Source organism: Carcharhinus amblyrhynchos, chromosome 16 (assembly GCF_965287045.1).
Source record: "Carcharhinus amblyrhynchos chromosome 16, sCarAmb.v2.hapA, whole genome shotgun sequence".
In the NCBI taxonomy this organism is placed as follows: domain Eukaryota; kingdom Metazoa; phylum Chordata; class Chondrichthyes; order Carcharhiniformes; family Carcharhinidae; genus Carcharhinus; species Carcharhinus amblyrhynchos.
In genome coordinates, this window is record NC_137339.1 from 34,095,907 (window position 1) to 34,199,258 (window position 103,352).

General features: G+C 42.8%; 1 protein-coding gene across 3 annotated transcripts; it reads right to left on the reverse strand.

Moving 5' to 3' along the window:
* Positions 1–17,870: 17,870 nt before the first annotated feature.
* On the reverse strand, positions 17,871–95,972 carry LOC145353947 (cadherin-like protein 26). 3 transcript variants are annotated; one of them, XM_080204965.1, is made up of 16 exons: positions 95,866–95,972; positions 82,733–82,855; positions 79,230–79,388; positions 72,867–73,014; positions 64,516–64,682; positions 61,215–61,343; positions 56,909–57,094; positions 54,795–55,063; positions 50,707–50,849; positions 48,040–48,273; positions 45,139–45,360; positions 38,834–38,958; positions 38,344–38,463; positions 29,753–29,848; positions 24,147–24,236; positions 17,871–20,745 (listed from the first exon to the last, which is right to left on the reverse strand). In XM_080204965.1, the coding sequence occupies exons 1-16, from the start codon at positions 95,905–95,907 to the stop codon at positions 20,554–20,556; spliced, it is 2,445 nt and encodes an 814-aa protein (XP_080061091.1). In that variant the 5' UTR covers positions 95,908–95,972; the 3' UTR covers positions 17,871–20,553. The 3 variants fall into 3 exon arrangements, with proteins under 3 accessions (XP_080061091.1, XP_080061092.1, XP_080061093.1); XM_080204966.1 differs by lacking the exons at positions 17,871–20,745; positions 24,147–24,236 and adding exons at positions 26,299–26,418; positions 26,946–27,023; XM_080204967.1 differs by lacking the exons at positions 17,871–20,745; positions 24,147–24,236 and adding an exon at positions 26,299–26,418.
* Between the last annotated feature and the right edge of the window lie 7,380 nt (positions 95,973–103,352).

The window sequence follows — 103,352 nt, forward strand, 5'->3', positions numbered from 1 at the left end:
ACTCCCAAGACCCAGGGCTTTTTCATGCACAGATGTTCTGGGCCCATTCCAAGCTCAAACGACTTAAAGAAGCAGATCTGCACATGTGTAGCCCACTTCATGTACGGAAACTTTGAACTCTGTTGGGACTTGTCGTTCACAATCTCTGCTTTAAGTAAACCTGGCATCATTACACTTCCTTTCCATCACCTCAATGTGGACTCACTGGGATGCAATGACCACAGCTGCCAGCTATCCTTTGGAAGAGCTCCCTCTCTAAGGTGATGGTCTGACAGCTGTGGTCAGGAGGGATATTTAACTTTTTACAATCCTGCAGAGACCACCTCTATTTTGAAGTGCCCTAGCAGTCTCCTACCTGCCCATTCCTTCCAGTGGTACAACACCAGGAATCCTTCTAATGGAGCTTCCCTTTCACTGATCTGCTTGCTGCCTACTGTCCTTAAATAGATGGGAGTCTCAGAGCTGACTCCTTAATTATGCTTCCCTAGAAAGATCATGAGCAATATCCAAATGTGGTCACTTTTCATTCCTAACCCAGAATTGAGGCCAACTTCGAGATCATCACCCAATTCAGCCTAATGTTTCCCCAACAGAAAATATGTTAAAAATTCGCACATGGATTAAGAAGTGAATTCTTATAATATTTTAACCTTCTGCATTTTGAAATTTATCCTGTAAATCTGAAAAGAAGTGTTCTTAGTTAATATTTTATATTTGTTTTAATAACTATGATGTGCTAATAAACACTTCTTGATTACTGTGCTCATTTGCTGAGACCTATGTGTATAGAAAATTTCTCTTGCATGGTTCTAACAGAATCTGTCCCCACATCACCTCAAGTAACAAAACAGATTGTGCACTATCTAAACGTGTTTAACTACCACTGCTGTGTGTAAAACTGATTAGATTGCATGACTGGGGATAGGCAGCTCAAGCCTGATGGTACAATTTAAAATCTGCAGTGTAGTAGGAATAATAGGAATGTTAGCTTTCTAATGCCCCTTAACTTTCATCCCACAGTGCTTTGTGAATTAGGGTGGCTGGAGAGAGTGTGGGGATTTGTACACTAAAGATGTGCTTTAGAACCCTTCTCCCAATCCTCAACAGAAGTCCTCATGTAAAGATTGTAAGGCAATTTCATAAGAACATAAGAACATAAGAAATAGGAGCAGGAGTAGGCCATCTAGCCCTTCGAGCCTGCCCCGCCATTCAATAAGATCATGGCTGATCTGTCGTGGCTCAGTTCCACTTTCCCGCCCTCTCCCCATAACCCTTAATCCCCTCTCTTATCAAGAACCCATCAACCCGCTTCTTAAAAATATTTAGTGAGGCAGCCTCCACCACTTCAACGGGCAGGGAATTCCAGAGATTCACCACCCTTTGAGTGAAGAAGTTCCTCCTCAACTCCGTTCTAAACCACCTCCCCTTTATCTTGAGGCTGTGCCCCCTAGTCCTACTGTCTTTTTTGAGCGGGAAGAGTCTCTCCACCTCTATCCTATCCATCCCATTCATCATCTTATACGTCTCAATGAGATCTCCCCTCATTCTTCTAAACTCTAACAAGTACAAGCCTAGTTTATTCAGCCTCTCCTCATAGCTCAATCCCCTCAACTCCGGTATCAGCCTAGTAAACCTCCTCTGCACTCCCTCCAGGGCCAAAATATCCTTGCGCAGGTGCGGCGCCCAAAACTGCACACAGTATTCCAGCTGCGGCCTCACCAATGCCCTATACAGCCGCAGCAAGACCTCCCTACTTTTATATTCAATCCCCCTCGCTATGAAGGCCAGCATCCCATTCGCCTTCCTGACCACCTGCTGCACCTGCAAGCTGGGTTTTTGCGACTCATGCACAAGGACCCCGAGGTCCCTCTGCACCGTCGCCTGCTGCAGTTTTTCGCCACGTAAGTAATAGTCCTTCCTACCATTCTTCCTACCAAAGTGGACCACCTCACACTTGCCAACATTAAATTCCATTTGCCATTTCCTGGCCCATTCGCCCAGCCTATCTAGATCCTTCTGCAGACTCTCCACACCCTCCGCACAATTTGCCTTTCCCCCAATCTTGGTGTCATCAGCAAATTTCCCAGGAAGCTTAAACTTCCTTTGGATAACTGCCCTGTAATTGGAATAATCCTATTTAAAATTGCAAACTTTGGATGATTCCGACAGTCTAACAGTAATTATTACCCAGATAAAGTTAAAAGAGTGAAAATCACTAATAACTGCTGGGTAACCGTGGTATTGCTCCTTCCTCTTCCCCAAAGGACTGCCCACAAGTATCCACGGAACTCACCAACTATGCCCCACCACCCCTGATTACATCCCTACCTCTTGACCCCACAAGGAGATCCGACATGGACACCTCCAATGACCAGTGACCCTACCCCACTCTAGTTACTGAATACTCTCCCACTAACCACCCAACCTCCAACCCGCCTAGCCCCTCCAATCACCAATCACTGAGTAGCCCCTTACTGACAACCTCCAATTGACCAATTGGCCATCCCACCTTTCTTCCCCATTGATCACTGCTGCATTAGGAAAATGGAATTTACTAGTCAATGGCATTGTGTGATCATGTTTTTGTAAAGCAAATAACTTCCACTAAAGAGTCACAATTGAGATAATAGTTACTTGCTTTATGTCTGAGTATATTCTCATCTTTCGTTGGAAAAGTGCCTGAAGTTTCAATGTCATGGGCTAGCAAGTGACCATGTCCCTCTAGTAAAATCATTAAATGGAACCAGCCCAAGAAAGAAAAGAAACCTTTTCAATCAACTCAAAATTTGCATTATCCATTACTTTAAAACGTTTAAACTGTTTTTAAAATCCATCATGTTTGTATGTTTCCTGTCACTGTTTTCAGGAGAGGTTTATATTAAAACCCTAACATTTTATATCCTTTGGTTAACTTGCCAACTTTATGACAATTTTAAAGATCTACAATCAGTTATCCTGTCACAAACTAATCAGTACTACATAAACTGATGGAAAAAGATTAAATACTTAGAATAATCAAAATGACATAATGATTCATTTAAAATTTTTGATATGAACTTTATAGATTTCAACTTTAGTGCTATAGTCAGTACACAGGCACTCCAGAAAGGTTATAACGTTAAATGCATCTTAAAAAATATTTGAGTGTCAGATGGTTAACAAACAGCCTACATGATTAATCTACCAGAAATAGTGAACATCCTATAAATGACTGTCACTACCTGTACTTGCACAATATTTATCTGCATAATATCTTTGAGTGGCTATAAAACTGAACCAATGTTAAAATATATCAGTCAGTTGACAGAAAAGACAAACAGTCTCTGTTGCTTTCGTTGGGGTCACACCATGATGGTTGAAATCATTAATGTGCTCAGCTGACAGCAGTCATGGATACAGGGTTAACAATGTGCTTTTGCTTATCTGAACAGACCTGGCACAGAAAAAACAGATTAACCATAGAATTTATAGAATCTCTACAGTGCAGAAAGAGGCCATTCGGCCCATCGGGCCTGCACCGACCACAATCCCCTCCAAGGCCCTGACCTGACATATTTACACTGCTAATGCCCCTGACGTTGAGGGACAATTTTACCTGGTAATCCACCTAACCTGCATATCTTTGACTGTGGGAGGAAACTGGAGAATCCAGAGGAAACCCATGCAGACACGGGGAAAACATACCAATTCCACACTGACTGTAAACCAAGGCCAGAATTGAATCCAGGTCCCTGTGAGGCAGTAGTGCTAACCACTGTACCATGTTGTCATCATTAATAGCTAATTCAAGAATTAATAATGTAGCCTTGTCTTACTGAGGATGTTGTTCTTCAGACTTTGCAAGCAGGGATGCTCTGATGTACAAAGTATACAAAATACTGTGGTCACAGCAAGGCAAGCAGTTTGTTATTTAACCTAGCCATTCTTAAATCACTGCTGATTGACCTTGAAGCCCTCCTGTTCCTGAAGAGAGGGAGAAATGATTGCAACAATTGTATATCAAAACGTAGGCCAGAATGTCATGTATAAAGTTTGGATGCATGCCCAAACTCAAAGTGTGTAAAATCACACAGGAAGACATTGGGTCATACAATATTTTGCCAGTTGACATAAAACAATTTAAATTAATTAAACACCAGTTGACCAGAATTTTACATTGCCCGTCTGCCTTTATAATTTCCTGGTGTGCAATATGCCAAGAGGCCTTTACATAGAAACACAGAAAATAGGAACAGGAATAGGTCTGCTCCATCTTTCATTATGAGCATAGCTGATCATACAGCTCAATAGCCTGATCTCTGAAGGATCAGAATGGTCCATTTGGCCCATTGAGTCCGCACTGACTCATTGAAAGAGCCTCTCAGCCAGGCCCACTCCAATCCTCTAACCCCATGCATTTACCATTGCTAATCGACCACATCTTTGGACTGCGGGAGGAAACAGAGCAACTGGTCAAAACTCTTGCAGATGTGGGGAGAACATGCTAATTCCACAAAGAATTGAACATGGGTCTCTGGTGCTGTGATCTTTATTGGACCCACCCTCTGCTTATATCAATAACAGTTTAATCTAACAAGGTTCCCTTTCTCTTCAATATCTTTTCCAGGCCCAATAGTTGCACTTAAAAAGGAACCAATTCAACCTGGCTTTTTTTGGTTAAGATAGATTAAGCTTATTGGCCACTATAAAGGTAAGGAGACATGGTAAAGCATATGCATCTACATTCATACAGAGAGTCCAATGAAAAGTAAACATGAATAAAAAGTTATACAGAACTGACCTTGAATTCCAACGAGTTAATGTTGAGTGTTGGCAGCTATTACAGTTTGATTCCGCTATAGTTGACTTCTGCAGGCGAGTACATGATTCTTCCACTCAGATGTTCTGTGGTTAGAACATAAGAACATAAGAAATAGGAGCAGGAGTAGGCCATCTAGCCCTTCGAGCCTGCCCCGCCATTCAATAAGATCATGGCTGATCTGACGTGGCTCAGTTCCACATTCCCGCCCTCTCCCCATAACCCTTAATCCTCCTGCCTATCAAAAACCTATCAACCTGTGTCTTAAAAATATTGAGCGAGGCAGCCTCCACCACTTCAATGGGCAGAGAATTCCAGAGATTCACCACCCTTTGAGTGAAGAAGTTCCTCCTCAACTCTGTTCTAAACCGCCCCCCCCCCTTTATCCTGAGGCTGTGCCCTCTAGTCCTACTGTCCTTTCTGAGCGGGAAGAGCCTCTCCACCTCTATCCTATCCATCCCACTCAACATCTTATACGTCTCAATAAGACCTCCCCTCATTCTTCTAAACTCTAACGAGTACAAGCCTAGTTTATTCAGCCTCTCCTCATAGTTCAACCCCCTCAACTCGCGAATCAGCCTAGTAAACCTCCTCTGCACTCCCTCCAAGGCCAAAATATCCTTGCGTAAGTACGGCGACCAAAACTGCACACAGTACTCCAGCTGCGGCCTCACCAGTGCCCTATACAGCTGTAGCAAGACCTCCCTACTTTTATATTCAATCCCCCTCGCTATGAAGGCCAGCATCCCATTCACCTTCCTGACCACCTGCTGCACCTGCAGGCTGGGTTTTTGCGACTCATGCACAAGGACCTCGAGGTCCCTCTGCACCGTCACATGCTGCAGTTTTTCGCCACGTAAGTAATAGTCCTTCCTACCATTATTCCTACCAAAGTGGACAACCTCACATTTGCCAACATTAAATTCCATTTGCCAGTTCCAGGCCCATTCGTCCAGCCTATCTAGATCCTTCCGCAGACTCTCCACACCCTCCGCACAATTTGCCGTTCCACCAATCTTGGTGTCATCAGCAAATTTCGACACCATACACTCTGTTCCCTCCTCCAGATCATCTATATAAATGGTGAATAGCTGAGGCCCCAGCACCGACCCCTGGGGCACTCCACTAGTCACCATCCGCCAATCCGAATAGCACCCATTGACCCCCACTCTCTGCCTTTGATAGACATGTTTTAGTTCTTTTTCCTGCTGCAATTCCTGGGCTGGCTGATTGATTTACAGTCAGAGGAAAAGTTTTGATAGATTATTGATAGATTATATTGATAAATTCTAACATTTTTACCTGCTCCAGATGTTAGATTAACTGGTCTATAGGTTCCCTGTTTACCTCTTCTTCCTTTAAGAGGTGCTGTTTTGTTTGCTACCTTCCAATTCTTGAGAATAATTCTATAACATAAAGAATCCACAGTCTGTAACTTTTAGCTCTAAACCCGTAGCCCCGGACTGTTGGGTCCAGTGGAGGGTGCAATAGAAAATACAGCCTTAATTGGAAGAGGTGGGGAAGGTGGACATCACAGAGAAATCCATGCAGAGTCCAACAGAAGAATGAGCTTCAGCCCAAAAGGCAGATGCTTTTCCAGGACACAACAACACTAGTTACATAGTAATACAGAGAATCCAATGGTGCACACATTCACACTTTTTGGTTGCATAATTACGTTTTTCTGAAACAGGTCTATTTTCTGTAACATAGCTTATTTCTATCAATGCCATTCACCCACTATCCCTTTGTTAACTTAACAGTTAGAAGAATTGTAACACTCTTCCAACGTCAGAATCCAACTTATTTAAATCTGGCAAAATAAATTTGTACTGATTAACTAATTGGTGTTTAAATTTAAACTATATATAAATAGTTATTGCTGTCAAGAACAGTGATAGCCTATGTCTTCCCATGTTCAGGGGTAATGCACAAAGCTTATTGTAAAGCAATGAGTCTTGCATAAGTTAATTGGACAATCACCGTCCACAGTTCTGGAAATGAAATGAATGTGCGTGTATATTCATCATCAGTGTCATAACATTTAATAAGCACCTGAATGTCGCAGGTTACCACACCTACCAACTTAAATGCCATAAATTTTGGTCTTAGGTGTCAAACACCTCTGACACCTCATCATAATTTTCTAAGATCTCCAAATTGAGACAGGCTGAGAGCTTTACATCCATTGTATTATTTCTGTTTACCCAATATGGAACATGCTCTCTTTCACAAAAGGAACACTGAACAAATCCAAGGTACTGAGCTGCAGGTTGACTGATGCAGATTACAGCAGCCTCTTACTAACCAAAGCCGTTCAACCTACCAGAACTGCTTCCCACTGTTTATCTAGCTGGGACTGCCAACTAAACTAGTTGAAAGGATTATGTAAAGTTGAGTGGAAAGAATCACATCATACATCCCCTCAAAGTCCTGCAGAGTTTATTACTGAGTCAAGCCAATTGGCCAGTTATTGGAATCGAGGTATCTGGAAAATCTCAGCAGCTCTGGCAGAGGATGGAAAACAGTGATAACATTTCAAATCCTTTTGACTGTTCTGTAGAAACAAAAGAGAGGGAGAATGTGTTGGATGTTAAAGTGCAGCTGTGAGATTCACAACAAAACTTGGCAATTTTTAGAACAAGAAACAAATGGTGTGGAGTGGGTTTGGGGGCGGGTTGCATTGATGGAATACATTATGGAATATGTGGAGAAAGGGTTTTAGATGGAGCAGAAATGTCAAAACCTAAAGCTGCTGAACTCAGCATAGAGTCCTGAGGGCTGTAACATGTCCAATCAGAAGATGAGTTGTTATTCCTCCAACTTGTGCCAGGTGTCACTGGAACATTGCAGCAGGCCAATGATAAACATGTGAGCATGAGAGCAAGATGCTGAGTTAAAATGGCAAGTGACAGGAAGATGGGGTCATGCTTGCGGACTGAGTGAAGGTGTTCTGCAAAGCGGTTACTCAGTCTGCTTTTAGTCTCCCCGGTGTCGAGGAGACTGCATTGGGAGCAACAAATACAATAGACCAAATTAGAGGAAGTACAAGTGAAATGCTGCTGAAATGGAAGGGAGCATTTGATGCCTTGAGCAGTGACAGAGGAGGAGGTAAAAGGGAAGATGTTGTACCTTCTACAATTGCAGGGCAAGGTAAAGTGGAAAGCAGATGGGGAGTTGAACGTGATGGAGGAAGAATGGACCAGGATGTCACAAAGGGAGCGGTCCCTGTGAAATACTGACCAGGGAGAGGAGTGTGGATGGATTTGGAGGGGGGTGTGTTTCATGATAGCATCATGCTGAAGTTAGCAGAAATGAAGGAGGATGATCCTTTGAATGTGGAGGCTTGTGAGTTGGAAAGTGGGAACAAGGAAGGCTCTATCATGGACTTGTGAGGGAGGTAACAGAGTGAGGGTGGAGGTGCAGAAAATGGGTTGAACCCCACCCTGATACATTCTCATTATTTAGCATAACACAAAATCTAGTATAGCCTCTTGTCTAATTGGCTCTAGAACATGCCGCTCTTAGAAACTATCCTGAACACATTCAGTAAACTCTTCATCTAAGCTACCTTGGCCTATGAACTTCTAGTCTTCAACTTCTAATCTTTCTACTTAAAATTTTAAAAATGCCCAGCATGTGGAACCACTGAAAAATATTGCGATATAGCAAGGCATTGTGCAACGATATAGGTAGGGTTTAGAGACACAACGTAGACAACCAGAAAACCAAGTCAAATCAATAAATAATTTGTTAATTAACAGATGTGAAGGCACACAACTAAGTTTCAGATCATATAAACAGAAACAAGTTCAAGTTACCAAGGCAGATTCTCATACAATCGACCGTCAGGTTCCAAAACAGGTTCATTGTCTAATCCAATCCACAAAACACATAGCAAAGAATCCACACAGGAATCCACCATCCTCCTCACTTTATAAGTAATCCATGCAGGAATCCAATGCTCTCCTTACTTTCATTCTAAGGTTTTGTCTCTTTATGATTGCTCAGTGATAATCTAGCTAAGGGTTTACAGCTGAACTGCATCTCTGAGATTGACATAGAAGCACTTCTGTGTTGAAAGCTGGATTGCCGGTGGCCATCTTGTGTGAAGTGTGGCTGAACTCAGCAGCCATATTGAGTAAGGGACAAAACCATCTAGAAAGTGGAGGAGGCAGTATCAGACATACCACCCCTCTGGCACCCGCCATTTTGTGACACTACAATATATAGGGCCTGAAATTCCCAGAGCCTCATTAAGCAACCAGCATGACCCAGTGATGATCCTGCTCCACAATCCTAGCCTTCAGCATAAATTGATTGATGCCCAATTATTCATGAGACTTCATGGGTATCGAATTTGTGAAGGGCCAGAAAAAATGAATGTGATACTAAAACATTATTGAGTAAGCTGGTTGTGATTGATGCTTTTTTTAAAATTACCTGACAACTTCCCCATTGTTCTGCTCCAAATAGCTGGAGGTTACTCATGAAAACTAGCAGTAGGTTCCTACTGCGAATGTAAATGTACCTGCTTATTCTGTCAATCCCATCATATTGAATGACGTCACTGTATTGTTCAATGCTTTGTTCCATCTGTGTTTGATTATGTTCGGCTGGTAACTGATCCTTATACACTTACTTGATTGCTGAAGCCTCTGGGTGGATCCAGGGAGTTAAGAAAAATCTGAGGAAGTTCCAGTAAGGGTGTGGGACTCCTTGCAAAAACTATCTGTGTTGAAACCCTCTAAATGTTGAAATGTTTTAAATAAATTGTTTTAATTTAAAACTAGATTCATAGAATCATACAGTGCAAAAGAAGGCCATTCAGTTCATTGTGTCTCCACCGACCAAAATCCCACCCAGGCCCTATTTCTGTAGCCCCACATATTTACGCTGCTAAACCCCCTGACAGTAGGGTCAAGTTAACATGGCCAATCAATCTAACCTGCACATCTTTGGACTGTGGGAGGAAACTGGAGCACCTGGAGGAAACCCACGCAGTCACAAGGCGAATGTGCAAACTCCACATAGTGACCCGAGACTGGGATTGAATCCAGGCCCCTGGCGCTGTGAGGCAGCAGTGCTAACCACTGTGCCATTGTGCCACCCACTGTGCCACTGTGCTGCACACTTTAAGTTGTGTTGCTCTAAGATCAATAAGTGATTGGGACTGTTTTCCTTAGAGAAGGGGGGGCTGAAAGGAGCCTTCATAGAATTATTCAAGATCCTGAAGGGTATGGACAAGGTAAATAGAGAAAAACTGCTCCCTCTCAATAGAGTATCAGAAACTAGAGGACACAGATAATTGACAAAAGGAATAGGAGTGATGTGAGGAAAATCATGTGGTTAGAGTGTGGAACAAACTCCCCAAGAGGGTGGTGGAGGCAGGTTCGATCAAATTATTCAAAAGGGAATTAGATTTCTCTCTGAAAAGAGAGAATGTATAAGGTTATGGGAATAAGCCAGGTGAATAGAATAAGGTAGAATGCTCTTTCAGTGAGCCAGTGCAGACTCAAAGGGTCAAATATCCTCCTTCTACACTGTAAAGATTCTGTGACTCTACAATAATAATTAAGTAAACAAGTGGGTCCTTTTTTAATTCTGTTACCATAAAATACGTCAGGCACACAGAGTATGTATAGCTTGGCTAGATAAAAGAAGAAGTAGCTTAATCATTCAAATGAGAAGGTCCCAAGTTTGGTCACTGGCCAATGCAGAATTCCCCTTAGCTGTGTTAACAATAGGGAGACTCCAATGGCCTCAGTGTCCCTCCATTCACACAGCTCACTCAACAACATTCACAAATGGGAACAATGACCAGATCACTACCTAGTGAGTGACCTCTGCTGAATTGATATACATGAGGATAAAACTGACATGTGATCTTCCCTGCAGTTAACTACTGTAGTTTGTTTACAGCAACTGTCTAGGCTCACACATGGACAGCAGAATTGCCTAGTGTTGCCCCATAGGGAGAAATAGGAAAAAATGATGAAAACAGTAAGAAATGTACATGGTGGACACACTGGGGGAGATTTGTCTGTCCATTAAGCCACAGACCAGCTAGTTCATGAGGTATTACAGCCATGTGAAACATAATGTTGCAAAAAAATACATATTTCCAACAGACCAAGAGGTGCTGAAAATTCTGCGACTTTGTTACAATATGCTAAGGATGTGGAAGGGGTATTATAGAACATAGAACACTACAGCACAAACAGGCCCTTCGGCCCACAAGTTGCGCTGATCATATCCCTATCTACCAGGCCTATCAATAACCCTCAATCCCATTAAATCCCATGTACTCATCCAGAATTCTCTTAAAAGACCCCAACGAGTTCGCCTCCACCACCACCGATGGCAGCCGATTCCACTCACCCACCACCCTCTGAGTGAAAAACTTAACCCTGACCCCTATAGTACCCCTAGCTTTTGTCGTCTGTATTCTGGGGCATTTCTACAACTTCATAACTTCAGGTTTTCATTTTCTTTCAAGGACTGGTATCAAGAAGTGAAGATGGGTAACTGATGTAAACTCCTTCTTTATTTGCAAAATTAATAAGGCAAGATAACCATGGCTAACAGCAAGAACCTGCACTAGAGAAACAAAGCCAGTAAAAAGCGGAGAATAGCCATTGCGGAGATACCTGTCAGTGAGCAGAGAAGGGAAGAGCAGAGAGAATGAACTGACACCAAGCACCATCCACGTAACAAGATGTTTGGGCAGAGCTTCAGATAGCCTCACCTGTCAGAATGCTGAAATTGTCATGTCAGGTAGTGATTTGTAGATGTGACGACTACCCTGATGCACATATAGTGGCCATTATTCACCAGAGGCTGTGAAAGCGACCACTACCCTCAGTTTTATTGCCTTTGGATCCTTTCTCAAAGACAAAACCACAAGGTGTTTAACTCTAGCAGTACACAGCTGGTGAGCAACAACCAGAAGTTTATGCGTTTGTGCGTTAGAATCCTGGGGAGCTGCCATAAAGCAGGCCAAACTCCCTGACCTATTTAGACATGCGAGCAAACTTAAAGGATGGCTGCTAAAAAACAAAGCACAGATTTCAAGCATCTGCAATGTTTTATTTTTATAATGCTCACTTCAAACTTTGCTGGTGACGCCCATGGGAAACACAAACAGTGAAAACCAAGAGAGGTTAGAACATGTTAAATGATGGGTGGATGAGTCACTAACAAAATGCCCAACTTGTATTTCAGGTGCTTGGACGTATCTGAAGGTGTCCTTCAGTGCCTAAAGTTTAAGTTTATTTATTGGTGTCACAGTAGGCTTACATTAACACCGCAATGGAGTTATGTGAAAATCCTCTAGTCACCACACTCTCAGACTGTGGGAGGAAACCAGAACACCCAGGGGAAATCCACCCAGTTACAGGGAGAACATGCAAACTCCACATAGACAGTGACCCAAACCGGGAATCGAAACCGGGTCCCTGGCATTGTGAGGCAGCTGTGCTAACCACTGTACCACTGTGCTACCTCATGATGTAGACATGCCGACTTTGGACTGGGGTAAACACAGTAAGTCTCACAACACCAGATTAAAGTCCAACCAGTTTATTTGATAGTAATCCCACAAGCTTTCAGAAATGAGTGTTCCTTCGTCAGGTTTGTGGAAAGTTCTGATCAGAGAAGGGCATATGAAGTCACACACAGTTTACAGAATACTGATTACAATGCAAGTCTTTACAGCTAAACTGCTATTCAAGTCTTAAAGATGCAGACAATGTGAGTGGAGATAGTATTAGCATAGGTTGAAGAGATATGTATTGGCTCCAGACAGGACAGTAAGTGAGATTTTACAAGCCCAGGCAAGTTATGGGGGTTACAGGTATGTGACATGAACCCAAGATCCCAGTTGAGACCGTCATCATGTGTGCGGAACTTGGCTATCAATCGTGTTGTCATGAAGGCCGCCTTGGAGTACACTTACCCGAAGATCAGAGACCAAATGCCCATGACCGCTGAAGTGTTCGCCAACAGGAAGGGAACAGTTTTGCCTGGTGATTGTCAAGCGATGGTCATTCATCCGTTCATAGCGTCTGCATGGTCTCCCCAGTGTACCATGCTTCAGGACATCCTTTCCTGCAGCGCATCAGGTAGACAACGTTGGCCAAGTTGCAGGAGTGTGTACCATGTTCTTGGTGGATGGTGTTCCCACTTGAGATGATGTCATCCATGTCGATGATCCGGCATGTCTTGCAGAGGTTGCTGTGGCAGTGTTGTGTGGTACTGTGGTCACTGTTCTCCTGAAGGCTGGGTAGTTTGCTGCGAACAATGGTCAGTTTGAGGTTGTGCTATTATTTGAAGGCAAGAAGTGGGGGTGTGGGGATAGCCCTGGCGAGATGTTCATCTTCATCACTGAACTACCTGCCAGGATATTCAAAATGATGCTGCACAGCATGGAGGATTGAAGCTACAGGAGCAACAAGAATGAGCACACTTTCTCTCTAACTAAATTTAATTGTGGTTTTACAATAGCAATTCTTCTTCAAAACCTTCACCACAAAATAACAAAACATTTGCCCTGATAATTACCGTCAATTCAAGGCTGCCTGCATTCAGCTGAGGTGTAGTCAGTAGGATAGGGCTTGTCTAATCGCAGTATTAAGTGCTGCAGGTGCTAAGAGACTATAACCATATTTAATGATCCATGTGACATAAGAACATAAGAAATAGGAGCAGGAGTAGGCCATCTAGCCCTTCAAGCCTGCCCCGCCATTCAATAAGATCATGGCTGATCTGAAGTAGATCAATTCCACTTTCCTGCTTTCTCCCCATAACCCTTAATTCCCTTGTCTATCAGAAACCTGTCTACCTGTGACTTAAATATATTCAGCGAGGTAGCCTCCACCACTTCAACAGGCAGAGAATTCCAGAGATTCACCACCCTTTGAGTGAAGAAGATCCTTCTCAACTCCGTTCTAAACCATCCCCCCTTATCTTGAGGCTGTGCCCTCTAGTCCTGCTATCCTTTCTCAGCGGGAAGAATCTCGCTGCCTCTACCCTATCTATCCCCTTCATTATCTTATACATCCCTATAAGATCCCCCCTCAGCCTTCTAAACTCCAACAAGTACAGACCCAGTCTATTTAGTCTCTCTTCATAGGCTAACCCCCTCATCTCCAGTATCAGCCTAGTGAACCTTTTCTGCACTCCCTCCTAGGCCAATATATCCCTCCGCAAGTGCTGCGACCAAACTGCACACAGTACTCCAGCTGCAGCCTCACCAGTACCCTGTACAGTTGCAGCAAGACCTCCCTGCTTTTATATTCTATCCCCCTCGCTATAAAGGCCAGCATTCCATTCACCTTCTTGATCACCTACTGCACCTGCAGTCTGGGTTTTTGTGACTCATGCACAAGGACTCCTAGATCCCTCTGCACCGTAGCATGCTGCAGCTTTTCGCCTTTTAAATAATAATCCCTCCTACTATTATTTCTGCCAAAGTGGATAACCTCACATTTGCTAACATTGTACTCTATCTACCAGGTCCTCGCCCACTCGCTCAGCCTATCCAGATCTCTCTGCAAACTTTCCACACCCTCCACGCAATTTGCTTTTCCACTCATCTTCGTGTCATCAGCAAATTTCATCACCCTACACTCAGCCCCCTCCTCCAGATCACCTATATAAATGGTAAACAGTTGAGGCTCCAGCACCGATCCCTGTGGCACTCCACTAGTCACCAACTGCCAACCAGAATAACACCCATTGATACCAAATCTCTGCTTCCTACTAGACAGCTAATCCTTTATCCACGCTAACACCTTATCCCCAACTCCGTGCACCCTAACCTTCTGTAGCAACCTTTTGTGACTGTCTTCATTGTTTCAACTCCTCTGTTAAAGGCAGTGGATTCACATTTGACTGGTACATCTGGTTCGGTGTCAGCCTTGGTTCAGTGATGGTGTTTGTCAGAAAGTTAGACCTTCCAACTCACTTGAGCATCTAACTCAGGCCGATACTTCAATGAGGTATAAGGGAGTACTGACTTTTGGATGTTGAATTGGAGTCCTTTCTACCTTCCAAGTGGATAAAAGATCCCAGAGAATTGTTCGAAGGACAGCGGGAGTTTCTTCAATTGTCCTGACAATCTCATCCCTCAACCAATATCACTAAAACAGATTATTCATTCATGTTCATTTCTGTTTGTGGAATCTTGTTGATTGTAAGCCTTGCTTCCTCAGATTAGAATAATTCTAAAAATACTTCAATAGCTGTGAAGCATTTTGGGATGTCACTGGGTTGTTAAACGTGTTCGATGAATGCTACTCTTTTCATTTAGAAGACATGCATTTAGCTGTTTCATTGCATTTCATTGTGTTTCTTGCTAATTTGAGGAAGTTATAAGTGTGACTGTCTCTATCGTATCGTGAAGGGCACAGTGAAGGAGAACCAGTGCCAATATATACAGTACGTATTTAGAGTGTAATGATGTGTAGAGTTTCTTTTGTTTATTTATGGGACATGAGCTTCACTGGCTAGGCCAGCATTTTGATATTGTCATTGGATGTCAAGAGGCAATGTCTAGATCTTCTCTTGTTACAGCTGGTCATTGCCTGGCACTTGTGTGGAGCAAGTGTTATTTTCCAGTTGTTTGCCCAAGCCTGGATATTGTCCAGGTTTTTCGACATTTGGACATGGACTGTTTCAGTATCTAAGGAGTTATCAATGTGCTGAACATTTCAATCATCAGCAAACATCCCCCTTCTGACCTCATGCATTAGGAGGGAAAGTCATCCCTTGTCGTTGCTTCTGACCCTAATTCTCTCAACCTCTCGCCGCTCTCCCATCTCTGTCCTATCCCCTCCCCCATTCCCCTTCCTCCCCTATCCTTTCAGTGGGAGAAGCACCATGGAATGAGCCTTCGGAAAGTCAGAGACTTGACATTACCCTGGAGGAGAGGCTGAGCATGATTTCAGAGGCATCAAGGCCTGGGGGTTGGAGGGCTCAAGGCAAGTGGCTAGAGGGAGGGGTGGAGAGAGTCTGGAGGGACGGGGAAGGTAGCTGGAGGAAGGAGGCAAGCGGCTGGAGGAAAGGGCAAATGTAGCTGGAGGGAGGAAGGAGAGGGTGGCTGGTGGAAGGGGCAGACAGTGGCTGGAGGGAGAAGAGTGGCTGGAGGGATCGAGTGGCTGGAGGGAGGGGGAGAGTGGCTGGACGGAGGGGGAGAGTGGCTGGAGGGATTGAGTGGCTAGAGGGAGGGGAAGAGTGGCTGGAGGGATTGAGTGGCTGGTGAAAGGGGGGAGAATGCCTGGAAAGTGAGTGATTGAGCCGCAGTTACATTTCTGATTGTCACTCCAAATAAACCTTACTGATTAAAGCTGATTTCTCAGTTCCCGCTAGAACAGCACCTCATTTTTGTTGAGGTTCGTTACAGCCTTCCAGGCTCAACATTAAGTTCATAATTTCAGATGAGAACATTGCCCCAATTTTGCTTGTGTTCTCTTGGCTCCTCGTGTTTTATTTATTTTTTGGCTTTTGGGCAGTGGCTGTCCATCATTCTGCCATTCACACCTCCACAAGATATAACTTTTGTTTCTTTTCATGTTCCTTTACTACTTGCTACAGTCTTGCACCACTTTCAACTCCATTGTTAATTCCCTGCATCTTATCACTCTACTACAGACCTTCCCTTTTAGGCTTTTTCCCACCCTCACCTCCCCACCCCCTTTCAAGCCGATAGATCTCTTAACCTTTCCAAGTTCTGGTGAAAGCCCATTGATCTGAAACGTCAGGTGAGATTTAATGGGCCCAATAGAGTTCCAGCTCACCAGTTAGTGAAATGGTGGTGAACCCCTCAAAGGTTCATGGGAGAGGCCCAACAGAATTAAGACGTCATCAGGCCCTTAACTGGCCACTCTTGGGTCTTCCATCGGATTGAAGACCCCGGGGTTGGAAATCCCACCTGTTGAGAGCCATCAGTCATTCAGAGGCTTCCTCATTCCCTTCACTGCCACCAGGAGCAGTGTCAGCTGCCAGCAGTACATCCACCAGAGGCCTAAGATCAAATGGGGAGATGATGAAGCAATGCTTATCAAGACAGCATGAAAGGTTGTGGGAGCTTAACCCAGCACTATAGTGAAACCAGCAAATGTATCTATTCTTCCTGACTTTAGAGGACGTGAAAATACTTCCTACGTTGCATCCAAGACCAGGGTACGACAGCTCCTCAGCTATGTCCAACTATGCCTTCTTAGTGAGAACAATCAGTGTCCCTCTTCCAAATCTGGGGAAAGTTATGACCTTGTCTGCACTCAGCAGTAAATCCAACGATGCAGCATTGAATCTGGTGTTCTTTAGCTTTACTTGCAAAATCCACCACAAGCACCTCCAATTTCCAATTACCACTGTTGAGGTTGATATGCAGATGGCCTGGGCTTGCAAAATCCTACCAATTGTTCTGGCTTGAGACAATTTGCACGACTTTAACCTGTGATTATCGCTCTCTCCACTCGCACTGTCTGTACCTGCAAAGACGTGATTAGCTGTAAAGGTGTGCATTCCAACCATTCTTCACATTCCAAACTATAATTATCTTGCAATTGTGTCTTTGCCTATATATGCCATGTTTGTGAATCTATCTCCACTCACCTGATGAAGGAGCACCGCTCCGAAAGCTCGTGATTCCAAATAAACCTGTTGGACTTTAATCTGGCGTTGTGAGGCTACTTACACTGTTGAGATTGTCAGCGTTGGAACTGTACTGAAACAGCTTGCTCAGAGGTACAGCCTATTGCAGATCATTAATCTTCAGGACTGCAGTAGGGATTTGTTAGTGCTTATAGCCTTTAGTGAATGCACAGCCAGCTATTCCTAGATATCACATGGAGTTAATCAAACCGTTTGAAGTGGTGGAAACAGCAGGAGGAGGCCATGAAAATTCACATATGATGTGGGAAGACTTGTCTGTTTAAAAAGGGTGTTTCAATAATTTAGGTCAGTTTAATTTAACTGTGCAGGGCCTAACTGTACAGATCCAAATTAACCCCTTCAAAACAGTTTCAAATGTTTCAGATTCAATAGAGACTTAACCAGCAGGCAAAGATGAGGATAAGTGAATAATATCAAGGTTTATTGAAGATAAAGGAAAAATACAAAAGTATACTCAACATAGTACAAACCAACGCTTAATGATCCAATTCCTGGCACCCAATCTGAAATTTAATTTCTTTACTCAGAGGATAGTAAGGGCGTGGAATGCCCTGCCTGCAGCAGTTGTGGACTCGCCAACTTTAAGGGCATTCAAATGGTCATTGGATAGGCATATGGATAATATTGGAATAGTTTTGGTTAGAGGGTCATTAGATTGGTTCCACTGGTCGGCGCAACATTGAGGGCCGAAGGGCCTGTACTGCGCTGTAATGTTCTACGTTCTATGTAAATCCTTAAGTACTGTCTCACTGGCCTCAATAATGGATCTCTCAAAACCTGCCCAGGAACTAATCCAATACAAATCCTACTCATAGAATCCCATAGGGCTCATCTGAACTGCACCAACAGCAATCCCACTCAGATCCCGCAAACCCCACGTCTTTACCTTGCTAGTCCCTCAACACTAATGGGCAATTTAGCGTGGCCAATCCACCTAACCCACAAGTCTTTAGATGGTAGGAAGAAACCAGAACACCTGGAGGAAACCCATGCAGACAAGGGGAGAATGTGCAAACTTCACACAGTCACTCGAGGTCAGAATTGAACACAGGTCTTCTGGAGCTATGACGCAGCAATGCTAATCACTGTGCCACCGTGCCACCCTAAATAATCAATCACATCTTGTAGCCAATTCTTTCTCTCTCTGAAACTCTCCAACTGTATCCTTTGAATTTTGCATCACTTCCTCTAATATCATACCTGTTATAATTAACTAATTGTTTATAACATTAGATCAATGTATTTGCATTTGCATATTTGTGAAGATGCCTCAGGGAATGTAACAATAGGATAATAGGGTCGTCTTTTTGTACATTCTTCCGTTCATGCCCCAGACAGCTAAGGTAAGCAGTTAAGTGCTGGACCATTCCTGTATCTTATGGATAATAGCAACACTTGTGAAGTATTAGCTTGCACTACACTTAAAGCATGTTTACACACCATCCAGCCTTATTAACTAAATTCAATCACTTATTCTTCAATTACATTTGGACAGTGCAGTGGCACAGTGGTTAGCACTGCTGCATCAGGGTGCCAGAGACCCAGGTTCAATTCTGGGCTCGGGTCATTGTCTGTGTGGAGTTTGTATGTTCTCTCCATGTCTGCATGGGTTTCCTCTAGATCCTCCGGTTTCCTCCCACACTCAAAAGATGTGCAGGTTAGGTAGATTGGCCATACTAAATTACCTCTTAGTGTTACGGGGACTAGCTAGGGTAAATGCATGGGGTCGTGGGGATAGGGTCTGGCTGGGTTTGTGGCTGGTGCAGACTTGATGGGCTGAATTGTTTCCTTCTGCACGTAGGATTATACGATTCTATGATACATATTGAGTTTCACTAATAAATTGTCCTTTGCTGGCTGGTTGCTATCAATGGCAATAATGTTGAATTAGAAATTGTCAGCTTATCACTGAGATAATGAGCTTGTATCACTGTATGAATCACACAACAATGGCTCCTTTGGCTACATTTTAATACAAAATGGCACCCTACCTAGTTTATTACAATAAACATAATATGAATCCAATATAGAATTTTTTTTAATATTTGTCAAGTTAAGCTGATTTAAACTGTAGCAGCCTAAAATCTACTGCTCACAGATTGCAGGGCTTTGATCTAAATTGTCAGTCACTTAGCTCTATATGTACCATGCTGCATCCACTATTTACTGCCACTGCAGGGAGTAAAAGCACCCCTCTCTTCACAATTCCTAGGATTAGCAATAGTAGGGGGTTAAGTGCAGGGGAATAGAGTGGTTTAAGTGGCCCAACTCCTCCGATGTAAATCATAATCCAAATGAGTAGGATAGTGGTGACTTGCGGTTATCCTAGTACATTCTGGAGGGAAGGAATTAAAGTCAGGTCAGGAACATAGTGGCGAGCTTCATTGCCTGTTTGACTCTGTTTTACACCATCACCTCATTAGCTTTAGGTAAAATGGCAAAGGAAAATCTAGCCCAATGTCAATGCTACAGACACCCTGAACAAAACTAAAATTGTAATTTAGTACAATTGAATGCTACTTTATATAAAAAGATTTTCAGATAATGCTTGCTGTTGGAACATCTTTGCTTATTTTTGAGACCTTTCATCACATTTACCCATTATATTAAAATACTTAAACCAGTTAGGTGATAGTTTTAAAATGCAATAAGAGTAGAAGTATTACAGCCTGAACAGAAAATAGTGTAACATATTTTAATTGCCCTCTTTCAGTTAGGATTTTCAAAATCGTATGAAGTATTTGTAATTTGCATATTCTTAACTAAATTCACAATACTGGTCAACATTTTAATGTATTAAAGAGGCTACTGTGGAGTTCAGTTTCATGGTGATTCCTGTCGTTGGCTTTTAGCTTCAGCAGGACATTCACAAAAGTCGGAAATAAACATATTTACAAAATTTCTCAGGAGTTTCCTTGCATCTTCCACCAAAAATATGTTAGGCAGTGAAGAAAATTTTATGAAAATAGACGTATTCACTTGAAAAATATTTCAACTGGAATGTAATCAAACATAACATGGGCTAGTTCTAGCTATCGGTAATTCTTGTTCAAGGTTTCTTCCTGTTCCTTTTGAACTTACAGTGGATTCTCTCTCTGAGAGATTCTTGCTAGTTTTACAAACATTGGGCCCAAGTCATTCAGATAGTCAGAGGCAGAGCTACTTTCAACTATGCTGATGGCGTCAAGACATGGCTCACATTGTTCATCTCCTTCATAGCTATATACATGTGGCTCGTAATTAACTTCCATATCATCTGTGTCCAGTTCCTGAAAAAAATAAGTTGAATTAAAATGTAAGTAATGATGACTAATGTAGATAGTATTCAGTAATCACTGATCTGGTGACCTGAAGTGAACATGAGGAGTTTCTCCTCTGTAGAGTTCTTGTGGGCCAATTTGTAATTAAAGTAAAACACTCAGTGGCACTGCAATGGAAATGCCAATGGATGGTGAGAAATCTTAGGTGGGCAAGTGTAATAAAGTTTAGAATCTAGGGTCCAATTAAGGCCTTTAAGCCTTCTTTCAAAAGCACTCCAACCCAACCCCCCACCCCACCATAAACTTCCATGGTGGGAACATAAGCTTTTACTACCATTTCTTGGGTGTCTATCATCACAATTGGAGGGGGGTGCAGGGGGTGGGCGCTAAAAACACACCTAAAAGACAGATCTGAAACTCTCCCAGTTTCAAGTCCACCTGAGACAAAAATTGTAAAATTGTGCCCAGACAGTGACCCCCCCCTGCCAAATCCTGGAATCGAACCTGGATCCCTGATGCTGTGAGGTAGCAGTGCTAAACACTGCGCCACCATGCCGCCCATCACTAGTATTCTTTGGAATATTTTCCACTTTTTTTTAAACATACGGTGAAAGTAATTCATATGTTATCTCAATAATGCTTTCTGAAGCATTGGTCGTATTATCCACAGATTCATTTATGAAATCTACTTACAAACTATCATCACACCTGTGATAAGAGCTCTCTTTGGAGACACTTTGAATGACTGCAAGGAGATCTTTTCTTGATTTGCCTTATATGATGGTATATCTTTAAATTTGGGATGAAAATGTACTAACTTAGTCAAAGATTTGAGCTCTGCTGCCGTAACTTCATCGGAAGTATGATGCATGCTCTGTTTATACATCTAGACAGGATTTCCATCATAGCTCTGACAAAAGTTATGACGATGTGGAGATGCCGGCGTTGGACTGGGGTAAATACAGTAAAAAGTCTGACAACACCAGGTTTAAGTCCAACTGATTTATTTGATAGTAAACTCACAAGGCTTGTGAGTTTACTATCAAATAAATCGGTTGGACTTAAACCTGGTTTTGTCAAAAGTTATAACAGCAGTGTGTAAGCAGTTCTGAGGAATTTCCCAGCTTACAGTGAATCCGATAGCATTTCTAAATGTAATTATCTGCTTACACTGTCAATGATAAGCCCTGTTATACTCTTTTTCTTTATTCATTCGTGGGACATGGGCATCGCTGGCTGGCCAGCATTTATTGCCCATCCCTAGATTGCCTTCTTGAATCACTGCAGTCCACATGCTGTGGGTTGACCCACAATGCCGTTAGGAAGGGAATTCCCGGATTTTGTCCCAGCGACAGCAAAGGAGTGCCGATATATTTCCAAGTCAGTATGGTGAGGCTTGGAAGGGAACCACGTATCTGCTGCCCTTGTCCTTCTAGATGGAAGTAGCCATGGGTTTGGAAGATGCTGTCTAAGGATCTTTGGTGAATTGCTGCAGTGCATCTAGTGGATAGTACACGCTGCTGCGACTGAGCGTCAGTGGTGGAGGGATTGGATGTTTGTAGATGCCAATCAGCGGGCTGCTTTGTCCTGGATGGTGTCAAGCTTCTTGGCTGTTGTTGGAGCTGCACCCATCCAGGCAATTGGGAAGTATTACATCACACTCCTGACTTGTGTCTTGTAGATGCTGGATAGCCTTTGGGGAGTCAGGAACTGAGTTACTTGCCTCTGACCCGCACTTGTAGCCACGGTGTTAATGTGGTGAGCCCAGTTGAATTTCTGGTTAATGGTAACCCAAGGATGTTGACAGTGGGGGATTCAGTGATGGTAACACCATTGAATGTCAAGGGGTGATGGTCATTGCCTGGCACTTGTGTGGCAATAATGTTACTTGTCACTTGCCAGCTCAAGTCTGGATATTGTCCGGATCTTGTTGCATTTGAACATGGACTGCTTCAGTATCTGAGGAATTGTGAATGGTGCTGAACATTGTGCAATCATCGGCAAACATCCCCACTTCTGACCTTATGATGGTGGGAAGGTCGTTGATGAAGCAGTCGAAGATTGTTGGGCCTCGGATACTACCCTGATGCAGAGGTATCCTGGAGCTGAGGTGACTGACCTTCCACAGCTACAACCATCTTCCTCTGTACCAGGTATGACTCCAACCAGCGGAGTGTTTGCCTCCTGATACCCATTGATTCCAATTTTGCTAGGGCTCCTTGATGCCACACTTGGTTGAATGCAGCCTTGATGTCAAGGGCTGTCACTCTCATCTCACCTTTGGAATTCAGCTCTTTTGTCCATGTTTGAACCAAGGCCATAATGAGGTGAGGAGTTGGCAAAACCAAACTGGGTGCCACTGAGCAGGTTATTGCTGAGCAGGTGCTGGTTGATAGCACTGTCAGTGACTCATCCCATCACTTTACTGATGATCGAGAGTAACTGATTGGGCAATAATGGGCGGAGATGGCTTTATCCTGCTTTTTGTGTACAGGATATACCTGTCCAATTTTTCACATTGTTGGGTAGATGCCAGTGGTGTAACTGCACTGGAAGAGCTTGGCTAGTGGAGCAGCAAGTTCTGGAGCTCAAGCCTTCAGTACTGTTGCCGGAAATTTATCGGGGCCCATTGCCTTTTGCAGTATCCAGTGCCTCCAACCACGTGGAGCGAATCAAATGAGCTGGAGCCCTGGCATCTGAGACACTGAGGACCACAGGGGGAGGCTGAGATGGATCATCCACTCGGCACTTCTGGCTGAAGATTGTTGCAAATGCTTGAGCCTTATCAACGATGTGCTGGGCTCCTCCATCATTGATGATAGGGATATTTGTGGAGCCTCCTCCTCCAGTGAAGTATTTAATTGTCCACCACCATTCATGACTGAATGTGGAAGGACCTAGATTTGATCCACTGGTTGTGTGATCACTTAGCTCTGTCTATCACTTGCTGCTTTTGCCATTTGGCATGCCAGTAGCCCTGTTTGGTAGCTTCACCAAGTTGACACCTTATTTTTAGGTAAGCCTGGTGCTGCTTCTGGCATGCCTTCCTGCATTCTCCATTGAACGTGACTCAATGGTAATGGTTCAGTGGAGGATATGCCAGGCCATGAGGTTGCAGATTGTGCTGGAGTACAGTTCCATTGCTGTTGATGGTCCACAGTGCCTCATGGATGCCCAGTCTTGAGTTGCTAGATCGGTTCGAAGTCTGCTGTGCCATTTAGCACGGTATGTCCTTTTAAGAGTGATACCGTCTGTGATGGTTAAGTACAGCTCAAGAGTCTGAAACCTGTTGTAGCTCTTATACTGGGAGGGATATGTACAGTCAGAACTTCTAACCACATATCATGAGGAAAAGATCGCTGATAACTGACATTGAATTTTAAATGTATTTCATTTCAATCTGGTCTTACCGAATGATGCTTGTTAGCCCAAGCTTGTGCACCAAGTCCTTGCAACGTATTGATTGGTCTCAATATGCTATCTCCATGTTGCAAACTTTCCTATAGGGGAAAGAGAAATGAATAATTGTAAATAAATTCAGTTGCACAAGTAATCAGATTAACCAAAGTGCTGCATTTATAGAGATTTACAAATTCTGACAAATCTTTGAGGATGGTTATTTCCTCAGTCCAAGTTTCTGCTAATATCTTTGTTTTCTGATTTTTTTTACATAATAATAGTGACTACAGTTCAAAAGTACTTCATTGGCAATAAAAATCATAGTGACGTCCTTCATGGCAGACTGGTACAGAAGGTGAAGTTGCATGGGATTAGAACTAGCAAGATGGATACAGAACTGGCTCAGTCATAGAAAATGGAGGGTAGCAGTAGAAGAGTGTGTTTCTGAATGGAGGGCTGTGACAAGTAGCATTACTCAGGGATAAGTGCTGGAACATTTGCTGTTGTAATATATATATAAAATGATTTGGAGGAAAATGTAACTGGTTTGATTAGAAAGTTTGTGGATGACACAAAAGTTGCTGGATTTCTGGAGAGCAATGAAGACCATCAGAGGATAGCACGATATAAATCGGTTGCAGTCTTGGGCGGGGAGATGGCAGATGGGGTTTGATCTGGACAGATGTGGGGTAATGCATTTTGGAATTTCTAGTACAGATAGGAAATATACAGTAAATGGCAGAACCCGCAAGAGTATTGATAGGCAGAGGGATCTAGGTGTACAAGTACACAGGTCGCTGAAAGTGGCAACGCAGGTGGAGAAGGTTGTCAAGAAGGCATGTGGCATGCTTGTCTTCATCCGCCAGGGCATTGAGTTCAAAAATTGGCAAGTTATGTTGCAGCTTTATAGAACCTTAATTAGGCCGCACTTGGAATATAGTGTTCAATTCTGGTCGCCTCACTACCAGAAGGATGTGGAGGCTTTAGAGAGGGTACAGAAAAGATTTACCAGGGTGTTGCCTGGTATGGAGGGCATTAGCTATGAGGAGAGGTTGGAGAAACTTGATTTATTCTCACGGGAACGACGGAGGTTGATGGGTCACCTGATAGGAGTCAAGATTATAAGGGGCATGGACAGAATGGATAGTCAGAAACTTTTTCACAGGGTGGAAGAGTCAATTACTAGGGGGCATAGGGTTGAGGTGTGAGGGGCAAGGTTTAAAGGAAACGTATGAGGCAAATATTTTACACAGAGGGTGGTGGGTGCCTGGAACTCGCTGCTGGGGGAAGTAGTGGAAGCGGATAGATAGTGACTTTTAAGGGGCATCTTGACAAATACATGAATAGGGTGGGAATGGAGTCATACGATCCCTGGAAGGGTAGGGGGTTTTCGTTCAATCAGCTACCATGGTCGGTGCAGGCTTGGAGGGCCAAAGAGCCTGTTCCTGTGCTGTAATTTTCTTTGTTCTCTCTTCAGATATCTTTTTCTCTTTTCATGTGATTATACCTGTTTCAATTGCCAATGTGCAAGGAGAGGGAAAGAAGATAATATTTGCACTTATTAATGTGCTTTCAGGATGTTCTTCTGTTCTTTACAGCCAGTTAACATGGTGAAAGTAATTCATGTGTTATCTCAATCAGTCATATTATTGGTCATATTATCCATTGATTAATTTACGAAATATACTTACAAACTATTGTCTCAGCTGTGATAAGAGCTTTCTTTGAAGACACTTTCAATGACTGCAAGGAAATATTTTCTTGATTTGCCTTATATGATGATATACCCTTAAATTTGGGACTAATATGTACTAACTTAGCCAAAGAACTTGATCTGAGCTCTGATGCTGTAACATCATCAGAAGTATGATGCACGCTCTGCTTACACATCTAGGCAGGATTTCCATTATAGCCCTGACAAAAGTTATAACAGTAAGCAGTTCTGAGGAAGTTCCCAGCTTACAGTGAATCAGAAAGCATTTCTAAATGCAATTATCTGTTTACACTGTCACTGTTAAGCCCTGTAATACTCTCTATGTCCTTTTAAAACTGATAACGTTTGTGATGGTCAAGAGTCTGAAACCTATTGTAACTCCTATGCTGGGAGAATTTCTAACCACTTAACAGGAGGAAAAGATCACTCTGATAACTGACATTGAATTTTAAATGTATTTCATTTCAATCTGGTCTTACCGAATGATGCTTGTTCGCCCAAGCCTGTGCACCAAGTCCTTGTAATGTATTGGTTGGTCTCAATGTGCTACCTCCATGTTTCAAACTTTCCTATAGGGGAAAGACATTTTTTATATATATATATATATATATATATATATACATTCATGGGACATGGCTATCGCTGGCTGGCCAGCATTTATTGCCCACCCCTAGCTGCCCGAGTGCAGTTGAGAGTCAACCACGTTACTGTGGATCTGGAGTCACAAGTGGGCCAGACCAGGTAAGGATGGCAGATTTCCTTCCCTAAAGAACATTAGTGAACCAGATGGGTTTTTCTGACAATCGACAATGGTTTCATGATCATGAATACATTCTTAATTCCAGATTTTTTTAAATTAAATTCAGCTTCCACCATCTGCCGTGGCGGGATTTCAACCTGGGGTCCCCAGAATATTAGTTGAGTTACTAGACTAATAGTCTAGTGATAATGCCACTAGGCCACCACTTCCCCAATTGTTCCATGTTTATCAAGTTATTGTTCATATTTTTATGTTTTATGAATTATATGTCCTACATTAGAGATACTGGGTTGATAAGAATGCTTTGGTTAGTGACACATGGAGATTTGTTATTACCAAATGCTTCCTGGAGTCCCAAGCGTTTGAACTTTGGTAGCTTGATCTTAATGAACCATTTACATGTGATGAAGTCTCCTATATTGAAAATAGATCATGAATTCTAAATGAGTATAATTCTCCCAAAAGTGAAAGAATTCAAGCTTAACAAATTCATACTTCTTCTAAAGAGTAACAACATATTTATTCTTTAGATATTTAATGTGCTTCCTCACTACAAACTTCTGTTATATTTTTTGATTCACTAGTCCTCCTTTTCATAAACTTCAGTATGTCCATTCCCTTGTGAACAAGGCCCTTGATATCCATATCTTTATTGTAGATGATGACACTGGCCTGTATTTTATTGAACGTTGACTTGCAGGAAGAAATGCCTTGGCCCTTCACTGCAATTTTTCTGCCTAGTGTCATGATGATGGCATATTGTGACTAAAATATATCTATAATTTCACCAGGTAACCAAAAAAACCTGTTGAAGTGTTTAGAGGGCCTGTTTAAGAAAACATAAAAGGATACTGACCAAAGATGGCTAACACCAATCATCTGATGTCTGATATTTTAAGTTGATCCCTTTCCTGGAATCTAACTATATGGATTGTACTAGAAAGTTGCTCAAACATGTTGCACAGGTTGGGGGGGGGGGGGGGGGAGAAGGTACAAGATCCATTTTAAAAAGGGATTCTTGAAAGGAATATATTAAAAATGTAGTGTGATGAACTTTGATCAATGGTAATTCTGTCAAGGCAATGAAAGCTGTTAACCATCTCTCTCCCTCTAATAGGACTTAACTATATATTTGACTAACTTTGCTTGCTTCTGAGTATGTGTGTGTGTATTTGTGTTGTCACGTCTTCTTTTATTTTTTCTTGATTTAGTAACTAATAAACTTACTCTTCCTTTGAGCCGAGAAGTCTAGTTTGATTGGCTCCTTATTAAAAAGGAAATATATTTGGATTAGAAAAGGCATTTATTGGAAAATGCATTTTGTAAGTTTTTTATTGCCACTGATCAAGGGGGCTAAATCCAGTCATCACATCCAGCCATAACATCAACTTTCCACCACCTGTCTTGCCCCAACCATCATTATGACAATGTGGCCCCTTGCGTCAAAGCAGACCATGGTCTCTCCCTCCATTAACTCTGCCAACATCTCTTCCTGCAAGCACCCCAGCTTGTTCAACCACTCCTATTAAACCATCATTTTCTACTGCACATCCAAAGTCCCATCCAAAGGTCCTATCGAAGATATCCTGCTACCATGCTTCTGATAGCTTCTGCACTGAGCACCTCCTCATCCTTAGTGATTTCAATCTCTTTCTGTAATTCAACTCTCCTGTAATTTCACTGTCAGCTTGTCCTCCACAAATCTCTCCCTCTTTCTCGACTCTTATTCTTCTTGAAATCTATCCCTTCTCACCTGTCATTGGCACTTTCACCTCCAATAACAAATACGCACATCTTTTTGTTACTATGATTAAGACCATCTATTCAGCTGTCTCTGATGCTTCCTCACTACCACTTGTACCCCTGCATATGTTTCTTTTCCCACCAGCTCTGCTGTTTCCTGCTATTTAGTGAACTCTTTAACAATGTTAATATATCAACCCTCAATACCATGAGCCCCATCATTTTGGACAGATGCTATCTCATTCCTTCTGTAAACTCCATCATCACCACCCTCCTCAAAAAAGCACCAACAGCCCCTCTATCCCTGCAGGCTTCCACTTTATGTTCATTCTTGCTTTCCACTTCAATGGCCTTTGATTTTGTCTTCCAAATCCATGTCAATCTTTCCCACAATTCAAAATGTGAATCTCTCCAAACAGGTTTCCAACCTGAAATGGCCTTCATGAAAGTTACTTTGATGTCAGTGATGATGTTGTATTTTCCCTTCTCATGCACTTCAACATCTCTGCAACCTTTGAAACAGAACTAGACAGTAGTCTGAGCACAGATACTCGAAGAGTTGGATTTTCCAAGTGGACCTTTTGGGATAATGGCCACTGTCAATGGCATAGGGAGGGATGGCAGGTCTTCTCTTTAGGAGATCTGGTAGCCTAAACCTTTGATAAGATTCAGCAGAACAGATACCTGATAACTAGCAGTTGTGGGAATCATCCATGAATCCAGTTCAGCTTTGTAGCATGGACCCCAAACAAATAAAGGGCATAAAGGGGCCCAAGGAAATAAAGAACGATTCCTTCCAATGGGCACCCAGCATCTCCCCTCCTGACCTGGCATCTTCAAGTGTATCTTCCTGTCTCTTCAGTAGACACACATGATATTCATTTTTAGAACCGCAATGTTTAATATATTGGAGTATTTTTGCATCCTGTACAGTTGTCAAAGGATTAATGTATGATTTTTTAAAGCCTAAAACTAGGAGAAATAGATTTAAACAGTTGTTAAGTATATACAGAAATGCAAAGAGTCAAAGGTGGCACAGTGGTGGGGCAGCACGATAGCATAGTAGTTCGCACTGCTGCTTCACAGCTCCAGGACCCGGGTTCATTTCCCAGCTTGGGACACTGACTGTGTGGAGTTCTCCCCATGTCCATCTGGCTCCCACATTCTGAAAGACGTGTTGGTTAGGTGCATTGACCCAAATGGGTGCCAGACTGTGGCGACTGGGGGGCATTTCACAGTAAGTTCATTGCAGTGTTTGTGTGATCCTTACTTGTAACTAATAAATAAACTTTACTTTAACTTTTAAAAAATCCATTCTCTGCAGTCTTTGTGCTCTGTCTAGTATATCAATAAAAGCCACATAACCAGGGGCATTAGAATATACAGTGGTCTGTTCTTACCACATTCTGCCATTTAGCCCAAGTATTCATGCCATGTCCATGTCCATGTGATGTATTATCGCGTCTCACTGTGCCACCCCCATATGACAAAAATCCCTGTAATGAAAGAAATGGAGAAACTAAAGCAATCAGATTAAATGAAAGACTTTTAAAAATATGAATTGGCATTAAATTTAGCTTCCTTCCTCATGACAACGTTCTGCTCTAAACTTTTAATTCTTGATCTAACGGTAATTTCCGAACTGAAGAAGGGTTGTTTATGTTTTACAACTTGGTGCAAACTTTCGTGGAGCTGGAATGCTGAACCTTAGTCAAAATGCCACCATTGAATCCCACCCCATATCTGGCAATCACCATTTCCACAGGGGGGGAATGGAGGAAGTATAGCATTCAAAAGTGCAGCTGCCTTCACTCAGAAGCAATTTTCATCACCCAAATTTAAAAAACACGAAATTAAGAAAAATGTCTAAACCTACAGGAATTCTTTGAAGAGCTCAGATATTCGTTTGGAGCAGTCAGGTACCCTTTTGGGATTGCTAAAAGACGTGGACACGCTTCAAGGTTGTTAAGGTCTATGTAACTTTTAGTCATTTAAGTCTCCTACGCTTTAAATTTTGAAAAAAATAGCCTGCTGTCTCTCTTAGTAAAAAAAAATCTGAGCTTGTAATTTCAATAGATGATTTTTGAAATAAGCCAGAGAGTTATCATTATCATAATGGAATTGTTTTACTGCTTCTATGACCTATCCTTAACATTGTGGGGGAAGGAGGGGGCTCTAAGTTCAAAGCGATTGACAGCTCCGATAGGTTATAAAGTGATTAGTTGCCTTTGATATGGGGCCATGAATATATATATGTGTGTGTATATAATGGATTAAATATTAATGAGATAAAAATGTGTGGAATTTTGCCGATCAAAACTCTTTCTCCACATAGTGAGCTCTGTAATAGATATTTAGAAATGTATTTTATTTTATCTTACCATAGCCCCTGAGGTCAGTCTGTGGTGGATATTGGGTGAGTTGGCAACTCCACCTTTCATATTGGAGTTATATTGTTGTCAGTGCATGACATTAAACTATGCTTGATGCTCTGGAGTAGACTGAAGTGAATGAATACTGGGGAGATGAGAGATGTGAGGGACAGTTAAAGGAAAATTGACAACAAGATTTGTCCTCAACTGTCTTCCTGTCTCTCTCTACCTCTCTCTCTCTCCTCCTCTAATATTCTCCATAAAAACACTTTGAATCAACCAACTCTTAGCCACCTGTCCTAATGCCTCCTCCTTTGACTGTTGTCAAGTTTGTCCGATTATATACCTGTGAATCTTCTATTGTGTTGGAGTCACAATGGGGACAATCTTACCAGAATTTGGCATTGTGCCAGTTCTGGTGAGAAAACTCCTGTGAAACTCTCCAGTTCCACAGGTTCTTTTCTCCACGAGTGGGATTCTTCCAAAAAATTTCTAAGTGCCGAATTCATGTAAAAACTGGAGTAAATCCCACTGCTTTTATTAGCGGGATTTTCAAAATGAATCACCCACACTTTGTGCATCAGAGTGCCCTAGCATGAATCTCGCTGAAAAGCTGGGGGTGGGGCCTATTCCTATTGGAGAGGCCAGCAGCATAGTGCTGTGTGGACCACTGAGCAAGTGGCAATTTGTCAATGCCGAGGTCAGTGCATGTGCAATAGCCCCACGCTGCCAGCCTCCCAATCACTGGCCAGCTCAATCACTGGTCAACACCACAACTTCACAACACCGCCCCTCCAATTCCATCCACCACCACCACCACCACCGCGCCCCCCCCCCCCCCCCCCCCCCCACCACGCCCCCCGCCCCGATCACTGGCATTCTGGACATCTCCAGGCCAGCCCCAAAGCCCTGACCCCACTTCAGCCCACCTCTATCTCCCCACCCCGTTGCCCCACCACCCCTGGCAATCCCAATCTCCCAATACAACTCCCCTCCCCCCACAGTCCCAAACCCCCCAAAGCCCTGACCCTCACCTGGCAGGCCAATCACCACCACGCACCCCCCCCCCCCCCCGCCCCCCCACCCCCCCACCATCCCAGTGCCCAATCCCGATTGCTATCCTCCCTCTCTCCCCCACTGATCACAACTGCAGACTGGAAGCAGGTTCCCCCCATCCCCACCAATTGCCCCCAGAGGACCCATCCTCCTCTCAATAGGCCACCTATCTTGGCATTGCTCAATGCCCAGTGGGCAATTCCAAGGCATGGATCTGATAATGCCAGAATTCTGGCACCAGAGATGCATGGAGGCCTTGGCACCCAGCAGAAAGCCCACAGCTGCCTGGGAGAATCGCCCTCCAAGATCTTGACATCATCTGACAGAGCGGGGACACAGAGCCAGGAACCAGCTCCACTGAGATTGGGGTGCCATTTTTAAATCACCAGTAAGAATAAACCACCCCACCCCCTCTCCACCGTGGAGATATCTGGGCCCTTCCATCACAGAGGTATCTAGGGCCAGGTGCAACACAAGAGCAATGGATGCTGCCAGTCGGTGTTGGGAGGGGAGGATGGTGGGTGGGTGGCCACCTGTTCCAACTGTTGGACCGTGGGAAAAGGGCAATGGTCAGGCAGGGTAAGGGGTCAATAATTGGGGGTAGAAAGTGGAGAGAAGTTCTGACTCCAATCAGGGGTGAGGTGGTAAACCACTGAGGCCTCTGTGGTGGGCTGGGGGGAGGTTCATTCCTCTTATAATTGGGACGCCTTGATCTTAGTGCAGCTGGGCTTTGCTGGCACGTTTCAACCCCACCTGTCACATGATGGTGTGAAATACGCCCCCTTGATTTTTCAAGGCTGTGTGTTGTAAGTTCTGGAGAGAACACCAGTGTGCCTCTCTGGAAACACGCCATTTTTCTCACCAGAAATATCACTGTCATTTTCTGGTAAGATTCTCCCCCTAAAAAAGTGCTCTGTATAACTCCTGGTGTTCAGTGCAGTGTGTAAAAACATACTAATTAAAGTATACAGAGCAGCAATATTTCTGCCTGTAAAATATGAGGTTAAAGTGACTATCACTCTCAATGCTTTCTGAAAATTATCCAGCTATTTAGTGTTGAGCATTTGTTTTGTCAGAAGTAAAATTACATCGTGCAAGTTGTTGAGTCAAAACCCCTTAAGAGATTAACTGGTCTGAACATTTCATCTCTATGTGATGAGCTCGAAGCAATGAAATAAAACCACAAATTTAAATACCCATAAGAGCTAAAAACTTTCTGGATGAATGAAACATAGGCTTCTAGAGATTAGTACTATATTATGCACTTTTTAGTCCCACAATCTTCACTACAATTCTGATTGTCAGTATCATAATGACAGTGAGAATTAATTACACAAGAGTTTTGTAAATCTACAGCTTTTCTGAGATTTGCAAATTATTATAACTCATCCATCTAAAACTAAAAGGAAAAATCATGTTGGTAAATAAATTTCAAAGCTCGGAAAACCTGGACTTAATCTGGAAGAAAAATGAAACCAAGCTAACTTGCTTTAATCAAGATTCAGGGTATACAAAACTGAGAATGCGAGTGGATCAGATTGATGTTCATTTTGTGAAAGGACATAAGGAGGGTACAAAACGATATAAACAGGTAAAGTAGGTGGTCAAGGATCTGGCACATAATATGGGATAATGTGAAATGGTCCATTTTGGCAGGAAGATTGAAAGAGCAGCATACACTATCTAAATGGTGAGAGACTGCAGAGCCCTGAGATGCAACCTAGGGAGCTGGGTGTCTTTCCCCTTTTGAATATTTTTAAGGCAGAGATGAATTGACTATTGGTAAGCAAGAAGGTAATATCTATTGGGGATAGATGGGATGTAGGTTTGAAGTTACTATCAGATGAGCCATGGTCTTATTGAATGGATCCTGTCATTCTGAAGTGAACATTTGATTCCTGCACTGGACAAAGGCAGTGTTGCTCACACCTGGGCTTCCTCTCTCTGCTCTCTGCAAACTTCCCAACACATTGATGGTTTTCCTTCACAGTCATGCCCATATCTCAGAGAGAATGAGGATGTCTGCCACAATGTACAGATCTGGCATCGCACATTCCAGTTATTGTCCATGTGTGCTCTCTACACCTGTGTGGTGTGACTGGCCCCACATCCCATTAGATTCTGCATCTGGTGACACTGAACCTCAAGGGTGCAGCTCACAAAGCATGCCATAAGACCAGGAGAGCTTAAACTTTTCCCTCTGCAACTCTATGATATGACCATCATCATTGCGAGAAAGTGAGCTGCCATCAGGCAGGCAGGAGTCAGGCATTCACAGTAGTTCTGTGTGAATCTATGTACTATCCTCACTGCAAATCATCACCATCACCTTCCTGGAATGTACAGACTATGTGCAGCCACTGTGCCCCTCTGAGAGGAACCTTATCATAGAGTCATAGAGATATACAGCAAAGAAACAGGCCCTACGCCCAACTTGTCTATGCCAACCAGGTTTCCTAAACTGAACTACTCCCATTACCTCCAGTTTGGCCAATATCCCTTTAAACCTTTCCCATCCATGTATTTATCCAAATATATTTTAAACGTTCAATTGTACCCGCCTCTACAACAACTTCTGGCATCTCATTCCATATATGCACCACCTTGTGCAAGAAAGAGTTTCCCCTCAGTTCTCTTTTAAAGCTTTCCCCTCTCACTTTCACAGTAGTTAGCACTACTGCCTCACAGAGCCAGGGACCTGGGTTCGATTCCCAGCTTGAGTCACTGTCTGTGCAGAGTCTGCACATTCTCCCATATCTGCTTGGGTTTTCTCCGGGTGCTCCAGCCTCCTCCCACAGTCCAAACGACCTGGTGGCCAGGTGCACTGGCCACGCCAGACTCTTCCCCAGTGCACCCAAACGGGCACCAGAGTAGTGGACAATGAAGGAGGCCATCCAAGACCACAACAGGGCCCAGATCAACTGGGCCAGTGAGCCAAGGCATGGAAAATGGAACTGTAGTGACAGTAACAGTAACATAATTGCAGTGGTAATGTGAGCCTATTTGTGGCAATAAAAAAAACTATTAAACTAGAGGATATGTATGCTGCCGTTAATCAGATGGGAGAGTAATGCTCACAGAAACCATGTGAAGATAATGGAATGTCCCCCATCAGTTTCCATAAATCGAGCAGCATTGAATGCCTCGTCTGGACATCGCCATTGCCTCATAACATGCCCACCTTCGAGGACCTCCACAGCCTCATCCCTGTCAACATCCTCCTCATTGAAGTAAACATGCAGCTTCTCCAGCTCCTCCTCATGCAGTTCCTCCCCCCATTGCAACACCAGGATGTGCAGGCTGCAGCAAGTAACCACAACGTGTGACATCCTCCATGGATTATATTGCAGGTTCTTTGAAACAGGGCTTGGAGACTAGTCCAGGCACTGGGATCTCATCTTCAGTATTCGTCTGGTCTGCTTCACAGAAGTGCAAGTTGCAAGATGAGACACATTGTATTTTGTCTCAGCTGCACTCTGTGGCCTCTGCATCATCAGCCATCTCCTCAGTGGATAGCCCTTGTCCCTAAGGAGCCAACCTTGTAGCCACTGAGGACACTGAAAGATGTCAATGGTCTCAGCATAGCTGAGAATGTAGGAATGGTGCACATTCCCTGGGAATTGAGCAAACATTTGGTGAGGCCACACTAGGAGTATTGTGCACAGTTTTGGTCCCCTTATTTGAAGAAATATGTAATGGCATTGGAGGCAGTTCAGAGGAGGTTCACTGGATTGATTCCAGAGATGAGGGGCTTGTTGTATGAAGAGAGATTGAACAGTTTAGGCCTCTGTGGAATTTAAAAGAATGAGGGGAAATCAAATTGAAGTATGCAAGATGGTAAAAGGTATGGATAAAGTAGACATGGAGTAGATGCTTCCACGAGTGGGGCATTCTAGGATGAGAGGGTATAACTTAGGATAAGGGATAGCAAATTTAAAACAGAGTTGAGGAGAATATACTTCTCCCAAAGGACTGTGAATCTGTGGAATTTGCTACTCCGAAGTGTGAACTTATGAACTCATGGTGTTGTCACAGACCATCTGAACATTCAGCGAATGGAAGGCCTTGCAGTTCATATAGTTCTGAGTTTGATGCCATGGACCTCTAAGTGCCACACGACTGCAGTTGATGGTACCCTGCACCTGTGGAAAACCAGAGATCTTGCGAGTCCCATTGCTCCTGCACCCTGGCTTGCCAGATGCTGACTGAACTGGACTATATCCATCATATCCTGGATGTAGTTGTGTATATAGTAAGAAGTCTCACAACACCAGATTAAAGTTCAACCAATTTGTTTGATAGTAAACTCACAAGTTTTCGGTGTTTGCCCCTTCGTCAGAGTTCTGGCCTCAGACAGAGCATATAACAGCACACACAGTTTACAGTGTGCTGTTATATTCCTGATGGCGAACACTTCAGTGGTCACGGACATTCAGCCTCTGACCTTCGGGTAAGTGTTCTCCAAGGCAGCCTTCACAACACAGAACGGCGCAGAGTCGCTGAGCAGAGACTGATAGCCAAGTTCCGCACACATGAGGACGGTCTCAACAGGGATCTTGGGTTCATGTTGCACTATCTGTAACCCCCATGACTTGCCTGGGTTTCCAAAACCTCACTTACTGTACTGTCTGGAGACAATATACATCTCTTTAATCAGTGCTCCTTCCACTCACATTGTCGGCCACTTTAAGACTTGAACAGCAGGTTAGGTGTAAAGATTCGCATTCTAATCAGTAATCTGTAAACTGTCTGTGCTTTATATGCGCTGTCTGAGGCCAGAACTCTTCATTCACCTGACAAAAGAGGTAAACCTCAAAAGCTTGTGAGTTTACTATCAAATAAATTGGTTGGACTTAAACCTGGTGTTGTCAGACTTCTTACTGTGTTTACCCCAGTCCATCACCGGCATCTCCACAAAATGCATGGGATTACAGGGGAAGGGCTGTGGGAGGAAACTACAGCATGCAAAGGAAACCCGCACAGACACAGGAAGAATGTGAAAACTCCACACAGAGTCAGCCGAGGCATAATCGAACCCAGCTCCCTGTTATTGTGAGACAGCAGTGCTAACCGCTGTGCCATCTGTCACCCATAAAAATGATTGCAGCATGACTCTTTCAGATTACAGCACTAATCATATCCTTTATCTATTAGGCCATGTGACCAGCCAACTATACTACATAATACCATACAATAATCTATTATCCATGCCCAGATTATTATACAACATTGTACTATATAGCACTATGCAGTTCTTACCAGAGTACTTTCCAGTTTCAGCATGATATCCCCAAAGGTATACTTGACTAAATTGGCAAATATAACAGCATCGTTATTGTTCTACTAATTGAAACCCTGAGTGATAGTAATGACAATGTTGTATCTACTAGCAGATACCACCCCCACCCTCACTGATCATGTACAACCTTTTCTCAAATTAAATTCATTAAATGTGTGCTACATTTTTTTCTTCCAATGTTGCATCATGTGTATTGAATTTCATTTGCCATAGCCCAGCCAAATGCTGCCAAGAACTTGTAAATCGACGGCTGCCTCTTCAGAAGCTCATCCCCACTTCACCCATAAGACTGTAAAACCACAAGATATAGGAGTAGAATTAGGCCACTCAGCCCATCGAATCTCTTCTGCCATTCAATCATGGCTGATATTTTCCTCATTCCCCACTCTGCTGCCTTTTCCCCATAATCCTTGATCCTTGTTTTCATCAAGAATCTATCTATCTCTTTCTTAAAGACACTCAAAGACCCAGACTCCACAGCCTTCTGCGGCAAAGAGCTCCACAGATTCACCACTCTCTGGCTGAAGAAATTCCTCCTCATCTCTGTCTTAAAGGATCATTCCTTTAGCCTGAGCTTATGCCCTCTGGTTCTAGTTTTTCTTATCTATGGAAACATCCTCTCCACGTCCACTCTATCTAGGCTTCACAGTGTCCTGTGAGTTTCAATAAGATTCCCCTCATCCTTCTAAACTCCAATGAGTACAGACCCAGAGTCCTCACCCTGAACCCACCATGCTATTGGTATCAACAAGTCATGAGTAAGTTTAAATACATTTTGAGCGTTTTCTTCTCAACAGGCTGGAAAAGTAATGTTATTTTGTTCCTAAACTTCTTAAAATGTTTCAAGTATTTTAAGACATGGTTACAATTTTGTAAGAAGTCCGAAGAAATATTCCTGATTAATTTCACACAAAATATTGACCAAAACAATGTTTGCCCAGATTAGATGCAGGAAGTGCATACACCTCTCTTCAGGATCAGTTTTTCATGTTTCATGCAACAATGCACAAATTATGTAAGAACTGAACCGTAATAAATATAATACCTTGTAAGTGAGCATCATAAAGTATTGTAAAAATGACTGGTGTTTTTTGCACTGTTTGTAATTATTGGAAATGTTATTTTGCAATGGCTTATTTCAGAGTTTTTATGAATAAAGTACATTCCTGAAATGAAAAGAAATTATGTAAGAAAGTTTTTAAATACAAGGCACCTAAACCAGACATAATTAAATCAAATTATAATGGAAGGAACAATTGCTCACTTTCTCTCTATGCAGAACTTGGGCATACTTTTGTGCACTGGAATTATTTGAGAGGTCTCTTCCAGCACCCAATCCAGTATCGCTGGAAACTAATTGAGATGAAGGATCAAGTGGTGTTGTCTGTTGTAGAAAAAATAGATACAAGCGTTTTAAAGAAAGCTTAATTGTACAGCTTGGAAAACTAGTCCATGGTGGAACTAGTGCCATGGACTTAATCTTTAAATTTTTGATCCTTTTCATTATTCTTTTATCAAAACATTATTAAAAAAACTAAATGCTATGCACAGACCATTCACCATATGAAAACGATGCACAAGGTCTTAAGTTATGTTGCAGGTACGCCATGCAACATGTATAAAAAAAAGTAACAGACAGTATTTCATTCAATATTTCAATCACTTATGGTTGGCAGAATAAGGGTGATTGAAGGAACTTGCATTACTATGAAACTGTAATTCATGCAGTTTTGAAGCTCAGTGCACTCACGTACCTGACTGTCTGCATTACCTCCTTCTTCATTATAGTTAACCAAAGTCCACATAGGTTCATTACAAGGCAACGAATATTGGCCCTTCTTTCGTGTAAAGGTGCAAAAACTAAACAAACAAAAACCCACTGCAAAGTTTAAAAGAAATAAATTAAATTAGTTAATGTCTTTGAAAAATGACTTCATTTCTTTTGATGAGTAAGATGATGATGGAAAGTCCTTTACGTTTCTTTTGAACAACTGAATATCACTAGTTTGGTATTAACAACTTATATTTATTTAGCACATTTTGCAGATAATTTGTCCAAAGATACTTCACAGAATATTTAAACAACCAAACCATAAAAGAGATGCAGCTTAATCCGGGATAGTCAGCACGGATTCATAAAGGGTAAGTCTTGCCTCACAAATTTGATTGAATTCTTTGAGGAGGTAACCACATGTGTAGATGAAGGTAGAGCAGTTGATGTCATATACATTGATTTTAGTATGGTGTTTGATAAGGTTCCCCATGGTCGGCTCATGAAAAATGTAAGGAGGTGTGGGATAGAGGGAAATTTGGCCAATTGGATGAGAACTGGCTATCTCATAGAAGACAGAGGGTGGTGGTGGAAGGAAAAGTTTCAGTCTGGAGACCAGTTACCAGCAGTGTACCACAGGAATCAGTACTGGGTCCTCTGCTATTTGTGATTATTATCAATGCCTTGGAGGAGGGGGCTGAAGGGTAGGTCAGTAAATTTGCTGATGACACCAAGATTGGTGGAGTAGTGGATGAGGTGGAGGGCTGTTGTAGGCTGCAAAGAGACATTGATAGGATGCAGAGCTGGGCCAAAAAATGGCAGATGAAGTTTAACCCTGATAAGTGTGAGGTGATTCATTTTGGTAGGACAAATTTGAATGTGGATTACAGGGTCAACGGCAGGGTTCTGAGTAACATGGAGGAACAGGGAGATCTTAGGGTTCATATCCACAGATCTCTGAAGGTTGCCACTCAAGTGGATAGAGCCGTGAAGAAGGCTTATAGTGTGTTAACATTTATTAACAGTGGGTTAGGGTTTAAGAGCCATGGGGTTATGCTGCAACTGTGTAGGACCTTGGTCAGACCGCATTTGGAATATTGTGTGCAGTTCTAGTCACCTCACTATGAGAGGGATGTGGAAGCGTTGGAGAGAGTGCAGAGGAGATTTACCAGGATGCTGCCTGGTTTAGAGGGTAGGTCTTATGAGGAAAGGTTGAGCTAGGGATTTTCTCTTCAGAGCGGAGGAGGATAAGAGGCGACTTTATAGCATTTTGTAAGATGATGAGGGGGATAGATAGTGTGGACGTTCAGAGACTCTTTCCTCGGGTGGATGTAGCTGTTATGAGGGGGCATAACTATAAGGTTCATGGTGGGAGATATAGGAGGGATGTCCAAGGTAGGTTCTTAACTCAGAGAGTGATTGGTGTGTGGAATAGACTGCCTGTGTGATAGCGGAGTCGGACACTTTAGGAACTTCTAAGCAGTTATTGGAGAGGCACTTGAAGCACACCAGAATGATAGGGAGTGGGATAGCTTGATCTTGGTTTCAGATAAAGCTCAGCACAACATCGAGGCCAAAGGACCTGTCGTGTTCTGTGTTCTATGTAAATATTAGATAAGCTGATCAAAAGTGATAGGGTTTAAGGAGTGCTTTAAAGGAGGAAAATGAGGCAGAGGGGTGTTGGAAGTGAACTCCAGAGTTTAGGCTATAAGCAACTAATGGCACAGCCACCAATGGTGCGGCAATTAAAATCAGGAAAACTCAGTGGCCAGAATTAGATGAGCAGAGATATCTCAGAGGGCCATGAGACTAGTAGAGTTTACAGAGATAGGGAGGGGACAAAGCCATGGTGAGATTCAAAAAAACAAGGATTTTCTTATGAAGGCTAAATCATTCTGATATTGTAAGCGCTAGACTGTCACAAATAATTTGTGTTGGGAATAAAAAGAATGATTTTGCAGTAGACAATATATGCCACTGTGACTATGAATATTGCATGCTGAAACAAAGGACTGAACTCCTTGAAATACAAGGAACGACTGAGTACTTTACTCAATTCATTGTCTCTGACTTCATCATAAAGCACATTTCCTGGTTTACTAGAACCACTGTTGGATAAGGATTATTTCAGGAAGGACAAATCTCAGTTCAATCTCCATTTTAGTCATTAATGCACCTAGCTTTTTAAACATTTCTTCAATAAATATGTAACCACTCCCATACTGGCTCATTGATTTTCAGTAGGCAATATCACTCTGTAAGAGAATGCACAGAAATGTATTCTTATTTAGCATCTAAGGTTGTATTTACACCATTTTCCTCCAGTGTCAAACTAGCAGCATAATTCCAGAGCTCTAGGTTCCACCTCAAACAGAATGGAGTGTATTGAAGCTCCATGGACCTGTTAAGATCCCACTTCTTCTATCGACAACCTATAAAAGGTAAATCCAATGCAATCATCTCACCAGTTAACATGCAGGGAAAATAAATTCTTCCCTTTAAACTTTTGACTCTCAGCCTCCCACTCTGTGCATTCTGTGTTCATGGATTAACATAATTGCCTCCTAAAGAGGACTATTCTGGCAAGATACGACTTGAGCAATAAAGCACTTTCCTGCTTTGTTTGAACACAGACTATGAGTATAAAGTTGCCCACCCCCAGTTCCGTGTTGTATTTATTTAGACAAGGGGGTTCTGGACAAAAGTATTACCTTGAAGTTGAAACTTTAAATCCATAACTTTAAAAAAAATAAGGAACAGTGCATTACTAGAATTTAAAAGAAAATAAGGTCTAGCCTGTTTCCCATCAAAAATACAAGATCAACAAATTCAAAATATTTAAAGCCAACATGCTCTCTTCAATTGGTTCATTCATGTTTGAGAAGATAAACTCTGACCTTTCATTGCGCATTATGTTCTACTCTAGCGACACTGCATAAATAATAGATTCCTGGCTAAATATCAAGAAAGTCCATGTTGTATAAACATTATTCAAAGTAAGATGTACTCTCATTTCTGATTGTTCATGTAATCAGTTTGCATAGCTTCTGTATGTTTTACAGGTGAATATCCATGACTGAATTCAGTAGCAGGAGGCACTCTGATGATTCACAACTGTTTTATTCTAATACTAGAGTTTATTATGAATGCTACTTTCCACTCTTCCCTTCTCAATCCTCCCCCTATCTAGAAAGCATCCACCCTGGAAGGACATTTAGCTCTTAAATTTGATTTGGATTTAGTTGCTTTGGTTTATTATTGTCACATGTATTGGGATACAGTGAAAAGTATTGTTTCTTGTGTGCTATACAAACCAAACATACCGTTCATAGAGTACATAGGGGAGAAGGAAAGGAGAGGATATAGAACGTAAGGGATTGAAATCAGGCAGTGTTACAGAGTTTGTAAGAGTCATAGCATAGGTTTAAAAGCTTAGGACAAGGCTAAAAGATAGAATTATCTTATTTTTATGTAGACAGAATAGATAAATGTGAGCTTCAATGCTTTTCACCTGCTTTTAATTCACACTGAGACCAAGACCTGCGAGGATTTTCTGGCCACACTCACCCCAAGACCGGATAATCCCGCCGAGATCAATGGATCTATGCATGGTCCATCCCGCCCACTACGATTCCCACAGCAGGCACAGTGGGAAAATTCCACCCCTGGTGTATTCTTAAAGGCACCTATATTTCTTACATTGTCACTGTGTACATGCATGTGAAAGAATTCCAAAAATTCCTATTGATAATTACCAACTTGTTAATCTTCAACAAAAAAAAATTAAACAATGAACCATCATATTGGTATTGTTGAAAGTTCTCTGACTTCTTTGCTCTATACTACATTCTCATCAATACCGATCCAAGTTGGGTTGATCTTGTAGTCAGTACCAAGGGAAAATGTTCCATTCTCTACATTATCAGTGTTCACTTTAGCAAATACAATAGTCAGCAAAATCCCTCTGGAACTCTCCGATACCGCCTTCAGCTAGGATTCTCCCATTGCAGAGAATGGAGTTTTAGCTGAGCGTCAAATTCCCTGTCCTTGTTGGCAGCAGTGGTGGAGTAAATGAGGTTGGAGAATCCCCACCATGGTCTGAAGAGACCCTTTGATCATGCAATAGAATCAGGGATCTCAAAGGCTGGAATCTAGTCCAGTTAGGTTCACGTGTTGAAAAAGAGGCAAACCAAAGCAAGGGAACTATAGGACTACCTAACTGGATATCCATTATTGGGAAGCAGCTCAAAGCTTTCATAAAGAATGCCATTTTTTGATAACCGGGAAAGAAAAGACACTATTAGAAATTCACAACATGGCTTCTAGAAAAAAACAAATTATATATAAAGTAACTTTTTTTAAGGAAGTCACAAAGATAGTGGATGACATCTAACAGGGCATGCTGGAAAAATACTTCACAATCGGGGCTGGATTTTACGCTCCTGTGAAGGATGTGTTTTTAGGAGAAAGGTGGATGTAAAATACAGCGGGTGGCAAGCCCACCACCTTACTACCCACTCCCCCAAGCTATTCCCCCATAATAAAATTGGTAGCCCACCTGACATGGTAAAATTAATATTTAATGGTCAACTGAGCTTTTTCCCAAGCCAGTTGATCTGAATAATAGGCTCTGCCCATGCAATAATACATGGGCATGTGGACAGGAGTGGGCAGACAGTTTTGTTAAGCAAACTACTTAAAGGAGGGAAGAAAAGGGCTATGGCCTTTAGGGGCTGTCCAGTGCAAATGGGGGAAATCTGCTCCAAGGCGATGAACTTTGTTCCTTCCCAACTGGGGTCCCAAACCTGCCCCCTTACTCCCCTTCTAATCTCACCAATCCTTCTCCATCCAAACTCTCAGACTAACCTGGGTCCCAAGGCCATGGTTGTCATCATCCCTGGGTTGCTTACAGTCTCAACAGCAGCCACTACTACTTCTGACATTGCTGGGGACATTGCTGGGATTGCTCGAACTGTCAGATACTCAGGCTGACCAGTTATTCTCACCTTGTTCACTCTCCCCACAGCAGTTTATTGTTACATAGGATCAACAAATCTCTACAGTGCAGAAGGAGGCCCTTCAGCCCATTGAGCCTACAATGCCAACAATCCCATTCAGGCAATATCCCATAACCCCACATTTACCCTGCGAATCCCCCTGACACTAAGGAGCAATTTAGCATGGCCAATCAACCTAACCCGCACATCTTTGGCATGTGGGAGGAAACCGAAGCATCTGGAGAAAACCCACGCAGACATGAGGAGAATGTGCAAACTCCACACAGGCAGTCACCCATAGGCGGAATTGAACCTGGCACTATGAGTCAGCAGTGCTAACCAATGTGCCACCATGCCACCCAGGATGGCACAATTACAGAACATGGGTCAGCCTGACATCCGACATTTCCTCTGGGGGAATGAGCAATACACCCCTCCCCCGCACCCCCATAAAATTTAGTCGTAGACTATTTTCAAAATAGAACCTTGTTGTGCCTTAATTAATGAAAATTTGAGAAATTTGGAGTAAGCTGCCATCCAGGGGTGAATTTAACAATTTGCTTTTAGGAATAAGAAAATTTGAAATTTTTAACCATTAATATTTAAAAGAATATCAAGAACCAAAGGTCATAAATTCAAGATAACTGATAAAAAAAACAGTGGTGGATGGGGGTTGGTGAGAATTTTTCGCTGAAAAGATCACTGAATATGAATCGACCATGGAAGCTGATTTTACAAGTGATTACACAAGTACGTGAGGATGGGGAGCTTACAGGGTTAGCGATAAATGGGGCTAATCATGACTACCCTTTCTCAGAACCTGCACAAGCATAATGGGCTGAGTGGCCTCCTCCTACACTGAAACATCCTATGATTCAATGACATTAAGCAATTTCGAAGTTATTTCATATGAATTTGTTAACATGTTCATACTCTGATATCAGACCACATGATTTTGACATACATGTATGTCTTGTTTGTACATAAAGCTTTTAGTTCTCACTACTTCTATAAACTGAAGTAGGTTTTAATGATGGATCACTTCAACATGTACGTTTATGACATATATCCTCTTGAATATGAAATTCACTGCCTTAGCTTTGAAGGTATTAAATCTCCACATAAGTGCAGGTAGAACAAAGAACAAAGCAAATTACAGCACAGGAATAGACCCTTTGGCCCTTCAATCCTGCACCAACCAGGTAGTTGGAAATCTCTGAATGATACAAATTCTTTTTTTAACTGAATGTAAGAATGTACCACATGAGATTGTGTTGCAGCGTGTACTTACGGAGGAAGAGTAATAAACCAGCAAACAGCAATCCAATTGCAGCTCCTGATAAGATAGTTGTTGCAGGCTTTGGAACAGGGCATGTTTTTCCATCAAGACAATGGCAGATGCACAGATTCAAAGACGTTTCCTGGGTAAACCCCTGCCTATCTTGGATTTTGAGAGGCACAATGTATTTTCCAACGGGAATCGTCTTTTTCCTCACAAGCTGAACAGTGTTGCCTGGCACAACAGAGTACCAAATGAAAATCCATACATCCATACATACAGTGCAGAGGGAGGCCATTTGGCCCATCAATCCTGCACCAAAAACAATCCAACCCAGGCCCTACCCCCGTAACCCCACGTATTTGCTCTGACACCAAGCGACAATTTAACATGGCCAATCAACCTAAACTGCACATCTTTGGAGTGTGGGAGAAAACCAGAGCACCCGGAGGAAACCCACACAGACACAGTGAGAATATGCAAACTCCAAACCAATAGTGATTGGAACCTGGCACTGTGAGGCAGCAGTGAACCACAGTGCCACTTCTAAAACTAATGTAAGGAGACTGACAAGGTGGTAATATAGTTTAAACATTCTTATTACTTATTCTTTCGTGCAGCAAGGTAACAGATGACTTAATTGCAAACTTTTTGAAAAGTGATAAAAATGCTTTGGTTATATATGTCACTGAAATCTTGATGGCATTTACACCAATGGGATCTTACAGGTCCCGTTGATGGCACACACCCATCATGGGCTTCCTGGCAGCGAGGGGTGTGTTGAATGGGAAACCCCATCCCCTGTCACTGTGAAACACTCTGCAAAGAGGGAGGAAAATTCCATTCATTGGACGGAAGCCTCACTTGTCCCAAAACCGTAAAGTTCCATGACACGAAGATGAGTGGAAAAGCAAATTGCGTGGAGGGTGTGGAAAGTCTGCAGAGGGATCTGGATAGGCTAAGCAAGTGGGTGAGGACCTGGCAGATGAAGTATAATGTTGGCAAGTGTGAGGTTATCCACTTTGGCAGAAATAATAGTAGGAGGGATTATTATTTAAAAGGCGAAAAGCTGCAGCATGCTACGGTGCAGAGGGACCTGGGGGTCCTTGTGCATGAGTTGCAAAAACCCAGTCTGTAGGGCGGCACGTGATCAAGAAGGCGAATGGAATGTTGGCCTTTATAGCGAGGGGGATAGAATATAAAAGTAGTGAAGTCTTGCTGCAGCTGTACAGGGTACTGGTGAGGCTGCAGCTGGAGTACTGTGTGCAGTTTTGGTCACTGCACTTGCGGAAGGATATATTGGCCTTGGAGGGAGTGCAGAGGAGATTCACTAGGCTGATACCGGAGATGAGGGGGTTAGACTATGAAGAAAGACTAAATAGACTGGGTCTGTACTCGTTGGAATTTAGAAGGATGAGGGGGGATCTTATAGGCACGTATAAGATAATGAAAGGGATAGATAGGGTAGAGGTAGAGAGATTCTTCCCGCTTAGAAAGGATAGCAGGACTCGAGGGCACAGTCTCAAGATAAGCGGGGGGGAGCTGCAGTTTAGATCGGAGTTGAGGAGGAACTTCTTCACTCAAAGGGTGGTGAATCTCTGGAATTCTCTGCTGTTTGAAGTGGTGGAGGCTACTTCGCTAAACATATTTAAATCACGGGTAGATAGGCTTTTGACAGACAAGGGAATTAAGGGTTATGGGGAGAAAGCGGGAAAGTGGAACTGATCCACTTCAGATCAGCCATGATCTTATTGAATGGCGGGGCAGGCTCGAAGGGCTAGATGGCCTACTCCTGCTCCTATTTCTTATGTTCTTATGTTTATGTAACAGACCTTTCCATGATCTGCCCCTTCCTGTTCCAGCAGGCTGGGAGTATAAAATTCTGGCCATCATCTTTACTTTCTGACTGGCACTCAGTTTGTGGGGATTAATGTTAGCTACGCAAGTTAGCTTTACCTGATTAATCATCATTGGTGCTAAATGAAGAGGTGACAAAGCCTCACCACACAGGAGCTGTTCCACTTTTCACTGGATGACAATTGAAAAATGTTTCAACCAAAAGAAAATACACTGCAGATGCTGAAAAACTGGAATATTCATTTACCTGTTACCCTCTCAAAATGCAGAGGTACAGGACTGATTGGATTGCTCTGCGGAGAACCGGTGTGGACTCAATGGGTTGAGTGGCCTACTTGTGCCATTATGATGATACAGGCTGAATTTTACCAGCTCGCAGAGGGAACCAGAAAAATAGCGAGGCGTGGGGTTGCTCCATCAGAGCACATTATCAAGAGCAGGACTGGAAACAGACAGCATGCCTGCCTCAGGGAGCCAATCAATCAATTTCCTTAAATAGAGACCCATTTAGGGACCTATCTTATTGCGCCATTGGCATTTTACCAACTGCGGGCAATCACCTACTGCTGCATGAGGAGGCTGCCAACAAAATGGAGGCAGCCCTGAGAAGATGGAAGCAGCGGAAAGCAGCCCCCACTGCCCCAGCAGAAAACCCAGAGGGGTTTGTCCTCGGCCTACCTCTGCAGGATCAAAGGGCCCCTGCCTGTCTGAGCAGTGGCCACCGCTCCTGGTGGCGCTGCTGAGACTACTGTGTTGTAGGCCCTGCCACTGAGCCCACATGCTACAGGGGACTGGCTAATGGGACAGCGCCAACAGGCAACCTCATTGGTTGTTGCCTGCAAAGTTCTGGGGGGGGGTCCCACGGCCCACTATAGCGTCGACAACACACATTCCCTCCAATGTTGGGCTGCCTACCCAATCAGTACGCTTCAGCACAATGACTTTTGGAAATGCTGCCTTTACCAAGTATTTCCAGCATTTTCTGTTCTCCTTTCAATATCCATTCATCCCATTTAAAGAGAATAAATAATTATAGGTTGATTTATTGATATATACCTGTTGCTTTGCCTAATTTCCATTTGTCCGTTATATGTTGTTCATTGTCTAATAGTTCAAATGTGAAGGGACCACTGAAAGGATCCAGGTCATTGTCTTGTGCTGTAATGGTTATAAATTTGACTTCACCATCATCGCACATCTCTTGGGATGATTCAAGAAGATAAGGTTGATTGTCATTAATATCGACCAGAGAAAGATGCATCGTGCCAGTTCCTGTGGTGGGATCTTCACCTGTAGTAAACAAGAAATGGATGTCAATCCAAAAAGTCTTCATTCACATTTTTATTTTTTGGGCAGAGTAATTGTTCTGTAACCATTTAGCTGAGTATGGGAGATGTTAATCCCCACGACAGCCTCTAAGATATAAAGTGGATGTAAAATGCAAAGAATTACTCAGAAAAGCTGTAATTTGAACAACAAAACAATTTACATTTAAACCGAGTCTTTAAGGTCATAGAATGTTCCAAAGAGTTTCATAGGAGCATTGTAAAACAAAACATGATACTTCACCACGTAAGAAAATATGAAGCCTGCTCATCAAAAACTTGGTCAGACAGATCAGTTTAAAGAAGTATCTTGAAGCAGGAAAGTGAGGACTCCAGAGAGTTTTAGGGAGGAAATTCCAAAATGATAGGTGCTAGGCAACTGAAGACACAACCACTAATGTTGGAGCAATTAAAATTGAGGATGCTCAAGAGACTGGAATTAAATGAGTATCTGCATCTGGAGGGCTTTGGAGCCAGAGATGATTACAGAAATAGGGAAGAGTTAGGCCACAGACGTACTTGAGAACAAGGATGTGAACTTTAAAATCAATGCGTTGTTTGACTGCAATGTAGGTCACTGAGAAGAATGTAAATAAGGGCACGGGCAGCAGAATTTGATATGGCTTTAGGTATATAGAGGGTAGAATATGGGAGACTGGACTGCCCTGGAATAGTCAAGTCCCATGGTAACAAAGGCCCAAATGAAGCCTTCAGCAGTAGATAAACTGAGATTGTGGTGAAGGTGGGCGATGTCACGAGATGGAAATTGACGTTCTGTGAGATGGTGGGAATATGAAGTCACAGCTCAACTCTGTATGAAATATAACACCGAGGGTGTGAACGGTGTGGTTTGGTCTCAGGCAGTAGTCCTGGAGAAGTTGAAACAAATTATTGCAAAACAGCTCACTATTTTGCTCAAGGCATATTTCAAAATCCTGAAGAGATTTATAGGTGGGAAGAGATTAACTACGTACTGAAGTGCCTTTTTTCTTTTCACTGCCACACTCTTCTTAAGCATTAACGGACTAGCAAGTCTGTTACCACCCTTTGAAATGACCCAAAAGCAAAGAAGTTCAGTGCCACTGTCAATTTTGCTGCTGCTGGTAAGGTGTGCCCGCTGTCAGAGGTTCTCCTCCAAAAGGACACAGAAATCAGCATCTGCATTAATGATTGCAGACTCTGGTGGCATAGATGCTGTGACATGCGCAGGATGCTGATTCTTTAGTGGCAGACCCTATAGTGAGCACATTCTCTCTGTACCCTTCCTGCCATTCGGGCACCATCTCTGCATCCCTTGGAGCCAAAGGGCTGCATTGGAGTTGCCGATCCTCACTGTTGTTCAATGCTAACTCTGAGTAAGTGAACCACATGTCCAGGAGTGGCATCATTGCCACCAACTGCACTGTCATAGCTGCCAAGATACCCCTGTATGCACCACTATCTCCTGTAGGTGCCCACCACCCAGTCACCCTCCTCCAAGACTTCACAAGCACCGCCCCCCCCACCCCTATCAGCCACCCTCCAAATCGCCCGAGTGTCTGTAGAGTAAACGCTCATTGAGTTCTGCTTATGCAATAGCCACTTTCTGTCAATGCATGGAGTGCTCTCTGCTCCTTTTATTCCTCGCAGTCCTCTATCACTAGTTCTGTGCTGTATTGCTGCCTCCTCTCCATGGATATCCAATATCTCATTTTTTCCTTCACTGAGCTCTCAGTTAGCTCCTATGCATCCTCGATCGACAACCCACCATTTTCAGATATGCTGCTGCAAGCCACAAATAATTCCTCCACCAAAATGGGTGAGAGGTGGGATTGTCTGGGTAAGTCACTACGTTGGTCAATGAGGTGTATCTGCCTTCTGTCCCACCTCCACGGTGTGATGAGAATTGAGTTCACTTTCTTGCTGCATTCTATGACTGCAGCACAGAAACCCTGCAAGTCTCAAGGAATCAAACTCTGACCCAGTAAACAGGACTAGCAGACAACATGGATACAATCTGCTAGATTTATCTTAATTGCAAAATTGAAGTATAAATATAAATCAAAATGGTTCATTTCTACTCCAGAGGCCTGACTTCCTTTGGTTCTATATTCCCATCACAACCTTTCATGTCGAGAAAATCCACAACGTTCTTCCCAAAGGATCAATTTTACTCCCTATGCGTATCCTTCCATTAGCTCAACTGTTGTCCGTAATAATGTCAGCAGTATGGATCTTAAGATTAATTTATGAAACATGGGCGCTATTGACTAGGCCAGCATTCATTCCTCATCCTTTGGTGGTGGTGAGCTGCCTTCTTGAACCGCTGCAGTCCCTGAAGGGTAGGTACATCCACAGTGCTGTCCAAAAAATGCCCAACGTGTAAGTGTTAAATTCATCTTTTTGAGAGAAGACTTACCTTCCTCAATCGCATAGACAGTAAATGTATAAACACTGTTATTCACATACGGTGATTCTCGATCCAGTGTTTTCACTGTTGTAACAACACCGGTGCTAGAATCTACAGACATCCATTCAGCTGGGTCAGATGCTTTTACATATCTTTCAAACAAAAAGACACATGAGGGGTTATTCAAGAATTTGAATTCTTAATCACTGATAAATCACCATGTATTTTTACACATTACAACTGGATCTTCTACACTAGGTTTGTCTGAGGCCTTCAGAGAGGAATCCTCTGGATTTTTTTTCCCCTTCTTGCCCTCAGTTTTACTTTGGTTTTTTCACATCTCCCAGGAGATTTTGTGGCTCCAGTGTTATAGCTTATTAGTAATTTAGTATCTGTGTCACATGTTGATAATTCCTTCCATGACTTTGCTGATGAATGCCAGTGTTCTTTTTTATTTATATTACCATGTTTTCTGAATCAAGATGACTCATAAGACAAGATAGAGATAATCCAACTTCTTTTATTGGGTGGGATATGGCTGTTGCTGTCCAGGCCAACATGAATTACCTTGTTCTAATTGCCTTTGAGAAGGTGGTGATGAACTGCCTTCTTGAACTGTTGCAGTCCCTCAGATGTGGGTACACTCACAGTGCTGTTGGGGCAGGAGTTCCAGTATTTTGACCCAGCAACCATGAAGGAATGGTGATATATTTTCAAGTCAGGATGGTGAGTGACTTGGAGGTGGTAATGTTCCTATACTTCCGCTGCCCTTGTCCTTCTAGATGGTACAGGTAGTGAGTTTGGGAAGTGCTCTCGAAGGAAGAGGTTGGGGACATGGAAGAAACTGTTGAAGGAGCGGTTGAGTGTTGAAAGGTGCTGTTGAAGGAACCAGACAGTAATTGGCTAGATTACATTTATCCTGTCTTTTTAGGGGCTAGGACATATTAGACAGTCTTCCATATAGCCAGGCAGATGCCAGTGCCATGCAAATGCTGCCAAAGTTTTACTGAAAAAAAACAGACATGCAGTCAGAGCTTTTCATTGCGCATCCGTCAGGACAGAAACAAAACTCTTAATACGGCTGCTGCTTTCAGACCTGAAAAGTACCTAGTCTATCTCAGATTATTCTGGAAGAGTAAAATATATCTCAAAACTTTCAGCAACAGAGGAAACTAGCCATTCCACACTCCTATTATGCAATGGCAACACGAGTGATGTTTTCCACTAATGGGATGTTGCTGTCAAGTTAAAAATACATTCTGCCTATTGCACAAATGAGTAAGCACGGTATATGAATGTCAGTACCAGTGCAATATCAAATATCTGGACTGTATGTCCCAATGACAGGAAGATCACATCTAAAACTGTGTCCACACAGCTTCTCAGAATAGGCAGACTACAGATCAACCCATGTTTGCAAAACTCAGAACATGAGCTTGGATTTTCAACAAGTTGGATCGATTTGAGGACCATTAAAAATGACAGACGTATCCCAGTTCCAGGATTCTCGACCCCATTTCCGGAATGTGGGCTGCTTCCTGTCAGAACTGAAATTCAGTAAGAAGTCCAACAGGTTTATTTGGTAGCAAACGCTACTCGTTTTTGGAGTTCTGCCCCTTTGTCAGGTGAGTGGGGAGTTCTGATCACAAACAGGGCATATAAAGGCACACACTCAGTTTACAGAATTAGATTAGAATGCGAGTCTTTACAGCTAATTAAGTCTTAAAGATGCAGACAATGTGAGTGGAGATCGCATTAAGCATAAGTTAAAGTGATGTGTATTGTCTCCAGACAGGACAGCAAGTGAGACGCTGCAAGACCAGGCAAGTCATGGGGGCTACAAATAGTATGACATGAACCCAAGATCCTGGTTGAGGTCGTCCTCATGTGTGCGGAACTTGGCGATCACTCTCTGCTCAGCGACTCTGCGTTGTGTGTCGTGAAGGCCGCCTTGGAAAACGCTTACCTGAAGATCAGAGGCCGAACGCCCGTGACAACTGAAGTGTTCGCCAACAGGAAGAGAACAGTCTTGCCTGGTGATTGTCAACACCAGTTTTCTACCAGATAAACCTGGTGGACTTTAACCTGGTGTTGTGAGACTTCTCACTGTGTTTACCCCAATCCAACACCAGTATCTCCACACATGAGAACCAAAATTACCAATTACTGTGTGATTTTCCAGAAAGCCATAGAAAATTGTGGGCTGTTTCCTGTCAGAAGTCTGCATGCAACACTCTCAATCTGGCTGATTTCATTGCGAAGATGAGTATCTTCTACTGCCAGTTGGGCCAGGTTTTTAAGGTGGTTTGCAGCCTCTCAGAGAAGCCATGAACCCCAATGTGCATGAGAAGACCTTTAAGAGGTAAGTTCCCCCCTCGTATCCTCTATAGCAGGATCTACTCTTCCACCAACTCCTTCTGGCCCCTGATATGCTTTGTGACTGGACTGACACTTGCATGCACATTGACTTACTGTAAATTTCTAGAACTAATGATCACTGCAGTCTAAAGAGGTATGTGTAAAATAAAAGTTTATCCTATGAAATAAAAGTCTACGTTGCAAACCAATAGAAGTGTCAATCATCCAGATCCTTTAAAGTTTCAACAACCACAAATTTCAAACACTGAAAACACTTAAGTTATGTCAGAAAACATTGTGAAATTGACTGCAAAGAATAGAGAACCTGAGCTGTCTCACAAAAACTGTTTCCTTGGCAAAACAGAGGTTCTGTTATTCCAATAGACGTCTCAGCTGTCTGCAAGTGCACATAATGAGATGTGGGGATGAGTGAAAGAGCAGAACTTGGCATGGAGGCACAAGGGGCTATTTGGGAGAATGAGGAGGCATGGATGGTACATGGGGAGTGTTTAAAGGGTGAAGGGAGTGTGAGGGGTAAGGGCTGGAGGACCTGTATATATTTTTCCACTGAACAAAGTTCCACAGCACCAAGGTGTGCCTTTTAAACAGTCTGTCTGCACATCTGGCAGACCCTGTGACACTTGCACATTTCTTCCCAGGTTATCTGTCCAACTCTATCTTGCAACTGGCCTCAAACGAGGCTTTTGCTTTGGCAGACTCTTCCCCCTGGGCGTTAGTCATCATCAAAGTTGGAATTATCAACAAATGCATAAAGTGACACAAACTCATCAAGAATCTATAACTCCAAAGCCATGCAACCTGCTAGGAGAAGTAAATAAAACAAAACCAAGTAAAAAATATGGTTAAATAAGAGATAGGAGCTCTGGGAAATTTCTCTTTGACCCCCTCAGGAGAACAAAACTTCACATGAAATCAGATGGACTCACTTTCTCAATCTGTATCTTGTACAAGGAAAGATTTCTGATGAAGATTATACAACTTTAAACATAACCTGTGTTCTCTCTTTAACTGTGTGTGTGTGTGTGTGTGTGTGTGTGTGTGTGTGTGTGTGTGTGTGTGTGTGTGTGTGTGTGTGTGTGTGTTTTTTGCACATTTTGTTATTTTACTGAGATTGTTTTAAACATAATAAAGTTTCCTTTATTATACTGAATAAGATCTGTCCATTGATTCCTTTATGATACCAGTACGTAAATAGTCGTCATAGAATCCTACAGTGAGGAGGAAGCCATTCAGCCCATATCGACAACAGTCCCACCCAGGCCCTATCCCTATAAACCCATGCATTTACCCTAGCTAGTTCCCCAGACACTGGGGGCAATTTAGCATGGCCAATCAACCTAACTCGCTTTGGACTGTGGGAGGAAACCCACACAGACACAGGGAGAATATGCAAACTCCACACAGACAGTTACCAGAGGCCAGGAATTAAATCTGGGTCTTGGCGTTGAGAGGCAGTAGTGCTAACCACTGTGCCACCCACTGACCTGGCAAATATATCCTTTCAAACAGAAAGGACAATTGCAATCAAGTGAGGAGAGGGCAAAGAGGAGAGCCATTGGTTTCCCCCCACCCCCCGCCCTCGCTTGTTTGTAACACAATAATCTTAGATTGTATCAGATGCAAATACTATATAACAATATTTTGACAAAATGAAACAATTAAAATGTAAATATAAAAAGTCATGATGCAAGTTCTCTTAGTTCAACAAGTTTTTTCACCTGATGGAATGCTTGTAGAATTTATCAGTATCAGTAGCATTAAACCTTCCCAGTGTCTTTCCAGGCTTCTGACCTTCAACCTCCTGGACAGTTAATATCGAAGGGAAGAACACAGGAGCATCATTCTTGTCCTTCACAGTGACAACTGTAGTAAAGTCGGGCAACTTTTTTGATGTGTCGCCATTTATTTCCTGGCATGTAAATAATGGCTCTTCATTTTCAACAGTTATCCTAATGTTCCTCCTTGGGCCTTGTTCATAATCCAAAGACTGGAATAATCAAAAGCATATTATAAGTTTGAATACTAGTTTAAATGTCTCAGAAAATGTTTCATAATGTGAATGAACCTGGAAAGTTGCATTATATCTTGGCTATTCTTAATGAATTCAATAAAAACTTAGGCTGTTCCTGAGCTGTCAAATATTTAGGGGTTGTATCAACATTTTTTCAATCTGTTGGTCAACATTTGAGAAGACGGTGGTGAGTTGCCTTCTTGAACCATTGCAGTCCCTCAAGTGTCTTTCCAAGAGTTCACTTTGTACTGAATTCAGAAAGTCTGCATTTCTCATCTCGATGAGCACAAGTTAGATAAAGGATTCAGGATAGTAAAGAATAGAACAAATATATGTTTGATGGAAAGAGGAGATGAAATTTAAAGAACTAGCACAAAAGTGACTTGGGCAATGGTTATGAAGGCATATTCAATGAAGCTTATTGTCCAAGATTCTCCAATCTTATTCACTCTGCCATCACTGCCAGCGAGAATGGAGAATTTGGCACTCAGCCAAAACTGTGCTCACTGCAGCAGGACTGGAGAATCCCAGCTGCAGGTGAGGCCAGAGAATTCTGATCATTGCATTTAGTAAATCCCGAGTACACAACGATTACAAAGCTATTCTACTTACACGTGCCTAACTATGCTTCAGTGACACTGTTAGGTAATTATTTGTGCAGGTTTTGAATGCATTTTGAAAGAACAATAACCAGCTTGACTTGGAAATCCACATTTTACGGTGGTTTAGGAACATAGGAACAAGGGTAGGCCATTCAGCCTGCTCTGCCATTTAATAGAATAATGGCTGATCGAACATTTCAATGCATTTACATATTGTATCCTCATACCTATTTACATTATTGTTAACCAGCAATCTATCAAAGTCTGCTTTAAACAGAATGCATCAGAATGATGTACTTAGATTTTATTGTCCAAATGTCCAATTAAATCAAAAAGGATTCTTTATTTTGTTACAAATTAACAGGTGGGATTTTACAAGCTTCACTCGAGTGAGACTGGAAATTCCTACCCGAGGACAATGGACATTTCTGTTGATCAGCCCTCGCCCACTCCGATTCTACAGCAGGCAGGGCAATAGAATTCTGGAGAACATTTCTCAAAGCTAAAGCTTGCTATAAATTCAAGTTCAATGATCTACAATTCAGGTTCAGTGATCTACAATTCAGATTCAGTGATCTACAATTCAGGTTCAGTGATCTACAATTCAGATTCAGTGATCTACAATTCAGGTTCAGTGATTCTACAATTCAGGTTCAGTGATCAACAATTCAGGTTCAGTGATCTGCAGTTTATTTTAGTTTCCTGCTCTCACAGGAATCATTGGGGGCAAAAGATTTGATTTTGAATTTTGAATAATCAGGTGATCCAGCAAGTAATCAAGGCACTGAAACTGACCTTAGCAGTCCTGGAATAGGAAGGAAGATCAATTCGAGAGAGTTCCTGATCCTAAATGCTAATCAATCGACCATATGGAAGGTGTACGTGTGCAGATACAGAGTGGGAAAACGATTGGCTGAATTATGAAGCCTCTGGAGTTCGTTTAAGGCAAGACATTGACTAAAAAAATTAGACTTTGAGTCCCAGATCCCTAAACATTTAATTCAATCTTCCATGCAACAAACACAAAATGAAAACAATAAGGATGTAGGAAAAACTGTTAAATATATCACAACACTGACACAGTAAATGAAAATAAAATATTTATGTTTGCAAGATACAAATAATGGTGACATGTTTACTTCAATCCATTTTTTTTTACCTGAAAGCTCAAATATTACAGCAAAAGCCCAAGCAATATTCCCAAATTAAAATACAATACCTTTATAAGAAAGAGAATTCCCTCATTTGTTTCTGGATCCGTTTCAATCCTGTAATTGTTATATTCATTCCCTTCCACTATTTTGTACCTTGCATTCCAGGCCGGTGTGTGAGGATTGTCTTCATCAGTAACATTTACTCGTAATATAACTATATTATTGGCATCCTCATCAATCTTAATTGAAGCCTATAAGGAAAAGGAAATCAGATAGTCGCAGAAAAAAAAATAGATATTAGGAAACAAACACCTGATTACTCTCCATTGTATCATAACTTGGATTCCAACTGTGTGAATATAAGATTTTAAAGTCTAAATAAGTTTGTTTTCATTATAAATTCCTTCACCACTCTGGTGCCCAAATTTCTAGATTTACATTGTTGATTCTTTGAGTTTTGGAATGGTGATTCATGCACCAATTCATCTGGGTTTCCTACTGTGCAGAGTTACTCTTTTTTAATGAAGAATGCACAGGGTTATGGGGAGAAGGTGGGAGAATAGCATGAAGTGAGTTGCACATTTCCAGATTTCCACAATGTGCTGCATAGCCTCCTTCTGTGTTGTAACAATTCCATGATTCTGTAAATTCTGCCCTTTGGAGGCAGAGCAACATCAATCTGGATTACCAAGGCAAGTGATTGAAAGTGATTTTATAGCAATATTTTAATGATATTTAAACCTTTGAAGTTTGACCATTGAAATAATGTCCAACGTGGAATATTGCAGGAAAATTATACCATACATCTTGCATTGACATGAAATTTTGGGTTTGTCATTTTGGGATTACTATAAAATTATAATACATAAACTAAACAAGACAATTTTAAGAGGGCTGCAGAAATAGACAGACCTGGGGACAGCATACAGAAATATTTAAGGGTGGCAGGATGGTAGTACAGTTGTTAGCAATGCTGCCTCACAGCATCGGAGACCCACGTTCAATTACAGCCTTGAGTGATTGTTCATGTGGAGTTTGCACATTCTCCCCATGTCTGTGTGGGTTTCCTCCGGGTGCTCTGGTTTCCTCCCACACTCCAAAGGTGTGCAGGTTAGGTTGATTCGCCATGCTAAGTTGCCCTTCAGTGCCAGAGAAACAAGCAGGGTAAATACATGGGGTTACACAGGTAGGGCCTGGGTGAGATTGTTGTCAGTGCAGACTCGACTGACCAAATGGCCTCCTTCTGCACTATAGAGATTCTATGATATGGTTGTTAAATATCTGGCTTTATATATTAGAGCACCGTAGCATGGAAGAATGTGGAAATTCATGCTTTATAAATCACTAATTAGGCCTTAGTGGAAATTTTATATTCAGTTCTGGGAACGATAGTTTATGAAGGATGTGAAGATATTAAAGAGGAGGTTTTAATAAAATGGTAAGAATGAAAGATCTGGAGTACATGATGAGACTAGAAAAGCTGAGCCTTCTTCTCAGGGTAAAGGAAGTTAATAGGACATTAAATATCATAAAACAATTTTGCTAGTTAAAGAAAATCTGGTCCTAGTGGCAACAGGGTTGCTGCCCAAGGGCCACAGGTTTAACAAAGAGTCAGAGATGAGATGAGGACTTTTTTTTACACAGCGGCTTTATGGTCCAGAATGCACTGTCTCAAAGGGTAGTGGAAGTGGATTCAATTCAGAATTTTCAAAAAAGAACTGGAACTCTTCTCTTCAAGGGGAGAACTAGACAGGGCTATGGGCAAACAACATGCTGGGTAAACATGTCCTTCTGTGTTGTAAGATTCTATCATATGTCAAGTTCCTATAACTTTAGTTATTAGTGTCACAAAGTAGGCTTACATTAACACTGCAATGGAATTACTGTGAAAATTCCCTAGTTGCCACACTCCTGTGCCTGTTTGGATATACTAAGGGAGAATTTAGCATGCACTGAACCAGTGTGTCTTTTGGACACTGGAGACTGTGTAGACCACACAGTCACCCAAGCCGGGAATTGAACCAGGGTCCCTGGTGCTGTGAGGCAGCACTGCTGACCACTTTGCCATCATGCCGCCCTATTGGGCCTGATTGTTGGTGGAAGTAGTCTCAAACTGCTTCAAGTTTTATACCTGTAGTGGTGCAATTGCAGTCAATTTATAACTAAATTTTAAATTTATCCTCTCAAACTTTTTAATGCTGGTGACAAGTTGATTGCTGATTATCTCTTTGGTAAAACCATAAATGGAAGTATTATTTGAATGTTGATGAATGGTGATCTACATAGAGCTGTATTTGATCAGAGTGATGTAGGATTAACAGTGTAATCCAACTCAATAGGCTCTCCACTGCTTTGAACGGATATAAGCTGACAAATACAGGTTGCAGTGTTGTACCCCTAAATATTATTGTCCAAATCCACTGAAATTTTCTTAGTGATCATCTAATTCATCAGAACATCAGAACTGATACTAATCTAAAGGTAGCTTTTGACTAATGAGCTGGTGTAATATCTTCCCTTGTTCAACATTTAACTGAGTTCAGGCAGGTGCAACAAACAATTTGAGACAAACATTTTGAAATAAGTTCTTACTGTTTAAGAGTAGCAAGAGGTTGCAAGTAAGTATCTGATTGCACTGTCACACAGTAATCCTGGATTACACATAAATGTGTACAGATTCACCTCTTTAGTTTAACTCAAGCACCCATAAGCAAAAGCCTTGAAAAATGAAGATGAGTGAGTCATCAGTTGGACAGTGGCTCAAAGTAACTCTTAACTGGCATCCACTCAATTTGACCACAATGACAGGCCCAGGTATCTTTTTACATCATTTTTATGCCCTTTCTCAGAAGTGGACCTGGGTGTTATTGATAGAACATTATTGTCCTATTAAGACCCTCTAAATATAAAATACCCAACAGAATGTCACATTCTTTATCTAAACCGCGGGGCAAAAGCCTAACTTTATGCTAAGCACTTTTCATAAGCTTCTAGAGTCTTCACATGTGCTTCATGATCAAAGATAGATCAACCAGGCCTTTACAATATAATCCCTTCTTACATCTTAAACTGTTCCATATGATCAGTTCCACAACTCAGTTGAAATATCTCATCTCCACTCTTCAAATAGTGGCCGGAATTCTCCTGACATTCATGCCAGTGGGATCCTCCGGTCCAGCCGGTAGCGCACCCCCACCCACAGGTTCTCGCTGGCGTGGGATGACATCGAGAGGAATTCCTATTGGGAGCAGAGGGACCAGAGAATCCCACCGCTAACAAACAATGTGCCACCTCTCGCCAGCAGGAAACACGTGGCTGGGAGGCTGGAGAATCTTGCCCTATCTTTCAGAGACTTTGTTACTCATATTTGTCTGTTATCAGTCGCACATGCTTGGAAATATTCATTATGGCTATCCAACTCAACTGTTCTCATTTCCAATCAAGCTACTGAAACATAAAATGCTTCACTAAGATCTACAAACTAGTTAACCTTTGAATCCCAGCAAGCATTTTAATTAGGCAAGGTGAATTGAAAGACCTAATTTGAAATATGGCTGTCTGTTTTGATAGTTTCTCATAGTCACCTGTAGGTCTCAAGGTCTGATATGTCAGTGTCCGGAGCTATTATCAGTCTGCTCCTAGCCCAGATTTTTCTTTTTAATCTGTGAAAAACAGCTTGCAGCATTTAGCAATTACATTTTACCGTGAGAAGTAATTCATTCTCGCCAACCTCACTGGTATATAAAATTTGGCTATTTCTAAGCTTCAGCAAACCACACAGCAACAGATTTCCTCCAGTACAGAAGGAATCCATTTGACCCATTGGCCTGCACCAACAACAATCCCATCCAGGCTCTGTCCCCATTATCCAATATATTTACTCTGCTAGTCCCCCTGACACTAACTGGCAATTTAGCATGGCCAATCAACCTAACCTCCATATCTTTGGATTGTGGGAGGAAACCAGAGCTGCCGAAGGAAACCCATGCAGACATGGTGAGAACACACAAACTTCACACAGCCAGCCACCCAAGGCTGGAATCGAACCTGGATCCTGACGCTGTGAGGCAGCAGTGCTAATCACTGTGCTGCCATGTTGCCCATGCCTCATTAAAACCTCTTAAAGACTTCAACGTAATGTTATCTACCTGCCCAACCACAGTAATTTAATTTCTGACTTTGGTGAGTAGGCAACCTGAAGGTATCTAAAAGCATATGCATTAAACCCAAAATTGGCTGCACTGGAGCTGGGTTACGATTGCAATTGAAAGATCGATGATTTTAAATCTGCATCCACTCCCCAACACACCTCTAATTCAAGGTTAAAAAGAAAAGGCCCACACCCTTATGCCAGAACATATCTATACTTACAGCCTGCTGACTTAAAATTGGAAGATGGGTATTGGAATCTAGCACATTAATCTGCACTGTTACACTGGAGGACAGTACATTCAATCCATTGTCTCTCGCTTTAATGACTAAAGAGTAAGATTTGATGGTCTGGAACAGAAACAATAATCAGTTACAAAACATAAATGACCTTTCATAAAAAACATCACCATTAACCTCCTACCAGCAAAACAGATAGTTACAAACCTTGTTGTTGGTCAGTTGAAGTGCACCTGTTTACTTTGGGTAAAGTTCTTACCCTGCAGCCTGAGGAGAGTTTTACATTTTTTTGGTAATCTATTTTTGATTGAACGAATTAGCACTATCCCAAAGTCAATATATACAACACACTAGATTGCATTTTCCTTTGCAGTTCTGACCAAAATTGATAAATAATGGGGCAGAAAATGGGGTCAAATGTGGCCAGGCCTAGCTCTGCTTTCTGCCCTGAGTTCCACTTCTTTCCCCTTTCATCCACAGTTGTTGCCTGCTCTGTGTGATGGCCCGTATGATCGACATGGGGCATCACTCACTGATTTCCTAGCTGGGTTCATTGAATATGACTTCCCTGGGAACTGGTAATTAGCCCACCTAGTAGAGTTTATATGCCAAGCCATATATAAAGCAAGACCCTGAGAGGGTCCATTAACCTTATAGTCCCAGTTGGGACTTGTGTTCACCACAAACTTGTAGTTATTGTTTAACTTTATTTGTGCAATAAAAGCATGGTTCCTTCACAGTTGACTTCTGGAGTTATTACCGTAGAGTCCAGACAGTACAGAAGAAGGCCATTCAGCCCATCAAGTCTGTACCAATCACAATCCCATCCAGGTCCTATTCCCGCAATCCTCATTTGTCCTGCTAATCCCCTCACACTAAAGTCAATTTAGCATGGCCAATCAACCTAACCCACACATCTTTGGACTGTGGGAGGAAACTGGAGTACCTGAGGAAACCCACGCAGATACAGGGAGAAAGTGCAAATTCCACCCAGACAATGACCCGAGGCTGGAATTAAACCTGAGTCCCTGGCACTGTGAGGCAGCAGTACTAACCACTGTGCCACCATGCCACCTCATTATACATTCTTCATTCATAGCATGTAAACACTGGTAGACAGTGGTAACTGACTCACTGATCCAGTCACCTCCATTCTACTCTCTTAACCACCCCTGCCTAGACCTGTCTGGTGAAACTTGAGATGGTGGTAATGAGGCCCTGTATTTTGTAGATGGACAGGAAGGATGTCACTGAGGCCTTCTCGCTCCAGTTCAGCCCCATCTACTTAAATTTCCTCAGTTTCTGAAAATGCCTAGAAAGCCAAAGACTTCTTTCATCTTTTAGGCTCTTTTCTCCTCTTGGGTCTCTTGCTATCCCTTCTGGGTCTCCTTTGGAATCCCATTGTTGTAAGCACTGCCTTGCCTCCCACTTCAGCACTGCGGGGCTTCCTTCCTACTAGAATCCTGCCCTGCTTGCCAAATAACTCTTAGTTTAAGAAAACATGTGGGATTGGATGACCTGCCTTTTCTTACCACTTTCTTTCCTAAACAGAAGGCTCCTATCCCATTTCAGCTTGGAATAGAATGTGAAGAGAATACTGCACTTGCCCATCCAAACTCATTGTCTACAAGGTGTTCCGTCTGGTGGCAGACAGATAACAGAGGACCTCTGAGCCATGGCTTCCACCCTTTCCACTTAAGCTTGTCCAGTTATACACACTCCACCTAGAGTTCCCCAACCCTCTTAGAATGACCACGATTTTCCCAGATTCAGGGGTTCCCTCCTTGAGTACTGCCTCCAGCATGCTGGGAGATCGGCAATTTGACTGCTTCTCAGGATCTATGGCCAGAATTCTTCCATCCCACCCGCCACTGGAATTTTAGCAGGCAGGCTGTGGACAATGTGAAACGCATTGACAGTCGGGTGGGAATTTCTGGCTTTTAGACTAGCGTGGTCAAAGAATTCCGCCCTATATTTGAGCTAACACCCAGGCCCCTGTAGATAGAGTGACTAAAGGCCCTGATTTTGACAACGCAGTCCTGGATTTTCGTTCAGTGCCCCATGTTGTGTTCATTTCCTAAAAATAGTCCAAATGTCCCAGTTTTCAACTTTTCCTTTTTTGGATAGCATGGAAAACGGACACCACCTTAGCCTCTGACTACTGGGTGAAGGGATCTTCAATGTCTTCTATTAATTTACTTAGACACTTCCAGGGATGGAGAGTTTCAAGGCTCTGTGGCTTTGTAGTGGTTTAGGTGCCCAGGACCCTGAATAATCTAGTATTTAGCATTGACGCACTGCCTGTGGCATTTGCAAAATGCTGGTTCAGAGGCAATGCAAGGTTTTGCTGAGACTAGGCTGGCAGGCTCCAGCAGATGGGTGGAATAGAGGAGGGTGGGGGACTGCATTCGGCAAGATACAAGGGGCAACAAATGGAAGGATGAGCGCAGGATGCCCCTACCCCTCACTAGCTGTTAACAGTGGTTTATGTGATGGCCTTGCAATTAACCAAGGTATCTGTGGGAGGGGACCCTTACTTGATCACTTAAGGGCCTCAGTTGACCTTCGAGCATGCAGGCCACCTTGTGCTTCTCCAGCTGTAGGTAAAATACCCATGGCAGTGGAAAGACACATCATCATGGCACTCAATTTTAGATTCATGTCCCCTGCCATTGCCAACCCATTCAATATCAAATTGTACCCAATAGTTAAGTTATTTGCATTGCATCTGATAAACATAGAAAATAGGAGCAGAAATAGGCCATTCAGTCCCTCAAGCCTACTCCGCCACATATTATGATCATGGCTGATCATCCAACTCAATAGCCTGATACTGCTTTCCCCCCTGTTGTTTGATCTCCTTCACCCCAGGAGCCATACTCCTTTTTGAAAACATATAAGCCAAAATTCTCCTGTTTTGATTGCCCCAATACCACTGCCAGCAAGAACGGAAAATTCAACACTCAGCTAAATCTCCACTCACTGCAGCGAGACCAAAGTATCCCAGCCATGACTGAGGGCAGGGAGTTCTAACCACAATGTTTTGGCCTGTTTTTGATAACAATGTTTTGATATTAAAGGCTTATAATTTAAAAAAGAACAAGCGCCTATTACATATGACAATGAGATCCTTGATTAAAGTAAAATATAATTTCTACTTGTCATATAATTGCTTATATTAATTGTCTAATCTGCAAGAAAGCTATATTATTATTTGAACGTTTTAATTACATTTGCAAAAACATAAGCTAAGATTTAAAAACAATGTATAGATAATACATACATCATAATTTAGACATTTTTGAAGAAGTATGGATCCATTTTCTGAGTTAATTTTAAACACATTTGATGGGATTGAAGGATTTTGAGAAACAATTGAGTAGGAAACTTTTCCATTACCACGCCTTGCATCATCAGGGTCTTTTGCTTCAACACTGCAGATTTCTTTACCTAAAGCATAGAACATTAATTACTCGGTAAACATACGTGGCTAGAAAAATCCGTGCTGCTGTAATTATACCCCATGAGGAGACATGTCTACTTAAAGAGAAGATACTGAAAACATTTGACAGTTTGGTCAATATTTGACAGTAAAGATGTTTGAGGTGCAAGGCTATCTGCCGCCTCCAGCAATATTGCACCTGAAATATTAATCTTTTGTCTTTCAGATGTTGCATTTCCAGCAATATTGGTTTTCATCTCAGATTCCCTGCACACATGTAACCTTACAATCTTACAACTGTATAATCAATTACTATGAACGTTGCACGCTCGGAAACCAAGTACAGTCTTGGAAAATATATTTGTTTCACTATGGTTCAGCTGGTAACATTGAGTGGGTTCTACTTTCAAGCTCCAAGACTTGAATGCAAGGTAACGCTTCAGTGAAGTTTTGAAGAAGTGCTGCATTGGTGTTCAAGCCTCATCTGCCTGTCCAAAGTAAATGAGGAAATTGTGTTGATCCTTCATGTAAATTACTGTGTAAATTGGCTATACTGCTTTCCTACATATCTATCTAATAATACATACATATCATAAAACAATTTGCTGATCTGAGTTATCTTATTAAAGATGTAATAATCATAGAATCCCTACAGTGCAGAAGGAGGCCATCTGACCTATCGAGACTGCACCAACAACAATCTCACCCTAGCCCCATAACCCCATGTATCTACCCCCTCCAGTTCTCTTGACACTAAAGGGCAATTTAGCATAGCCAATCAACCTAACCTGCACATCTTTGGAGTGGGGGGAGAAACCAGAGCACCCGGAGGAAATCCACGCAGTGAATGTGCAAACTCCACGCACACAGTGACCCGAGGCCAGAATTGAACCTGGATCCCTGGCACTGTGAGGCAGCAGTGCTAGCCACTGAACTGCCCCCAGTATTCAATAAAAGTGCATACAGAAAGAAAAAAATGGATAGTCTTCACAGGCAAGCTGCAAACCTCACAACTACTCTGTGGAAAAGAGGCTGATCAAGTTTCAGGATCTTTTGAACACCTTTCATAGAATATTGTCCGTATCCCATTGTAATGTCAATGTGCTCGACTCAGCAAGATTTAATGTCGGACTGGAGAATAGCACCACCTTTGGAATGATAAAGAACACAAATAAGAGTAGGCCATTCAGCCCTTTGAGCCTGCTCCGCCAGTCATTCATTCATGATGTACAGAGTCACAAATTAATAGACACTGAGAGAACAGTCGGGAAGGAAAAACTGTGATAAAGCTGTGAGAGGAATTCAAAGGTGAAATTCTATGAGTACAGTTTAGCCATGTTTCCACAAAGTAAAGGAGAAAAGAGTGTGCTGCCAAATCTCAAGCCCGTGGTTATCCAGAAGGATACAGGCCAAGATAAAGCAGAAAAAGAAAGCTTATGATTGTCATTAAAGGTTTAATACTATAGAAAGCGTAGAGGAATACAGGAAGTAAAGGGATGAAATAAAAGTGGAAATTAGGAAAGCAAAGGGAGTATATGAAAAATTGACAGGTAAAATCAAAGAAAATCCTCAGATGTTTTACCAATTCTCTAAGAGCAAGAGGTTAACTATTGAAAAGATAGGGCCTATCAGAAATGTACATATTAACTCGTGAGTTGATTCAGAAGATATGGGCCAGGTTTTCAATAAATACTTTGCCTCTGGCTTCACTAAGGAGAGGGATGATGTAGACATTCTAGTTAAAGAGGAATTTGAAATACCAGATAAAATAAGCATAGTGAGAAAGAAAGTACTGGAGAGATTGGCATCCTTGTGGGTGGATAAATCACCAGAGGCAGATGGATTGTATCACAAACTGTTGAAGGAAGCCAGGGAGGAAATGGTAGATACTGAGGATCATTTTCCAATCCTCACTAGATAGACATGAGGTACCGGGGGATTGGAGGTCTGTATATGTTGTACCATTACGTACAAAGGATATGTGGGATAGGCTAGAAAGCTATATACTACTCAGTCTGACTTGGCTGGTGGGCAAATTATTGGAAACAATTCTGAGAGACAGGATAAACAGTCACTTAGAAAGACACAGATTGATCAGGGATAGTTATCGTGACTTTGATAGGAGAAGATCACGGGCAAAATTTTCCCAAAAAATGACTAAGGGGATGATTCTCCCAAATTGGGATTAACTGCCCAAGCCAGCAGAAAACCTGGAGAGATGGAACAGTTCAGCTACAACGCCCTCCCATCCCAGCAGAGAGTGGTGAGATCAACACTTGCCCACCGCCTCAGCCTACACAACCCCCAAGACCCTTGATGGAGCCTTCTTCGGCAGCAGCAGTGGGTTAAATGGCACTAGACTTCCTCAAGCCCCCTAGGGACCCAAGGCACCAGGCCAGGGTGTCAGTGACAGGGTATCAGGGGCGGCACAATGCCAGTGGTTAGCACTGCTGCCTCACAGCACCAGGGACCCGGGTTCAATCCTGGCTTCTTTCACTGTTTGTGCGGAGTTGACACGTTCTCCTCTTGTCTGCATGGGTTTCCTCCAGGCGCTCCGGTTTCCTCCCACAGTTTGAAAGACACGCTGATTAGGTGCATTGCCCATGCTAAATTTTCCCTCATTGTACCCAAACAGTTACTAGAGTGTGGCAATTGGGAATTTTTACAGTAACTTCATTGCAGTGTTAATGTAATCCTACTTATGACGTTAATAAATAAATTTTAAACTTTAAAAAAACTGTGCACTGCCAAGGTACTAAATCTGAAGAGAGGCTGAGTGGGGATCTGAAGAGAAAGGGGGCCAGAGTGGGGGTGCCTCAGAGGGGCGGGGCCTGGTTTCACAGAGATCGAGTGCCATTTCTAAAGGGTGCCCCAATGTCAACCTGAAATTGAGGACTCCCCCTCTCCCCCACAGAAATCGAGTAATCCCCCTCCCCACATTCACTTATTGAGGGAATGTTTCCCTACCCTGTTCCCAAAAAAATCATCAGCATCAGGGTATTGGAGCCCTCCCATGGGTCCCTCTTAATAACCCTCTTTATGAACCCCCCTGCCCATAGGCTAGGTGTTAGATTTGGAGGTAGGTAAACACTTTGGTGATAGTGACCACAATTCAGTTACGTTTACATTAGCGATGGAAACGGATAGGAATATACCACAGAGCAAGAGTTATAGCCAGAGGAAAGGAAACTATGACGTGATTAGGCAAGATTTAGGATGCATAGGATGTGGAAGGAAACTGCAGGGGATGGGCTCAATTGAAATGTGGAGCTCGTTCAAGGAACAGCTACTGCACTTCCTTGATAAGTATGTACCTGTCAGACAGGGAGGAAGTGGTCAAGCAAGGGAACCGTGGTTTACTAAAGAAGTTGAATCTCTTGTGAAGAGGAAGGAGGAGACTTACGTCAAGATGAGAAGTGAAGATTCAGTTAGGGTGTTTGAGAGTTATAAGTTAGCCAGGAAGGACCTAAAGAGAGAGCTAAGTAGAGGCAGGAGGGAACATGAGAAGTCTTTGGCAGGTAGGATCAAGGAAAACCCTAAAGCTTACTGTAAAGCTTTCTAAAGGTATGTCAGGAATAAAAGAATTATTAGGGTAAGATTAGGGCCAGTTAAGGACAGTAGTGGGAAGTTGTGCGTGGAGTCTGAAGAGATAGGAGAGGGGCTAAATGAATATATTTTGCCAGTATTCACACAGAAAAAAGACAACGTTGTTGAGGAGAACACTGAGATACAAGCTATTAGACTAGACAGGATTGTCTAGTCTAAGAAGGAGGTGTTATAAGGAGGAGGTGTTAGCAATTCTGGAAAGTATGAAAAAAGATAAGTCCCCTGGGTTGGATGGGATTTATCCTAGGATTCTCTGGGAGGTAAGGGAGGAAATTGCAGAGCCTTGGGCTTTGATCTTTAGGTCATCATTGTCTACAGGAATAGTGCCAGAAAACTGGAGGAAAGCAAATGTTGTCCCCTTGTTCAAGAGGGGAGTAGAGGCAACCCTGGTAATTATAGACCCGTGAACCTTACTTCTGTTGTGGGCAAAGTTTTGGAAAGGATTATAAGAGATACGATTTATAATCATCTACAAAGGAATAATTCGATTAGGGATAGTCAACACGGTTTTGTGAAGAGTAGGTCGTGCCTCACAAACCTTATTGAGATCTTTGAGAAGGTAACCAAAGAGGTGGATGAGGGTAAAGCAGTTGATGTGGTGTATATGGATTTTAATAAAGCGTTTGATAAGGTTTCCCACGGTAAGCTATTGCAGCAGATACAGAGGCATGGGATTGAGTGTGGTTTAGCAGTTTGAATCAGAAATTGGCTAGTTATAAGCAGACAGAGGATGGTGTTTGATGGGAGATGTTCATCCTGGAGGTCAGTTACTAGCGGTGTATTGCAGGATCCGTTTTGGACCGTTGCTGTTTGTCATTTTTATAAATGGCCTGGATGAAGGTGTAGAAGGATGGGTTAGTAAATTTGCAGATGACACTAAAGTCGGTGGAGTTGTGGACAGTGCGGAAGGATGTTGCAGGTTACAGAGGGACATAGATAAGCTGCAGAGCTGGGCTGAAAGGTGAAAAATGGAGTTTAATGCAGAAAAGTATGAAGTGGTTCACTTTGGAAGGAGTAGTAGGAATACAGAGTACTGGGCTAATGGTAAGTTACTTGGTAGTGTGGATGAGTAGAGAGATCTCGGTGTCCATGCACATAGATCTCTGAAAGTTGGCACCCAGGTTGAAAGGGTTGTTAAGAAGGCATACAGTGTGTTAGCTTTTATTGGTAGAGGGATTGAGTTTCGAAGACATGAGGTCATGTTGCAACTGTACAAAACTCTGGTACGGCCGCACCTGGAATATTGTGTACTGTTCTAGTCACCGCATTATAGGAAGGATGTGGAAGTATTGGAAAAGGTGCAGAGGAAATTTACCTGGATATTGCCTGGTACGGTGGGAAGGTCTTATGAGGAAAGGCTGAGGGACTTGGGGCTGTTTTCATTAGAGAGAAGGAGGTTAAGAGGTGGCTTAATGGAGGCATGTAAGAAGATCAGAGAATTAGATAGGGTGGACAGTGAGAGCCTTTTTCCTCGGATGGAGATGGCTAGCACAAGGGGCCATAGCTTTAAATTGAGGGGTGATTGATAGAGGACAGATGTCAGAGATAGGTTCTTTACTCAGAGAGTAGTAAGGGCGTGAAATGCCCTATCTGCAACAGTAGTGAACTCACCAACATTAAGAGCATTTAAATGGTCATTGGATAAACATATGGATGATATTGCAATAGTGTCAGTTAGATGGGCTTTAGATTGGTTTCACAGGTTGGCGCAACATCAAGGGCAAAAGGGCCTGTACTGCGCTGTAATGTTCTATGCCCTCCCATTCAAGATACCAAGAAGGTTTGGCTCTGGTGCCAAACACGCTAAATCACTCACCCATGATTCTCCTACCCCACCCCACTCCAATATATTCCATGTTGGACATGACAGGGCTGGAAAATCGTGGCCCATAACTTACTCACTTAATAGAATATTTTGAGGAAGTAACAAGGAGGAATGATGAGGGTAGTGCAGTAGATGCTGTCTACCCGGATTTCAGTAAGGTCCCACATGGCAGACTGGTCAGAAATCTCCTGGGATACAGGAAGGTGTCAAGTTGAATCTAAAATTGGCTTAGTGACAGGGAACAAAGAATAAAAGCTGATGGATATTTTTATGAATGTGAAACAGTTTCCAGTGGTATTCTTAGGATTCACTGTTGGGACCCTTGCTGTTTGTTGTATGTATTGATGATTTAGACTTAATTGTGGGAGGCATGATTGGGAAATTTGTAGATGACACAAAAATTGACCATGTCGTTGATAGTGAAGAGAATAACTATCGACTCCAGAATGGTATCAGTGGTTTGGTTGAGTGAGCGGAGAAGTGGAAAATGGAATTCTATCTGGAAAAGTGTGAGGCAACGCATTCAGGGTGGTCAAACAAAGCAAGAGAATACTCAATGAACAGGCGGATATTGAGAGAGGTTGAGGAAGTAAGGGAGTTTGGAGTACATGTACGCAAGTCCTTGAAAGTGGCAGGACAGGTAGATAAGGCGGTCAAGACAGCATATGGAATGCTTTCCTTTATTGGACAAGGTATTGAATACAATAGCAGGAATGTGATGCATGAACTGCATAAAGCACTGGTTTGGCCACAGCAGGAGTTTTGTGTACATACATTACAGGAAAGACATAATTTATATGGACAGTGTGCAGAGGAAGTTTACAAGAATATTGCCAGGATTTGGAAACTGCAGCAACGAGGAGAGGCTGGAAAGGCTCGGGTTGTTTTTCTGGTTCGGGATGCGGGGGGGCGGGAGCGCAGATGGATCTCTGGTGGGACAGGATATGGTGCTCTTTCAAAGAGTGGGTGCAGACTCGATAGACTGAATGGCCTCCTTTTGCACTATCGGGTTTCTATGGATTCAATGATATAAATTAATGAGTAATGAATAAAGATGAATCTTAGAATGTGAAAGTCAAATTATGTTTCTCTGGCTCACTCCCAGTCTCAGGATACTTATTCTCTAGCCTTCAGCTTCAATCACTGTGTGAACTGGTGTGAATGCGTTGGTGTGTGTGTGGGGCTGAGACTAAGGGCCTGATTTTACCATTTTCATTCTAAGCGCTGAATCTGGGCATAATTCAGATCCGACTTGGAAATCTGTTCCCAGGTGCCCCCATATGCACTTAGCCTGAAAAAAAATTGCATGTTTGAAGTGTGCTGTGGGTGGGGCTTATCGCGTCTAAAATGCTGCAGCTCTGATCAGAGCTTTGAACTGCGCATGCTCAGTAAAAAAAATTTGAAAAATATCGTGCCCCTGTCACATCGCTCCAAGGCCACAAAAGGCAGATAAAACAGTCCAGAAGCGATGGCCCCACAGACATCACCCCACCCCCACATCCCCCTTATCCACCCAACCCCCACTACTCAGACCAATTGCGACCCTCTTCCCTCACCCCCCACTGACCACCCGCAGAGTGGCAGCGACTCCCCCTCCTCCTGCCTCAGCCCCTACCCCCTCCCCACCAGAGATCCATCTGGCCTCCCTGCACCCCCCACCTCCCCCTCCCCAACAGAGATTCATCTTACCCGCCTCCTCCACACACCCCTCCCCGCACCCCCTCCCCACCAGAGAACAATCAGGCTTCCCTCCCCCCCCTCAACCAGAGATACATCTGACCCGCCTTCCCCCCCTCACAGAAAATGATCTGACCTGCCTCCCTCCTCCTCCACCACTGATTTGAGTCAGAGAGCCATTGGAAATTCTGAACTCGCCTCTTCAGACATTCGGCTAAAACAGACCCTTTGCAGAGCATGTCTGTTTTGCACCGAATCTGGATGGGTGAACGCAATGGTAAAGGGGGAAATGCTGGTCAAGTTGAGCCCATTAATTCAATTTAAATGCATACAAATGCATTGGCCTTGGTAAAGTGAGCACTTGGGCAGACATGAGCACAGATTACATTAATGGCCTCACACCCAACTTTACCAAGTTTTCTCGCCTGAAAACGGGCAAAGCAACGCAATGGTAAAATAGGGCCTTAGAAGTGAGCCAGGCTCCCTCACACACACACTCAAACATTCTTGCTCGTACACAGTCACACACACACACACACACTCACTCACACACACACTCTTACTCACACACATTCATTCTCTCACTCATGCACAGCAGGCAGTTCCTGTTCCCTACCCCCACCAGCAGGTCCACACAACCTGCAAGAAGGTGGTGGAGATTGTAACTTACAAATTACAAGTCAATGACCTCAAGGAGATTGAGATCAAACTGATGGAATGGCATGGTCTAGGAGGAAGTGACTCAGACAGGCAAATCATCATAAAAACATAGAAACGAGGAGCAAGAGTAGACCCTTCAGCCCTTCAAACCTGCTCCACCATTCGTTATGACCTTGGCTGACCATCCAGTTCAGTAGGCTGATCCTGCCTTTTCCATTGATCCCCTTCACCCCAAGATCACGCAAAGTGACTGATGCTAAAGTAAGTCGAGCTGATGGATATGTACCCATTGTCCAAGAAACTATCTAAATATGTATAATGAACCATCTCTTTTGAAAAAAATTAAAAACATCCATGCTAAATCATTTAAATTGAGCAGATAGGGAAGAACATAAGAACAAGCAACTTGGGAACAAGCTCCTACCTGGGTATGTATTTTCCCTTACATCAAATTTGTATATGTCTTGGGTGAATTCAGGTGCATTATCATTGATATCATTCACAACAACTCTATATAACATATGATCATCTAGAACTTCTAAAGTTTCCTTGTCCAGAGCATCGACTTGAAACTAAATGTGGAAAACAAAAAGAATTCATTGTTATTCAAAGCTGGATTGTATCATAAGAAATATGAAGGCATTCAACATTTCTATTATTTAGGTTAAACACGCAGAAATTTGACTTCAAATTGATCTTATACCAATTGATTTGATTTCACATTTATGTTTTTAGCATTGCACTTTAATTGTCATGAACTTCATCACAGGCAGCACACCTAGCTCTTGTTTTGTAATGTGTTATTTTTAAATTGAAATTACCTTATTCACCAAATGGCAACTTCAGTAATATTTTGCCTTTGATATAGATAGACCATAAGATATAGGGGAAGAAGTAGGCCATTTGGCCCATCGTCTGTTCTGCCATTCAATGAGATCATGGCTGATCTGATATCATCCTCAACTCCACTTCCCCCCATAACCCTGGATTCTCTGACTGGTACTTTAATGCAGTACTGGCAGAATGCTGCACTGTTGGAAAGTGCAGCCCTCTGAATGAGGTGTTAAACTAAGGTCCTATTTGTACTCTCAAATAGAAGTAAATGATCTCCTACTGTAAAATGATTCAAGTCGGCATCCTGCCCATCGTTTATCCTTGAACAAACACTGGCAAAAATAGTTGATCTCATTGCTGTAGAAAGAAAAAATGAGTAAAATTTGAGAAATGCTTGGCACTGGTCCTAACTGGAGTTCCATTCTAAGACTTAAAGACCAGTGAGGACCAGTACCAATCACTTCTTAAGTTTTACCCGTTTTTCCTTTTTGGGATGGTGAGAATAGGGCGGGGAGAGTGTGTTTGGTGTGCACCAATTGGCTGCTGCATTTCCTACTTTATAACAATTGTTACATTTGAAAAGTACCTCATTGGCTGTGAAGCACTTTGGGACATCCTCAGGTTGTGAAACGTACCATACAAATGTAATTTCCTCTAAGTGAGCCATCCATAATTGGGTTATGTTTTGTGGTCAACACATTTTATAGTATCAACAAAATCTGCTAGGAATGGCTGAGTTGTTAAGCCAGCCCGCAGCACACTGCACTAACTGCATTTAATTTTGTGAGGTGAGAACATTGGACTAAGTTCCCAACTCATCTTTAGCCTGGTACAGTCCTAGGCCAGAATTCTCTGGCCATTCATGCCATCAGGATTCTCTGGTCCCCGTGGCAGTGAACAATGATTTGGTTGAGTGCCAAATTTTCCTTCCTTGCTGGCAGCAGCGGCAGGACATGAACAGCCAGAGAATTTCAGCGATTGAGTCAGAGAGCTTTACAGCACAAAAAGAGACCCTTAGGCCCATCATGTTTGTGCTGGCCACTAAGCACTTATCTATTCTCATCCCATTTTCCAGTGCCTGGTCCATAACCTTGTATGCTATGGCACTTCAAATGCTCATCTATATGCTTCTTAAATGTTATGAGGGTTCTTATATTATGCTGTTGTTAATTTATTAGTATCCTTATACTGACAGATAACTTAATAGTAAAGGTAAAAATCTAGTTACTAGCTTAATCAAGGTAGTATAGATTCAAATTGACCTTATACTAATTGATCTTATATCAATCAGGTCATGGAAAAAAATCACTCTGGGATATGTTCATTCCATCACCATTTAATTGTGTCTTACCCCTATTTCCTGTCTAGTGGTTAACCATATTAACACCTGGCATGTGGACAGATGTATAGAAAGTCAATGCATACCAGGGAAATGAATCCTGTTGTATTTTCTGCCTTGAGTATATGCAGAGATGACACACCATTTCTTATATATGAACAAGGTTTTATTTACTATCCTTCTAAAATGTCTGCTACTCAGTAGTGTAGATTCTGGCTTTCAGTGTTTCTGTTCCTCAGTAACCACACCCAGTTTTGACTAAAAACTTACAGAACAGTGAAGAGTCAACAGGCAAACATTATCAAGTGTCGAACAATTGAATGCTACAAATCCTGTGATGTATTCTCTTCCACTTTCATCTTTACAACTGTTAGGTCTTGTGTCAAACGTTCAAAAGAGTGAGGGAGATGCCATGTTCATCTCTTTTAGCTGACAAAACAAGGACCTGCACTAACCCAGAAGTTATAACGTTGAGTACCAACCACATACAGCATGAAGGCTACCTACCTCCTGTGCGGCAACAGAATGGGAGACCTGCTGCAGCAAAATACAAGCCCTAACCTGATAGAACACAGTGTCAGAAGCCAGCTGCTATCTCTAGTATTGAAATGACCTTGAGACAAGACAATCAGACAGAATCTTTATAGTGGTCACAAGACCAACAGTACATGTGACCCAATTCTGCCAAACCATAAATTCTAAGTTAGTGAGTGGTTGTATAAGCTGGAAATAAGTAACGCTAAATTGAAATGGAAACAATTTCATAATTGCACTCTTGCATCAGTAAATGTTGAAGTTAGATGGATATGAGACTTCCAGGCAATATGGAGACATTGTGGTACAGTGGTCAGCGTTGCTGCCTCACAGCACCATGGAATTGGGTTCAATTCCAGCCTCGGGTGATTGTCTGTATGGAGTTTGCACATTCTCCCTATGTCAGCTTGGATTTCCTCTGGGTGCTCCAGTTTCCTCTCGCACACCAAAGATGTGCAGGTTACGTTGATTGGCCATGCTAAATTGCTCCTTGATGATGCAGTGGTATTAAGAGGGGAGGTTCCTGTGACGTTAGTGGTGGGGTGGGAAGTAAGGGAGCACTGCTAAAAGATGGGTTGGGGATCATATGGAACATAATGTCAGAAGTTAGCTCCTGTCTCAAATATTGAAATGACTTTGAGACAAGACAATCAGGCAGAATCTTTATAGCGGTCAAAAGACCAACAGTACATGTGACCCAAATCTGCCAAACCATAAATTCTACATTAGTGAGTGGTTGTATAAGCTTGAAATAGCTCCCCTACTTCCCACCCAACCACAAACATCTCAGGAGCCTCCCCTCTTAATACCACTACATCATTAAGGAGCAATTTAGCATGGCCAATCGACATAACCTACACAGCTTTGGTGTGTGGGAGGAAATGGAGCACCCAGAGGAAATCCAAGGCAAATGGAGTCCGAGGGGATGGGTGGCAGAACTTAGGCAAAGATCCCAAATTGGAAAACACAGCCAGTCGTAGAAAACCCTCAGCCTTTCCAGCTGAGACCTGAGCAAGGTAACCTGCTGGTCATCGTCGCATCCCTAACTCGCTCCCACTGGTCTCAGAATTGATATTGGGCAGGAAGTGGCCATTTGTTAACACTAATTCATCCCTTAAGGGTCTCAGTTGGAGTAAGAGCAGGGATTGACCATTCCCCATAAAATTGCAGACAGGTTGGTGATGGGTGGGAGGGTTACCCATGGAATTTTATTCCCTCCCTGCATGTAAACCCTCTGGCGGGTGGGGTCCTGAAAATTCTCTCCCAGAAGTGGCATAAATGTGCAACAGTGCTAGAGAAGTTCAGACGATGTGTTGAAATTAAGAACATAAGAACATAAGAAGTAGGAGCAGGAGTAGGCCATCTAGCCCTTCGAGCCTGCCCTGCCATTCAATAAGATCATGGCTGATCTGAAGTGGATCAGTTCCACTTTCCCACTTTCTCCCCATAACCCTTAATTCCCTTGTCTGTCAAAAACCTATCTACCCGTGACTTAAATATATTTAGCGAGGTAGCCTCCACCACTTCAACGGGCAGAGAATTCCAGAGATTCACCACCCTTTGAGTGAAGAAGTTCCTCCTCAACTCCGATCTAAACTGTCCCCCGCCTTATCTTGAGTATGTGTCCTCTAGTTCTGCTATCCTTTCTAAGCGGGAAGAATCTCCATACTTCTACCCTATCCATCCCTTTCATTATCTTATACGTCTCTATAAGATCCCCCCTCATCCTTCTAAACTCCAGCGAGTACAGACCCAGTCTATTTAGTCTCTCTTCATAGTCCAATCCCCTTATCTCCGGTATCAGCCTAGTGAACCTCCTCTGCACTCCCTCCAAGGCCAAAATATCCTTGTGCAAGTGCAGCGACCAAAACTGCACACAGTACTCCAGCTGCAGCCTCACCAGTGCCCTGTACAGTTGCAGCAAGAATTCTCAGCATCACACATTTAGCACCCAAACACAGTACTCCCTCTGAAAATTGCAGTAAGGCTTTTAAACACAAGGCAGAATACTTGCCCCCCAGTAAACTGTACACTTGCAAAAATCAACCATACAATACTTCACAGTTCAAAAGTAATATCTGCATGACTGTTCCAGGCTACTTTGGTCTGAAATTATTGCTTATGGGTCCTTGTGACAAGAATAAGCAGACTTTGAACACCTTCAGCCAATCATACAAGCTCAACTTTGCGGAATATTTTACTGCCCTGATCCCCAACCACCTACGCTGCACCATCTGCATAATTACAGATACAGGAACTCTCCGAAAACCACACAAGGTGGGGGGTCTGAATTTTCTCATTGATGGAGAGGCTCACCATTTGCCCAAAAATGCCAGCAGAGGTCCAAAACTCAAGGTCTTGCCGTCAAACCTTGTGTAAGGCTAAGAGGATATGAAGCATATCTTCCTCACTACATTATAGTTTAAAAAAAGACAAAGGCTTCACAGTGACTGAAACCATAGTCTGCTATGATTCACACAAAATTAATTTCTAACCTTCAGAAAACCATTGTAAACTTGTTACCACTAAGGAGGCACTAACATCCTTGTAACTACAGAAATCAAATTCCAAGGAAATGTACAAAGGTCCCTTTGCATTTCTGAAGCAAAGCCTAGCCAATGGAAATGATCCATCTATAAGGACAAAGTATAATAGGGAGAGCTTTACATTACTTGGGAGTCAGAGCACATTCCTTAAATAAACCTCTGGTAAACGTATGAATGAATGGGACATTAAATGCCTCAAGAATCCAGACCAAGAGTATACATGCTTTGTCCAAAGCAAGAGGAAGAGTGTAAGTTATATAGCATGGCCCATTCTCCACCCTCTCCCACACGCTGCCTCCACCACCACCCCACAAGTTGTTGGAACCTGTAATACTGTCTTGCAAAGCAAAACGAGTCAATCTGCTATCTTCCACCAACAAAAATGGCAACAAACCAGAGCTTTGCCCAGCTTTAAATTGCCTGAGCCTCATCTCCACTGTTTCTACGAGAACATTTGAGCTAAAACCTGCTACAAAAGAAAATCATGTCTCTTGTATATCATCTATCAGGGAAGTCTGTGCCACTGGATAAGTGGATGTCTCATTTCATCTTCAGCAGCCTAACATCTCTGGAGGAATACACAACTGAGCTATTTATTCTGGCCTCTAGACTCATGCAAAACAATAATTCTTATTTTGTTTGCAGACTTTGCCCTGTATCTTTCTCTTTCCCTTATCCCTATTTTATTGTACAAAGAGAGGGTGTCTTTGCAAACTCTCCTGCCACATTTTAAGAATGTGTAAAATAAATTATCCCTCTGATTTTACCCGTCTCGAGTTTGCAGTCAGTTTGGGGAAAAAAGTCACAACTGATAAAGAGGGAAATCTAAAATCAAAACCACTTTTCTGTTTATGGATCAGTGAGAGAGGAAGAATCAGGCCTGTTTCAAGTTAAACCCACTCCTGTCCATAGCACAGGCCTTCACCATTTTTGAAGGGATTGAGGAGTGGAATTGCACAGCTGTGATTCCCAGGGACAGTTGCCCATATAAGTCAGCATCTGCCCCCACCTGACTGGCATGTGGGTTTGAAGGGATGTGGGGTGGCAAAAGAGCACAAGATGACTCGAGGTGGCACAGATGAGGCATTGGGAGAGTTTGGAGGTTGAGAGTGTTCAGTAAAGGACGGATGAATGCATTTTGTTTTATTGGGTTTATTTCCATCTTTCACGCAGTGGCCTTCTAGCCAGCCCTTCTCTGCACACGACAGCCTACGCGTTTGTTCTAGTGGAGGCAGGCTCAACTTCTAATCCCACCCACCTACCTGGAATGAGAATCCCAATTTCTGAGGCCTCTTTTGTTCCTGGGTCAGTTTCACAGGACCAGGAAATATCTCATTTCTGCACACCAGACCCGGAAGTGAAAATGTAGGCCTGATTGTGACTCAGAATTTCAGCACATTGCAATTCTCTCTCCAGCTCTAACTCTTACACATTTTTTTACTTCAGTCAACAAAAATGTAGAAATTATTGAATCCAACAAAGGTGCATTGAATTGCACTGCTATTTTAAAAACTCAAATGAAAATAGTTTGTACCAGAAATTGTTTTGTTTTTTCACGATCAACTTTGTGATGGACACGTATTTGTCCACTTTCCCGATCAATTGAAAACAATCCTTTTTCAGGATCAACGTCCACGCCCTGTCCTTTAATTGAAAACAATATTGTATGGTTTGTTGACCTGTCATTGGCAACCTGCAAAATGATAAAATTGAGAATAAAAATTATTTGTCATTACAGAACTTTAATATTTCTGGGGGAATAAAAGGCAGCCTATCAAGGCATTTCATCTTGCTTTCATTGACTGACCTGATGAGTACAAGACAAAAAGCTCGATGGTATGTCTCTTCTTTTCATAAATACACAAAGTTGTGACTTGTGGAAATAAATTGATGTGAGTGGAATGATCTTCATTCAAATATAAAAGTATTTCTCAGATATTAATTTCCAAACATGGTTAAAAACTTTTCCCTTGACTTTACACATTTACAAACACATAAGTTGCTAATCTAAAATGCCTCTGTTAAAATAATCAATATTTAAAATATTTGAATGTTTTCCACAGAGCTGAAGACTGAGAGATAATTTTCCACAGTCCATGGTTGGCAGGCATACCAATGCTTGTCGATCTGGTTGTTGGTACCCAACATTGTCAAATAAATTGCATTGCTATTGACTTTGGCATCCTGCAAAACATAGTGCTAAATATAGTTACTGAAAAATTGCCAAAGAATATTTGCTATCTTTAGTCAGGTTTTAATGGGTCATTTTCATGCTTGAACTCAGGTCTTGATGCTTCCCTTGGGCACTTTCTGCCAAACCAGAAGTGCAGTAAGAAGTCTCACAACACCAGGTTAAAGTCCAACAGGTTTATTTGGTAGTAAACTCTGACAAAGGGGCAAACCCTAAAAGCTAGTGCTGTTTACTACCAAATAAACCTGTTGGACTTTAACCTGGTGTTGTGAGACTTCTTACTGTGTTTACCCCAGTCTAACGCCAGCATCTTCACACCAGAAATGCACCAGAATTTCAGACTAACCCACATCCTCCATCTCTGGTTTCTTACACTTTGCCTCTTTCATACACAAGGGATCCAACCTTACCTCACACAGACTCTTAGCCCAATCCAGGCTGGAGAAACAGAGTTAAGTGATATTGAGCATGAGTGATGTAAAGAGTCAAAAAACGTCTGAGGGAAGAAAACAGGGGGGGATAGGGAAACGAGAGACAAAGAGAACAGGATGGAAGAGAAGAGGCAGAAGGAGTGTGTGCAAGATAACTTATAAACAATAACCTGAAATACTAAACCAAAACAGAGAGAGGATCACAAGAATAAGAGGCATGAAGTGTATTAGAAAAGACAAACATGCTAGCACAGTGGTTAGCATTGCTGCCTCACAGTGCCAGGGACCCGGGTACAATTTCAGGCTTGGGTCACAGCCTGTGTAGAATTTGCACATTCTTCCCATGTCTCCAGGGGCTCTGATTTCCTCCCACAATCCTAAAATGTGCAGGTTAGGTTGATTGGCAATGCTAAATTGACCTTAGTGTCAGGGGATTAGCAGGGTAAGTATGTGGGGTTATGGGAATAGGACCTAGATGGGATTGTGGTTGGTGTAGTTTTGATGGGCCAAATGGCCTCCTTCTGCACTATAGGGATCCTGTGTACAGAATAGATACATCCCTGGGGCAGGATCTTTTAGATGGCATGCATCTTCACCAATACTGACAACTCTATGGCTATCTAACACTCCAACGGGTGCTAATTAGTTGGAAACAGGGTATCTGCCCCTCATTTTGGTTGAAGTGCCACCTCTGAGAGCTGACAGGCTAGCATTCTGTAATCTCAGCAGTGCCAGCAGTAGCCAGGATTGGGGCTAAAATAATTCCCAGATTCAAAATTCTAGAGTCCAGGACCTTGTTTGTGCTGATGGTTTCAAGGCTGAGAGGGGAGGCGAGTCCTGGGGAGGTGTGGAGAGAGGGTTGGAGGTCTTGAGGGAAAGGTCAGGAGGGAGAGGAAGCCCTGTTTATGGCAGATCTTGAGGAGGGGGTGCCCAATGGAAGCATTGAAGAAGAAATGCTCTCCCCCACTTCCTGCCAGAGGCCCAAGCAGGGTAACTTCCTGGGATTCTCTCCTGTTCCTGAATTCCTCCTGTCAGCCTCAAAATTGAGGCTGGGTGGGAAATGGGCCAGTGGTCATTAATTGCCCACTTAAGAGCCTCAATTGGGAAAAGGGCAGGCCCACCGGCCCAAACCTTACCAACCTTATGTAAAATCAGGGATAGGCTGCAGTGGGAAGGTCATCTGAGGAATTTTACAGCTCCGCCCACCCTCCCCTAGAGAGGCAACAGTTCAATCTGATGGGGAGATCCAGTAGTAGGTATAAATCAGAATAATATCAGACAGGTGTACAATATACTATGGATATCTGGTAGACAAGCGACCTGGATTTACAGACACAGCTGAAATGCGGATGTGGAGTCTGCCCAGGTGAAAAACAGTTGTCCTGCTGCAATTTAACATTTATCCTTCTATGCTGGAGGTGGGATTTCTATCCCTCGAGGACAGGAAATCCCACTTCAGAAAAGTATCAGCCAATAAGAGGTCTAGCAACTCTACCAAAGCACAATTGGATCAGGCCCTTTAGTGGACCTCTTTAGGCCCAGTGATGGGTGGGCAAGCCACTGCCCTGTTAAGTTTCATACTACTCAGGGACAAGTGTAAAGATGGTGGGAAGATCATGCACTGGATTTCAAAAATGTTGCCTATCTTCAAACAGTCAAGGGTGAGGGAGGGGTTGGGGATGTGGATGGGGGTGGTGAGACATAAAATCTAGCCTAGAGTTTCACCTAATAGCCACATGCCATGATCTTGAATCCTCCGACAATCAGGAGGTGGTGAGGGAGGGGTGGGGGGAACAGTGGCAGGGGTGTGTGGTTGGATTGTGATCTGTGTTTTAGTTGTAGATTATTACTTTGGGATCAATAGTATCCATCATGGTGTATACAAACCAGAAACAGGCCATTCTGACCTTGTTCTGCACCATTATTTATGCACCACACTGAACATGGTTCAATTCCTCCGATCTCAAAATGTTCACAGTGTTGTTGAGGACACAGAAGGTCTTTCAGATTCCCGGAATTTATACTATAAGGTAAGGCACAAGAGTACTCCAGACAGACAAGTACAATGCAACAATTTTGTTGCAACAAGAAATAGAAGCATACTTTGGTTCTAGAAGTCAGATCTTTAAATATCTTCAAGAAAGTAATCAGGACCAAATTAATTTAAATAGGTAATATTAAGCTAATTTCTTTGTCAGACAGTCAATGAATTAATAATTAATATACATAAGGCCACTAAATGCCAGCCATCAATATGAACCATATACACACACATATCTGCAGATACAAAATACACAATATTGAGTGACAAATTGGCATTAAAATGGTACCACCAAATAGCCCCTTGAAAGATTTAGATATTTTTCATTATCCATTCAGTAGCTAACTTTCTTCATCTCTCATGTAGATACTTACCTTTACTGCATTTTTGGGGAAAGGTCCTGAATCTTCCTCTGTCAATTGAAAAGTGCCAGAAATCCATCTTCTCTTTGTACGGTGCAACACCACTGAAGGTCGTGCTTCTACCCTGCACAGGTCCTGAAATTAAGAATTTCAATAGTTAAGATATAAATGTCGAAAATTAACATTGTTCCCACGTCAAACAGATTAAGAGACTCTGTGGGTTCCATTTTGAGGATAAGATAAGAACATAAGAACATAAGAAATAGGAGCAGGAGTAGGCCATCTAGCCCTTCGAGCCTGCCCCGCCATTCAATAAGATCATGGCTGATCTGTCGTGGCTCAGTTCTACTTTCCCGCCCTCTCCCCATAACCCTTAATCCCCTTGCCTACCAAAAACCTATCTACCCGCATCTTAAATATATTTAACGAGGCAGCCTTCACCACTTCAACAGGCAGAGAATTCCAGAGATTCACCACCCTTTGAGTGAAGAAGTTCCTCCTCAACTCCGTTCTAAACCACCCCCCCTTTATCTTGAGGCTGTGCCCTCTAGTCCTACTGTCCTTTGTGAGCGGGAAGAGCCTCTCCACCTCTATCCTATCCATCCCATTCATCATCTTATACATCTCAATGAGATCTCCCCTCATTCTTCTAAACTCTAACAAGTACAAGCCTAGTTTATTCAGCCTCTCCTCATAGCTCAACCCCCTCAACTCCAGTATCAGCCTAGTAAACCTCCTCTGCACTCCCTCCAAGGCCAAAATATCCCTGCGTAAGTGCGGCGACCAAAACTGCACACAGTACTCCAGCTGCGGCCTCACCAGTGCCCTATACAGTTGCAGCAAGACCTCCCTACTTTTATATTCAATCCCCCTCGCTATGAAGGCCAGCATCCCATTCGCCTTCCTGACTACCTGCTGCACCTGCAGGCTGGGTTTTTGCGACTCATGCACAAGGACCCCGAGGTCCCTCTGCACCGTAGCATGCTGCAGTTCTTCGCCATGTAAGTAGTAGTCCTTCCTACCATTATTCCTACCAAAGTGGACAACTTAACACTTGCCAACATTAAATTCCATTTGCCAGTTCCTGGCCCATTCGCCCAGCCTATCTTGATCCCTCTGCAGACTTTCCACACCCTCTGCACAATTTGCCGTTCCACCAATCTTGGCGTCATCAGCAAATTTTGACACCATACACTCGGTTCCCTCCTCCAGATCATCTATATAAATGGTAAATAGCTGAGGCACCAGCACCGACCCCTGGGGCACTCCACTAGTCACCAACCGCCAATCCGAATAGCACCCATTGACTCCCACTCTCTGCCTCCTATTTGACAGCCAATCCCCTATCCACACTAACATCCTACCCCCAACTCCATGCCCCCAACCTTCTGTAACAACCTCTTGTGCGGCACCTTTTCAAATGCCTTCTGAAAATCAAGAAACACCACATCCACCGGCTCTCCTCTATCCACCGCACTAGACACATCCTCATAGAATTCCACTAAATTCGTCAGACACGACTTCCCCTTAACGAAACTGCGTCTACTCTATCAAACAATTCTCCTCAAGATGCCTCGCTATTTTCTCCTTGATTTCGGATTCAAGCATTTTACCTACAACAGACGTTAAACTAACCGGCCTATAATTCCCTGCCTTTTGCCTGCTACCCTTCTTAAACAACGGCGTAACATTAGCCGTTTTCCAATCTTCCGGCACTTCCCTAGAATCCAGCGAGGTTTGGAAAATAATCATCAAGGCATCCATTATCACCTCCGCCATTTCTTTCAGAACCCTTGGATGCATTCCATCCGGTCCTGGGGACTTGTCCACAATCAGTCCCTCCAGTCTGTCGAGCACTGCCTCTCTAGTAACAATAATGTCATTCAGGCCCTCCACTCCTACTATCTTTCCATCGCTAACACCCAGCAAACTATTCACGTCCTCCTCCGTGAAGACCGAAACAAAAAAGTTACTCAAGGCCTCAGCCATTTCCCCATCCCCCACCACTAAGTCCCCCCTCTCATCCTCTAAGGGTCTAACGTTCACCCTAGTCAGCCTCTTCCTTTTTATATATTTATAAAAACCCTTACTATCCTTTTTTATATTTAGCGCTAGCCCAGCTTCATAGTTTATCCTACCTTTTTTTTAATCAACTTCTTCGTCATTCTTTGTTGATATTTAAACCTCTCCCAATCCTCTTCTCGCCCACTACTCTTAGCTACTCTAAACACATCCGCTTTTAATTTAACACTCTCCTTTACCTCCTTCGTTATCCACGGCTGATTATCTCTCCTCCTACGATCCTTTTTAACCATCGGAATAAATTTCTGCTGAGCACCAAGAAAGATGTCCTTAAAGATCCTCCACTGTTCCTCAGCAGACCTACCTTCCAATGTGCTCCCCCAATCAACATTCGCCAATTCCTCTCTCATCCTATCGTACTCCCCTCTGTTCAAACAAAGGACACAGGTCTGGGAACCCACTTTCTCCTCCTCCATCTGCATCAGAAACTCCACCATACAATGATCACTCTTCCCAAGAGGATCCTTCACCACAAGGTCCCTAATTCTACCTGCCTCATTACATAACACCAGATCCAAGATAGCTCGCTCCCTCGTCAGCTCCAACACACACTGCTCAAGGAAACTATCCCGGCAGCATTCCAAGAACTCTTCCTCAAGCCCACCTCGTCCAACATGGGTCGACCAATCAGTATGTAGATTGAAATCCCCCATAATTACGGCCGTTCCATTCCTGCACGCCGCACTTATTTGCGCGTTAACAGCCCACCCCACTTCCAGATCATTATTTGGGGGCCTATAGACGACACCCACCAGCGTCTTCCTCCCTTTGCTGTTCCTAATCTCCACCCACAACGATTCCACCTTCTGCTCTTTGGCTCCTATATCTTCCCTTACTACCACCCTGATGCTATCCTTAATCAGCAGAGCTACGCCCCCCCCTTTTTCCTCCCGCCTATCCTTCCTAAACACTTGATACCCCGGGACATTCAGCTCCCAGTCCCTGTCACCTTGCAGCCACATCTCTGTAATGGCCACCAGATCGTATCCATTTGTGCTGATCTGCGCCACCAGCTCATCCACTTTATTCCGAATGCTTCGTGCATTCACATAAAGTGCCTTCATCCCAGCCTTCACCTGTACCCTATTTGCAGGAACGCCACCAACCTTACTCACGCACCCTACTCCCTTTATTATTGGGACATCCTTGGCCTCTTCCCGTACCTGTACCCTCTTCTTTACTTTAGACCCTGTAATTTCACCTACCCTCGCACTCTCCCCCCCTCCTAATTAGTTTAAAGCCCTATCTACAGTCCTATCGACACGATTCGCCAGGACTCTGGTCCCAGCACGGTTCAGACCAACCCCATCCCACCTGTACAGGTCCCACCTACCCCAATACTGATGCCAATGTCCCATAAATTCAAACCCATTCCTCCCACACCAATCCCTGTGCCACCCAGTCACTTTCTTAATCTTATGTTGCTCCAATCCAAGCCAGTGAGAAATCCTCCTTGAAGTAAATAAATAAATCAGCATACTGAAGTCACACATTGCACTAATCACATTTCACCACTCCTATCATGCACAATAAATTCTTGCATCTTCTCATGAACAGCAGGACGTTGCTGAATGTAGAATTACATGTGAGAATCGGATGAGCAGACATGTGAGAATCGGAAGAGCAGATATGTGGCGCTGGGGTCAAAGGTAATGTGCGCCAGTCAGAACATTTAAAAAAAATCAAAGTGTGACAGGGTAGGTGATTGGTGAGTAGTTTCTACCTCATCTCGGGATAAAATAGAAGCGTCTGTTCTTTTCCGAAGTAAGGTTTAGATGTATTAAATGTTGCTGGAATATCTTAGTAACCTTTGCAGAGAAATAGTAAGTTGGTTAGCGAGTGCTGTTAGGGTGTGAAAAAAATGTAATTTCAAAAAAAGTAATGGCCAGAAAATTCATTAACCCTAAAGTTACTACTTACTAATTAACACTCACTGAAGAGAAATAAGGATCCAATAAATCAATTATTTATTTAATTATGTGGTAGGATTGAAGTAAGTACAGGAATTGGCAATCAGAAAAGCACTCTTAAACTTTAACTTAAAATCATTAAGAAATTAATTCATTAGTTTCTTTCTTCAGGCACAATGAAGATGGCAGAGCAAGCAATGTGTTGCGAATGCCAAATATTGGTGCTTCCAGCTGCCAGTGTGACCCAAGGCAAACATACATCAGCTGGAATGTTAGGGTGTTCATGCTGGTGGGATATTCCAATCCCGCTGCAGTGAATGGAGATTTGGCTGCGCATCTAATTCTCCTACTTCGCTGGAGCGGAGCGTGGCGTGAACAGCCGATAGGATTGCGCCCATCGGCTAAGTATCCACAACTTGAGGAGCTTCAAGACAGAGTCATTAAACTGGAGACAGAGCTGCAACACTGTGACACATTAGGAAGGGGGAATTTCACCTAGACGCTTTGTTCCAGAAGACAGTCACACCCCTTAGATTGGTGTACATAAGAACATAAGAACATAAGAACATAAGAAATAGGAGCAGGAGTAGGCCATCCAGCCCTTCGAGCCTGCCCCGCCATTCAATAAGATCATGGCTGATCTGTCATGGCTCAGTTCCACATTCCCACCCTCTCCCCATAACCCTTAATCCCCTCGCTTATCAAAAACCCATCAACCCGCGTCTTAAAAATATTTAGCGAGGTAGCCTCCACCACTTCAACGGGCAGAGAATTCCAGAGGTTCACCACCCTTTGAGTGAAGAAGTTCCTCCTCAACTCCGTTCTAAACCGCCCCCCCTTTATCTTGAGGCTGCGCCCCCTAGTCCTACTATCCTTTCTGAGCGGGAAGAGTCTTTCCACCTCTATCCTATCCATCCCATTCATCATCTTATACGTCTCAATGAGATCTCCCCTCATTCTTCTAAACTCTAATGAGTACAAGCCTAGTTTATTCAGCCTCTCCTCATAGCTCAACCCCCTCAACTCTGGTATCAGCCTAGTAAACCTCCTCTGCACTCCCTCCAAGGCCAAGATATCCTTGCGTAAGTGCAGCGACCAAAACTGCACACAGTACTCCAGCTGCAGCCTCACCAATGCCCTATACAGCCGCAGCAAGACCTCCCTACTTTTATACTCAATCCCCCTCGCTATGAAGGCCAGCATCCCATTTGCCTTCCTGACCACCTGCTGCACCTGCAAGCTGGGTTTTTGCGACTCATGCACAAGGACCCCGTCTTCCAATTTGGCGAGTTGCCAGGGATAGGAGGGTGTGACTGCAAGTGGAGCAGGTGAGGGATTGGAAAACATAGAAAAGGAGAAACCTCAGGCATGGCAATTGTCCTATAAGTTAGAGGTTCTTGCAGCCTGAATGGATGAAAGCAAGAACTGTAAGATGGATGAGCAAACCGACCAAGGCTCTGTCGTTCAGGAAGCCATTCAAGTGGGGGAAGTAAAGAGGAGTTCAGTAGGAGAAGGGAACAGTATAGTCAAAGGGATAGTCACCGTTCTCTGCAGCCAAGAGCGAGAATCCAGAAGGCTGTTATTCAGGACATCTGCTCTGAGCTAGAATTTGCAGTGGGAGGGGGAGGATTAAATATACAAATAGGATGGAGATATGGTCCCTGGAAGAGTAGGGTGCTTTAGTTCAGACAGACAGCATGGTTGGTGCAGGCTTGGAGGGCCAAAGGACTATTCCTGTGCCGTCATTTTCTTTGTTCTTTGTATCCAGTGGTTGTGATCCACACAGGTACCAACAATATCGGTGGAACTAAGATAAAAGGTTCTGCTGATGGACTATGAGCAGCTGGGGGCTAAATTAAAAAGCAGAATTGCAAAGATATTAATCTCTGGATTCTTGCCTCAGCCATGAGCAAATGGCGCAGAGAGTAAATAAGAGAAGTTAGAGAGTTAATTTTTTTTAGATCAAAATTGATAAGGGAGAAATGGGTTCCATTTCTTGGGGCATTGGCAGCTGTAATATGGAAAGTGGGATTTTTTGGGGTGGTCTTCACCTGAACCATGCTGGGACCAGTGTTTTGAGAGTTATATATCGAGGGCAGCAGAGAAGGATCTAAATCAAATTGTAAGGCAAGGGATCAAATTTAAGAGGATGTGAGAAATTAAAGTGAAAGGAGAGGGCAAGAGAGTAGCAATAGCAATAAGGGAAAATGCTGGTCAGAGCATGGCAGGAAGGGACAGAGCATACAAACATACATGTTTTTCAGCAAATAACACTAGACGTTGTAGAAAAGATAAAAAGACAGAGTTAAAGTCACTCTACCTGAATGCATGCAACACTCACAATAAGGTGGGTGAATTGACAGCACAAATAGAAGTACACAGTTATGGCCTCATTGCCATAATAACGATATGGTTGCAAAGTGACTAAGATTGGAAACAGGATCTTTCAGGCTACTCAACACTTAAGAAAAGTAGAATAAAAAGAAGCAGAGATGGGCTGGTTCTATTAATGAAGGATGGGATCCGCACATGAAACTAGTGGGAATAAGATCTCACAATTTATATTTGTGATTTTATATATATATTTCCATAAGATGGGCAATGATCTTAAAAAATGGCTGAAGTTAGGTTTGGCTGTGACCCTTGAACAAGAAGAGCTATTTGGAAGTATGACTGAAACCTGTGCCTTGTTATCTCTGAAGAGATGCTAATAATCCATGTGGGCTACAGAAGCAAACTTCAAAGAGAATTATACAAATGCCATCTCCATTTCATAAACCAGGCCTGGCCAATCAGAGCCAATTCATCGCTCTGACAAAGGACCCTGCAGCCTTCCATTTTATTTATTTATTCATGGGACGTAGGCATCACTAGATGGCCAGCATTTATTGCCTATCTCTAGTTCCCCCTGAGAAGATGGTGGTGAGCTGCCTTCTTGAAGTGTCGCAGTCCACATGCCGTGGATTGACCCACGATGCCATTAGGGAGGGAATTCCAGCATTTTGACGCAGTGACTGCGAAGGAATGGCAATACGTTTCCAAATCAGCTTGATGAGTGACTTGGAGGGAACTTGTAAGTGGTAGTATTCCCATATGTCTGCCCTTGTCCTTCTAGATGTAAGTGGTCATGGGTTTGGAAAGTACTGTCTAAGGATCTCTGGTGAATTTCTGCTGTGCATCTTAGCGTCGGTGGTGGAGGGAGTGGATGTTTTAGGATATTGTGCCAATCAAGCGGGCTTTGTCCTAATGCTTCGAGTGTCTTTGGGCCTGCACCCATCCAGGCAAGTGGGGAGTATTCCATCACACTCCTGACTTGTGCCTTGTAGATGGTGGACAGACTTTGGGGAATCGGGAGGTGAATTACTCCCCGCAGTATTCCTAGCCACTGACCTGCGCTTGTAGCCACTGTGTTTATGTAGTAAGTCCAGTTGAGTTTCTGGTCAATGGTAACCCCAAGGATGCTGACAGTGAGGGATTCAGTGATAGTAATACCATTGAATGTCATGGGTGGTGGTTAGGTTTTCTCTTAATGGTTGGAACATTAGTAATCCCAGGAACCCAGACAAAGTGATACACACCCTTTGTTAAAGGCAAAGTGAGAATCATGAAAACCCAGAAATTGGATAACAAGAGAAGTTAAAAATTGTATTAGATTAATGAGAAGTAAGGAAATAAAGAGAAACTAAAAAAAGTACTTTATCTGAAATTTTCCGATCCTTCTCACTGGGGAGCAGGACTACAAGATGGCAACCCTAGCATTCCCTCGTGGCAATGGGGGCAAGGTATGCTTAACCACATGGACATCAATGACACTAGGATTACAAGAATTACACAACTCACATCCTGGACAGAGTAGGATGAAAGTATTTGTCTGAAGTTTGTTTGGTGGCCAGCCAAATAAAGAAATTGAAAGATTTTCCAGTGCCCGAGTTGTGGAACCCAACAGGCATTGCAGCCACCAGTGAATATGCATCCCTGGGATTAGTTGGGGTGGCCATGGACAAGACTACATATAGATTTTGGAGGGCCATTATTGGGACACATGTTTTTCACCTTGGTTGATTCACCTTCTAAAAGGTTGGAAGTCTACAATGGCTACAGCCACTATTGACAAATTTTTGCCATCCATGGCATCCCAGAGATCTTAGTGTCAGACAACGGCACAACATTTACAGTGGGGTTGCAGAAATTTGTAAAATCAAATGGTATTGTCATGTTAGGTCAGTATTTTACCACCCAGCCTCCAATGGGTTAGCAGAATGAGCTATAAAAATGTTCAAATCATTGAGGAAAAAAAGCTAATAGGCCATTACCTTTATATTTGGCAAGTTTCTTGTGGCCATACAATACGATACCAAATTAAACCACAGGGGCCAACACAGCCAAATTACTAACGTGAAGCCACTTTATGGACATGGTCGGATATGATATTCCTAGATTTGGCGTGGGAGGTGGAGGCTGGATAAGCTTCCCACAAAGAAAGTCGTGACTCAAGAAAGAAAAACAGAACTTTCCAAGTTGATGATTGAGTTGTGGCCAGGATTTTTGGAGCAAGACCAACACAGGTGACTGGGAAAATTGTGGAAAGAACGGGACCAGCCTCCTACGGTGTAGAATTAGAAGATCATTGTGTAAAAAAACATGTAGACCATTTGAGGGATCCCTATTGTAAATGTGGGACCAGAGTAACCAACGGTTTCTGTAGCCAAGGAGATAGCAACTACTGAGGAAGATCGCGACCCCGGATTTATGAGTTTAACTTTTGTGGCTGTCCATCTAGATTCATCATTTCCCAAAGATCAGATTACTGAATCGTAACATTCCTCAAGGCTCCAGAAGTTTCCTAGCCAATTGTACCTGTTGTGAGATTTTCCTGGAGTGTCCCTGAAGCCTTGTCAAGCTGTGAATGCCCATGTTTAATGATGCTCCTTTTGTTTTGTTCATGGGTGAACTCAGGAGTTAAGGGGGAAAAGAGCGTGGTAATGTGAACCCTTTAAGGGGGCGATCCCTGAGGGCCATGTAATTGGATCGGACCCTATGGAGAGGCAGTGTGGGAAGCCAAGCTAATCAGGTGCAAGGGCAATGCACCCTGGGTTTGGGAGGAACCTCAGTTGGGGCCAGGGAGAAAAAGATAGTAGACATGTATCACAGTTTTGTCAGACTCTTGCTTGTATCTATATAAGTATTGTTGTGAATAAACCCTTTATAATTTGAAGTTATCACAATTACAGTCTTGTTATAATATTGAAATAATCAATCAGCCTTCTCCAAGTAGGCCTTAGTGTCCTGCCTCCATTAAAATTGAAAGTGACCAGGTTTAAGGTGAGTCAATTTTGGGTACGAGATTTTTAAATTTTTCACGAATGTAAACAAATTCTCTCTCTTATCTGTCACTTTTATTTCTCTGTATTAATGCCACCTTACTTTACATCCATTTTTAATTTCACTTCTGTATCTAATTTGATAGTGAACTGAATAGGACTGTATTGGCTAGGGTGAAATGTAAGATGGATTGTTGGATAAGATTAACTGGGTGGCACAGTAATTAGCGCTGATGCTTCAGAGCCTTCCGGCCTTAGGTGATTGTCTGCATGGAGTTTGCACATTCTCTCCATGTCTGCATAGGTTTCCTCTGGGTGCTCCAGTTTCCTCCCACAGTCCAAAGATGTGCGGGTTAGGTGGATTGGCCATTCTAAATTGCTCCTTAGTGTCAGGGGGACTAGTGAGGGTAAATATATGGGGTTATGGGTATAGGGCTTGGGTGGGATTATGGCTGGTGCAGACTGGATGGCCTGAATGGCCTTCTTCTGCACGGTAAGGACGCTATGATTACCCCTGGGGCCAAGATTTTACAAGCCTCCCCTGCCCGCTGGCATATTACAGCTCTGTTGAAGTAAATGCCAATTTAAAATGGCCCACTGCATTCATCATGGGGAAACACACTGTGGCAAGGCCATCACATCTTGGCTCACGGGTCAAAATTAGGCCAAGCAGCTTTGGAATCATAAAATCCCTATAGTGCAGAAGGAGGCCATTTGGCCCATCGAGACTGCATTGACAATCCCACACAGGCCCTATCCCTGTAATCCCAGTATTTACCCTGCCAGTCCCCTGACACTCAAGGTCAACTTAGCATGGCCAATAAACCTAACCCACACATCTTTGGAATGTGGGAAGAAACCACAGCACCTGGAGAAAAACATGCAGACATGAGGAGAGGCAAACTCCACACAGACAGTCATCTGAGGTCAGAACTGATCCCGGGTCCCTGGCACGGTGAGGCAGAGTAGTAAATTATATTGAAAGGTAAAACAAAGCATAGGTTTAGAACTTTGTTCTTAATGTTCTCCTCCATTTTCTGTACAGGAGAATTCTCAGATTAGCCCAAAGTTCCCTCATACTTTTTAAACACTAATTGTTGTGCTGACCTGCGAACCCCTGTGGCTCTATCAAAAACAATTAAGTGGCTAATTTTGATTTTTGGGTGGCTGAAGCAAGAGGCATTTTGTAGGCCCTACTACATTTCACTGCAATCTGAGTGGTGGAACAAGGCCAGATGGACACTCCACCTAAGTGGCCAGACTGAGGGCAATTGATGTCAACTGGCTGAGGCAGCCGGTAAGGTGTGCTCAGGGAAAGGAAGTTTCTCCCGCTCTTCAGGAGTGTGCAAAACTAATTCCGCACACGCCAACCTCACAGTCTCGTAAATCAGGAGACAATCTTGTAAACATCAAGAGGAGAAGATAAAAATCGCATTTTGCCACTTTTTTCAAAAACATTTGGCTGACACTTGACTTATAAACTGAAGGATTATTCATTTTGTAGCAGGCCAAAGTTCTATTAAAAACTCTATTGATGCATCTGAAAATGTTTTACAATAAATCTAAAAGATCCAACTCATTATCATCACATTGCTAAACTTCTCAGCTGAAGAATTCCTTTTTAACAAAAGTTTTTTTCTTGATAAAAACAGTACAAAATAAACTATAAGAAATAAAGAACTTCCGTTTGTACAGCACTGATACCGAACGCCGAACATTCAAATTTTCAGACATGTTCAAATGTTTCAAGAGATTTTAAAAAGGTTATTGCTGTCCAATACAAGTCAAATTTACAATGTCAAAAATATGGGTAGTAGATTGTTCCTTTGAGCAGTTTCTAAGCCACATCTTAAGTCATAAAATGTTCAACAGTACTGATACACGATGGTTATCACATTGTCAAAGTGGGTTTCTACTACTGTTTTTCTTTACTTGCCTGAAATTGGACTCATATCTACATCCTGAGCATTATCCAGCTACCAGAAATCTTGATCATCTCTGTCCCTTCAACATCAAGGGTCTCTGCACATTCTGGACAACACAGCATGATGGTTTTCAAATGTTGTCTCAAATAAACATAAAACTGCCAATTACGTGCATGAGTCTATCAGAGAGTGGTGAAAGTGGGTATTATAAAGTGGATACTGCCCCACTGTCTGCATCTAGAAAAGCTGGACTTCCAACCCTGAAGTTTGACTGCCTGCACCCCTCACACAGGGCTGAGCATTTTTGCAAAAAGATTTACAAAAGCCGTCATGAGCAGGAGCGTGGCATGAATGGGCAAAAAGATCATGCCCATGGAGTTTGCACATTCTCCCTGAATCTGCATGGGTTTCCTCTGAATTCTCTGGCTCCCTCCCACAGTCCAAAGATAAGACCATAAGACATAGGAGCAGAACTAAGCCACTCAGCCCATTGAGTCTGCTCCGTCATTCAATCATTTTCTCATCCCTATTTTGCTACCTTTTCCCCATAATCTTCTTATTAATCAAGAACTAATCTATCTCTGTCTTAAAGACACTCAATGACCTGGCCTCCACAACCTTCTGCGGCAAAGAGTTCCACAGATTCACCACTCTCTGATTGAAGAAATTCCTCCACAACTCTGAGGGTTCGGTTGATTGGTCATGCTAAATTGCCCCTTTATGTCAGAAGAATTAACAGGGTGAATATTAGCAGGTGATAGAGCCAGGGTAGCATTGTTGTCAGTGCAGGCTCAGTGGGCCTTCTGCACCGTAAGGATTTTATGTTCATATGAAAAATAATCATATGTTCTGAGGTATGTGAATATAATTGATTTCTACATCTCATATCTACTTCATATAACGTTTTTTTTAATTTTATTTAGTTAATGAAATAAAGTTTTGAGTCAGCATTTGTTTCAGTTTTTCTCTACTCCCCAAACTTGTATTAGAGGTCAGGGACATATGTCGATATACAATAATGCATTCATATAAAGGCAAGAGGAATGTATGAAAATATCGTTTAAAAGGCACAGCAGGATAACTGTGTGTGAATTTGACTGAAAGTTATTGGCCTTTACAAGAGTTAATATTTTTCCAATCATTAAACAATAAAAAGTGCAGAATTTATCATCTCCCAAAAATAAAACCTCCTGTGTAAATGAAAAGAAAATTGATTGTCTTCATGCTTTCTATTCCTTCCTATACATTCAATCAGTGAGCAAACGTCGACCGCCAAAATGTGCACCCTTCCCCAGACCAAGCTCACTGTCTGAAATCTGAAAATCGGCCTCAGGAAAAAGTCGCTTTAGTTTCCTTCATTTTAAAGCACCGACCTAATTGAATTTACAACAGACTTGAGACGACAACTGCGATGGTACAGAGAGAACTTTTACAGAACTGTTAACTATTTTTAACAGGCGACATATCTCAGTAAAGATTGTGCAAGACAACGACTGCAGTTTGATAAAAATTCCTGTATAACATGTACACAAGTTTGATTCTCCTTTCATACCTAATTATCATTCATGGCAAAGTACAAATGCAAAAGGTAGCGCTTGAATATCATAAAAGCTGAATAAATTCTACCTTTATAAGGGATAGCTCGTCATGTCATGTATAAAATAAAACTTAGTAGTGTTTTGAAAATATTTTGAACTTTATTGAAATAAGGAGGTATAAAGTTAAAGCTTATTTGATCTAGCACACTGCAATATTTTAAATCATATATTAACTGCACAAACTGTGCACTTACAAATTCTGCTTAAAATTTATTAAACACATTTTAATAATGTGACTGTAAAGATACTTTCAGTAGTTATTTACCATTCAACATTAACAACATACAAGTCAAACAAACCAGTACTTACTATTGTGAAAAAAAGCACCAAGGCATATATCCCGAAACACATGATTATGAAATGCTGCAGCAGAAATGAAAGTCTGTACTACCTCGTCAAATGAGAGTCATAAGTGACGTGCCCAATCATTTGCTTAACTGGAAATAAATTATATAGGATGATAAGGCTTGAATTTCCTGTTTTTAATGATAGGTTTTTTCTTTAGGTTCTTTCTTGGCTAAGCAGCATAGTAAACAGATTCCACTGTCTGAGAGAAATGGTCATAAGAGTTAAGAAGGATTGCTCTTGGCAGCAAGAAGCTATTTGCATATAAACAAGAAAGTTAAAAATGGAGAAAGCATAATGCGCCTTACCTGGAAGCCAGTAACAAAGTCCATTTATTGATCAATAATTCTGAGTTTAAAAATAACTTGAAATCTTACACAAGAATTTCTATTTGATTTTGGGTTGCAATATAAGCATTTTTTTTTTGTTTGCCATACTCAGCCAATTCCCATTCCTGTATTTTATATATAATAAACTGAGCAGAAATGTCTGATGGCATAGTAATTTGTAAGTTAAAAACTAAAAATTTGCATATCAGGTTAATTTCATTGAGGCTGATTTTATAGGCAGTGTGGTAGGGGATGGGGGCAGACGGCAGGGGATGAGGGAAGTGTCATTACCCCTTTGGAACTGACTACAACTTCAGAATGTTGGGCACGCATAGGTTAGCACAGAAATCCTGAATTTGAGGTCGGTCTTAGGGAACCAAGGTAGATGGCATTTCTTTCGCCCTGCTCCCAACTCTCCCACAGAGCAGGCAAACAGGAAATCAGTGAGAATTTTAATTCTCCCACTGCCACACTGTTATTAACAATGTGTACAGTCAGTTACAACTGAGCTTTTAATTGAGATAGGATTAGTAAACAATAGAACTGTTCTTCTGAATCACAGAATCATACAGTACAAGAGGCCCTCCAACCCATCGAGACTCCACCGACGCATGAGAATCACCTAACCTACCTAACCCCATTTACCAGAACTTGGCCCATAGCCTTGAATGTTATGACATGCCAAGTGCTCAAGCAGGTACTTTTTAAAGGATGTGATGCAACCCATCTCCACCACTCTCCCATACAGTGCATTCCAGACCATCACCACCCTCTGGGTAAAAATGTTTTCCTCATATCCCCCCTAAAACCCCCTGCCCCTCACCTTGAGCATGTGTCCTCTTGTGACTGACACTTCAACTAAGAGGAACAGCTGTCCGTACCCCTCTTAACCTGGTACACCTTGATCAGGTTGCCCCTCAATCTTCTCTGATCCAACGAAAAAAACCCAAGTCTATCCATCTTCTCTCATAACTTAACTGTTCCTTCCCAGGTAGCATCCTGGTGAACTCCACTTGCATCCATTCCAATGCAATCACATCCTCCCTATAACGTGTCAACCAGAAATGCCACAATATCTAGCTGTGGCCTCACCAAAGTTCTATACAACTCCAACGTCTCTTCCCTGCTTTTGTAATCTTTGCTTTGGTTGATAAAGGTGAGTGTCCCATATGCCTTTTTCACCACTCCTCTAACATGTCCTTCTGCCTTCCGAGATCTGTAGACTAACACAACAAGGTCCCTTTGTTCCTCAGAATTTCCTCGTGCCATGCAACTCATTGACTACTTCCTTGTCAAATTACTCCTTCCAAAGTGTATCACTTCGCACTTCCCTTAACACCCACCTACTGAGATCACAAATCTAAAGATTGAATACATTTCCTTTCGAGTTAGGTTCGCAGTCAAGACTTTTTCCAACTCTACGGTTCCAGCTCTGGAGTTGAAACTTTGAGCCTTTAGTTTGTGATCAGTTGCCAATGTCCTTACTTCACCAATGAGCACAAGTTCTAGCTGGGCTATTGATTACCAGCAGGGAATATTGGGTGGTAATTGTCCAGTTTGTAACCATATCTCTCACCCGCAAGAGTGGCTCCCTACCAAATGTACAGAATTGGTGAAAAAAAACATATCCAATTGAACATAAAATGAACAGAAATAAATTTTTATAACATTCCCTAAAAAGAAATAAATATAAAAAAAAGTAAAATAAGTCAATAATTAATATAACAAACTTGTTGCTGAAGGTGTTGATTTTTACTTACTGCAACAGGTTACAACACAGTTCTTTAATAACCTTGTCTTTTATGCAAATCAGGTGAAAATGACATGGCGTAATGTGATAATGTATCAGTTTGCTTTAGATCTTTCACTGTATCAGCTGCCACAGGCACAGAAGAACAAGTTCAGTCTCGAAACCTCACCCTGTCCTTTGGCAATATTCACCTTGGAAGTTGAAGGTAAACGTCCTGGTTGGAATTCTCACAAAAAAAGTCTAAGTGTCAAATTCACGTGAAAACTGGAGCAATTCATACTGGGTTTTTTTCAGTGGTGGTTCAGAGAAGAATCTCCCACGCTCTGTGCACTGCAGAGGCCACCAACGTGAATATATTGAATTTCAGGGGTGAGGCCTATCTCCGTTGGAGAGGCTAAAATCAGCACTCTAAGTGGGCCACTGCACATGTGCCAATCTGTCAGCACCAAGATCAGCGCATGCGCAATGACCCCGCACTGTCAGCCTCTTGCTCGCTGGCCAGCCCCGTGACCTAGTGGGAGCCTTATAGGGGAGGGGTGGGGGAGTATTCATTCTGTTTTGGTTGTGGGTTGGAAATAGATGGAGGAGCTGGGGATGCCAGTGATGACCGTTGGGGGAGCGGGTTTTGGTGGATGGCTGATGACTGGGGGAAGAGGCCAATGATTGAGGGGAAGGCTGGGTAGCACAACCACAGGCTGAGCTGGCTGAGTCCTAAAGGGCATAGCTGGGTCTGCAACAGGCAATGAATGAACTAACAAGAGGAAAAAATATACCTGACCTCATCCTCACCAACTATCGGCCGCAGATGCTGTCAGGATTCTATGATTCTATATACCTAGCACAAAGGAAAATCTATGTGATTGTTGTTGGTGGTCAGTCATCCCATTTTCAGAACATTGCTGCAGGTGATCTTTAGGAAGTGTCGAAGGCTCAAACATCTTCAGCTGCTTCATCAATGACCTTCCTTCCATCATAAAGTCAGAAGTGGGGATGTTCCAGTAGGCAACATGCCACCATCTTCTCAAGGGAAATTAGGAATGAGCACCAAATGCTGGCCAAGCCTGTGAAACGCATAAATGCATTCAAAGCAATCACTGAAAAGATTGTGGTAAGGACTACAATTTGATAAAATTCTTGTGTAACACCCACACACAGATTAGGTTCTCCTTTCAGACCTATTGACAACCTGTTACGAAGAACACAACGTTTGAGTATCATAAAGCTGAACAAATTCTATCTGAAGGAGAAATTTATCATGTCATGTTTATAATAGCACTTAGTTGGATGAAGCAAGAAAATTTTGATCTTTAATGTCACAAATATCTTGAAAGGGTATAAACTTGAAACTTATTTGCTGGAATTTTACCGGGCTGCCCGTCCCAGAATCAAGGCAGGTGTGCCTGTAAAGGTCCTTTCACTCCACACAGATGAGTCTCGTATGCCACTGATAACTAGGGGTGTCTTTCTCCTGCAGATGTTCAACCCACAACCCGGAAGTGTCATCATCTCACATGAGAACACCATCCACCAGGTACATGATACATACTCTTGAAACTTGGCCAACGTTGTCTACCTAATATACTGCAGGAAAGGATATCCCGAGGCTTGGTACATCGGGGAGACCACGCAGACGCTATGACAACGGATGAATGAACACTGCTCGACAATCACCAGGCAAGACTGTTCTCTTCTTGTTGGTGAACACTTCAGCGGTCATGGGCATTCGGCCTCTGATCTTCAGGTAAGCGTGCTCCAAGACGGCCTTCACGACACACGACAGCGCAGAGTTGCTGAACAGAGACTGATAGCCAAGTTCCACACACGAGGACGGCCTCAACCAGGATCTTGGGTTCATTTCACACTATTTGTAACCCCCATGATTTGCCTGGTTTTGCAACATCTCACTTACTGACCTGTCTGGAGACAATACACATCTCTCTAACCTACGCTTAATGCTATCTCCACTCATATTTCTGCACATTTAAGACTTGATTCGCAGTAAAGACTCACATTCTAATCTGTATTCTGTATACTGAGTGTGTGTCTGTATATGCCCTGTTTGTGATCAGAACTCCCCACTCACCTCATGAAGGGGCAAACTCCAAAAGCTTGTGGGTTTACTATCAAATAAACTGGTTGAACTTTAACCTGGTGTTGTGAGACTTCTTACTGTGTTCACCCCAGTCCAACGCCAGCATCTCCACATCACGACTTCTGTAGTTGCTCAGGGCTATCAACACTCCTCTGCATAATCTTGTCAGATAGCTTTGCCACAACTCATGGCCCCTTTTGTTCACTCCTTGGATGGTCTGGTGGTGTTGTATATTCTGATATCTGGTTTGCAGCCACTTTGCTTGAATGTAACCTTTTAAAATAATACAATGTCCGTTATTCCACTTCAAATTGGCCATGTTATTTCAGGTTTAATATAATGTCCATGTATCCTACAGAGTTCATCCAAATGATGGATTTGTTACATCTTACACGGCTCGTAGAACAGAATTCTCCATTGGCTTTGGGAGGGATTTTAAGAGTCTCGCCCAAACAAGGTTGTAAAATGCCAAACATTTAATCTAGCAAATTTCTATAGAATGCAATATTCTTTATCATATATTAACTGCACAAACCATAAAGTTACCAGTTCTGCTTCAAATTTATTAAACACATTTTAATGATGCGGCAGGAAAGGAACATTCAATAGTTATTTGCCATTCAACAATAAAAGTGAATGAGGAAAGCAAACTAATACTTACTATAGTGAAAAATACCACAGAGACGCACAACTATTGGACACATGTCAATGAATAATGGCAGCAGGAATGAAAGTCTGGACACCTTTTCAAATCACAGTCATAAATGAGGTGTGCAATGATCTGGTTATAAATATGATAGGATAGCAAGGCTTGAAATTCCTGTCTTTAATGACTGGTTATTTCTTTCCAGATTCTTACCTTGGCTAAGCAACATGATAAAAACAGATTCCACAGACACAGAAATACTCCAGAGGTCAAGAGTTGTTGTTCTTGGCAGCACAACAGCACAGTGGTGGGCGACAGTGGCACAGTGGTTAGCACTGCTGCTTCCCAGCTCCAGGGACCTGGGTTCGATTCCCAGCTTGGGTCACTGTCTGTGTGGAGTTTGCACATTCTCCCTATGTCTGCGTGGGTTTCCTCCGAGTGCTCCAGTTTCCTCCCACAGTCCAAAGATGTGCAGGTTTGGTTGATTGGCCATGATAAAATTGCCCGTAAGTGTCCTGAGATGCGTAGGTTAGAGGGGTTAGCTGGTAAATATGAAGGGATAAAGGGGTAGGGCCTGGGTGGGATTGTGGTTGACGCAGATTTGATGGGCCAAATGACCTCTTTCTGCACTGTAAGGTTTCTATGATTCTATGTAATTTATATATCACACTTAAGCAATAAAGCTAAGTCATAGAATCCCTACAGTACAGAAGGAGGCCATTCGGCCAATCAAGCCTGCACTAAAAAAGAATCCCACCAGGTCCTATTCCCATAACCCCATGTATTTACCCTGCTAATCTCTCTGACATCAAGGATTGATTTATCTGGCCAATCAACCTAAGCCGCTTATCCCTGGACTGTGGGGGGAAACCAGAGCACCCGAAGGAAACTCATTCAGACACAAGGAGAATGTGCAAACTCCACACAGAGAGCCACCCGAGGCCAGAATTGAACCCAGGTCCCTGGTGCTGTGAGGCAGCAGTGCTAAATAGTGTGCCACCTATTGCCACCATGCCACCCATAAATATGGAGAAAGCTTTCATCACCTTACCTGGAAGTCAAATCCAAGTTAATTGATAATTCTGCTTTAAAAACGTAGTTTATCTTAGAGTAGAATATTTAATTTCAACTGGACTTCCTTGGGTTGCAACATAAAAGGTATTTTATTTTTAACAGATGTGTGTCAGCCCAGGCCAATCACTATTTCTGTATTACATGCAATAAGCTGAGCAGAAATGAATGACTGTGGGTTCTGGTGTCATCTTGGCGAAGGGAAGCCATTTAGTGGCCTCCCTGCTGGGCCCCATTGCCTCCATGCACCTTCTGCCACCACATTTCTAGCGCCAGAAATTGATGTGGAGCTAATGAGGATTACCATATAATTAGCAGGTCTAGGACTGAAGTCTCTGCCCCCAAAAGGACTGTTTCACTCCAGTAGGGTTTACAACAGCTCTCTATGAACAGGGAACTAGCAGCCCCACTTCGTTGGAGTGAAAGGAGGCCATGGGGGTCCATCCAGGAGTTTAGGGATAGAGGGGGTTGCCCCCAGGCATTGCCAGTTTGGCAGTGCCAGCCTGGCCCTCAGCACTGCCCAAGGGGAAAAGTGGCAATGGCCTGATGGCAGCTTGGCACTGCCACTGGGCACCCAGCAGTGGTAAGGGGGCAGATCCTGAGGAATGGGGAGTTCAATGGGGGTTGGGGGTCCTGCTGCCTTTCTGCACTCGGTGGTGACAGAGGGAGGGAAGCCAGCAATCTGGTGGTGGGAAGGGGGAGGCGGTGTAGGGTAGGCCTGCAGGGGTGTTTTGGGACTGCGAAGGGAATAGGGAGTCAGGATTGCAATGGGAGGCCAGGACTGCTGGGAGCTTGGGGGGCAGGAATTGAGACAGCCAGAGGTTGGGGCCAGTCATATGGGCATCAATGTGATGTCGTGGGATTAGCCAGCGATCGAACTGGCCAGCGATCAGGAGACTGGCAGTGCAGGCCTATTGCACTTCCGCCAATATCAGTGCTGGCAGGTGGGCGCATGCGCAGTGGCCCACTCAGAACTATGCTGCCGGCCTCTCCAGCAGGAATAGGCCCCACCCATTGATTTTCAACTGGATTCACGTTAGTGCACTCTGCAGTGTACAGAGTGTGGGACATTCATTTTGAAAATCCCGCTGAAAAAAACATCAACAGGATTTATTCTAGTTTTTACACAAATTCAACACTTAGAAATTTTTAGGAGAATCCCACCCTACATTTGGAATCAAGTTAACTGCAATGAAAATTGGTGAAATTTGTGGCTGATAGTGACCTTCGTGGTTTGGTTGATTTAGTGGAGACTGCTGGAGAAGTACAAAATGAGGTGAATGAGAGATGAAAGTTTGCAGAAGAATCACAGGTGAAACTTAGCACAAACTAACAAAGTACTTCAAATTTATTGGATTGAAAAGTGACTATCATATATTTATGATCCCTCGTTCTGGTCTTCCCATAAGTGGAGATGTCTATCTACCTTACCAAATTCTTTCATCATCTGATCAATATCTATCAGGTCACCTTTCAGCATTTCCTCTTCCAGAGAAAAGTTACAGCCTGGTTAGCTTTCCCTAATAGATTTACTCTTCACATTCTGATAGAACCCTTCCTGAA

Bases quoted from the DNA above. Each gene is read 5' to 3' on its own strand.
- LOC145353947 (XM_080204965.1), bottom strand. From the start codon at position 95,907: ATGTGTTTCGGGATATATGCCTTGGTGCTTTTTTTCACAATA. The intron at 38,464-38,833 runs GTACGTGAGTGC...TTTCTACAACAG, and splicing joins GAGGTAATGCAGACAGTCAG to ACAACACCACTTGATCCTTC. The intron at 20,746-24,146 runs GTAAGACCAGAT...TATTTTTTTCAG, and splicing joins GGGCTAACAAGCATCATTCG to GAACTGGACACAGATGATAT.